The sequence below is a fragment of the Equus quagga genome, chromosome 1, assembly GCF_021613505.1.
Source record: "Equus quagga isolate Etosha38 chromosome 1, UCLA_HA_Equagga_1.0, whole genome shotgun sequence".
Classification (NCBI taxonomy): domain Eukaryota; kingdom Metazoa; phylum Chordata; class Mammalia; order Perissodactyla; family Equidae; genus Equus; species Equus quagga.
Window position 1 is genome coordinate 128,850,772 of NC_060267.1, and position 141,686 is coordinate 128,992,457.

Here is a 141,686-nt window from a genome sequence, read left to right on the forward strand (position 1 = left end):
ACAACCTTCAGGGACCTCTGCAGAAACACAAAGGCTTTTTGTGGTTCTCTTCTTCAAAAGCCTGGGTTGGAACTGCTTATCATCCAAGTTGCTAATGTGAAGCGGAGAGAATAGAAGGAGGGGGCACTTGGTGGGGCAGGGGACATTGGGAGGTTATCCATTCACAGCCTCAATCTCCTTCCCCTCTGTGAAATTACCAGAAGTCTAGTGTCAGGGCTCAGAGCAAGGGCTTCAGACCTGAGTTCAAAACCCAGCCCCATTTCTTACTAGCTGGGTAAACTTGGGCAAGTTATCTAACCTCTCTGAGCCACAGTTTCCCCATCTGTAAAATGAGGATAATGATATGTAGGAGGTTGGTGCTCCAGCCAGGTCCCCTTTACTGGTCCAACACACCCATCCCCCAGTCATTGTGAGCATTGGCTGCCAACAGCTGCACCTTTCTCAGAACAATTGCCCTTGGCTGATGGGAGGTGCCTCACCCAGACACACTTGGGAGGTGGACCCCATCTCTCTGGTTATCCCTTCCCACTGTCCTATAGCCAACGACCAACTGATACGGAGCGATAAAAGCCCAGTCTCCTTGCCTCAAAGTAGGACAGTGCTGTGGTATCAGGTACAGTCCAGAACTCCCCATGGGATCGGGCTGAGGCTAGACTTCAGCTGAACCCACATCTTTGCTTAGCTTCTTCTCCTGCCCCATCCTGCCTCCCTCCCTTACTCCTTCACAGATTTCCCACGAGAGCTCTCCCTCAACGTACCATTTGCACAAAGTCCCTATTTCAGTCTGTCTTAGGAAATTCAAAGACGTGAGTACCTATGTCTCACGCCACTGTGACAATCCAGTGAAGGAATGTGCTTCAAGTCCCAGCCAATGCCTGGCACACAGTATGTGCTCAATAAATGGACACCATTCTCCTCCTCCTCCTCTTCAGTATTATTACTGTTGTAATTTAAGGCTGTCCTGGGATCCGAAGGGTGGTTCTAATGCGGACAAGAGCTGGGCATAACTGCATTTATACTGGCTAACACAGTTGAGACAGAGTTATCAGCATTCTTTGTTTCCTAAACTAATATTAACAAATTATTTTCTTATTATAAATAATGATACAAGTTCATTACCAAAAGAAACCCCTCAGGAAATGCAGAGAACTATAAAATGAATGAATGAATGCGTACAATTCCCCACCAATTACATATAATCACTGAGGGCATTTTGATTCATATCCTTCCAAACATTTTCCACATAAATTTACCTAATATATATATGTAGATGCACACACATATACACATATCTACACACACAAACATATTTATATAACTGATGTAACACTAAATATGTAGTGTAATACTACATATGTAATTACATATATACGTGTATATATATAAAACCAATTTTGCTACCAAAAATATGAAATCATATTATCTGACTTTTGTTTTTACTTGATTTTCATATAGATAGTGGCCTTCTACCGTGTGGGTAAACATCGGTCTGCAACATCAATTTTGACCACAGATGGTCACATTTTACGGAGATAACATGGTTTGTTTAACCGATCCCCTATCTCTGGACATTTACCTTATTGCCAATCTTTTTACTATTATGAACAATGCTGGCGAATGCACATCCCTGATCTCATATCTTTGTGCGTGTGTTCAGTTATCTCCCTAAAACAAATTCCTGGAAGTGGAACAGCATGGAGATTGACACGCACGCATTCCCCTGCAGGATGACTCTACTACCAACGCTCCCTCCAGGAGTGCACCACTGGGTCCATTTCCCCACACGAGGATCCAACACTCTCCAGCACTAGGTATCATTTTGCTTTAATTTTTGCCAATCTGATAGGTGAAGAATAATACTCCCTTGTTGCTTGAGTGTGCATTTCCTTGGTTTCTGGGGAGGCCGGGGATCTTACGTTCGTGGCCGTTTAGATTTCACCTGCTGAGAATCTCCATTGTCCAGCCCTTGGCGAGGCCCTTCTGGGTGTCTCCTCTCTTCCCCCTTCCCCACCCTGAACCACAGGCTCCGTGGCTCCCCTGGAGCGTTATTTCACAAGCAGCAAAGCCCTGCTTTCTGCACGATTGGCCTCCCAGGAAGGCAGAGTGTCCACCCAGAGCCCAGCGGCCAGCCAGAGCTGGGATTAGTGGAGACTAGGCCGTGACCGCCAGGTGCCCCCACACCAAGGCTGCTCTCCTGGCCCGTCCACAGCCCTACACCATGGAGACTGTAGAAACCAGATCCACTTAAAGAAGAAGTCTGTTTTCTCCAAAATTCCAAACCCACCCAGCAGTACATTCCAGGGGTGATTATTAGCATGACTTGAGGAGTCTTTTCAGAAGAACCTACTAGAACATTCCTTTAAAGTCCAGCACTCTCGAGAGGTTTAAAACAAGATTGTACATATGCCAAGATCTATCACAGTTGAAAACACCCCAACCAGTGACCCGGGGATTCCACTGGTAAGAATTTGGAAATTTGGGGGCTGCACTTTAAACCCATCTGCATTGTTTAAATTATTACCCTGAATATGCTTTACCACCACATAATGAAAAAGTTCAAAAGTTTAAAAGTGAGCCGACGATCAATAATAATAATTGTGATAATAGAATGACTATTAAATAGTTTATTGAATGCCAATTTTGTGCCAGGCACTATGTGTTCTCTCATTTAATCTTAAAACCAGCCCTATTTTAATATCCATTTTATACATGAGGAAACTGAGTCTTAGGTTCAGAGGCTTCTTAAAGCTACATCTGATTACAAAGCTTTGGCTCTCTCCATGGTTCTGGTGCCCAAAATGAGACCTTGCTGTGTGGGGGCTTTGTCAGGACCTCTCAGACTGGGTCCCTCCTGGTGGGCTGGATGGTTTCCCACTGAGGCAGCTGCTCCGTCGTCTGGTCTGTGCCTGTGCCCTGCAGTCAGGTCTGCTCCTGACCTGACTCTTTAGAGTTGCACTGCCCAATACGGTCTACTTAAGTTAATGAAAATTAAATAGGACTAACATTTCAGTTCCACAGTAGCACTAGCTACATTTCAAGTGCTAACTCGCCACATGTAGCTAGTGGTACCATATTGTCAGCACAGATATCAAATATTTCCATCATCACAGAGTATTCTATTAGATGGTACTGCCTTATCACAGCTTCAGGGCCAGGCCAACCTGGGTTCAAACCCTGCTCAACCTGGGTTCTAACTGGGTGAGCTGAGCAAGTCATTTAACCTTTCTGAGCCTCCATGTTCTCATCTGTAAATTGGGATGACAATATAGCTACTTCACTGTTGCAGGGGTTCATTGGGATCATGCCTGTTGCATAGTTAGCCCAACACCTGTCACAGGAGCGGTCTAAAGGGTAGGACTCTGGAGCCAGACAATTCCGTGACCTTGGGCAGGTCACCTCACTGCTCTGAGCCCCGCCTCCTTGTCTGTAAAATGAGGTGAATGGCACCCACCTCGAAAGGCTGTTGGGAGCAACAGAGCATATAGTCGGTGCTCAGAGAGGGTCAAGTCCCTTTCCCCTTTGTGAAAGGGGATTTCCTCTGTCAAGCAAAGCGCTCTCCCATGACCCAGAAGTAAATATTCCGGAAGAAGGAATCCAGAAGGTCAACGGACCAACAAAAGAAAGCTCAACCTCCAAAATACAATGATCATGGGGTACTGTTTTGTCATCCATCAGATTGGGGGAGGGAGGAAATGGTGAACTTTCTTTTGAAGAATAACACACATATAGAAAAGTGCACTTATCATAAGTATACCACTCATTGAACTTTGAGAAACTGAAAATATCTGTGTCACCACTACTCAGATAAGAAACAGAACATTTGGGCACCCCAAAAGCCCCCTTGTGCCCCTTCCCATCCGTTCTCACCCCCACAAAGCGACCCACTATCCTGACTTCTAATACCATAGATTAGATTTTAGTAGACAAACTTAAAGATTCACAACACCCAGAGTTAGTCAGGGTGTAAATAATCCAGGAATCTCAGACACCAATGGTGGGCATGTGAAGAGGTACAGTCATTCCGGAGGGTAATTTGGTAGCATCCACTAAAATCTAAAATGTAGGTAGCCCTTGGCCAGCATTTCCATGTCACAGTGTCTGCCCTAGAAAAACACTCACATCCATGCACAGAGAGGCAAGCACAAGGATGTTTGGAGCAGAATTATCTGTACTAATGATAAACTGGAAACAACCTAAATGTCCAACTAAAGGGGATTGTTTTTTTAAAAAAAGCTATGGGCATGATGCTGTATTATACACTGCAGTAAATCAAAAGAGTGAATTGGGTCTATATGTATTACATATTTCTATATCAAGACACATTGCAGAGTTTAAAAAGCAAGATGCAGAAAAATGACTTAGGGCCAGCCCCAGTGGCCTAGTAGCTAAATTTGGCATGCTCTGCTTCAGCAGCCCAGGTTTGGTTCCCAGGTGTGAACCTACACCGCTTGTCTGTCAGTGGCCATGCTGTAGCGGTGGCTCACATACAAAAAGAGAAAGATTGGCAATGGATGTTAGCTCAGCCAAATCTTCCTCAGCAAAAAGAAAAAAGAAAAATGACTGAAACACACACACAGCAACAAAAACAGTGATAACCCTGAGGAGGTGGTGAGATTAGGGTTGAGAGAGGACAAGGAGAAATGTAACTTTCAAATTTATAAGCAATTGGGTTGTTCCAAACGTTTAAAGTAGCAATGGGTTTATATATTCCTTGTCTGAACAATTTTGCAAGCTTTTATGAATTAAACAGCCCACCCACCAAGTCCAGGTATGAAGAAGAAGGCTGCCCCTCTGCCTCCTGGGTCAGGGGGTGGCTCCTCACCCAATGCTTCAGCGTGGGTTCCAGGAGGGCAGTGTTCCGGGCCTCTGAGGCCAGATGGGCTGAGATGAATGGAGCAATGAAAAGACCCTGGAGATCGCAACCATGGAGGCTTCCTTTGACAGAAGACAGTGCCCTCATTACCGCATGTCAGCAGAGAACCTGACACCGGTGTGATGTAAGTGGACCTCTGGAAAGAAACAAGTCCCAGGGTTTGGCGCGTTCTCCAAATAGAGCCCAGCACTTTAAAGGAAGGATTATGGGTTTGGTTCTCTCCGTCCCTGGGGATGGAAGAGTGAGAGGCGGCAGGTGTCGCCTTACACAACACAGTGGCTTCGTGAGAGTGAGGCACTGTGACACCCAGTGGCCATGGGTTTGGGAATGGGGAACGAGAGGAGGGGCCAGCAGCCAAGGATTTACATTAGAAATATCCCACCTGTAAGAATTAGCTTGGCAGGGAGGCTGGCCCAGCGGACTCCATGAAGAAGTATTCCTTTCCACCACACACACACACACACACACACCCGATTTGTGAATGTGGCTAAGACTGCAGGCTCCCGAGTCAGACTGCCTCCAGTCTAACTGCAATGCTGCCACTTGCCAGCTGTGTATCTTAGCCTATCCAAGGCCTCGGCTTCCTTCCTCATCTGTAAAACAGCAACCCCACTCTTCCCTGATCTCAAAGGACCCTTACGAGGCTTCAGTGAGACCGTATTGGTAAAGTCTTATCGCGGAGCCCGCCTCTAGGACATGCTTCATAAACATTTGCTACAATTATTCGGTTGGTTTCTCTTTACTAAGCGCCGTGTGCCAGGAACTGTGCTAGGCATTGAAGACACATCCCTGAATAAGTCACAGACCCTGTTCTCATGGCGTTGATGGGGGGTAAAGACACCCAGAGACTCACCTCCCTCCCTCTGTTTCACTCCGGGGTACAAGGACAAATACTCTGAGGTCCTACCCTCATCTCCCCCAAGGTCAGAACTGGGGCTCATCTATGTTTATCTAAGATACGATTCTGCCAATACCTCCTTCCTCTCCCCGACCAACCCAAAGGACTGTGCACAGAAGTGACCTCAATGTGTCAAAAAAAGCTATGTTGTGGAAATACCAAAAACACAACACACATATTGATACAATCATTGTTGACAGGATCTACTGTAGCTAAACATTCACCTACCTTAGGACTCAGCAACTCCACTGCTGGCTATTTGCCACACAGAAACAAGCACGGTGTTTACTCAAAAATTCATAGAAAGGTGTTCACAGCAGCTTTATTCGTCACAGCCTAATCTGTAAACCACCCGATCGCCCACCCACAGGAGACTAGACAACCACACTGTGATGTAACCGTAAGAGGAAATACTGCTCAGCAATAAAGAGAATGAACTGCTGACACAGGCAGCAACAATGATGAATTTCAAACATACTGTTGAGTGAAAGAAGCCAGACCCTAAAAAGTACATTTTATGATTCCTTTTACGTGAAGTTCTAGAACAAGAGAAACGAATCTTTGGTGATGTGGGTCAGAATAGTGTTTCCTCTGGGAGAAGGTGCGCATTGACTGGGACAGAGCCCAAGGCAGCCTTCGGGGTGGGAGGTGTTTACGTCTTGATCTTGGAAGTGGTTGTGTGGGTGAACACAGACGTAAAACTTCACCGAGCTGCACACTTAAGATTAGTGCACTTTATGGATGTGTGCTGCACCTCAATGTTTTTGCTATACCTCAAAATGTTTACAAACAGAGCAAGGTCCTGTAAGTGTTACTTGCTGCATGCATCCGGTGGGGAAGACCGAGGCAGATGTGTGATGGGTCTGTGGACGTCTTGACACTCCTCCAATAGAGGCAGCTCCCTCTGGGGGAAGCAGTGGAGCAAAGTGGAGAAGAGGAGACTTTGGGGATAGGCTCACTGAAGGTCACCAAGGACCAACCCCAAGAGATTTTTCTCAACAATTGGGGCATGAAAAGAAAAAAGGTGGTGGCCACAGGAAGGACAGGAGAAATGCAATTATCTTTGGCTTCAGCCAACGTTGAGTTGTATTCGGCCATGCTTGGGCATGTTGTACAATATACAGTAGTATTTCCCCTGGAAATTGTGTGTGCTGACTTTCACTAACCAAAATGACAACTAAGCCAGTATCTTCCAATCCCTAAACAGTGTGAACAAATGAGAATTGGCTGTATTTATCAGCACAGTCCTTGGAAAAGACTATCAATAACCTGTAATACGTCTGCAAAGGTCCAGCTACCTTTTTTCATTTGTTTCTTTGGGAGTTTTTTTGAGGAAGATTAGCCGTGAGCTAACATCTGCTACAAATCCTCCTCTTTTTCCTGAGGAAGATTGACCCTGAGCTAACATCTATGCCCATCTTCCTCTACTTTATATGTGGGATGCCCGCCTCAGCATGGCTTGATAAGCGTCCTGGATCCACACCTGGGATCCAGGCTGGGGAATCCCGGGCAACTGAAGCAGAGCATGCGAACTTAACTGTTACACAACTGGGCCAGCCCCTCCAGGTACCTTTTTAAATCAGCTTTGCATTCACAAGTGGCTGCACTCAGGTGGAGCGTTTTCTTGCTCACCAACTCCAATCATTGAAGGGAGAGAGGCCTCTGTCTTGCTCATTGAGGTTTGGCTGGACACAGGTTGGCCTAATTTTCCAGCAAATCTTTCATGCAAGGGGGGTTGGCAGGCATGCAAGGGACAATTCTTTGAACTCCTGATCTGGGAGCTGCTCCTTATGGAATTCTGGCTTCATAATGCTAATGTTGCCCATGGGACCCAGCCCCACCTCCCAGGTCTGTGTGGGGAGATGTGAGAAGAAACTCAGATCCCCTTTGAGCCCTCTGGAGCAAGGTTGTTTTTCTAAGTCTTGGCATTTTCTTCCACCGGTGAGGTTACTTGTTCTCTTAATCCCCTGGTTAAAAACCACAAAAGAAGCTTGGCCGAATTCTAATTCCTCCCTCTTCTATGCTTTCTTTGGTGGCAGAGCTCAAAATGGTGGCCCCCCAGGGAAACACCAGGACCCCAGGCCCTCCATCCACCCTGGACTATCCCTGGGCAGGCAGCAGGGGCGCCTCCCTTGGTTCTGGCCTTGGCTTACTCTCTGTGGAATCACCCACTTCCCCCATACAACCCAGAGCTCCCCATGTGGGTGCATTCATTCATTCATTCACTTATTCAGTTCATTTATTCTTTCAACAAACCATTATTCTGCATCCAGTCCGAGCCCAGCTCTGGACTAGGCCCTGGGGAGACAGCTGCGAACAGGACCCAGGCCCCTCTCAAGGGGAGCACAGTCTGGTGGAGGAGATAGGGCTCAAACGGTCATAACTCAGTGGCGAATATTAATACAAGGGACGTCTGGAGCGCTGTGGGAGCACATGATCCAGGGGGACCTCCTTGAGGATGTGGCATTTCATGTGAGACCTAACGGATAAGGAGGAGTTAGCCAGGCAGAGTGGGGAGTGTGTCCCGGGTAGAAGGAACAGCTTGTGCAAAAGTGGGGAGGTGAGAGACAGCACAGCTTTCAGGGAACCTAAGCAGGTCTTAGTGGCTGAACTGTGGGGTGGGAGGGAAAGTGGCCCTGTTCCCTCACTGACCTTCCCTCATATGACAGCCCCTGCATCCCCTCTACTCCAGCCACCCTGGCTGCCTTGCTATTCCCTGAACGTTCAGCAGCTCCAGCCTCAGGACCCTTGCTCTAGCTGTTCCCTCTGCCTGGGACCCTCTTTCCCAAGACATCTCTTTGGCTAACTCCTTCACTTCCTTCAAGTTTGTGCTCACATCTCACCTTCTTAGTGAGACCCCTCGGAGCAGCCATTTATCACCACACACTGCCCCCTTACCACTAAGCACCCCCTCCTCTACGTTTTCTTTCTCCATATTATCTATCGCCCTCTAACATACTCTCTGTTTCACTTACTCATTACGCTTATTGTCTCACCCACCGGAATGTCAGCTCCACAAGGTCAAGGACTTTGTCTGTTTTCTTTACTGAGGAATCCTAAGCCCTTGAACATTTGAAGGAACAATAGATGGGACTTGAGAGGTTGGCAGGGAGGGGCCAGGTTGCAGAGGTCTTGCAGGCCAGGGGTAGACGTGTGAGTTTGACTTCAAGTACAAAGGGAAGGCACCAAAGGATTTTGAGTAGGGCAGGATCTGAGTCTGAGTTACATTTTAAAAGCTTGTTCTGGAATCAGTGTGGTAAGCGGCTTGAAGGAGGACAATCTCGCAGGCATCCAGGCTTGCTGTGGTGGTGCCTGGGCTGGGGTGGGGGTATCAGGAGAAGTGGACAGATTGAAGAGACCCCAGGGGCTGGACTCACCATGCCTCGGAGATCTGAGGACTGAGGGGTTGCGGGAAGAAAGGACAAGGCAGACCCCAGGTCTCCTGCCTGAGCAACAGGGCCAGAGTGGAGCTGCTTACTAAGATGGGAGGACAGGGGACGAAGAGGCTGGGGGCTGGGATGGTCAAGAGTTCTGTGTGGGCCATGGTGAGTTTGGCCTATTATACTTGCAAGTGGAGATGTCAAGTAGCCTGTTGGACAAAGTTAAGGCTCAGAGGGAAAGTCTGGATTGGAAATAAATGTTTGGGGACCGTTGGCTTAGAGTTGTTTTTAAAGTCATGAGGATGTAGAGGGAGAAGAGAAGATGTCTAAGAACTGACCTTGAGATCAAACCCTGAAGCCTTCTGCATTGGCCCTCGAAGGACGAGGAGTTTGCCAGGAACGTGGGGAGAAGACAGTCCAGGTAGAAGGAACAGCATGGATAAGACCTCAACATAAAAGAACATGGATCTCAGTACTCTTCCAAACTGTAAGGTCATCAAAAGCAAAGGAAGTCTGAGAAACCATCACAGTCACAAGGAGCCTAAGGAGACATGACAATGAAATGTAAAGTGGTGACTTGGAGGGGATCCAAGAACAGAAAAAGAACATTGGGTAAAAACTAAGGAAATTTGAATACAGTGTGGACTTTAGTTAATAATAATGTATCAATATTAGTTCATTGAGTGTAACAAATATGCCATACTACATACTTGTACATCTACGTACATGTAAGAGTTTAATAATAGGGAAACTGGGTGTGGGGTATAAGGAACTCTCTGTACTATCTTCTCAGTTTTTCTCCAAATCTAAAACTGCTCCAAAAAATAAAGTTTGTTTTTTAAGAATGAGCATGAGTCTCATAAATGCCACCCTAACACGCATACACATGCAGATACACACACACAGTCCAAGGACTGCAGTAATTTGTTTCTCTGTAGAGGACTTTCACCCTGACCAGTCCCTTCTGTGGCCAAAAGACTCAGGGACACTATGAATATTTCATCCCTCTGCCCGCTGCCACGGAACTGAGGGTCCTCACCTCCACCTACTTTCTTTCTGTTCACAGAAAGAATACTCTCCTCAGGCCAGATTTCATAGCGAAAATGAGAAGCACAGACTAAATTGCTCAGGTAAGTCAGACCCACCTAGAATTCCTCGGGGGTGCAACCAGAATTAATCCTTTTGGAATGCTCTGTAAAAGCACATTCCTCCAACAATTTTCCTGAACCCCACCTTGCTCAACAGCTAGCACGGTTGCCTCCCTTGCAACAAAAGCTTTGGCACCATCTGGGTTCAAATTCCAGTGCCACTACTAACTAGTTATGTGATCTTGGGCAAGTCATTTGAGCTCTATTTTCTTCATCTCTAAAAGGGGCATAACCATACTTAATCAAAGAGCTATTGAATGGATTAAATGGGATGAACAGTAAATTGGATATAATTTCATCCTCTGAAGAATGGATATGAGCTAGTGAATGCCAAATGTCTGACATCGTGCCTAGCACTCATGGTGGCTGGTTGTTGACGAGAGACATGATTGGTCTGGCCAATCAGTGAGGTCTCTGAAGATCAAAGTGTGTCACATGGGTCCTTAGGACCCTGGGTGGTGTCTGAAGAGCAGAAGTACAGGGACCTCTGAGTCAGAGCAGAAGCTGGACCTGGGGAGTGGCCAAGCGTCAGCCAGAGAGGGCTTGGATGGTTGTTGGCCTGGAAGGTACCAAGGGTGGAAAAGGCAGAGGCAGAGGGAGGCAGTCCTGTGTGGCTGAGGCTCCAACAGCCGGCTCAAGGTTCCTTGGCCCAGGGAGGCACAGCCTTGAACAGAGGCCATCCAGAACCTTGGACAGCTCCAGGGGTCTATAGATTGCACCGGGGAGGTGGAGAAGGTTGAAATGTACACACGCCTGTTTCCCTCTTGAAGTTTCGTGGTCTCTTTCTTTGTTGTTTGATTTTGGCAGGTAGTTACAGGTTTGGTGTTTGGGTCATTTGAGGTGGAGAAATTGAAGTGTTCAGGTATTTGGGAGAAATGGAAGTGTTGTTGTGCCCTCGGCAGAAAAATATGGTTATTTGAAGAATTAAAAACATATTTGCTCATTTGGCCATGGGGCACTAGGTTTGCAGGTGGAGAACTGGATTGGGTCTTGGATCCTCCAACTAGCTATATGAGCATGAGCAAGCCACCTCCTCTCCCTGAATCTCAATTACCTCATCTCTAAATTGGAGATAATACCTACCCTCCAGCATTGTTGTGAAGGTTAAGGAGACAAAGAGGCAGTAGACCAGAGTGGCCCATGTCTGAGTTTGTATCCCAGCTCCACACCGTGTGATCTCAGAGAAGTTGCTTAACCTCTCTGAACCTCACTTTCCTCATCTGTAAAACTGAATGCTAACAGACTCTAACTCATAGGGCTGGGAAGATTAAACAAAATAGGACGTAAAGCACACGATGAACATTAGTTTTTGTTTTAGAAAAAAACTTAGCACAGCACCAGACAGAGCAGATAATCAAAATGTCAGTTTCTTATACCTTCCAAAACTGCCTCGTTGACTTTGCCCCTCCACCGTTAGCCTCTTTTGGTTGGTCCTCCCATCTCTGGCTGTTAAAGGGACTCCACAAAGCCACAGATATCAATCTTGTGGAGTCCCACAGGCCTCCCACCACAATCTCCTTCCCCCAGAGAAGCCCTGTGCTTCTCGAAGCCATCCACGCCAGGATGGCTTGTTTGTGCTGTGCTAGCTACTGTTCTAAGATAGATAGAGAGAGAGATAGAGAGATAGATAGATAGATGTCGATATATATAGATCTATATACAAAGTTGATTACGCTCACTACCCCGGGAGATAAATACTATGGTTATCCCCACTTTACAGATGAGAAAACTGAGGCTCTCTGAGGTTAACTAATTAAATCGTGGGGTCACAGAGCAATTAATTGGTGGCACTGGGATGTGATCCCAGGGATGGCACTTTAGAACCCCCTCACCTGGTTGTAGCTTTCAACAGGGCCACGGGCCAGGGAAACGGAGAAGAGTAGATGAGAGCCTGAGGCTGGCAATCAGCACACGGGGTTCTTGCCTTGGCCGTGGAACCGCGGGGCCAGGAGTCCTCACGCGGGAGTCGCTGCCCGCTGCCTGGGCTGGGGTACCTGCCCTTGCCCCTGGCCCCTGGCCCTCCCTCCGCTGCGCCTCCGCGCCGGGCTCTCGCGCCGCCGCCGTAACCTGATCCGCGGCGGGGTTTGAGCCTGGGGCCGCGTCACCGCGGCGGAGGCGCTCCGGCTCGGGACTGCGCTCCCGCCGTGCGCTCCCCGGCCGCAGTGCAGGTTCCGCAGTCTGGCGCGCGGGCGGATGGCGCAGAGGCTGGGCGAACGGGCGCTGGGGCCCGCCGAGGCCACGGGGCTGTACCGGGCCGTGCTGCTCAGGTCAGGTAAGTAGGGGCAAGGCCGCCCGGCCCCCTCCTCCAAGAGCGCGAGGAGGGCACGGCGGGCGCACCGCCCAGCCCCTGGCCAGCCCTTCGCCGGGCGCCTCGGTCCTTCATTGCTCTATTTTCCTCTTTTCCTTTGCTTCTTTCATTCTTTTTAATTACTTTTCTTTTTCTTCTTTCTCTGCTTCCTACATTCTTCCTTTGGGGGATCTATCTTTAGATATATTGCTTTATTACAGTGTGTGAGCGCGCGCGCACATACACACACGCACACAATCACACTCAGTTTCCTGACTACAAAAGTCCTTGGAGGTTCCACCTCCTGGTCTGTCCCTTAAGCAGAGACTCACACAAGTGCGTAAAGGCGTCTGTGGACGTGGGAGAGCGGAAAATGGGAAAGACCGGAGTTGCACGCAGTGGGGCGTAAAGGAGTGCAAGACGCACAGCCCGCTAGGGAAGGGCTTCTGATGTCAGGCGAGGTACTACGTGACGGGGGAAAGGCGGGGAGCAATTTACGGGAAGATGACGAACCGTTTTTCTTTTTTTTTAAGATTTCATTTTTCCTTTTTCTCCCCAAAGCCCCCAGGTACATGGTTATATGTTTTTAGTTGTGGGTCCTTCTAGTTGTGGCATGTGGAACGCCGCCTCAGCATGGCTGGATGAGCAGTGCCATGTCCGAGCCCAGGATCCGAACCTGTGAAACCCTGGGCCACCGAAGCAGAGCGCGCTAATTTAACTGCTCGGCCACACGCCATCCCCATGAACCATTTTTCTATATGTATGCATTTAAGGAGAAAAAGATTTGGAAGGAAACCCACAGAGGTTGTTTTTGAGGTTGGGAGTTGGGTGACAAGTGGTTTTCCCCCTATTTATGTCTGTTTACTTGTTTGCAGTGAGCACATAGTACTTTTCCACTCAGAACAATAAGAGATTTTTTTGTTTAGGAAAAATGAAACAAACAGTGTAAAAATAACTTGGAAAATACGGTGAGGTAGAAAGAAGAAAAAATGCCCGCAGTAAGCGTTTGGGGCGTTTCCTTCTGGACTGTGGCCTTGGAGACAGACGTTCTGGGAAAGTGAAAATCGGTCTTGTGCCGGGTCCCTGCCACTTGGGGGTACGTGATTAGAAAGTGTCACAGGACTTGGGCTCACGGGGCAGCTACTCTCTGCCTTGGGCAAGGAGCCCGCCCCACCCGGTAGCCCTGCCGGCAGACCCACCCCCCAGCACCAGAAGCGCCAGGCAAGCCAAGGGCTCGCGCCTATCCCGCCCCAAGCCCCGCGCCCCGGGACTGCTGCCTTTCCTACTGAGCCTGGCTCCGCCCCGTGGAGATCCCGCCCGCGGAGTTACCGCTTGGGAAGGGCGGAACAACGGTTCTCTAAGTCCAAAAGCAAGACCTGGCCAAGACTTCAGGACTGGTGGCACCTTCCTGGAGGAGGGTCTTAAATCTGGCTGAGCCGGGCAGGCAGAAAGGGAGGAGCTCTATAATTAGATGAATCTGATTTCCAATCCCAACTCCAGCGATTTCCCCACCCAGTTCCTATCGTCTCACAAAGATGAGGAGGGGGTATCTCTAATCTGAAGACCCTGTACCCCCTCTAACCTGGAGCTGCAGCTCTGAGCCTCACTCAAAAGGTAGATTTTTTCCTTGCAACTCATCCAGAATAGCAGACATATCAGAGTCGTTCCAGGCGACACGACATGCTTGCCTGGTAACTCTACCACCCACAGCTACAAGCAGGAAGGGAGCACAGGCCTGTGACTGGGGCCTCATGGAGGGAGCGCTTGCTCTCTGCTAGGTGCTAGCTCCTTCAGTCTTCACACCCCTACAAGGTAACTGCTAATTGTCATCCCCATTTAATAGATGGGGAGACTGAGGCTTAGCTTAAGCAGCTTGCCCACCATCCTGCTAAGGGACCTTTTCTGTCCCACTAACAGGTAGAAAACGCATTCAAACTTAGGTCCACCTGTGCCAAAGTCTGCGCACCTTCTGAGAATAGTAATAATAGTGGCAAATGATAGTCGGTCACTTGTTATTGCCAATCTCTCTGCCAAGTGTGATACATCTGTCATCTCATCAACTTCATTTATTCTTTCAACCAATATTTACTGACCACTATTATGCATTAGGCCCTACGTAAGGCACAGGGATTTACTGACAAATCAGAGCGATGTCCCTCCTCTCATGGAGGTAAATAATATTAACCCCTATTTTAAACACGAGGAAACTGCGGCTCAGAAGGTCACATGACTTGTCTAAGGTCACACGGCTGACAGGTGTCTGGAGCTGAGATGCAAACCCAGGGGTGTGTGCCTCTGGAACCACTAGTCTGCCTCACACAAGGAGGAGCAAGAGGTAAGAGTGGGGCTGAGGAGCGAACGGGGCCATTTAGTGAAGAGGCAAGAGCTCCCCTTCTTTAGAAGCCCCCAAGGATGGGATTATAGAAGCAAACCCAGGATGGCAGCCATTTTCATCTACAGTAGCCTCAAGTGGTACACCAAGTCGTGTAACACTTTTAGAAAAATTTTCATCCCAAATTAGTTTATTCTTAATATTAAAGTAATATATACTTGCATGAATATTTTGGGAAATCGAGAATAAAGAGGGGGAAGCCTTACCCATAATCCCGCTAACCACAGGCAACCAAGGTAACATTTGGGGGTGTCTCCTTCCAGTCTTGCTAAGCATAGTGTGTGTGTGTGTGTGTGTGTGTGGTTGTGTGTGTTTGTTTTACGTTGCTGAGATTATACTAACGCCAGTCTTCAATCCCACTTTTTTCACTTGGATGAGAATCTTTAATGTTTTTGGATGGGTTCTTAACATAGCAGCTACCACTTTGGAGCCCAGACTCTGTGGCAGGCAGTGTGTGAAGGGCTTTCCATGCTGTGTCTCCTGTATTCCTCACAAGGATGCCAGCCCTATTTTAGAGATGAGGAACGGGGAAGTTGAAGGGCACCTAGCTGCCCAGCAGTGGAGCCAGGATTGGTGTCTGCGCTGACCCCAGGCTCTTACCCACAGAGCCGGAAGGCTCACCTCGGGGGAATCGCTCATGCTTGGCCGTGCCTGGGAAGCTATGCAGGTCCGCCTGAAGTTCTTTACCTGCATCCTGCCTGGAGCTCAGGCTGGAATCCTGGTGGGAAGGGAAGCATCTCTTTGTGGCACGGACAGAAGGAAACCTTCTCAGGTGCCTGTGGGCATCACTGACTGCATTGTTTCTCTGCAGCCAGAGGGGCAGCCGTAGCCTCCATCACTGCCTGCCAAGCAGGCTTGCAATTGAAACACAGGACTCCCGCTTAGGTTTGAATCTCACATGCACAGTGAATAATATTTTAGTGTAAGTATGTCCCAAATGTTGTATGGGCACGCTTATACTAAAAAAATTATTTGTTGCTTATCTGAAATTCAAATTTAACGGGACGTGCTGCGTTTTTCTTTGCTACATCTGGCAACCTCACTTCCAGAAATCATGGAACTTTGCTTGGCTGGACAAGCTATGGTCTGCCCAGTTTCCTCTCTCCACACACACACTCACGCTCACACACATCCCTCTCTGCATCCCTAGACCCACTGTCCATCTCTTGTCTGGCTACAAGTGAATTAAAATGTGCTCGGGGCCGGAGGCCCCCCAGCGTTCTTCTGCAGCTGAGAGACCAGATTAACCGTGTCTAACTGCAGCCGGGTGGAGAGCCAGCTTTCTGAAACGAGACTCTCAGTTCCTCCCCACTCCCTCACACTTTCCTGTTTTCACGCTTGAAATCCCACCACCACGGGGTAAATTCTTCCTGGTTCAAACTTGGTGTAAAGAAGACTCTCATTCCTTTTATAATCTCCCCATGGATCCCATGACCAGTTTTCCTGCCAATACGGCTTCTCCCCCCATGTCCTTTCAGCAGAGCGTGCTGGGGGTTGTGGGGGAGGTTAGATCCTAGGGCTGTTTTGTGGGTGGCTTCTCAGAAACCACACTGAGGCCTTGAAAAGGGGCCTTGGAGATTTAGACTGAATGCAGGGCCAAGGAGGAAGTTTTGAGTTGGCATGGAAACTTCTTGTCTGATGTTTGTGGGCCCAGATAAGCTGCTCCAGGCTCCTGTCAGCTTGGAGAAAGGGAGGAAAAAAATGAAAGGAAACATGTTTTCGAAGCTTTTTGATGCAAGCTGCAGCCCTGGCCCACCATGGGGCCGGAAAATCCCGCAGCTCCCACTCATGGCTGCCTCTCCTGGTCTTCATGGTCCCGCTTCCTTTTGGCTCCTCTAGTTCCTGAGAAAACAAACTTCACAGGGCCCGGAGGGGAGTGAGGGAGGGGTATGCCCAGCCGCTGGGATTGCCCTGCAGTCCTCAGCGGGGCTGAGCTGGAATTCTGTTCCCCAGGCCCCTGGCATTCCAGAGGCCTTCCTTTCGGGGTAAGGAGAAGGCCTCCAGAGAAGGCCACACAGACCAGGCACGAGGCAGCAGCTAGGGCTGGCTTCGGCCATTACCTGGAGTAAACTCCTAAAGGGCTCCTTTGCTAAGAGGGCCTCTGTATTCCAATACTCAAAACGGACGTGCCTGAAGCACAGGAGACTCATAACTATAGTTGGTTGGAAAAGGTTGCTCTTTCTCATATTTTCAATTTTTATGCTTTTTTCTGATAGCAAAAGCAATATATGCTTGGGGTCGTATTTTGTTTTAAGCCACAAACGTTACAAAAACATCGTGACAAAGGAGAAGGTGCCGTAACTTTATGCCATAGAGTAGTGGTTCTCAAACTCCCGAATATAAACAAATCCCCACGGGGACATGTTAAAAATGCGGATTCCTGGGCCCCTCCCTCACAGGTTCTAATACAGCAATCCAGGAGCATGGCCCAGTAATTCGATTTTAACCCACATTCTACATGCTGTCTGGTAATGACATTTGAGACAGTGATCCAGAACTGACTTCTGTTAACAGTTGAGTCTATATGCCTCCAGACTGGCTCTCTATGTAAATGCTACACATATACTATATACTCCATATCTGTATACTATATACTATAGTATACTAACTTTTTTATCTTGGGAAAAAAAGAGGGGGGGAGTCATATTACATGTGACTTTACAGTTTCATTTTTCACCAAACATGTAGTGGACATCTTTTCAGGTCAATAAACAGAGGTTGCTATTGACTATATCCCATTATGGGGTGTAGCATAATCTCTTACTGATGAGGCGTGGCTTGGGAAATGGTGACTGTTGATCACTGATCTCATACACAGTTACACACATACACACACACACAGACAACAAGATGGTGTTGTAACACTCTCAGGGACATCAGTGTTTTTGGTGTCTGCAAGTCAATGATAGTTATTGAGCACCTTGGTACTGGGACATGAATACTAAGAAGAATCGGGGAGGTCCCTGGCCTCAGGTTGGCAGTTGGGTGGGTGAGCCTGATGGGTTTGGACACTAGATGGACTCTAAGAAGAGCTCCAGTGGAATAAGTTCCCAACTGCCTGGGGAAAATGGTACCCAACCTCGGAAGATTCCTGCCCAACTCTCCTTGCCTCTCAGCTGCTCTGGGGCTGCCATCAGAGTCTTCCAATAAAGGGAACGCAAAGTAGGGATGGAGGTTATTGCTGGCATGAGGATTCTCAGAGTCTGCTCCTCTGCAGTGAGCTGGATTATGGGGTTCTATCTTCTCTAGGCAATGAGCTGAAGCTGTCAGCCGTCCCCCTGCCCCAGGATCCCACATTCCTCCAACTGTCAGAGGGCCCTGGGATTGGTTATGACAAGCCACTGTGGGCCCCAGGAAATGCCCCAAATAGTCATATGCCCAGCAGGACAACATGTGGGTGGGGACCAGGGGCAGTGAAGAGTGGTTTGACAGAACCACATTTAGTCGTAGTCTTCCATGTCGGAATTTCATGAGTGCAGTTGGATGGAATTCACGTTGGAATGAAGTTAAGCCACAGCAGGATGGGAAGCTGGAGGAGGCTACCATTCTAAGTACCTCAAGAGAAGCAGAATGTAGGAAGAAGAAACAAAAAGGACCACACGTTGTTTCCAGAAAATTGTTTTATATCTGAGAATTTATGATCCTCCAAGTTTAAGTGGTTCCAGAATGGCCAGCTTGGCCAAGGCTCCCAGGACATGCAAAACCTGCCCCCCGCCCCCCTCTTCAGCCCCATCTCCCACCGCCCCCTCATGCCCAACACTCCAGCCCCAGTGGCCTTCTTCCATCATGCCATCGTTCCCACCCTGGGGCCTTTCCACCAGCTCTTCCCACTCCCTAGAATGCTCTCCTATGGGAATGGTCTTCAGGCTGCTGACTCCTTCTCACCATTCCGACCTTCCTAAAACATCACCTCCTCCGTGTCCATCCTTCCTAAGCTCCCAGTCCCTCCTTCCACCTCACCCAGTCCCACTTTCATCATAGCATTCATCGCAGCTTGACATTTTCTTGTCCTTATTTTTCATCTGTCCCCCCGCCTTGAATGTAGGTTACCTGAGCACAGGGCTATCTCATTCACACTGTATCTCCAGCACTGGAACAATGCCAGGAGCACAGCAGGTACTCAATAAATGTTCGTTAAGTGAATATTAGAGGCCAAAGAGGACAAAAAATGTATTTTTAATGCCCCCATTCATGTTTGATGTCTGCCCTGGGCCTCATCGCATTCCAGCCATCCAAGACCCTTCATGAGAAAGCAAAGTTGGAGTGAGGCCCAAGTTTAACTGGAATGCCAGCTTCCTTGCTAGGAGACTAAGGATAATGAGAAAAGCTGGAGAAGACTTCCCAGTTTTCAAGTGAAGGCTGATTATGAAATTAGGAGAATGCCTCCATTGTCTGCGAGCACCCAGGTCGGCCTTCAGCACCTACGCACACTCTTTATTTTTACGTCCACATTCACTCATTGAACCACGATGTACAGAGCACAGATTCTGCCAGGCTCAGTGCTACATGCTGGGGCCCTGCCCGCAGATAACATCGAGTCCAGTTCCCTCTGCAGGAAAAGTCCTATTTGCTGAGCACTGACTACATGCATTCACTAATGTCAGGTCATCTATGTTGTCTCCCAACCACCCTGTTTTTGTCCACGTTTGACAAACACAGAAACCAAGGCTCAGGGGCATTGGGTGCTGCCGAAGGGGCCGGTGCCCCAGCCCGGCTGACACACAGGCCTCCTCCGGCCCAGAGCGGGTCAGCTGCCACTCCCCAACACCCTCTCCTGAGCCACATCCTGCTGACTCCTCTCTGAAGTTCAGATGAAGTTCAAGATATGGAGTAAATAATGTGTATCAGTGGATGACCAAGAACTTATCCAATGCCACTTCCCTCCCCTTACGTCCCAGAGCAGTCCTCTCCCAAAGAACTGGCACTGCAGCAGGAAGCGTGGCTGTCCCCTCCACCGGGAGGTGCCAGGATGCACTCTTGCTGACCCTCCCGGCGGAAACAAGGGAAATGCCTCTACTTGAGCCGCCTTGCTCAGAACAAAGCTTGGCATGTTTCTTATTCCTCAACAATCTGACAAAATAGGTATTTATTTGTGCCTCTCAAGCGTGTGGCTTGGACACGGTGTTCCGCATCGTGGAAGTGGCCCTGTACCAAGTGAAATATCTGTTACTATAGTAACAGTTCCTTTTTATTGATACCAGAATAAACAGGAATGCAAAGCTGCCTCGCTCACTGGCACATTTCAGCCGCCTGCAATCCCCAGGGGTTTAAGAACCGCCCTTTGGAGGCGGCCCTCCTGGCCAGACTGGGACTTCCCAGTGGAGCGAGGAGCCAGCAACTCTGCCCCTGAGTTCCCTTCCCGACGACGGCAGAGGAGACGCGCCTGAGAAGTAAGACCATTTCTCTTCTGTTTCACCTGCTGTCCGCTGCGCAGGGAGGAGGTGCGAGGGAAAGCAGGCAGCCTTGGAGCACTAGGTGGGCCGTCTGGGGAGCTGAGCTCTTGGCACACAGGTAGGCACCACAGGGCTATGTCCCTGCATCTGTGAAATGATTAGAGGGTGCTTCCTGGCAGCCTGGATTTGGGAGCAGGATAGAAAGCAAAGTGGAGAGAGCGCCAGTTCCAGCCCTCCATTCTTATTGATCTCCGTCTTCTAAATCCTCAGATGAATCTGAATTTATGCACGATATGACCTCATCTAAGCCCAGTGTCACGCAGTGTGGCAGTTTCAATTCTCCTGCCAACTGATAGACGAAGGCCAGAGTGCTCAGGGCAGCACAACGCAGAGAGCACAGGTTTGGGTGTCGGTCAGAGCTCTGCTCGGATCTAGCTCCTTCACTCACAGGCTGTGTGATCTGGGGAAACCAGATGACCCCTCAGAGCCCCAGTGTCTTCATCTGTAAAAATGGGTGCTGACAGTACCCCCTCCACAGTCTGCTGTAAGAATTTCATGAGATATGGCTGTGAGGGGCTTGGCACAGTCCATGGCACACAGTGAGTGGACGTGAGCGTGTTAACTGCGCACCTTTCTGATGAATTTGGCTTTAGCGCTTGGCAATGCAAGGAAGTCTGCGATTGGGCCAGAGACCAGGGGTCATGGGATTGGGTGTGTCACTTTTTGGAACTGCTACCAAACCCAGGTGGGTTCCTGGCTGACAGGTAGCCCCATACTGGTGTCTCCAGTGTCTCGGATCCTGAGTGGCTCTTCGTGCTGTTGGTGGTGAGCACCTGCCAGGATCTTTCCCCTGGAGGCATCTGCCAAGTAGAGTGGCTGGCGTCATGCCCCTGGTGGGCCAGCAGGAATATCTAGTCTGCTGACACTTGTGCCTTGATCCACTACACAACACTGTCCACCAGCCTTGTTCAGGACCATCCATATCCAGCCCTGGACACAGCTGTGGAATTCATTCAAAACCTCGAATGCCCACCCAGACTTTCTCCTCACAGAGTAGGCAGTCACAGTTGACCCAAAGCAGAATGTTCAGGAAGTTTGTGTTGAGTCATTTTCTCTTGGGGTGGGGAGGTGGCATCCAGATGGACAAGAGCTCTTACAGGGGCTTCTGGACATCTGCCGCAGCTGCTGGGAGATCTGAGTGGCTCCCGGATACACTGCCCTTTGGTTGCTGGCCAGGGAAATACAAACAGGCACTTTCCCCACTGGGAGGAAAAAAGTGACAAGGGTCGGGAAATCCATGGCCACACTTGTCACTTTTCCTGAATGCCTCTTTCTCCTTTGCCAGAGGTTACTTAAAAAGCCTCCCTTCTCCTTTGCCCCTCCACCCCATGGAAGGTTGAGCCAAGGTCACGGTGTGTTCTGAACCCAGCAGCTTGCACAGTGATAAGGAACAAGGGCAGGGTCGGGGGGAGCAGAGGAGTGAAGACTGGCCAACACCCCGGGGAGGGAAGGCCGCCAGCTGGTCCGCTTCTAAACAAAGACCAGCCATGGGCAGACAGGCCTGTGGATTCTGGCTTAAGCCCAAAGTGGCTGGGGCTGGGCTGGGCTCCCCAGTGACAGTTTGTATTTTGTATGGGCCAGGAGTCCTCCAGTAACCAAAAGCCTCATTTTCTCATCTATAAAGTGGGCTCACACTGCCTCTTCCTTGGGCTTTCTTGAGTATCCAGAGAGACAAAAGGGATGTAAACCTTCATTTCTTGACTGAAAGACACTCTGCGCCTGGAAGATAACAGAGTGGTAAAAAGAGCACTGAATTTGGAGTCTAAAGGTCCTGGCTGGACCATTAACTCTGTGTATCTTAGGACAAGTAGCTTGGCCTCTCTGAGCCTCAGTTTTCTCATCTACAAAATGGGAATAATAATACCACTGGCTGCCTCCCAGGGCGATTGTGAGATCCAGGTGGAAGTGAGTGAGGCTTCATCAAGAGTTGAGTGCTGGCCACAGGTCCCCTCAAGACAAAAGGACCACAGTTCACCCTCAGTGAGCATTACTCTATCAGGCCTGGACTAACCATATCATGCACATTATATCATTTCACCCTCCAAACAGCCCCATGAGTAGGCATCACCATTATCCCCACTGTACAGGGGCTCAGAGAGTTTAAGCTATTTGCCCAAGGTCACACAGCTAGGAAGTGGTGCTGCCATGATTCAAACCCAGTCTTTCTCCAAAACATCTTCTTGAACCACTTTGCCTTACTGGCTCATGTGTCATTTTATCATTGATGCCATCAAAGACAGAACTAGAACCACCAGGCCCGGGGAGAGGCAGGTGAAGGGGATGTCAAAGCCTCAGACAGCCTGGGGTCCCACAGCTATTCTCAGGATGAACTGGAACTTGTGTCTTCATTGGTGTCACTTCCCTTCTATCTCTCCTTATTGCTCTCCTGCGCCAGGGGGGGTGCCAGTGTTTAGTTTCAAAGCTGCCACCCTAACGTTAGCCACGCACACCCCAGCGGCCTGGTGAGCTCACCCTGGGTACAGTTAGTGATCCCAGCTGAGCCTCGCCTGGCTTGGGGCTGGCGTCCTGCAGAGCCTCCGGGAGGGGCAGTAGGAACCCTCGAGTCATCAGCAGAACTGGAGAAGAACTAAGTGAGAAGCTCGGCATCGCTCCTCCCCCCTCTTATTACCCACCCGTCCTGAAAGATGAGGTCGGTCCTACAGTCTGCATATTAAGTGAGAATTACTTGCCCATCTTGTAGTCATGCAAGACATGCAATTTAGCCATCATCTTCTGGCTGCCTCTACCCCGTGCCCAGCGCTTGAGCTCATCCAGTCTTCACAGCATCTTGATTTTACAGAGGAGAAGGGTCCTGGAGGTTAAAGACCCATCCAAGGTCACACAGCTGCTACGAACTGTGATCTTAATCAAACCTGCCCACGAAAACCAGGCCAACGAGTCAGCTGAAATCACTCAGGCCAAAGCAAAGAAGCTTGATTTTTTTTTTTAACTCCATGGTTTGCAAAGTTGGCTGACTATTGGAATCAGCTGGGGAGATTTTTTAAATCCCAAAGGCCTCCCAGGCCAATTAAATCAGAATCCCTGGGGTAGGACTCGGGCATTGGTATTTTAAAACTTCCCCCGGTGATGCCAATATGCAGCCAGGTTTACAATCCACCAATTTAACCAGTGCAGTTTTTAGGAGAATGAGAAAGCTCAATCCAAGAGTAGGAATGAAATTTATTAATATTAATTGTTAAAACAGCTAACAAAGTGGCCACACTATGCAATTCCAGGGGCACCACTCAGTTTAATCTACAGGAGTGAGGCCCTAGAGTTGTGCAGTGCACAACCTGCCTTGCTGTATGTGGCAGCCCTGGTAGCCAGCACTTACTGAGTCCTCGACTCTGTAGTAGGCACTTGCAAGTAACACCGCATTTATTTTGCAACAACCTTATTAAGAAGGGTGCTGATCAAAAGCAGCTGTCCCACCTCCTCAAGGCTGCTGTTCTAGTGGAAAGCAGCCACAGACAGTAAGTAATGAGTGGGCACGGCTGTGTTCCAAAGGGATTGGATTTGCTCCAAAGGCTGTAGTTCCCGGACTCCTGCTACAGAGGGTAAACTTGCCCGAGGCTAAGCAGGGGCCGAGGCAAGATTCAAACCCGGGTCTGAATGGCTCCCACGTCCACACACTTCCGCTTCCTTCTGCGTTTCTTTGACAACCGGGGAAGGATATTCACTAGCCACTTAGCTGCCTCCTTGGTGGGCCCATTCCTCTTCCTGCCAGCTCTTCCTTTGGGTGTTCGTCTGTCTTTTCGGAGATGGTCACCTCACCTCTTTGCCCCATCGTGGCCACTTCCCAGAATCTCAGATCTCTCAGGATTCCCCAGCAGCCCGAGAGACCGGGCCACAGCTGCCCTGAGAAGGGACCCCGTCTCTGCTCAGGAGGCCCAGCTGACTTCCAGGAGAGCCCAGATTGTCTCGGCCTAGCAGCCGCGCTTTGCTAAGTTGTCTCTTTGTTCCAGCACCTCTGTGAGGCGCTTCTGCACAGAAGCCTCTTCTAATTAACCCAAGAGGCAGGAAGGCTAGTTCCGCAGCTCGTGAAGCCCTGGCGCGCGCGCGCGCGCGCTCACACACACACACACACGTGTCCACGGATCCCATACGTGTTGTTTGCTAGAGTTCAGAACACTAAGGGGCAAAGGCAACGGTTTCCCAGCCTGCAGCTCTGGGCTGAAGAACCAGCCACATCCTTCAGGATCTCTCACCGCTAATTTCATTTAAAAGAAAAAGAAGAAAAGGGCCTGAGCGGATCCCTGAACCAGAACTGGTCGCTGATTAGACCTGGGGTGCAGGATTAGCTGCATAATTTGCAGGGCCCAGTGCAAAATGAAAATACAGGATCGCCCTTCTCAACGCGATCCCGGCCTGCGTCCTACTGCCGGAGCGGGCCCTCCCGCCCCGGCCCGGGGCGGCCGACCCATTGGCTGGCTGGTGACCTATGGGGTGAGGGTTCTCGGCTTGGCCAATTAGGTGTTTTCCTCTGGAATTTAACGCGAGAGAGACGGCGCCTGCCAGCTGGAAGTGAAAGAAACCAAAGTCATAGAGAAAAATTCCTCAAACCTGCTGACAGTTTTTTCCCACATAGCAGCGAGAATGACCTTTTAAAAACCGAATCAGACGCGATCTTTCCCGACTTGAACCCACCCGTCCACCCTCATTCCAAGCACGCTCCCTGTCCCTCACTCACGCCACTCCAGACACACTGTGCCTTTTTGTTCCCTGAACAGACCGAGCTTGTTCAAGGTATGTGAGTCACACATGCTGTCTCTCTATCCCGAACAGCCTTCCGCCGCCTCCTCAACCGTCAGATCTTAAAGGTCGCCTCCTCCGAGAGGCCCTCCCCCAGCACCTGGCTGAAGGTCGGTCCTCCTGTTGCTCTGGATGCCAGCCCCCCTGGCTCCTCCGGCGGGCTCCTCGCCATTTGTAATCGTTTCTTTTCATTGGTTGGTGTCACGTTTTGCCGTCTGCCTCCCTAGTAGAATGTCAGCTCTGTGAGAGCAGCAACCTGGCTGGCTTAGCTCACCTCTGTGTGTCCAGCCTCTACCATCCTACCTGGCAAATTATAGGAACTCAAACATTCTGGGATGAACGAATAATTTTATTATTTTGTCTTTTCTCCATGGTCATTCCTGTTTTACGGGAGCTCTTGGTTTTGTGTACTTATTTTGTATCCGGCCACAGTATTGAATTCTCTCATTGGTTCCAAATGCTTCTCTCTTAATCCATTTGGGAATTCTGGGGACAAAGTGGCATCTTAGGAAAATATTAATTCTGTCTGCTCCTTTCCTAAAGTTAGACAATTTATTTCTGTTTCCTGCCTTATCACTTTAGCAACACACAGTTAGTTGTTTTAAAGACGGTGTGACTGATGAAAATTAGGACGCTCTGCAAGGGTTGGGGCACAAAGGGGCAAAGGGTGGGATGGACAGCCAGGGGGCTGCACCAGTTATTTCAGTGGGTGGATAGGATGCGAGCTGAGGACACAGGAAGGAAAGAGTGTAGCTGAGAATTATTGGGATAAAAGATTAGTGGGCTTTGGCAATGGGAATAGGCAGCAGAAGGCAGAAAAATTCCCAAAACTCCAGTCTGAATTGGAGTATTCTAATGCATTGGCTCCCAGACAACTTAATCCCACCGACTAAGAAATTATCCACATTTTTAGAGGAGGAGGGAGCTGATATAGCCAACGGTTTACTTTGTCAAGGGCCATTTTTAACTAACTACCGAATACTACCACAATCATTTTTTTAAGGATCAAAACTTGGGAAGGATATCACCTGAAAACAAACAATTCTGTATGAAAAGAGAAGAAAGGAAATTAATTAGAATTCTCATTTTGGAAACAGTTCTGAGAATGTGAATTCAAGAAAAAAATTAGCAGCTATGTCTCTATGCTGTGGCACTTAATCCGGCTATATCCAAAATGTCTTACAATAATTAACACTTTTTTCAGTTTGCACAGCACCCTTACAAATGTGGTCTCACTTAAGCCTCCTAACAGTCCCCTGCAATCAGTAATGAAAGAACTGCCCAACAGGGGTCTGGCATGCCACCATTTGCAAAGCCTGGTCTCCCCCTTGATTCCTACATTCCCTGACCTTGCAATTTACACCCCATCAGATCCCCTCCACCTGTATTTTCCAACCCCACCGAGCTATTACCCACTTCCAGTGTTTTACACAGACCACCATGAGTACAACCGCAAAGGTTTTATTATCAATTACCAACAACGATTTATCGAGTGCCTACCACATACCAGACCGGACCCTGCCAGTGCCTGGCATGCAGGAGAGGCTCAACTTCAGAAAAGCAGGACTCATGAAGGAGGCAGAACTAATGCCAAAAATATCATTCTAACTACTGTAAGCAGCTAATGATCAGGCCGTGTCACCCTTTTGAGACTTTTTCTTAAGAAGTCTTTCCCTCTCTCTCTCTCTCTCTCTCACTCTTGCACTTGCTTTTGGGCATTTCCAGGTTATGGAGCCAGCTTGTAGAGAGGGGAGCCCTTCTGCCTGAATCTCAAGTAAACTGACAAATTTCAGGCTGCCATGGTGGAAGGGAGGCCACGGAGAAGCCAGACGTCCACATTAAAGATGACAACTGTCCCTTTGTCATTAGAGACAGCAGTCCCAGCATTTCATACTCTCCACTTTGATCTGGAGAAAGTGAAAAGCTGGGCGCTTCCACGAGGGAATTTGGAACTATGGGGAGGGAAGTTGGACAATAAGGGGTGATATTTTCTTTTGATCACTGCATTTATCCAAATTATCTTTAACAAATGCATAGTGCTCTTTTAAAATATCTTTTCTTTTTCTGATACAAGCTTATTGAAAAACAGAAACTCAAACATAATTCTTTTTACAGTAGGGAAAATCATTTTTTCAAAGTCAAACCAAAAACATTTGTGCATGTCAACCCATATTTTGTGACCAGCAGCACTTTACCTTATACCCCACTTTACAAGCATTGTCTCCACTCCTTACAACAACCCTGTGCACAGGCTCAATTCTTTCCATCCCACAAATGAGGAAACCAAGGCTCAGAAAGTCAGGTAGCTCGCCCACGGCTGCACAGTTGCAGGGGGCCGAGGTCCGTCTAACACTAAAACATTAGCTCTTCAACTGTGTCCGTGGGGATGGATGAGATTGTGGACCCAGCTCTGACCAGCTCCCTGCCCATCTCTACAGCCTCCATGTACTCCGAGATCCAGAGGGAGCGGGCGGACATCGGGGGCCTGATGGCTCGGCCGGAGTACAGAGAGTGGAACCCGGAGCTCATCAAGCCCAAGAAGCTGCCGAACCCCGTGAAGGCCTCCCGGAGCCACCAGGAGCTGCACCGAGAGCTGCTCATGAACCACAGAAGGTGGGAGCGGCGCTCGGCTGCCTCAGCCTGGGAAGCGCCTCAGGCTGCTGGGGCTTGGGGAGGTGCCCCTTGCGGAAGGCAGAGCTGGCGATCGGTCATCCTGGGGACCCTGGAGGCTGAGGAGGGCTGAGGGTGCCCCACATGGTCACAGCAGAAACCGGGAAGGTCCAAAAGCCCTTTACTCCCACCCAGCTGCCCACTTCATGCTGCCCTCCACATACATTTACTGAGCACCTACTGTGTGCCAGGTCCTGTGCCCAGCCCTGGGGGTACAAGAAGGAATGGGACCCAGTTCCTGCCTCCCGGAGGGGGTGGATGCCTAGCTAGGTGATATGATGGGTGCTTTGATGGGGGCAGAATGGGGCTGGGACCCCAGGGGAGCACCTGGGAGGGGTCCAAGTTGGCCTTATGGAGGAGGTGATGCCTGAAGGATAGGCAGGAGTCAACCAGGCTAGGAGGTGGGCATTGGCTGATAGGAGGTATGTACCCAGCAGATGGATGAACATGTGCGAATAGACAGTAGTTCAGTGTGGCAGGAGCGTAGATTGTGAGGCGGGCCAGAGGAGACGTGTGGTCCTGGGAAGAGTCTCAAGCAGGGGTGTCACAATCCTGGAGGGGACATGAGTGGAGCAGGGAGACCAGGGGATGCAATGAGAGTCAGCCTTGAGGTGGCAGGGCTGGGACTCGGTAATGGAGGGAATGTGGGGAAGGGGAGTGGGAAGCTGAGCCTCACTCGCTCCCAGGCCTGGGAAATTCTCCCCGCTCACCAGTGTGTACTAGGAAGGCGGCGGCGGCGCCTTCGCAGCTCCCTCTACTGGCCGCTCCTGGTATTGGCGCGGGCTGTGATTTTCCTTCTCCTGTCAGTGCAGTCAAGGGGCCTTCTGGCAGATGGCATTTTGTATCCTTGGTGGGCTTTTGTTCTCCCCATTTAGTATATCATGAGTATTTTTTCTGATTGCCTGTTAGAGTCACCCCTTTTAATGTCAAAAAACATCACCACAATAAAAAGAAAGCAAAAGCCTAAAGACAAATCAGGGGAAATGGTTGCAATATAAATAACAGACAAAAATTAGTATATACATGTCTCTTATAAATCCATAAGGAAAAAATGGACAAAAGATAGGCATAGTTAGTTCACAAAAGAAGAAATGCAAATGGCTGGTAAACATCTCAAAGGCTGTTCCACGTGACTCATAAGCAAAGAAACACAAATGAAAAGCAGATACTATTTCTTGCCTACCAGATTTTCAAAGACAAACAGATTGGATGATGGTGGTGGGGAGACATGGATGCTCTTGTACATCTTTGCTAAAAATATAAATTGGACAACCTTTATCTAAGGGGCAGTGGAAATATGTATCCAAACTCTTTTCAGAGAGTCTGATCCAGCAATTCCACCTCTAGAAACTTATCCTGAGAAAATACCCAGAAACAACATAAAACCTGTCTCTGCAGCCAGACAGGCCTGAGTGCAAATCCCCATCCGGCCCCTTCGTAGCTGTGACCTGGACTGGAGTCTCGAGTCCTAGCGTCCTCATTTCCCTTCTCTGTCCAATGGGACAGTAATGGTTCCCGCCCAGGGGCTGCCAGGAGGATTGCACCAGTTAATGGTGTAGGTTGGTGTCACTACAGGGTGCAGCCCTGGGACTGGGGTGGGGGCAACTGGGGTCTCCTGACGGCTCCCCCTACCTCAGGGGCCTGGGCATTGACAGCAAGCCGGAGCTTCAGCGTGTCCTGGAGCACCGCCGGCGGAACCAGCTCATCAAGAAGAAGAAAGAGGAGCTGGAGGCCAAGCGGCTGCAGTGCCCCTTTGAGCAGGAGCTGCTGAGACGGCAGCAGAGGCTGAACCAGGTGGGTGGGGGACACCCAGCCCTGGCCGGTACCTCCTCCCAGACCGTCTCCCCTGGCCCAGGGAGGAACTTTGCATGTGGCTGCAGCTGGCAAGAGGGAGGAGGTTGAGCAAAATGAGGACTGGACCAGGAGTCCACCACTGGACTGAGTCTTCACTCTGCCACTCACTTCACTGTGTGACTTTGGGCCACTGGCTTCCTCTCTCTGAATCTGTTTCTTCATCAGCCCAATCTATTGCATGCTGATTCTGATTTCATTCTCACAACTGCCCCATGAGCCAGGTGGCACTCCCATTTTAGAGATGGGGAGGTAAGTGATTTGAACTAGGATTCACAGGGACATCTTTGGTGCTCTGCCCCCCAGCTAGCAGGCTGGTGGCAAAACTGATCCCCAGTTCTGTGTCCCCAAATGAGACCCTTGGTCCAAACCCAGTGGCTTTTGACAATAGGGATTCCCCTGGCCCTACCCCCTTCACACCTCTGCTTCTCCTTCAGCTGGAAAAACCACCAGAAAAGGAAGAAGACCATGCCCCCGAATTCATGAAAGTCAGAGAAAACCTGCGCAGAATCGCCACGCTGACGAGTGAAGAGCGGGCGCTATAGGGCTGGCTTCTGGAGCCCCAGCCCCTGGCAGCCCATCCCGGGCCCCCACACCCTTCTCCAGCCCTTCTGCATCTGGCATCCCTGGGCCCTGGGCCTTGGGACATCTGTGATGTTTACGCTTGCTCCTGTAAAGATGCGTCACCCCAGAGGGCCTCCCCACCACCCCCAGGAGCCAGGGGCCCCTGAGCCCCCAGGCTTTCCTTCTGGGTATTCACCTCTCCTGCTCCCAAAGGAAGCCACTATGGGGAACACCTGCAGCACAGCCTCTCTCCCCGAACGGGCTTCTGAGCCCTGCAGAAACCTTTCTGGCAGAATTGGGAGGGAGGGACAGGTCTCTCTCTGGCCTGCCAGGCCCCCCATTCTGCCCAGGCCCCATGGGGCCCCGCTTCTCTGGGCAGCCCAGCTCCCAGGTCTCAGAGAACTTCCCTGAAGACAGGTGAGGGGCAGCTAAGCGGAGCGTCTCGGGACACCTGCCTTGAAAGCCAGCCGTGGGGAGAAGTGTTCAAGTGCAGCTGCCCCAGGTGAGGAAGGACAGGGGCCCATGTCAGGCCAGGTTGAAAGGGTACTAACAAGACAGCTTCTCAGAGTTGGCCAGCCTTCCCCCCACCCCCAGACTTTCTATTTTCTCCTCTCCACAGCCCTCCCTGCCCGGGCCTCATAACCACAGCTAGCCAGGGCTGCAGCCTTCCTGCTCCCAGAAGTCTAGAACAGTGCTTCTCAAACTTTACTGTGCCTACAAATCACAGGGGATCTTGTTACAGGACAGCTTCTGATTCAGTAGATCTGGGGTGGGGGCTGAGATTCTGCGTTTCTAACAAGCTCCTAGGCTGCTGGTCTGAGGACCACGCTGCAAGCATCAGGGCCAGAGGATCCAGGGGGCACGTCATCCCTGAAACCACCTCTGCCCGCCGTGGACCTCTGTCCAGGGGTTTCCACCCACCTCTGCAGCTCCCAGGGCTCTCGATTCCACCCCACTCCAGGGAGCCTGGGCCTGGGAAGACTTTTGCCTAGAAGATCATGTCACCTGATTGTTGCTTTCATCAGAGATGTAAATAATTGCCAATCTGCATTTCTTACCACACTGTTATGATTCAATCCTAGCCAAAAAAAAAATTTTTTTAACCTTTTCCTTAAGCCTTGGAGAACAAATACACAGTGATTTCCAATAGGCTTCTGGAAATATGAATGGTGGTTTGAAGACACCCTGCCACCCTTAGAGACTGGCCCCTTCAAGTCCCCATTTCGAGCCTCTGCACCTGAGACCCACTCCTGACTTGGTTTCCTTCACCTGCCAGCTCCAGTGAGTTCACCTGTTCTTCTTCCTCAAAAATCCCTTCCCACGGGAGACCAAATGTTTTACCCTTTTGCTCCTATCCCATTTTTAAAGATTCAAAGAATAAAGCAGGCCTGTTTCTTTTTCCCCTGAAAATAAAATCTCTGCCCCTGGCCTTGTGAACCCATCGGGTGAGGTGACAGGGCAGTGCTAGAAAAGCATTTCCTTCCACCCCCCCAAAACTGCCGAAAGAGCTGCCACCGGGATGCTGTTTGGACCAAAGGTGGACCTACAGGAGGAAAGGGCTCATCCTGGTCTTACTCCTAACTGGGTAGTTTGAGGGGAACCAAAGATCTCATCCTTTTCCTGTGTGTGGTCCAGCGTAGGGGGGTAAGTACAGATATGCTGCCTCTGTGTGTGTATAAGTCGAGCTTTAAAAGGCTCTTGAATGTGACTCTTGGTGAGAATGTGGTAACACTGTTCTAAATGTGTGCCAGGGAGAGTGGTGCTAAAGATGCACAGTCCCTAAGTAAAGACCACCACTTCCCCAAAGAAGCTGCCCTCAGGGGTCTATGCATTATTCAGATGTGTAAAGAGAAGCAAGGCAGGGTGTGTAGGGTGGAGTAGGCCCCTCGGAGGGAATGCTTGGGATTTCACTCTGTGGTCCCCAGAGGTGCTCCATGGAGACAGTGAGTCATGGAGATGAAGCCCCAGAAGTAGAAGGGACCTTGAGCACCACATCGTCCAGTGGAGCCGTGGCAGACACCTTTGTTCACTCCCTTGTGACCAGTCCCAACTCCTTTCTAGCCACCTCCCACTGTAGAGACTGTAAATCTAGATTCTCACTGTTCCAGCCTCCTTTGCAGCTTGGGGTGACCCTGTGACCAGGTATGACCAGTGAAATTTAAGAGGAAGTCTACAGGGGCTTCTGGGAAAGCTTATACGTTTCTGATAAAAGACACGGACAAGGTAACACCTCCCTGCCCCTCCCTTCTTCCTGCCTTGATTGAGAATGTGATGCCTGGAGCCACCACAGCCATCTTGCTACAATGAAAAAAAGGCCAAGAGAATCTCAAAGACATCGACCCTATCATCATTTGACCAAGCCAATGCCAGCAGCCATCCTCCTCCACAATTCTTGTAAATAAAAATAAAACCTTCTTTGTTTAAGCCACTGTTGGGCAGTCTCTGTTACTTGCAGCCAAAAGCATTCCTAACTGACACAGAAGGCCAGCCCTGCTGCCCGGAATTGCCTGAGGCCTGTACTGAAAATCAAGATTCCTCTTTCTTCTCAGAAACCTGTTGGATCAGGATCCCCAGCAACAGTGCCTGGGATCTGTTTTTCTGCTCCTTCTCCATTTAGCCTACATGGCCCCAGTCTGAGAACTGGTATGTGGGCATCACTAGCTCACACATCCTTCAATACTTATTTGTCTAGTGCCTGCTCTGTGCCAGGAAGCAGGTCACGTGCCGGGGGCACAGTGGGAAACAAAACATCTGGATCTCGCAGTGGCCTCCTCCTAGGTGGTCTTCCTGCTTCTGCCCCTGACCCCTACAGCCTACTCTTAACAGAGCAGCCAAAAGGACCCTGTTAAAATCTGGGGCAGATCCGGCACTCCTCTGCACAGAGCCCTCCACTGGCTCCCAGTAGCGTCCTTCCTGTGACGGAGAAGGTCCTATATGTCCAGCTCCGTCCTAACTTCTGACCTACTTCCCACTGCCCTCCCCCCACTCTTGCAGCTCCAGCCCGCCTGGCCTCCCCACCCACCAGGCACGCCCCACCGCAGCACCCTTTCACCTGCGGGCCCACGGCCAGGAAGGTTCTTCCCTCAGAGAGCCACACAGCCCGCTCCCTCATTCTTCAGCTCTTTCTTCATGCTCTTTCCAGACGAGGTCCCCCCGTCACCCCATCTAAAATTTCGACATCTACACGCTTCCCATCTCTTCCTTCCCTGCCTTATTTTTCCTCCTTACCATTGTCACTAACATATTACATATTTTACTTATTTATCCTGTGTGTCTCTCCTAACGATAATGTCGGCTCCACGAGGGCAGAGATTTTTGTTTGTCCTGTTTATTGCTGAATCTCAAATGGCCTTCCTCCTTCCTCCTTCCTCCTTTCCAGCCAGCAGGTGGCTTGGGCTGTGCCAACCTGGCAGAGTGGGCCCCAGGCACAGGAATCCAAGCCCCATCCCTCTCATGGCTTTGAGAAAAGGCAGCAGCCAAATAAGGCCTAGGGCACAGAGTGGGTGCTCAGTAAACATCTGTTGAATGAATGAATGAATGAGTGAGTAAGAAATTCCTTCCCGCACTTCAGCCGCAGTACACCCAGCCTCCTCCTGTCACCCTCACCCACCTGTCTTTCCTCCACAATTTTGACCATGGCCCAGAGATTTCTGTGTGGTCCAGAAGCTCTCCGTTGGCCCCTTGGGCTTTTGTCACCTGAGCCCTACTGACATTTGTGCCTACAGGACCTACGCTGGAGCTGCATCCAGAGAGTTAGACCATCCCTGAATGCAGAGGTCAGGCCGTCATCTGGGCCTGGGGACCTTGGAGATGGACGGGGCTGCTGCAGTGGCTCTGACTTCAGACCCTGCCCTCCGTGGGGGGTGACGAGCAGCAGGTCCCATCCTCGCTGGGGCCACACTCTCTCACGCCCCCCAGATCACAAGTGCTGGTCTGGGTTTGGAGAGCACCCTTATCCACGGTAGACCAGCACCAAACACAAAACCTGGGGGAGGGGGAAGACCTCAGGAGGCCAAGGGACCCTCCAGCCCTGGTTCTGCCAGGTGTGCTCCAGGGAGCCCTGCGAACCCAGCGGCCATGGCAGGGCAGCCTCGCCGCACTTGAGACGGTACTAATCCCAATCCCCGTGAGAGCAGGGCCCCTGGCTGATTCTGCTCACCTTTACCGGTCCCAGTCCAGGGCTCTGCACATAGTAGGGGTTCAAAAAGTTGTGGATGGATGTCAGTAATGATCCCTGCATTTATGGAGGGCCAGCCATGTCACCACCCCTGACAATTCAGTATCGTCCTCCCCATTTTGCAGATGGAGAAACCAAGGCTCAGGTAAGTTAAGAGACTTGCTAGACATCACAAAACAACACCTGGGGAGAGATGAGATGCACACGGGACCGTCTGCACTTTTTCTACGACAGCCAGGACTTGCGCCTAGAAAGGACTCACAAGAGGCCCCTGCGCCGTCCTGACCTTTTGCCACAAGATTCTCAGGAACGTCTTTCACCTTGCATTTGTCCGTCTGAGCCTGAGGGATTTGGCCTCCACCTATAAAAATAGACTCAGGCCGACATAGACTGACATCAGTCCCCGGGGTAAGCAATGTCTAGATCCTACCACGGTCCCATCCCTGATGTCACGCCTCCACCCCCAAACACAACCAGTCTCTGGGGCCAACCAACAGGTTAGGATCCATGTCGGTGAGATTCCTGGCCCCTTGCAGGACTGGACCTATGGCTGAGCAGTGGCCTAAATGATCTGATGTTCTCTGCCCCCAGACACCCACCAACCCCCACCAACCTTGCTCCCACCAGGGCCTTGCCTTATGGCGCCCCCTTTTGTTGGGGTTCACAAGAACAGAGCCCTCACCCTCCTGGTGGTTAATGGCCCTCATCTCAGCCTGTCACGATTATTTTAGTTGATGATCAACTGGCAGCCACCCAGACAGGACACGAGGCTGGGCTTGTTTTCCAAAACTGGCCCTCTCTTTAAGAATGCCCATCCACTGCCCAGAGAAGACCTGTAGAGAGATGAGCAGGATAGCCCAGTGAGTGACCCCGGCGACATTCCTGGGCTGCCTGGCAACAGCTAAGTGAGCCGGGGCTCCCCCTTCCAAGGAAGGGCTTCCCATGGGACCAGGGCACCTAAGCTCATCCTTTTGGGTGCCTGACCTAAAATGCTCATTCCCTCTTCAAGGCCAGTATCAGGCTTGAACTGTAAAGAGGGTTAATTCTGTCCCCAGACCTGCATTCAAGCCCCAGCTCTGCCAATCATGATTTATCACAAGCCTGGGCAACTTGCTGGACTGCATTTTCCACATCTGTGACACAAGTAATAATTTCTACACTTATTGAACATTTAGTGTCTGTGCCGGGGACCGGGCTGATACTTAATATGAATTCTCTCATTTAATCCCCCAGGACTGTCATTACCTCCATCTTACAGGTGAAGCATTCAGTTTAGAGAGACAAAGCCACGGCCCAGGCACACAGTCAACAGGTGGCAGAAGTGAGATGTGAGCCCACGTGTGCCCGACTGGAGCCTGCACATGGATCCTGGCAGCACTGCTGGTGGAGGGTGCAGGAGGATGTTTTGTAAAGTACCCACATTCGAGCTTTCCCATCTGTTGCCAGAAACGTTTGGCAAGCATTCTGAGACCAAACGGCCTTCCTCCTTCCTCCTTCCTTGCCAGCACGTAGCCTGGCCAGTGCCAATCTGGCAGAGAGGGCCCCAGGCACAAGAATCCCAGCCCCATCCCACTCACGCCTTTGAGAAAAGACAGTGGCCAAATGGGATGTGGGGGTCCACCTGCCTACCCTTGGCCCAAGAAGCTCCGGGAAGGAGCAGGAAGGAGAAAAACATACATTGGGCGCCTACTATATGCCTGAAGGGCAGGTCCTGGGATGTGAGAGAACAGACACAAAGCACCTAGCCCAGGGCCTGGCCCATGTCCAGAGGTGGAAGTCCCTTCTCCTCCGCTCTCTCTCCTGTTTAGGGATATCTTGACAGGTGGCACTGTGTAGCTATGAAAAGCCCAGGCTGGAAAGTCAGGCGGACTTCAGATTTGGGGGTCAGGTGGGGGATCCCGCTCTGCCACTGGCCAGATGGGTGACCTTGACAATTTCCTCGATATCTCTGGGTTTCTCACTGTTAAGTGAGGGCTCCACTAGTGTCAGCCTCACAGGGTCCTGGGAGGACTGAGATAACAAATATAAAAGGTTTGGCAAGTGCAGGCATGTGGCCAGCACTCAATGAAAGTTAATTATCATCTTCGCTTTCCTCAGTGGTTTCACTGTCATATCTGTCACTGACCCGACCCTGACAAACCCTATTTCTACGTGTTTATTGCTCCTAGTCCCTAAGCTTGTCTGGTGTCCCTCCCTCCCTCTGGGGCCACCCCAAGACCCCCCACCCTTCTCCCTGTCCCCTTTTTAGGGGCAGGTGTCACCCCATACTTCTCACATCCCATACCATCTTCATCCCCATATTATCTACTCCTTTTATTGCTATTTTAAAACAACTCCTAAGAGTTTCTCTTCTGCTTTAATCACGAAGGACCTCCTCAAACCCAAGAAAGCCAAGAGCACGTATGTGGCCTGCATTACCATGGTCCTGTCATCTGTGTCTCCTCTCCTCCCTGGGCAGTGGGAAGACTCTGCTCCCAGCGTCCTTGCCCGCAGGCAGGGTCCTGTGACTAGTTCTGGCCAATGAAATGGGAGCAGGAGTGTCATGAGGGTCTCGTCTCCGCTGAGGCGATGAGAAGCCCCATGGGGTCCTCAGGCTCCCTTCCCTTCAGCAGCAAGTGCAGAAGCTTTCAGCTAAGATGGGGGAGCCACAAAATCAAGGCAGCATGGCTCACTAACACCCCTCATGGAGGACAGCTGTCGCGACTGCTGCCACGCCAGCAGCAGACTTGGCATGAGAAAGAAGTAAACGTGTTTAGCCACTCAGATTTGGGGGTCGTCCATTATTGCAGCATGATCTAGCCCGCGCTGCCTAATACAGTGACACAAGTTACGGCCACAGAAATCTGTGCATTCCCATCTTGGAGTGCACAGACAGAAAAGAAGGATAACGTTCAACACAATGTTTTAAACAAATACAGGACACGGATGCTAATTAACTCAAAACGTGATTTATTCCAAGAAAATTATTAAAACAATAATAAAAACGAAACACACTATTGGGGAAAATTGGAGACAAATGTGTTCCTCTGGGTTGGGAAGATGAAATGATATTGTAAATTCTGTCTATTAATCTAGGGAGATTTTAATCTTTATTAGATTTTAAGTCCCCAAGAGATATTTGTAGACTTTGACAGACAGTGAAATTGTGTTAGTCAAGACTCTTTCAGTGGAAATGAAAGAAATCCAACTCAGACTGACTTTAAGAAGGAAAAGAAATTTATAGTCCGAAAAAGCCTCAGGTATGGTTGGATCCAGGGACTCATGGCATCAGCTCTCACTCTTTCTCCCTCAGGCAAGGTCTCTCTATGTGTGTGTCAGGGCAGGGGGTGGGGGGTGGGGGCAGTGCGGTAGGGTGGAGTAAGATGACTCCTGGTAGCCCCTGACCCTCCTCCAACTGAGCAAGCACAGCAGAAAAAGTCTGTCCCAATTAGGAACCATATGGAGGTGGGTGGTCATAGAGGAGGGTTTCTGATTGGCCCAACTTGGATCTCATGTTCATTCATGAACCAATCACTTTTTAAAATTTTATGGAGGTCATAATAGTTTATAACACTGTGAAATTTCAGTTGTACATTATTACTTGTCAGTCACCACACAAATGTGCCCCTTTACCCCTTATGCCCTCCCCCCACCCCGCCAACCCTCTTCTCTGGTAACCACTAATCTGTTCTCTTTGTCCATGTGTTAGTTTATCTTCCAGATATGAGTGAAAACATATGGTGTTTGTCTTTCTCTGTCTGGCTTATCTCACTTAACATGATACCCTCAAGGTCCATCCATGTTGTTGTGAATGGGGGATGATTTTTGTCTTTTTTTATGGCTGAGTAGTATTCCATTGTATAAATATACCACGTCTTCTTTATCCAGTCATCAGTTGATGGGCACTAGGGTTGCTCCCACATCTTGGCTATTGTGAATAATGCTGCAATGAACATAGGGGTGCATAAATTTCCTTGAATTGTTGATTTCAAGTTCTTTGGATGAATACCCAGTACCAGGATAGCTGGGTTGTATGGTATGTCTTTTTTTAGTTTTTTGAGGAATCTCCATACTGTTTTCCATAGTGGCTGCACCAGTTGGTGTTCCCACCAGCAGTGTATGAGGGTTCCCTTTTCTCCACATCCTCTCCAACATTTTGTTATTTCTTGTCTTGGTGATTATAGCCATTCTAATGGGTGTAAGGCGATATCTTAGTGTTGTTTTGATTTGCATTTCCCTGATGATTAGGACAGTTGAACATCTTTTCGTGTGCCTATTGGCCATCTGTATAGCTTCTTTGGAAAAATGTCTGTTCATATCCACTGCCCATTTTTTGATTGGGCTGTTTGTTTTTTTGTTCTTGAGTTGTGTAGGTTCTTTATATGTTTTGGAGATTAACCCCTTGTTGGATATATGATTTGCAAATATTTTCTCCCAATTGGTGGGTTGTCTTTCTGTTTTGTTTCTGGTTTCCTTTGCCTGGCAGAAGCTCTTTAGTCTGATGAAGTCCCACTTGTTTATTTTTTCTTTTATTTCCCTTGCCCAAGTAGACATGGTGTTCACAAAGATCCTTCTAAGACCCACATCAGAGAGTGTACTGCCTATATTTTCTTCTAGGAGTTTTATGGTTTCAGGTCTTACCTTCAAGTCTTTGATACATTTTGAGTTAATTTTTGTGTAGGGCAAAAGATAATGGTCTACTTTCATTCTTTTGCATGTGACTATCCAGTTTTCCCAACACTATTTATTGAAGAGACTTTCCTTTCTCCATTGTATATTCTTAGCTCCTTTGTCAAAGATCAACTATCCATAGATGTGTGGTTTTATCTCTGGCTTTCAATTCTCTTCCATTGATCGCTGTATCTGTTTTTGTACCAGTACCATGCTGTTTTGATTACTACAGTTTTGTAGTATATTTTGAAGTCAGGGCTTGTCATGCCTCTAGCTTTGTTCTTTCTTCTCAGGATTGCTTTAGCTATTCGGGGTCTTTTATTGCCCCATATGAATTTTGGGATTCTTTGTTCTATTTCAGCAAAGAATGTCATGAGCCAATCACTTTTGAACAGGGAGCTGAGATACTATGATTGGCCAGGCCTGCGCCATATGCCCACCCCTCCATCCCAGGGAGGCAGAAGCAACCTCACCCAAAGCATGTGGGTTCCTTAAAGGAAAGAAGAATTCTCTTAGCAAAATAAGGGTGAAGGGTTGCTGAGCAGACAAAAAACGATAGATGTCCACTACAGAAATTCACCTAGAAGAATAAGCAAGTAGGAATGTCCAAAGGGGACATGTGAAGAAATTACACAAATATACACATACACAAGGATATATGCATATACATGATGGGCTCAACTCTACCAAATTTTAAAATTTCAAAACATATAACAAAAGGATAATTATAAAACTGAATGATATCAAGTCCAGGCAGAAATAATGAACCACTGACACAGAATTGATATTTCCAAAACAGAATCAAGCAAATATAAGAAGTTAACATATGAATTTGCTAAGGGTAACACAAAACCCTTCAATATTTACTCATTCATTTGGCAAATGAATTTGTTCTACAAAAATAACAATACATGTCTCTGCATGAGAATAACAATGTAAAAGAAAGAATTAATTTAGATTCATACCTGATACCATACAAAGGAAACATTCTAAACGAAAGTTAAATATTTTTAAGCAATAAAAATAGAAAGAACACAAAATAGCGTTTTAGTCCTACCTATGAGGAGCTAAATTTATGTCTGTTGGCAAAATAAGACAGATGCATTTGAATAAATAGAAATAAAGATGTTATCTACATGAGGTATGATCAAGCAAATACTAACACATCAAGAGTTTAATCTCAAGACAAATCCAAATTGAGGGACATTCTAAAAGAAAACACCTCATCAGGACAACAAGAACGGCTTCTCTGAGTTCTGAGAGTCCTAGCAAATCATTGAACCTGAGGTTGATCTTTTGAACCCTCCAACACACTTAAATAAGTTCTGAAGATTAGCTAATAGTATTGTGTTAGTGTCATTTCTTAGTGTCAATAATTACACTATGGTTATGTAAGATGTTAACATTGGAGGAAGCTGAGTAAAAGGCATAGAGAGACTCTATAGTATTCTTTGAAACTTTCTGAAAGTCTAAAGTTATTTCGAAATAAAAAGTTAAAAACAAAGAATAGGGCGATGCGAGATGATAATTGTTAAACCTGTGTCTTAGGTACACGTGGGTTCATTATCTCATTCTCTCCACTTTTACGCAGGTTTGAAAGTTTTCATTAAAAAAAATAAGCTAGAGAATTCAATCATTTGGAGCAAAAAATTAAAATGATCACATCCAAAACATATAGAGCAGTGTCAGCTCCAAAGTTGATGGTGAAACTATTTAAACACGGAATTCATCAAATATTAACAGAACATCAAGAGGTTAATCTCAAGAGAGTCAAGATGTGGAAGTTATGGCAGAGAGAAATGAAATAATTGCCCGTGGGCAGTGATAGAACAAACCCTTGGCAGAGGCCACGTTGGAACCCAGAACTTTCCTCTCCAAACTAGGATCAAGGCCACCTTCCTTGAAGCCACCACCTTGTGTACAGCCACTGCCAACAGCAAAAGGGATTCAGAGATCCAGGCCCACCTAGTCCCAGCAGGACCTTCTGGGTGAGGTCTCAAAGCTTGGTCCTACTTCTACCTCAAGACACAAGCTGGACACTATCTCGGGACATGGTGGTAAGCTTTGAGGCCTCTTAGTGAGCAAACACACCACACCACAGATGGGGAGGCCGAGACCCAGGAGGAAAGGGCACCTTCCCAGAGTCACCACATCTCAGAAATCCTGCATGACAGGAGCCCTGCGTTTCCTGACTTCTTTCCCAATCTTGCACAAATGGGTTGAGGTCAGTCTTTGACATCAGAAGATCTGGTTCAACAACCATCTCTGAAATCTATTTATTGTACAAACCCAGGCAAGTGACAACACCTCTCTGAGCTTGTTTCCTCCCCTGAAAAATGGGGAGATGCATCCTGTTTTCCAGAGTTGTTATGCAGTGGAAACAAGAGAACCTATAAACATCCCACCCCACTCACTGAGACCTGGTTTCCCTCTGGGTCCCACCCTGAGCAACGTCCAATGCACTGCAGGGGCTCCCAAAATATTTGTCCAAGGAATGATGGGTAGGGGTGGATGGATACTAAGGCTAATCATAAGACAAGACAAATTTTAGAGTAGAAACATGGGGAGAGAGGAAAATTGCTCACTTTACAGAGCAACTCTTTCATAGAAGGACCACCTGAGTGGAGCCTTTTAAGCTCCTGAGATATTAACACCTTGAGTTCCTGAAGGGCACAGGATGGCAGGAGCCATCAGGAAAGGCAGCAGAACAGGATCTCAGCTGGGTACATAGCTTTTTGGTACAAGTAGTCCCAAAGGAATCCCTAGCTTTGAGACTAGAGGATAGGGTTTCATGTCGGGGTACACAAGTACGTACAGATAGGATAGACCCACACACCCACAACAACCCCTACCTTTCAGAAAACTGCCAAAGCTCCAGAGTCCTTCCTCAAGCTTGGCCATGCCCTTGGGGTAGAAAATCTTGATGGCTCCTGCCAACCTTTATTTATTCATTCATCCACCAAGTGTTTGTTGAGCACCTACCTAGGCCAGGCCCTGGGCTGGGGCTGGGACTGCATTACTGACCAAGAGCAAAGCAATCCTTGCTTTCCCTGGTGATTTAGACAAAAACCAATAATGAAAGAAAAAATAGCCACCACTGCAGCGAGGGGACCAAGGATGTGGCATCTTTTTCTAGCACGATTTGTGACACCAAATGTGTGGTTGTCCCACACCAACAACCAAGTCTCCGATTCTCCACCACCACCTGGCTATCCAACCACTCAATGCCATTCCGACACTAACTCGCGGGGTTAGTGCAGACCTCGCAGACTTAGGGCTCAGTCCCACAAGACTGCCCTCACTTCAGACACCAGTTGCAAATCCCAGGGGCCACCTGTACTTCTGACCTACTGGCTATAAATTCAGAGGTTCCCACAACCCCCTCCACAGCTTCAATAATTTGCTAGAACGACTCACAGTACTCAGGAAGCCACTTTACTTATGTTTACCGGTTTATTATAAAGTATACAACTCAGGAACAGCCAATTGGAAAGGCTGCACAGGATAAGGATGGGGGAGGCAGCATTGAGCTTCTCTCCAGGCCCTCTCTGGGCATGCCACCCTCCCCACACGTCAACTTAGAAGTTCCCCAAACCTCTTTGTTTAGGGATTTTTTATCAAGGTCTGGTTATGTAGGCATAATTGATTAAACCACTGCCCGGTGGTGGCTGACTCAATCTCCAGCCCCTCTCCTTCTTCTGGAGGTTGGCGGTAGGGGGGGGGTGGGAAGAACTAAAAGTCCCAACCCTCTAATTAAGGTTTGGTCTTTCTGGCAACCACCCCGCAACCTGAAACTATCTTTGGGCCCCCAGCCACAGATACAGAAGACAAGTCTTTTCACTCAGGAGGTTCCAAGGATTTTTAAGAATTCCTGAAGGTTTATTTAGGAACTGGGAATAAAGATCAAATATGGGGGCCAACCCAGTGGAGTAGTGGTTAAGTTCACATGCTCCACTTCAGCGGCCCCGGGTTCACAGGTTCAGATCCTGGGGGGTGGACATAGCACCGTTTGTCAAGACATGGTGTGGCAGCCTCCTACTTAAAGTAGGGGAAGAGTGGCACAGATGTTGGCTCAGGGACAGCCTTCCTCAAGCAAAAAGAGGAGGATGGGCAACAGATGTTAACTCAGGGCCAATCTTCCTCACACACACACACAAAAGACCAAAGATGTATTTTTTATTACACCACAAAGGGCAAAAGGCTGGGGCTAAGAAAGCAGATTCAGGAGCTTTGAATCCAGACCGGGATGACTTCCCAAGAGATTATGACATTTGTCGTGAGATGAAAGGATGAAGATGAGCTGGACAGGGAAAGCAGAAGGGGCGTGGGGACAGTGGGATCAGAGAGAGGGCAAGAAGGTTTTAAGCTCAAAAAAGTTATCAAGTCCTTAGAAACGGCTGTGAGTATCCTGTCTAGGTCTCCTGCTCAGCCCTACTGTGACTCTCGTCTCCCCCGCAGCCCCCAACTCTCCACCAGGATGTGTCCCAAGGGCAGGGGACTGAGACAGTTTTGTTTAGTTTTATTTTTGCTTCTTGCTGTACCCCTGTGCTTAGATCATTGTGGGCACTCCAAAATACGTATTGATGAGTAAACAAATCAATGCATCCTGTACAACCTCACATATCTGCCCGTGAATACCTCACCAGCAGGCTGCTGAAGAATCAGAAATTCCAGCATCAAACATCACTCCTGGGAATTAAGAAATTCTTTCATGGGGGGCTGGCCCCGTGGCCAAGTGGTTAAGTTCGCGCGCTCCGCTGTAGGCAGCCCAGTGTTTCGTTAGTTCGAATCCTGGGCGCGGACATGGCACTGCTCATCAGACCACGCTGAGGCAGCGTCCCACATGCCACAACTAGAAGAACCCACAACGAAGAATACACAACTATGTACCGGGGGGCTTTGGGGAGAAAAAGGAAAAAATAAAATCTTAAAAAAAGAAAAAAAAAGAAATTCTTTCATGGGAAACCAAGAAAACGGTAATAATCTCCAGTTACAAATGCTTAGGATTTTAGAATTGACCAAGAGCTTTCCTTTAGACCCTGTGAGTTACAGACTAGGGGAGGGAAGCTTAGAGAAGTGAAAGAACTCAGAGTCACATCTCGGGGATCTGAACCCAGGTCTCTGGATTCCAACTGGGGACTGTGGTGTTTCCTTCTGCAGAGGGAAAGTGTGTGCATTTTACCAGGCCCAGGCCCTGGGAGACGGAGCCAGACAGGCAGGGAGAGGAAGAGAAAGACGGGGGTCCCATAGCTGGCACTCACCGAGCTGCCTAGCCAGCCTCGTGCTAAGCTATCTATCCTGCTTCATCCTCACAGAAATTCTCCCAGGGCAGCCCAGTGCTGGGGTGGCAGCTGGCCACAGTCACATCCACCTAGGGGGCAGGAGAGAACAGGCCGCGAGTTCAACCAAGAGCTGACAGCCTGCCAGGCAGAGCCTTCAGTCTTCCGGCCCTTCTAGGGGAGGAGAAAGGGGCTAGGCGGCCTACCAATGACAGGCTTCGGCTGGCAGCTAGAGGTCAGGCCACACCCACAGTGCAGACACAGGACTACACAGGACTACACAGGACACAGGACGGAGGTGAGTTAGGCGAGCAGCGCCGAGGGACAAGGAAGGGCCTGGGAGACCCCTGACCCCCTGAGTAACGACCCTCCCTGCCACTCCTGATGACTCTGAGCGCTGCTCTCTTTCATTCAACACTATCTACTAGGCAACACCTGTGGCCCCGGCCCTGTGCTAGGTGTTAGAGCTACGGCACTGATGTGACAAGGAACCCTGTCCTCCTGGGGTTCACCTTTGGTAGGGGGAGACAGCAATAAATAAAAACTCAGTAAATGAGTAAATTATCTCGTAAGTTAGGATAAGTGAAAAGAGAAAGAGGAGAGCAGAGTGAGGAAGATTGGGAATGCCGGGGGAGGGGCTGGGGATTTAGGGAGGGCGGCCCGGTGGGCCTCACAGGCCAGGTGACATTGATCAAAGACTTGAAGGAGGTAACGAGGGAGCCATGAGGACATCTGGGGAGGAGTGCTCCAGGCAGAGGACACAGCCGCAGCAGAGGGGTGAGGCCTAGAATGTGCCAGCACAGCAAGGAGGCAGCAGCAGTTGTAATGGAGGCAACAAGAGGCAGAGAGGAGGAGGGCCAGGAAGAGAGGATGCAGGCCAGGCAGCCTTGCAGAGGTCCAGGGGGCAGATGATGGGGGCTCCTTGAACGTTCCAGGCCCCTTGTCAACATCCCCACGGCCCTGTCACCCACTTAGGCGTATCGGTTTGGAAGCCTCTGTAGGACTCCCATTTGCTACATGTGGCTGTGTGAACTTACGAAGTCTCCCCCCATCCCTGGGCTCCTGCCCTTTCTGTAAGATGGTAACTGTAACAGGAGCGTATCTGCAGGATTGTGGTGAAGAAGAAAGGGAATCAAAATAGTGGCTGCCTGCAGGAGAGATTGACAGCCTGCCTCCGGTGAGCCAGGCTCGCGGGCCCCAAGGCAAAGCAGACCAGCCCCCTGGTCACTCACTGCCTTGGAAGAGGGACATTGGAGTAAATAAAGAACTCTTCCTTATTATCCCCTCTAATAGCACCCAGTGGGGGCACCAAAGGGTTGCTTTGTTCCCCCAGGGGGTGCTGCTGTCAAGAGGGCTTCTTAGGGGAGGGGTCCCTAGATCCTGGGGCTCACTAGGAAAGGGGGTGGAGGGGGGCAGGTTAGCAGGAGATGGAGAGGAAGCCTGGGGTGGGGGGAGCAGGGGATATGGGGTGAGGGGTGAGAGGGGTGGGAGGCGGTTGGATGGCAGGGAGCATGGACCTCATCCCAAAACAGTGGGCACCGAGGAACAAATTCCAAGCAGGGGAGGAAAACAATGCAATTGCAGTTACGGGGTCTCCCTGGCAGCTGGGAGAACAGACAAGAGAGACCCCGAGGCCAGGAGAGAAATGATGGTGGGCTGGCGGTAGCCAGGGGGATGGAAGGAATAGACTAGATGGATTCGAGGGACTCGAGAAGTAGAATGGAGCATACCTGGTGGCTGCCTTGCTTGGGGGAACAGGGGCTTCTAAGAGGCCAAGGATTTACCATGAAGGATGCTGGGTCCACCCTGGCTACTGGGGCCACACAGGGGTTTCAAGGGGAACATCTCACAGACAGGGAGCAACCTTCCTCCCCTCGGCTCCACAGTACCCCTCAAGGCTGACAGAAATGGGTCAAATGAGCCTAGGCCTTAGGGAACCAGGTGAATGGGACCAGAGGTCCCCCCAGTGAGCCCCCATGGCAGGGCTGTAGTGTGGACACAGCATGTGCTTTGTGGCACAGACTCCAGCTGTGTGGCTAGAGCCCACACACTTAACCTAAGATTAATTTTCTTCATGTGTGACCTTCATCCATTTGTCATGGGAATTTCCCCAGGCAAAGCTTGTAATGCAAACTGCAGTGAACAGAGCGTGAGCTTGGTGATCAGACCCTGTCCAAACCTTGCCTAACAGGTGTTGAACTACCATTCACTGAATGGTTACTGCAAACAACACCTAGACAATGCCTAGTACTCAGCCAAGTGCCCACAGGGAGGAGTGTGGGGATGGAGTGCCACTCAAATATTTCAGGGGAGTTCCTTCCTCCACTAGGCAGCCCTGGCTGACACTCAGCCCTGGGCAGTTCCTCCTACCCACAGGTTCTTAGCACCACCCAGGGCTCAGAGCAGCCAGGCCAGCAGTGTCTCTCCTCAGACCCCACGCAGATCCAGGCGAGGATGGGCAGCCCAGTGCACCGAGTGTCAATGGGGGACACCTGGAGCAGGCAAGTGCACCCCGACATAGAGAGTGAAAGGTACAAGCAAACCTTCGACGTGGAGCGGCTCACCAACATCCTTGATGGAGGGGCCCAGGACACTGCACTCCGGAGGAAAGTCGGTAAGAGGAGGCTAGGAAACGAAGGATCTGCTTTGTCCCCATGTGCTTTTCCTGGAAGAAGAGTCTTTCACTAGCAGTCCTACCTTCAGATAACAAACTTTTCTCTCAAAACTCAACTGTTAGAGATTCATTCCTTTGGACTATAAAGGTATCTTTAACATGTCAATATTCCCTGAGCCCATTTGAGCGATAGAAAAGTCCTAGGCAGCAGAAGACCTGGATGCTGGTCCTTATTCTGCCACTGCATAGCTTTGTAACCTTGGACGAGTCGTTTTCCCACCTCTGGGCCTCAGGTGTCTCATCTATAAAATAACAGTAATGTCTGACTTCCTTTCCCTGTCCATGAGGCACCTGGGTGGGAAGATTTGAAGGTGCCAGGAACCTCACTCAGGTCTCTAAGCCCTCTCTTCTCTGTCCCTGGCAGAGAGCATCATCCACAGTGACCCAGAGTTTAGCCTGAAGGACAATTATTTCCTGACCCAGAGTGAATGTTATGAGGCCGCCGTTGAGAAGAAATTCCACTTGCAGATGCTAGCACAGCGCCAGGGCTGGGCAGAAGACGGTCGTGAAGCATATTACGCTTACAGGTGCTCACCCCCAGGGCAGCTCCACCAGAGAGGAATTCACCTGGGATCCCCCGGAAGCCCCTTATCCCATGAGCTGCTGTCCCCAACAAAGGCAGTACTTGCTGGGAACCAGGATGCCAGGTGCCCCTTCCCTCCAGCGCCCTGCTCTAGCTAAGGGTACCTGGGCCCCTGTCTCCCACAGGCTGCTCAACCACAGCGTCTCTCCCCTACAGAACCCTTTCTGGAAGTCTGGGCTTCGGTTTGCAGCACATCTTCCTAAAAGCCCTCAGGAGCCTGGGCTCAGAGGAGCAGATTGCTAAATGGGTCCCAGTGTGCAACAAGTTCCAGATCATCGGGACGTACGCCCAGACAGAACTGGGACATGGTGAGCCAGGGCTGTGGCATGCAGGGTACAGGTAGCACACTGCACAGTCCCAGAGGGCCCGTCCACTTCTCGGGAGTCATAGATTGGTGTGTTTAAGATGAAAATGTTACAGCAGGTGGCGGTCAGGGGTGTTGAGGAAGGGGTGCCTTTTTCTAATCTACATGAACATTGTATGGGTAGCAGTGGGGCAAGTCACCCCTTCTGGAAATGTCAGCGACCATCCCTTGTCATGAGCTGGCTATGTGTGCCCCACACAGCCCACAGCTGGAGCTACCCCCATCCACACAGGGCTGGTGCCTGAGAGTTCCAGGCCTGCGTAGACACTGCTCCCCAGGGGAGATTCCCCTTTGGCCTGACGTCTAACTCCCCTCCTTGATTCCAAGGGACATATCTCCAGGGCTTGGAGACTGAAGCCACCTACGATGCAGCCACCCAGGAGTTTGTGGTGCACAGCCCCACAATGACTGCCATCAAATGGTGGCCTGGGGACCGTGAGTATCCATCCATCCCCCAGCCCCATCTGTCCCCAGGGAGAACAAAGCTGGATGGCAGAACAGCACGGATTTTGATGTCCAACAGAACTCAGATTGATTCCCTGTTCTAGGCTGGGGACCTCGGGCAAGTCAATTCACCTCCCTGAGCCTCACTGTTTTACTCTGTAAAATAGGTGGGATAGGAAGAATTTCATCAGTGAGTGGCTCAGAGGACCCCAAGGGAACCTTGAAGTAGCTGAGGAAACCGACCCAGGCTTTGGGGCATGAGGGCCAAGAGCTCTCTCACACACTCGGCCCCCACACAGACACACGCACACACACACACACACTTGGGCTAGTCCCAGGAACTCCCCATAACCCCAGTTCCTCTCATCTCCCAAAGCTTGCCACCAGCCAGAGTCCAGGGCCATGCAATTACACAGTGAGAGAGAAACACCGCTCAGGGCCCGTGCTCCGGAGCCCTGGACCCTCAGACCCCCAGACCCCGGGAAAGGCTCTGGCCCGCCACCAGCGCCAATCAGGCCACTGGCCCCGCACCTCCTGCTGCGGCCTCCAGGTGGCGACTGCACCGCGCTTCCCCCAGGGTCAGTGATTTGCCAAAGCCTAAGGAGGGGGTGCCCCCAAGGCCCTCTTCCCCCAGTGTGAGAATACACCTCTGAGCACGCATCTGTGGCACTTGGGGACCCATTTGGTGAAACACTTATATGGAAAGAAAAAAATACAACAAATGTGAGGAGTCCAACTTAAGCAGAAAGAGAGATGACAGACAAGCAGAGACAGGGAGAAAGATCGAGAGAGGGAGAGAGCAATGAGAGAGACAGAGAAGAGAGAAATAAGAGAGTGACGTGAGAGAGCAATGAGAGAGAGAGAGAGAAAATGAATGACAGCTGTCAAAACAGCAGTGAAAAGAAGCCAGCCTTTGGAATCAGACAGCATTCAAATCCCAGTTCTGCCCCTTCCAGGCCAGTAACCTTGAACACGGCAACCTGCTCTCGGAGCCTCAGTTTCCTTATCTGGAAAATGGGGCTCATCCCACATGCCCTGTGAGAACTGGAAAGCGCTAGCAGAGGGTTTGCTACCACCTGGGTTTCAATAAATGATAATTATCTGTATTTATTATTATTAGGTTGATGGCAGAGTGATTCATTAATAGGTTTTTGAGGACAGAAAAAAAAAGCTTGCCCCCTTCGCAGTGCCTTGAGCAAGTCACTGCTAGATTTGTTTGGCTCTTTGGGGGCGGTTCCCTCCTCTCTGGGATCAGTAACTTTTTGAGGCCCCAAAGGTGCCATGAGCTGGGGTTGGGGAGTGATGCACACATCCCCGTCACTTGGGACCAGTGTTCTTGCATGGATCTTGACACACAAACCCCAGCAGCTCTGACCTAAAGACCCTGTCTCCTTGATTCCAAAGAAAATCACTCAAGGGCAACACACTTGTAGCAGAACCAAATTTTAAAAGATGCCAAGCTTTCCCGGATTTTTCCATTCAGGCCGTTTTCGTTAAAATCCATAGCCTTCGTCAAGCTTTGCCTTTGGAAGAGAAAGTACCCAGAGGGCTCAGGGCGCTTTGGTCCCCTCAAGATCTCCATGAGCCTCCTTGAGCCTCCCTACACCATGGGGCTCCTGCCTGTGTAATCGTAGGGCAGTTGCTACACATCCCTGACATTTAGACTGAGCCCCCTGCACCTCCAGCCACCAAATGGCTCTCCATAAATCCCTCCAACCCAGCGCCTTCCAGAGCCAGCCACTCAAAGAGCCAGCTCTTTGAATGGTTCCAGTTATTTCTAAGGATGAGTCAAGGCCATGTGAGTCAAGGGGCATCCTGAACAAGCAGCCCTTTGCTGCGCTGAATGCTACCTTCTCCACTGCCTGGCCCCACCAAGCCCATCCAGTCCTCAAGCTTCTGAGCATCCTGTTCCCTCCACCTTGCACACTCTTCCCTGGGTGGCTCCCCTGGAAAACGCCCCTCACCCTCCAGGCTCCTTGTGATCCCCCCCGACCCACATCCTCTGGGGCAGATCAAACTAACCCTCATCCCAGCCTCACAGAGAGCCTTGCCCTTCCCCACACCACCACACTGGTCCTCCTAACCCATTACAGACTGGGCCCACATCCAGGTTCCGATGGAGAGGGTCAGCCATCTGCTCTGTACACCAGGGCCTCATGCCCAGGGATCACTCTGGGCCTCTCATCTCTCTGCCCTCAGTGGGACGGTCAGCCACCCATGCCCTGGTCCAGGCCCAGCTGATCTGCTCGGGAGCCCGGCAGGGCATTCACGCCTTTATAGTACCCATCCGGAGCCTCCAGGACCACACTCCACTGCCAGGTAAGCCCTTGCTGCTCCCTCCAGCCCCTGCCAGGAGGAAACCTTGCCAGGCCTCCCTGTCCCAGGGCCCTAGAGGTCCCTGGGAGAAGCTGGGACATGTCACCCTTGGGTCCAGTTGGACAGACCTGGTGCTAACTGACTGGGTGACTTTGAGCAAGATTCAGCACCTGTCTGACCTCAGCTTGGTCATCTGCAAAACAGGTGTAATGACCTCAGTGTCACAGGCTTCTGTGAGGCTCAGGTGAGCTAGAATGTGTGTGTGTGGTACCTGGCACACAGCAAGCGCTCGACTGAAGGACGCTCCCATCTCCATCTTCTAGGAATCACTGTTGGAGACATTGGGCCCAAGATGGGCCTTGACCATGTAGACAATGGCTTCCTGCAACTGGACCACGTGCGGGTCCCCAGGGAGAACATGCTGAGCCGCTTTGCACAGGTAGGGAGCCTGGGGAGGCTACAGGCCTGCCATGCCTGGAGAGGGGACAATGGCCCCCCGCAGACTGCTGCTGGCTCTTGGTCCTCTTCCACAGAGCTGAGTTTGGGGCACCTCCCACCCCACAGAGGCTCCCATAGACCTGGGTAAAACCCCAGCTTAGGAGCTGTGTGATCTTGGGCAAGTCACTTGGCCTTTCTGAGCCTCAGAGTTCTCACAGGTAAAGGCTCACCTCATGGGGTGGCAGAGCAATCATAGGGTAGGGTGGCAAGGTGATGTGAGAAGAAGAGGGATGAGGCAGAGAGGACAGTCCTATTTATCTGCAGTGAGGCCTAGACATAACCATCACTGAACAGACACCAGCTGAGTGCTGGAGAAAGTTCTGGAGGTCCCCATTTTGCCAAGCATAACCTTTAGCTGTGGATCGTAGGGAGACCCAGGGTGTCCCAGGAGAGGAGCTATGAACCAGGGCACTTGGGGCAGTGGCTGTTGAGCAACAAGCATGGATATGTTTCTGTTTTAACAATCAGTGTGGCCATACAACAGCATTCTGGCTGTTGGCCGGCTGTGTCTGCTCTGGGTGAGCAATTTGAGAACTGTGGTGCCCGCAGGGTGTGGAGGCCCACAGTTCTGGGGTGGGGCAGCCTAGAGAGCCTTGGCTCAGACCCAGTGCCCATCCTTGGTCCACCAGGTCTTGCCAGATGGCACCTACATCAAGCTCGGAACAGCACAGAGCAACTACCTTTCCATGGTGGTGACGCGGGTGGAGCTGTTACCGGGCATCACAGCCGAGCTGCAAAAGGCTTGTGTCATCGCCATTCGCTACTCCATCATTCGCCACCAGTCCCGGCTCCGGCCCAGGCAAGGCGCACCCAGAGGCCAACCACTGCAGACAGGGCTACCTCTCAGTCCCACAGAGCCTGCCGCCTGACACCACCCCCTCTGCCCGAGCAGGGTGCCGGGAGCATGCATTACACACCCCCGCCACACACACGTAGTCTCCTCAGACCTGGCCCATCTGGCCACATCTGTGAGGTCTCTACCTGGCTCCCTCTAACCTCGGCTGACCAGCTGGCCTGACCTGGGTCTGTCAATGTCCAGCCCCGTCGGGCTCTGTGATTGTGAGTCTTTGGCCCTGTACCACCAGACCTCAGTCTGTCCAAGTCCAACTGGGGTCTTGTGGCTGTGCCTGGCTGAGTAGGTCTGGGTCAGCCAGCTGCCAAGCAGCAGGTGACCGTGGCTCTTGAGTTTGTTCTGTCAAGGTGTGAGTGAGTGTGTCTGGCAAAGTCCAACTGTCACACCAGACCACATATGGCTGAAGTTGGTTTTGTCTAGCTGTGTCTGTCAACATCTGACTGTGGTATGTCCAAGTCTGGATCCACTCTGTTGTACGTGGCTGTGTCCAGCTAACGCTCCTTCCCCTCCATGGCACCGAAGAGCAAGGGCTAAGTGTACTCTCTGTTTTAACTAAGTGTACACAAACACACACACATGCATGCATGCACACATATGGACAGTTGCCCAATTCAGCAAATAAAAATACAGAACTGCCAGTTAAATTTGAATTTCAAGTAAACGACAAATAATTTTTTAGAATAAATATGTCCCAAATGGACTCCTCCAGGTTACAGCAAAATGGAGCCTGGGCACGTGGTGCCACAGAGCGGGCACAGGAAGAGAGGGTAGAGCTGGACACAGCATAACTGACTGAACTCATGGGGCTGAGCGGTGGGCTTCAACCTGGTAGTTCCTGTCTCAGTTCTGCTAAGTGACCCTGGGCACATCCTTTGGCCTCTCTGGGCCTCAGTTTTATTACTTTAAAAAGTGAAGAGTGAGATCACCAGGACTGGAACCTGAGAACCCCCAGTCCAAGAGCCTGGTGGTGTTTCATGCTGTGGACTCAAGGATCCAGAACTGTAATGCAAACGGACAGAGGGTCTGATGCCAGGCAGACCTGGGTGCCACACTCAGCTAGGCCACTTGCTGTCTGTTGGAGCTTAGGCTGGCCACCAGCCTCGTTGTTCCTGAGCTTCCTCATTGACAAAATGGACATGAGAGGAATGGTCTTTCAGGGCAGTGTTGAGGATGAAATGCAACAAAGCGTGCCAGGCCCTTAGCCCAGGGCCATTTTCTCTGGCAAACCACAGCACCCTCAGCCAGCCTGGGCTTCAGAATCGCAGGCTGAATCTTCTCCAGGGGACAGAGGCACTGAAAAGAAGGTGCTGCCGATGATGTCCTGTCCAGAGCCCAGTTTTCTGGATGGCAGAAGTGTCCCAAAGATGGTTATAATAGCCCATGTCCAGGGGAGGGGCTGCTGGCCCAACAAGGAGACCCAGGTTCCTCCCCATCGGCGGCCGTGGAGGCTTCTCACATTCACACCTTCTTTCAATGCACAGATAGTGACCATGGACCCCTCACACCCTCAGAGTTCTTAGGCTCAACGTGTTTCCCAGCACACAGCAAGAGCACCAGGGCAGCGAAAGGTCAAGGTTCAAATCATCAGGGGTACAGGGCCACAAGCCCTCACCCAAAATCCCTGGAACTAGAAGTGTTGGAATTCAGAGCTTTCCAGATTTCAGCAGGATAATAGGTGCATATGCTGTAATTTTATAAACGTCTCCCACAAGGGGCAGCACCCATCAGCCAACACATCAGTATTTCTGCAGTGCAATAAGTGGATATTCATGTGAGATGGGATTTCACAAGATTATCACAAGCCTCGTGTCGGTTCAGATCAAGTTTTGTAACGAGATATAAGAACTGTCAGTTCTTAAGGCTTTTATGGCACTAGGGATATGCGAAGGTGAATGTGGGATGTAGCAATCTTCTAAACCTTTCGCTTCTCTTCCCCACAGTGAGCCAGAGGCGAAAATCCTGGACTACCAGACGCAGCAGCAGACGCTCCTTCCTCAGCTGGCAACAGCCTATGCCTTCCATTTCCTGGCGAGAAGCCTCTTGGAATTCTTGCATGACTCCCACGATGCCATTCTGGACAGGGACTTCAGCCTCCTGCCTGAGGTCTCTGCTGTCTGCGGGGGGGCGGGAGCTGGGATGGGGTGGCTGAAATTGTTTGGCCCATGGGGAAACGGCCTGAGTCCTGCTTCCATGGGCTCCTTCGCTTTCCCCTTCCCCAGCCTTCCAACATCCCAGGGCAGCCAGGATGAACTGTACCCCGACACATAAATCCACCTGTCTGGCCCCCAAAAAGCTCCAAAAATGTTAGAGGAGATAATTACACATAGCATATGGAACACTGGTGCACCCATGCCTGATGTGCATTTAAAACCCAAAAAGCTCCAGAAACCAAAAGGCGTGTAGATCTCATTCAGTGACGCAGTTTGACCTGAACTGACCTGATTTATCCCGCTGAGTGTGAGTACATTTTGCAGCAGAAACATTAATGTGTTTGATCTCCGAGGCTGCCCCAGACTCCTCTAGGCATATTATATATCATCTACCTTAAATGTCCTGCTTCACTTTTCTGAAATTCAAAAAATAATCTGATTCCAAAACACATCTGGCCCAAAGGGTCTCAGATCAAGGACCGTGGGCTCACACGTACACTAAGAGTCAGTGTGTCTGGGCCCTGTGCTTTATAAGTGTTGCTTCTTTAGTCCTTGGACTGTACAGCAGGCACCACTGATAGCCTCATTTTACAGAAGAGGAAAGCAAAGTACAGAGAGGTTAAGGGACAGGACCTTCCTCCTGAGGACTTAAAAGTCTGAAGATGGTGAGGAGCTTTCAAGAACCAAAAACTCAAACCAGGCCTGCTGCCTGGCAGCTCCACCGACAACTCAAGACAGGGGCTTGATGATGGACATCCATCCTCACAGGCCAGCTCTCCAAAACCTCTGCTTGCCAGCAAAATCCATAATTCCTGGATGACGGTGAGCCCCATCCAAGAAACATCCTTTTTCCAAGATCCTGGAGACACTGGCCTGGACAGTTTTCTTGTGTCCTTATTGCTCCTACAGGTACATGGCCTCATTGTGTGAGTCACAGAACCTCTCTGAGTCTCAGCCTTCTCATTCATAGAGTTGTGAGCTGAGGAGATAATTCTGACTTCACAGAGTTGTGCTCAGCATACAGGAGGTGCTCAATGAGTGCATGGTTGTTACTGGAGGACCCCCTTACACCACCTCACCCCCTTCCTATTCTTGCAGCTTCACGCACTGAGTGCAGGTTTAAAGGCCATGGTGTCGGACTTCTGCACTTATGGGGCCGAGCTGTGCCGCAGGGCCTGCGGTGGACATGGCTACTCAAAGCTGAGCGGCCTGCCATCGCTGGTCACCAAAGTGACAGCCTCCTGCACCTTTGAGGGTGAGAACACCGTGCTTTACCTACAGATGGCCAGGTAAGCCCACGACTGGCCCAGGCCTCTGCCCAGCCCCTGGGAAACCCTGGGGGCTTCTACTTGGGCTGAAGCATCCGTCCGATGCCTATAGAGAGAGCAGACTTTGGGGAGCGCTGTTCAGGGACTGTCCAGCTCCCACAGTATGTCTCCAATCCATCCACTTCTCCCCAGATTCAATGCAGCTCCCAGCCAGGCCACTGTCCCCTCCTGCAGACAACAGCGTCAGTCTCCTCCCTGGTCTCCCGCTTCCTCCCTGCCCCACTCCAGTCCTCCACGGGCAGCCAGAGTGATCTTTTCAAAGCCTGGAGACAATCACATCTTTCCCTTGCTTAAAATTCTTCAACGGTTTCCCTCTGCTCATAGGAAAATGCCGCCCTCCACACTGTGGCCTCCAGGTCCTCGCCCTCTCCATCCTGTTCCCACACGCTCCTGCCTCTTCACTTCTGCCAGCCACACATTTCTTCTTTCCCACCACGGGGCCTTCGTACTCACTTCCCTCCCCCTAAAACTCTCTGCCCCCAATTTACTGTTGTACGGCCGGCTCCTTCTCATCCCTCAGGTCTCTGCTAAAATGACGCCTCCTTCAGATGCCCTCCCTGACCACTCAGTCTAGACTAACACCACCCTGGTCCTCCGTCTCAGCATTGTCCTTTCCCTTCGGAGTGGTTATCACAATCTGCACGTGTCTTTTTGTGTGTGACCGGGAGCTCCTTGAGGGCAGGCAGCCCACCCGCATTGCTCGCTGCTGTGTCCCTAGACTTAGCACAGGGCCTGCACAGGGGAGGCTGCCACGAGGGGCAGGAAGGAGTGGCTGAGGCGGCCTCCTCTCTCTCCTATGTCTGTGGGGGAGCGTGGCTGATGAGGCCTTTCACATTTACCTGTTCTCAGGTGGCTTCTCCATGCAGTTTACTGGCAAATATGCTATATAACATTTCTTAGAATTTTTTTTTAATATATAACTTTTATTGGGGATTTTTCAAATTACAAAATGAATACAGTAGCATGTATTAGACCCACTGTGCCAAGCCCTTGACATTCAGTTGGCACAAACCTCCTATCAGGTGAGCATTATCATCCCCATCTAGAGATGGAGAAACTGAGGCTGAGGGAGGTGAAGTAACTTCCACAGCATCACACAGGTCTCAGCAGAGCTGCATGGAAATCCACGGTCCTCTGAGCCCAGAGCCTGTAAGCGCTGGGTCATCACAAGGAAGCAGCTGAAGGTCACCTATAATCTTCCCACTCATCTTAGCGTTCTTGCATCTATTCTCCTTTTTGCAGCTAAGGAAGTTTTGATTTCCGCAGTCACTGTACGATCCATCATATATCCCTAAATCACATGATCCTAGGCCACAGAAAAGATTCTGTTTGCTCATATATCAAAGGGTTTACGTTCAGGATCTGAGAGTGCCCGCCCAGCCTCCACCACTTCAGCCTCGGGATGCACTTTTCTGAGGGTCCCACAGCAGGCTGGCTGGGGGTAGAGGACCGGGGCCAGAAACTGGGTGACCCTGGTTCTCCCACAGGGAGTATACGAGTGCATATCTCTGGGGGAGAGGGGTGCTGGGCTGTCCTGCAGCTCCTCACCCCCTCCCCTGCCCGCACCCCCCTCCCCTGCCCGCACCCCCACTCCGCAGGTTTTTGGTGAAGAGCTACCAGCGAACTCAGGTGTCCCTGGGCCCCACTCTGCAGAGGTCTCTCCCTCAGTCTGTTGCATACCTGACCGCACCTGACCTGGCCAGGTGTCCGGCCCAGAGGGCAGCCGACTTCCTCCACCCAGAGCTCTATACCATGGCCTGGGCACACGTGGCAGCCAGGTGAGCCAGAGCTGAGAAATCAGCCATCCCACCTGGGGACAGGCTCCTTCCCCCATGAAGGCCTTTGGGATTGGCTGGGTGGGCGTTCATGGATACTCTTCCCAAAACTACTCCCTTCCCCAGCCTCCTCAGTCCTCTCAGCTCCTGCCAGCATAGGCAGAGAGGAGGGGAAGTCACACCCATCAGCCATGGGCCACCATCGCTTCCCCATTCTGGTCAAGCCAGTAGAAGGACATCACCTCTCTGACCAGTGCAAGGGATTTTTAAAATCTTTAGGTTCTTATTGTGATTTGTAATACAAAGAATGTACTCATCTGTAAATACTATGAATGTATCAGGATGTAAATACCAATAAATAAAGTCGTACTCATAGGTTTGAAATATTCCACAATCTAAAAATAATTTCCAAAAATATGACCATATCAAGGGATAGAATTAGTTTATTTCCACGGTCTAGTAGGCTCCAAGGAACAAGGACAAGACCAGGGACTCATCCAGTCTGTCATTCAACAAATATTTTCAGGCACCAACTGTGTCAAGCATGTGCAAACATGCCAGGGGCTGGGAAGAAAGAGTCCTGGCCAAGCCGGACATCATCGCAAAAAAGACAGAGAGCTTTAATTACCTAAAAAGGAGACCTTCTGAACCCCTCCCCAACTAAATCACCAAAAATGACCTGGAAAAAATATTCAGTACATAAGAAGTCTTATATCCCAACCTGTGGTCCCAGGGATGGTTAGTAGTTATTTCAAGATCACAAGCAACTGGGGACGTTCATTTATTTATTCCACAAATACTTCTTAAGAGCCTACAATATGCCAGGCTCCATTCTAGGCACTAGGGATCTATCAACAAACCAGTCTGATAAAACACCTGGGCCTCAGAGAGCTAATTTTTTTTTTTGAGGAAGATTGGCCCTGAGCTAACATCTGCACCCATCTTCCTCTATTTTATATGTGGGACACCTGCCACAGCATGGCTTGATGAGCAGTGTGTAGGTCCGCACCCAGGATCCGAACCCACGAACCCCAGGCCACCGAAGCAGAGTACACGAACTTTACCACTATGCCACCAGGCCAGCCTGAAGAGCTAACATTTTAGTTGGAGGGAGGTGGAAGGGCAAAATAAGGCTGCTCAGGGTAACTAAAATGCCATTATATTGCTTTTTTCTTGGAACTCAGTGTGACATCTGCTTATCCATTCCCTGACAAAGCAAAATAAAAACTGTTTAATAAACAGTTTGTTTTGCACACAAATTCCAAGGGTCATGAGTGGAAGGGCAGGGAATAGAAACTAAAAGAACAAACATTAGCTAAATGGCAAACGACCATCTGAGTGGTTTAGAGGACAAGAATTGGTTTTCTTTTCTTTTTTAAGGTCCCCTCATTAACCAATTAGTTAAGCTCCCTGGGACTCAGGTTTCCCCATTTTAAATTGGGAATGCCCGCCCCTAAAAGGGTGAAAGAGATAATGTATATCAAGCACTTCTTTGTAACACATAAGTGGTCAATAAATGGGAATTACTTCTACTTCTGAGAGACCCCAGGCAGTCTGGGACCAAACTCCATCAATCTTCCCTCTCGGCCAAGAAACTGAACCTTTTTTCTTTGGCCTTCAGGCTCACAAAGGACTCAGTGCATCACATACAGACTCTGATGCGATCCGGGGCGGACGAGCACGAGGCCTGGAACAGAACCACTGTCATACACCTTCAGGCTGCTAAGGTGAGCTGCCCATCAGCTAAGCCGAAGGAGGCTGTTTTGTGCCTCAGCAGGCCACCCTGCTGGGAAAATCCAAGCTCTGCCATTATTCCCCAGCCCTGCTCAGCGGCTGCCCTCATTTCACTCCCAAGGCTTTAGTCCAGGGTATTTTAATTAAAGGACTTAACTCCAAAGCCATCTTGCTGGCGGCTCTTAGGGAAAAACGTAATGAGGCAGTGTTATTGGATTTGCTTCAGGTTGTTCAAATATTTCCTCCCAGAAAGAAAAGCAGGTCAAGTCTCCCCTTAGCCCCACAGGCAATCCTTAGATGTCGGATTCAATTTTCACTGTTTTGTGTTTGTACATAATTCACAGTCAGTCAGCAAATATTTGAGCACCCACTCAACACCAGGCATCGGGCTGTGTACCGGGGCCTCCACAGTGCCCATACACAGCTATGAACAAGGAAGCCCTGTGATGAGGAAATAGGGTTGCCATAGGACCCCAGAGCATGTATCAGGGAGTGAAGTGATCAGTTTCATTCTGGAAGGATCATGGAGGCTGCAGGAGGAGGAATGGACTGCAGGCTAGAGGCCAGTTAGGAGCAGGCAGCAGCAGTCTGGGCCAGGGCTGAGGGTGGTCCTGATCCTGAACTTGGCAGAAGGCATGGACAGAAGTGGGTAGATGCAGAGATATTAAGGGGGTAGAAGAAAGGGACAAGCTTCAGAGAGTAATGGCTGGGAAAGGGATAAGGATGACTCCTGAGTTCTAGCTTAGGCACCTGGGACTCTGACCCTACCTACAGCTGGAAAACCACGGTGATCACTTCAATCCTCATGCATCAGACCCTGAAAATGGCAGTCTTCACAAGGAGAGCCCTGAAGGTGTGTTTTGCAGTGTCCCTTGTGGGGCAGGCTGGGCATGAGCGCCACCTGGTGACCCACCACTTCCATCACACCAGTCAGGGCTGGTATTAACTCTGCCACCCTTGGTTCTGCTCAGTCCACTGCAGGGGCACTCCTGCTGTGCTACATGTCCTTTCAACACAAAGGGTGCGCTAAGGCTGTGTTCTCACCAGACTACTGAAAAAGGAACCACAGCCGCCCATTATCCATCCATCTTCCAAACCTATGCCCTGCCTTCCAATGGACCAGACACTGCTTGCCAGGGCCACACGCCATTTAACACGCACAGCCCTGGGAGGGAGAGCAGAGTAATCTCTGTTTTAAGGCTGAGGAAGTAGAACTCAGCGGGGTTTAGTCCCAGAGGTAGGAAATAATTGAGTTAAGATGCTTTGCTTTCCTTTCCCCCATGGATGCAAGCCGTGCCCTGGGGAAGCCACTGTGCCTGAGTGAAGGAAGGAGGTGAGCCCCACACTCTGGGGGAGGCCACAGCGGGAAGCCCAGCCAGCCTGCGGGAGAAGAGCAAGTGCGTGCAGTTTCCTGGGGACGGGGTGCCCAAGCTGAGTCTCCCAAGTCACAGGGCAGGGAAGTCTGCACTTTCTGAGCTTTGCGCTTTGGGAGGCCATCTACTCTACAGAAACCTCAAGCACCCAACCAGCTCCCATTTGGAAACCACAAATGTGCAGCAGAGAGTGACAGCCACTCAAGGGGGCAGGAACAGTGGCAGAGGGACGGACAAAAAACAGCGAACCCTGGCCTAAGTTCTGGTCCCAGCTCTGTGCATGACCTGTCGTGTGACCTCAGGCAGTGCTTCCCGCTCTGGGCTTTAACTTCCTGTCTGTAAAACAAAAGGTCACGGAAGAGCCCTTTGGGCGCTGGTCCCATAATCTCAGACCCTGCCCAGGAGAGATGTCAGTCCCCAGGACCACTGGGGCAAACGCTGGTACTCATCATAAGGCAGCTTCAGTCTCTGGTGACTTTGGCAACGCAGGGGAGCAGATAAGAGTACAGACTCTTAACTGGCCGGGAGCCGGACTGCCCTGCTTGGGTCTCATTGCTACCCTCTACCAGCCATGTGACCCCCGGCAAGGAACTTAATCTCTCCATGCCTCAGTCTCCTCATCTGCAAAATGGAGCTAATAATAGTACCTACCTTGTAGGATTATCATGAAGATTAAATGAGTTAATACATGTAAAACTTAGAGAGGCACCTAGCATATAAATGCTACACATCCCACCCCCACCCCCAAATGAGGCAGGAGACAAGATTTAAACCCACACACAGCAAAGTAAATAAAGTTCACTGTGTTGAAAGCATGATGCCAAGGTTTGGCTCAGGCTTTCCCCAGAGCCTGGAGGCCACCTTGTCTCCCCGGTCCTCATCCTGCTTTCCAAAGCAGAGACTTGGGCCTCCAGCAGCTCTTCACCACGCCTCTCCTCAACCAAGGGCCCTGAGAATTTAAGGATATGGCCCTCAGTTAGAACAGGGAAGCAGGGCCTAGCTGAAAAAAGCAAGTGTCCAGTTTTGCCAAACCGGGTCCAGTTTGAGCACCAAGGGCCACTGGACCCGGCAAGGATAACGGAGCACGGCTCCTCCTCTTCCACAGCCACGCAGCACGGCTGTGAGCACACCAGGTCCAGGGGGCAGAGTGGTGAGTGAGGTCTCCCTGGGAAAGGCAGATTCTTTGCAAGCGAGAAACCAGGTCAGTTCACTGACCCATTGAAGGCTCTGGTGGCACCACACAGAATAAAATCCCAACCTGTCATTCACAGCCCTTCATTACCTGGCTGCCGTCACCACCTCATCATACCCCAGTGCTCCAGCCTCAGTAAATTACCTGCAGCCTCGTGAAAATACAGCACTGTGCACACAAAGTTCCCTCTGCCTGCAGTGACCTTTCCCCCATTCCTTGTCCCCCTGGGAAACCCCTTTTGAACACTCAAAACACTCTAAGTCTTGCTACTTAAAGTCACTCCCAGCAGCATGGGCATCACCAGGAGCTTGTTAGAACGCAGAGATTCGCTATCCTGGAGTCTGCATTTGTCAGGATCCCCAGGTAATCTGTATGCAGGTAAAAATTTGAGACCTGTTTTATATGCTCTCTTTCCTCCTCCCCGGCCCCCATGGAACTCCTATATCCTACCTGATAAAAATAATTACGTGCATTTGTCTTGGGGAGAGGGGGAGTATTCAAAATACTTAACAACCACCAGGACAGAGCCATCAACCAATCAGAAAGGACTTCAGGGGCCAGCCCTGGTGGCCTAGTGATTAAGTTCGGTGCTCTCCTCTTCAGTGGCCTGGGCTCAGTTTCCGGGCATGGACCTACACCACTCATCTGTCAGTGGCAGGTGTTGTGGTGGCTCACATTCAAGAAGAAGAACACTGGCAGCAGATGTTAGCTCAGTAAAATCTTCCTCAGGGGAAAAAAAGGACTTCAGGCCTAAGGGAAGCAGGGTCCTGAAGGCCTCCTGCTGGTCGGCCATTAATGTATTAGCTGCTGGGCTGTAGGGAAGAGGGGGTCCCAAGGAAGGAACCTGGCTGGCAGAGAGCGCTCTCTCACTGGGTTGACGACAGTGGTCACTTACCAACTGGTTATTTTAACCACTGATGGAGCCGAACTATTGCATAAAAGCTAAACAGCCCAGCTTATCTCAAGGAGTTTACACTCCAGCTGGGATAAATTTCATGTACATCTTGAACCCCTACTTTCTGACGCCAAGGCGCACACAAACACACACACACACATAAACACATACACCACTGCCTTGAACACGGCAGACAATGAAGAGCTGGGTTCTTAAGAAAAGTGGTGCTATCCCCCAGGGTCCCAGGCCAGCCTCCAGTACTCCTGTACTCTTTCTCTCTACTTCCAAACCTACTTGAAACTACCCCAAACAAAATGAGGAAACTAAGGGCCAAGTTCCAGAGCCTGTCAGCCCCCAACACATGTGCATGCACACACACACTATCAAAAAGGCTCAGTGGACCCGCAGAGAGCTAGGAGAAAAGGCGGCTGCTCGTCAGCCCTCTGGCACACGCGGCCACAGCAAGCTTCCTCCAGTCGTCTTGCCAAGCTTCCAGGACGACTTCTGGAGGCAGAAACCAGAAGTCAGAGGCTAAGGCGTCTTCGTGTCTTTGTAGGCACACTGCTACTACGTCACCGTGAAGAGTTTTACAGAAGCTCTGGAGAAACTAGAGAGTGAACCAGCAGTGCGGCAGGTGCTCAGACGCCTGTGTGATCTCTATGCTCTTCATGGCATCCTGACTAACACGGGCGACTTTCTCCACGATGGCTTCCTGTCTGGGGCCCAAGTTGACATGGCGAGAACAGCCTATCTGGACCTGCTCCTCCTTGTCCGGTGAGTGGTGGCCCTCAAACCATGGTGATCATCAGAGAGTAACCCTAGACCCTTTCTTCAGACTCTAAAACCTCACTCATGGGGTCGGGCAAAAGCAGCAACAGCCACGGAGCGGTCTACACCCTCCGTTATTATACCAAAATAAAGCATTAGGAATTAATGAAAGAAAAAATGGAAAAAAACTAGAAATAAAAATGCTTAAGAATAAATTACCCACCAACCTCAACTGAACTCTTCAAGATTGTCAAGGAAATAGGAACAGTATCTAAGGAATATTAATAAAACGAAGCATACTACATATTAATAATATGTATTGATATTAAAATTGAGTCTTAATCATAGCTAGTATTTAAGAGGCACTTCTGTGTGCCAGGCACTATACAAAAAGCTTTTACCTACATCATCTCGTTTAATCCTTACAGCCTTTTGAAGTGGATATTACTAAGCTCCCCATTTTACTGAGGAGGAAATACAGGTTTAGGGGAGTTGAGTAACTTGCCCAAGGTCACACAATTATCTGGAGGAGGAGCTGGTACAACCTGGGCCTGTCTGACCCCAGAGCATGGGCCCTTAGGCTATATGTTAAGGTTAAGGTTGGGTTATTGTTTATTTCAAATATATCCTTGTCTTTGTTGAATGTACTTAAGCAAACTCTTATCAAGTTGACTAAACTTACTTTAATCCTCTCTCAGCTTCAAGATGAACAGTTTTTTAAACCCAGGAATTCACATACTGATTTGTAAAACAGCAATACAAACAGTTTTCAGATGCAGCCTTAATGCAGTGCAGTTTAGGGTCTGACACGCTAATGTAATGCTTTCACCCCGTTAGTTTACATAGAATCTAAAGGATCACTTGAAAAACATTCCAAACCAAAGCCCCAACCTGACCAAGGTACTGGAAGAAACAGAAATTAAAACAATACAAATTAGTCACCATTGTCCATAAGATGAAAAGTGGGCTAACCTGAGAATAGCCTTTTTTGAGAAAATACGATGCCTGTTGTTTGGGGGCAGGGAGTGGGGGTAACACATGCATGTGACCTTTCCCCCAGAACCTCCAATAGTTCACATTATCAGCAAGACTAAGAAAAGAAAAAGGAAAAATATGTGAAATATTTAAGAATATCTACGACAGTGGTTAAAAAAAAAAAACTAGGCTAAATTCTTTTTACTTCTACCAATATGCAATGTTACATAACATTTATAATTACACATAAGCACCTAACAGACAGTTGGTGGTCAGTAAATGTTTGTTTAATTAAATCATCAAAAATTGTCAAAAACACATTTGATACAATTGTGCCTCGGGTATTAAACGTTCCCTAATATAGAGACTGCAGTGGTAGACACCACTAACAGCATAATTGAATATTGCACAGTTCAAGCCCAAGTGTATCTAACTTTCTAAAATGCTTGGCATTTAAAAGCACGTGAAGACAATAGCATTCTAGCCTTGATTGGCAGTGACAATGAAACATAAAAGATCCCCTTTACCTTATAAGCATTATTTTTTATCTGCAACAGCATTTGAGTGCTTGCCTCGGCTCCAGAGACTTACAGTTCAAGACGAGACAGACAGCAGTGACGCAAGCAGACAACTGAGGCTCACATCCAATCCACAAACTGATTACTCACATTATGGTTCCTAAGTGGCCTTCCTTCTGCTGCAGGGGACCTAGGCGTAACAGACACTGTGCTTTAACAGTTCTGTGTTACAAGTCCCTCCCTTGATTACGCAGTATCGCCCTCAGATTTCTGAGATGACAAATGGTGGGAAGCACACTATTCTGAGTGACACTAAGAACCAGCTCTCTGGGTAATGGCAATTAACTGACCCCAACAGTGTTTAGTTGTAGAAGTGGTCAGCAAATCCCAGCTGGGGGGCTTCCCAGTAAAGATGACAGATGGAATATATGCACTGACTTTTGTTCCCTCCTGAAATCCTACTAAAACATCAGCAAGTGGATTGAAATGTTTAAAAAGACATAAACCCACAGAGAAAAAGAGAACAGGAGGGGAAACATGAGAAAAGTAGATGGACAAACAGTGACTTAGCAGACCTGAGGAAACTGAATCTAAACCGGAAGTAGGAAAAGCCAAGAAGCAACCGCGTTACACCAAAGAACCCCAAGAACTAGCAGCACTGTGTACCTCTGGCAATGGGGGCGAAGGGAGACTGACAGGATGGGTGAAAGGTCTATTTCTGAAGGAGCTGACTCCTCAGTTCCCCTCCTTCTCTTTGGGTAGTTCTAAGACTTTGCTTGAGCCCACCCTGGCAGAAGGGTAAACGCAGGATCTGTGGACTAGGGAATATCAGGCATAGGAGAGGATGAGGCTGCCCTATGGAAAACAGGGGTTTGAACTAGTGTTCATAGGCCAAATGCTGACAGCCCCCTCCCTCAGCCCTCTTTTCCCACTGCTTCCAAGCCAGTCAAGCCAGGCCAGTACCCTGCAGGAAGATGATAACATGACTCTCTGGAGACTCTGACCACACCAAAGGAGAGAGAGCTAAAGATGCTGACACCAGGGTCCCCCAGCCTGCAGGGAACCCCGCCCTGACAAGCACCCAGACTTCTAATCAGCTAGTTAATGCCCTACTCTTAGCTGTGATCAGACATCAGGAACCAGCAGACACCTGAGGAAAGCCTCTGACATAAAAGAGACCAAAACAAGCAAGAGCGAGGCACCTCGGAGGACACAGGAGAATCTGCAGGGAGAAGAAAACTTTGTTAAAAGATCAGTAATATCCTCAAAAGTTAAGAGGAGATGTTGCAACCACAAAACAAGAATGTCATTTCTTAAAAAGTAATATTCAGAGAAGAAAAATGGGCTTTATGAAATCAAAAAATGATAGTGGAAATGAAAAACTCAATTGAAGAATTGGAAGATAAAGTTGCAGAAATCTTGCAGAAAGAAGGCAAAAAATAGGACAGAAAAAATACAAATAGGAGGAGAACTGATCCTAAGTCTCCATCATCTGAAAAACAGGGCTAGAAAGAGCAAAGAGAAGAGCAAATCATTAACAAGGTAATTCAAGAAAATATTCCTCAAATGAATGACATGCATTTCAGATTGAAAGGCCACAAATGCTTACAGACTAGAGGAGAGGAGACACACACACACACACACAAGAAGTCAAACATGCAGTGCACGAAACGGTAATAAACGCTATGAAGGACAGCAGAGAAGGGGGGCTGCAGTTTTAAACAGGTCAGAGAAGGCCTCCCAGGAAGGAAAGATCTGAAGTGGGGGTGGTGAGAGGAGCCGTGTGGTTGGCTGGGAAAAGAACATTCCAGGCAGAGAATAAGTATAAACGTCAGAGGTCAGAGAGTGCTTGGCACGTCCATCCAGGGAAGAGGTCACAGAAGCCAGAGTGGCGTGACTGAGGTGGAGAATGAGAGCACAGGTCAGAGAGTTTACAGTGTACAGGGAGGGGAAAGGGGGCGGGGGGATCATTGCAAAGACTAGACTTTGGCTTTTACTTTGGGCAAGAATAAGAGGGTTGTGAGCAGAGGATAGTCACAATCTGACGTAATCTGATGTATCTTTCTAAAGGATCACCCCAGCTACCATAGTAAGAAGTGACTGGGGAGGGGGGAAAAGGGAAAAGCAGGGTGACCAGTTAGGAGGCTTCCGCAACAATCAGGTGAGAGATGGCGGTGGACTGGACCAAGGTGATAGCCCTGGAGGTGGTGAGAAATGGTCAAAGTTTGGATGTGTTTTGAAGATGGAACAGGATTTGTTGACAGATTAGATATGGGGTGTAAGAGACAGAGGAGTTCAGGTTTTTGGCCAGAACAGAGTTGCCATTTACTGTAAACGGGGAAGACTACAGGAGGGCCAGGTTTGAACAGGGTGGACAGGAGAAGGTTAGAAGATCAAGAGTTTGGTTTTGAATACGTTAAGTTTGAAGAGCCTGTTAGAAACCCAAGTACAGATGTTAATAAGCAGGTGAGTGAGACTGGAGATAAATGTGGAAGTCATTGGCATGTGGCTGATATTTAAAGCCATAAGAAAGATGATAACACAAGGAGTGAGGGTATGAAAAGGCCCAAGTAGTGAGTCTTGGGACCCTCCAAAAATGATGAGGAGGTGACCTTGACAAGAGCTATTTCAGTGGAGTGGTGGGAGTGAAAACCTGAATGGACCCAGTTCAAGAGAGAATGGGTGGAGGAGACTGGAAATAGCAAGCACAAACAAGCACAACACTTTCAAGGAGTTCTGTCATAAAGGGGAGCCAAGACGTGGGGTAGATGATGGAGAGGGAAACAGAGCCAAAAGCTTGTTTCTAAGGTGGGAGAAGCAACAGCCAGTTTGTATACTGATGGAAACGATCCAATAGAGAGGGATATTTTGACAGTGTAGGGGAAAGGCAGGAGAATTTCTGGAACATTGTTCTCCAGTAGGCAAGAAGGGAGGCATCTAGTGGACAAGGAGGAATCAGCCTGAGCTGGGAGCCTGGACAGTTTCCTGTACTAAAAGAGAAAGCACTGTATGTGTCAATCCATGGAGGGATGGGGGGGACTTGCGGAAATGCTCTTATCACTTCTATTTTATCAGTGAAATAGGATGCAAAGTTATCTAGGTAAAAGAGACGAGGAGGTGGGGAGTGTAGATTTGAGGAAGAAAGAGGTGTGAAATAATCGTCTAAGAGAATGAAAGAGTAAATGAATTGGAGTAATGTAATATGATTGCTGGGCATGAACCCTTATTACACCAGTCAGTATTGGTTTTTCCAGCCACATATAGCTACAACAGTGATGGCACAAAGTCGGTGGCAAATTGGAGATAACGAGGAATTGGATTTTGCTAAACAAGTATGACAGTAGAAAGTAAGAAAAGTTGTTGAACACATTTTTGAGGGAGTGAATATAATAGACCAAGGAACTTCAGCTGGATAAGGAGGGAACTGAGACCACAAGGGGGATGAGGAACAGTAAATGGATGGTAGGTGCCAGTAGGGTCAAAGAATTATAAACAGCCCTATATAAAAATCGTCTCATAATGATGGAGCAGGGGCATCCAGGAAGGATTAAAACAGGTACAGTATCCCAGTCACTTCAAATGCTGTGTGAAACAAGGTTAGGGAAGAGTGTAAACAAACAATTGCATATTAGGCTTTATAGCCTTTGCTAAAAAAAAGGAGGGAAGCATGTGAACAATTCTTTCTTACATTTCATTCAGTAGGTTAAAATAAAACACATTTTGTTGCTTGAAAGGGAAAAGGAGAATTATAGAAGTCAGAATACTAGAAAGATAGGAGATGGTGAAAGGAACATGGCTGAGGTTAGAGAAGGTACAGATGTTGGTGATGAGGCTTGGTGTGTGATCTTGGCAGAGAGTGACAGAGGGAGGCTGTAGGACAATGTCAATGGAGAAGATCAAGGAACCGGAGAAGCCAAGTTTTAGAGGTACATTCACACAGACCATGAAATCACTAAGAATTGTGACAGGAGTGTCGGAGAAACAGTGAGCCTAGAGGTAGATCAGAGGGACACAGCTCAGCTGTGAAAAGGGCACATAAAGTCACAATAATATATAGGATACATACAGTCATAACAATGTAAGCACTGGATATTAGTCTGGCCAAAATTATAACTATATTGGGAGGCAGGAAGGCCAAGAGAAGGAAGCCTAGGTCGGGGGTGGGGGGACAATAGGTAGGGGTGAGGAGAGGGGTGCTAAAAATAAATCCTGAGTCCACCTCGTCGTGTAGTGGTTAAATTCAGTGCACTCCACTTCGGCGTCCTGGATTCACAGGTTCAGATCCCAGGCATGGACCTACACTGCTTGTCAGCCATGCTGTGGTGGTGACCCACATACAAAATAGAGGAAGACTGGCACAGATATTAGCTCAGGGCCAATCTTCTTCAAGCAAAAGAAGAGAAAGATTGGCAACAGATAGCTCAGGGCAAATCTTCCTCAGCAAAAATCAATTCATAAAAATAAATCATTATCTTTTGTAATGGAGAGTCAAGAGATATCTAAAACTGAATAATCAAGAAGTAGCAATACAAACAAGATAGTTAGAGACATTCAGGTAAATACCAAAAATATCAGCTAAAAGACTGAAACTGAAACTGATTGAATGGGGGGCAGGAGATGGAATGGAAGTGAAAGACAGGGATATGCTGATTTTAAATAACAAGCCTTAAAGAACGATTTGACTCTTTACACTGTGCATATAAAACTAATCAAAAATTAACGCTGAGTTGTTTGACAGTGAAAAATGATGCAATCTCTATAGGGTGTTGTTATTCACCATCCCAGGTTAATTGGATTTATAAGAAGAGTCTAAATTACTCAGGAACTCTTGTTTTCTCTCACAGGAAGGATGCCATCTTGTTAACTGATGCTTTTGACTTCACCGATCAGTGCTTAAATTCAGCACTTGGCTGTTACGATGGAAATGTCTATGAACGTCTGTTCGATTGGGCTCAGAAGTCACCAAGCAATACTCAGGTAATCGAGTAGAACACATTATAAATGATGTGAAACAGGAGAGAACAAGCAGTGAGGACACGTCTGTGTTTCCCCATTAGGTTGGAAATCACTTGGCATAGTGTGTCTGTTTAACATATTTTGAGAATACATAAAAGAAACCAGGACGAGGATGTGGCCCGGCAGGAACTCTGAGTCTAGACTACAATCAGCAAACTGTATCGCTTGGAATTTGGTAAAGGGAATTAGGAGGAAGGCCCAAGCTCTAAATCATGGCTTGACATACCCAAGGGCAAGCTGGCTTTTGAGTAACAAAAATAAGAAGATAAAGCACTGGGGGCTGGCCCCGTGGCCAAGTGGTTAAGTTCGTGCGCTCCGCTGCAGGCAGCCCAGTGTTTCGTCAGTTCGAATCCTGGGAGTGGACATGGCACTGCTCATGGAGTCACGCTGAGGCAGCGTCCCACATGCCACAACTAGAAGGACCCACAACTAAGAATATACAACTATGTACCTGGGGGCTTTGGGGAGAAAAAGAAAAAAAATAAGAAGATAAAGCACTGCAGGGTTTAACCATCTTATTTTCAGCCGTTTAACTCTCAGTTTTGTGTTGATAAAAGTGGGTATTCAGAGGTGAGAGGAGTCTAGCGGGAGAGGTCTCCCTCAGACGTCACTGCCTGCTAGAGAAGCTCCTTCCTCTTTACTGGGGAACCCAATCCCAGGAACAAAGAAGGCTGCTGCTCTGCCGTCAGTAGCCCAGGAAACCATATAAATGACGGCAGAAAGGGTTACGTGAAAAGAGTGCCAGCTGTCCTAGGAGAGAATACCAGAACTTGAGGTCACTAACAGAAAAGGAGGAGGACTCATAAATTCCTCGTAGTCATGGGCCAGGGTCCCACACTCTGCTATGAGCCTCCCTGGGAAAAGTTATGAATATCAATAACTACAATAGCTGAAGTAAAAAAATAAACCCTGCATTTAAGAATTTGAGGAACCCATCTTTAATAACAGATTTGATACAGGTGATCAAAACAAAGGCAGTCTGCAGGTACACAACAGATTATTTTAAGTTCTATAATGCAAATTTGTTACTCAGATGGTGAAGCTTACTTTTTACCTCTTAGGTCAAATTTCAGAAAAGCTGTCTTAACACCTCATCACATTGGCAGCTCTCAGGCTTTCACTCACACTTGGCGTGGTGTTAGACTTGCTCTTAACTTGCTGCATCCTGTCATAGCTCATAGCTTAATTTAACGTGATTATCTAAAGCTCTAACACTACCGGTTACCCCTAAGACGGGTGTTAGATAGGCGGCCAGTCCATTTTGGTCATTCCTGTCTCCAGGAAGGTATCCTTTTAACTCAACAAGGAACTACAAAGAACGTACCTATGGAAGGTATGACACATTTAGTGCTTAGCACAGTTAAGCTACGCCTAGTGTGTTATTCTTTCTAATGATTAGATCTCTCTACGTACTAACGTTTAAATCCTGGCATAAAACTACAGCAGTCCTCCCACTCCAGATCAGTTCTCGTGGTCTAAAGGTAAATGCAGGCCCTCTGGTACTCCAGAGAAAAACCAACCCTGCGGGGACGACCTGTCAGGAAACACGGACGTATCAAGCTAAACCTGTTTTGCTAGCAACACAAGGAAACACGCCAGTTCTCCTGAATCCTCACCTCCACTACAAAACATAAGGGGCTGGCTTGTTTTTTAGTTTGTTTCTAATCTTCATTTCTAAAGAATTTAATCTGGATACAAAATGAGGGCAGGCTTACCTAAAGGTGGGCCGTGACTGACCCGCAGCCACTGCAGATTTGGTAAAATGATGATGCACTTCGTCCCATTCACTCTTCTCTTTTCCCTCTCCTGCCACTTGACCGTGAACAAGGATGGAGTCTTCATCTTCCTGACTTCAGGGTCTATCACAGAGTAGACACTTTGCATTTGTGGAATAAATGAACATGGTTTTATGACCCACACAGAGAGAGACGAAGGAGCCTACTGCATACACAATGCTGCAAATGGTCGCCATTACGTTATGTTGCTAAAAAGGTGACAGGTACAGCAACGCGGTTCTTTCATGCACAGAAATTTAGGAACGTGAGATTACAAACTATCTTGGAGAACTCTTTCCAGTTGGTTAAAATGATACTCGGTTGATTGCTAACATATAGCCACATAATCTTACATTGCTGGCTTCTCTAGAGACCATCAAAATACCACTTGTTTTTTTGGTGAGGAAGATTGGCCCTGAGCTAACATCCATTGCCAATCTTCCTCCTTTTGCTTGAGGAAGATTGTCTCTGAGCTAACATCCATGCCAGTTTTTCTCTATTTTGTATGTGGGATGCTGCCACAGCATGACTTGATGAGTGGTGTATAGGTCCATGCCCAGGATTCCAAACCTACAAACCCCAGGCCACTGAAGGGAAGCATGCAAATTCAAACAGTATGCCACGGGCCGGCCCAAAATATCACTTTTAAAGTGTATTCTCCTAATCTGCTGTAGATAATTTTGAAACTGCAAAGAGACATTTTTCTTCACTTGCACCAGTAGCAAAAGGCACGCTACAGTAGCAAGTTAAAACAACAGCTATGTTGAAACATGACTTGTAGACACAAAAGCACAAATGGGAACATATTTCAGTGATGTTTTCTACTGAAAGAGAAGTGTTATGCTAAGTTAAATGTCTTAGAATCCTAAGCCAGCCTCTCTTCCATCTGTGTAGGTTAAGTGTTGAGCTTATCCCTAGCCAGGATGATGTACTCTCTCATCGTTTACTCTAACCATGGTGTCTGCTTTTCGGCTCTTTTCCTGATGTGGGATGCTATTTCAAGCCAGTTTCTCCAAAGTGAACTGCAAAAGGCTATTTCCCCTCATGAACTCATAACTAAGTGATTCCCTACAGATGCAAGCAGTGAGGAATCGCTGGGGATAATTCCAAAACAAGAATCCTATTTTCCCCTAATGATTCTATTGTGAAATTTGTCCAAGTAGGTGCTAAATGCATCTACTCTTTCATTCATGCAGTCATTCAACAAATATTTATTGAGCTTATACTATATGCCAGAATCTATTCTAGGTACTAAGGATACAGTGGAGAACAAGAATAACAGCCCTTGTCTTCAAGGAGCTTACAGTTTTAGCCTAGACAGGCCAAAAAGTTAATAAACAAGTAAATATTACAAAAGATACGGCTAGCACTGTGAAGAAAAGAATTGAGTCACTACATTAGAGAATAATGGGGATGACTATTCTGACATACAATATTGCTTACCTAATTCCACCTTCTGGTTCCTTGCTTTGTGGTTAATGCTCAAGTTCAAAGAGTCTTTTATTTGTATTAAATTCTAAAAGTAAATGATAAGCTGTGTTTTTTTAACTGGCCACCTGCATCACAACTTAAAATCTGCATGAGAAAGGGAAGGATGCCCTTTGAAAAAAATGTTTCTCCATATGTTCATACAAAATGAATTTAAAAAATAATTTTAAAAATTAAGACTCTTATGTAATGTTACTTTCTTTAAACTGAAAACTTAATTTGAAAGTAAAAGTCATTAATCCTGCCAGAAATGTTGTCTTAATAATGCACTTCTTTGTACAAACAGGAGAACCCTGCCTATGAGAAATATATAAGACCACTACTACAAAGTTGCAGATCCAAGCTATGAAACAGTCAACAGCACTCAGGAGGCACTGCTATGTGATAATGGTACTATGGCATATATATGATTAAAATTTAAAAGTACATATGTATGTATTTTTAAAAGAGGGTCTATCTTTTAGAGACACAATCTGAAGTGGATGAAATATCTGTGATTTACTTCAAAATAATCCATGGGAGGAAAAAGGGGGGATGAATAGTTGAAGTTGGTCAATGGGTACACAGGTGGTTACACTATTGTCTATTTCCGAATATGTCTGAAATTTCCCACAATAAAAAACTGTAGCACTGTCCATTTGTATCATCTATTTTGCTAAATACCAAGGTTTTGCTTTAGATCTAGCAAAAGCCAACAGACTCATTAGTTATCACTTATGTCTTTAGCACACATTTATCCGAGGATTTAAAAGAACACACACACACGTACACACACGATCCTCTCCAAAAGTGTCTATACTTCATGTAATCTAAATAAAATGTAGAGCCCTAAGAATGCAACTAAGTATCAATTTTTAAAAATCAACTCTTCCACAGTGAAAATGATTTAAAATTTCATAAAAAAGACATAACTGTCTCAAATTACCCAAATATAATCAAGCTACATTTTTCACATCATTCTCAATTGCCCAAGTAGATAAAATACTCAAAATCAAATGCCATCAGACAAATTAAATTGCAGAAAAATCTCAGCTGGCTACTTTTCCTAATTTACTCATATAATCATTTAGTTGCTAATAATTAATAAACCTGAGAAAATGTACCAAAAGCAAACTTATCTACAGTAAACTGAGCAAGGAAGAGACGTAAGTTTTTAACTTTTAAAGGAGCAACTAATATTATTCCCATTTCCATACCTGTTTTCAACCCAAATCATTTTACCTTGCATTCACCTCAGCTAATTCAACAACATGTAACGGGCTGGGGGCTTTGTTTGTGTGTTTGTTTCTTTGTTAGGTAACTAACAATCAATTTGAAGTGGGAGACAATTTTCTAAAAAGATAACCTCATACTAGTACATTTACTGAAACTACAGCAACCTGCTATTAATATTAGGAATTTTAGTTTGAAGATGGTGAAAATTGGATAATTATACAGGCTTCTGGATTTCGGTCATGTGTCAAATCTTAAATTTTCAGAGAGGCATAAGCAAAAATGGATGTAGGTAAGTGTTCTCATCCTCCTTTCAGAGAGAATCTCAGAATCTCCTCAGAGAGAGATGCCCCAGGCACACAGCCTCAGAGCCCCACTCCTCCCTTAGAAAACCAGGAAGAAACTTCATGACTTCCTTTTATAAGGTGTTCCTGCAAACTGGGAAGTCTCAGTATAGTTAACATAATCGTTCCTGTAAGTAACTTCCAAGAAACAGACTCAAAGGAACTATGCAAAGTAAGACGATGGTGAAATAAATAAAAGTACATACATATCTCCAACTGTTCCAGATCCTTCATTCACTGCAGTTTATTTCTTCTCCTCAGAAATAAACTTAACTGTAATAATAAAATACATTTCCAGGTCCCATAATATACAAGAATAAAGTGGCTGGAGTCAGTTTGTCCCTCTTCTCAACACAGAGCGAGAGTAAGGGTCATATTCAGAGCTGACAACTAGTGGCTTATTGAAGAAAAACCTATAATCTTCCACATAAGTCCTATTTGAAAAAATCTGTCAAACTGTACGTTCACTGTTCAGATATGCACTCTTTTAGACAAAATTAATAATGCCGTCTATCCCTGCTTCAGTGACACAGTAGTTCTATAAACTACATCCTAAGGTTCCACTGAGTCCTCTTGGATTAAGTGCAAACGTGCTGCAGGCAGTACATATCGGGACATAAAACAAACAATGCATACTTTAGACAAGGAATATGATTTTCCCCCTTATGTAATAATAATCAATAAATACAAACCTAATTTTCATATTTCATTTTTTATTAGTTTTTTTCCTGGTAGACAGTACACTTGGGAATTATACTGCACCAGGCATAAGAAGTAAGATTTCTACCACAGGGACATTTTGTATTCAGAATCCAATATAAATATTTCTAGTCAGACATTTCCATGGCTACAGATATTTGGTTGCTTGATTTATATGCATAGAAAGAAACAGTTGTCATAACTGTAAAAAGCAGTACTTAACAAGTACTTTTAAATGATTGGAACAGTTTTCCTTTAATATTACAATACTGCTTATTGGTTTGGAAACTAGGTCACCCTACATGATGTTTTGAATTTTCTCAAAGGCCTCATGAGTACTCTGTTTATTCTTTCATTCCTGCATTTTTAGCCTTCTAGTTGAGTTAGGGACCATTTAATCAGAAATCATTTTAGCACTGTAATAAAAAAGCTCTGTTAAGGGTAGATTATATACCATAATGATTTTCCAACTTCTTTTTATAAAAAAGGTATCTGGAGGCTCTGAACAGGCACATGCATACTCAGGATGAAGGGAACAAAACAGAGGAGTCTGCTAAAGCACAAAACTTCCTTCTGGTCCTCAATGCCTTCAAATAAATACAAATATTAAGAAAAAAAAATCCCACACTGAAATTTAAAAAAAATCAGTCTCTTCCACCTGCTGGAGAGTCAATTTCCAGGACCTTCTCTCAGGGTTGGCGATCAGTCGTCCGTCTTCCGCGCCAGCCTACAGAAAGTCCAGTTGTGCTCCACTGTGTTCTCATTGGCCCGCTCACTCATGTGATGCACCCGGGTGTTGCGGATCGTGAAACCTTGTTTTGTAATGTACTCCATCAGGTGGACCCGGAGAGAAACTTCCTGGTGATAATCACAGGGTCCAAAAGTAAAGGAAACCTGGCAATCTCTGGTATCCATCATGTGTTTATTCCACTTTGTAAAATAGTTTGAGATACCTTCTAGTAAGGAATGGACCTTGGTGGTGATGGTTAACTGGGTTATAATGACAGCTACTGGATTGGAGTACTTAGAAAGCTTCCGTGTACTAGATAACTCCACAACTTCTTCAAAAGTATCCATAGGATACAAAGGCTTAGGGTCATTGAGACACTGAATCAAGGGCTCAATCTGATAAAAATCTGCTTCTTTCCGAAGCAGATCAAATTCCTTAAAGTCCAGGGGTAAGGTCAACTCTGAAGTTCTTAAAAAGTTGAGGACATATCGAAAAAGCGGTCCGTCTCGATCAATGAAGTAATTGCCTTGAGGGTCTCGAGCTGTGGGGAAGTCCCCCCCAAACATAGCTCCAAGCATGGAATCCGGGTATCGCGTCAATGTGGTGAGAGACGTTGTGTACAAGTGTCCACCTACATTTAACGTGACTGGATCAGTCATCTGAAATTTTTTAAAAAAGGATCAGTCATCTGAAATTCTTTAAATCTTAACTTTGACAAATTAAGAAAATTAACAGTAACAAGCAAAGCAAAAGATTCCTTCAGGCTATAAGGCACTTAGCAATCCTATAGTGCAAAATAGCCTTACTTTCAGTGATAAACCCACCCAGACGAAGGGAGCTAACATTTGCTTTTAACAGGGAAAAAAGGGATAAATCCAACTCTTTAAAGATTTACACTAAGAAATGGGGGCCTGACTTCGAAAGCCACTACATTCCAGGCCCAGTGTCTAGAGGGAAGTTTTCAGGTCAGAGTATTTTATGGAAAGAGAAACGCCAAACTAAAATATGCTAATTAAGTTTCTTTCTGATTAGAAAAAAAGGGACTTTCACTTTTCTTAAGTCAATTTAACATAAAATAGAATAAAAATGATTTGATAACATAAGGACATTTACTTTCAATATTTTTGTTTCTTTCCCCCTCAAAAAAGGGAAATGAATAGTGCAATTTATTTTAAAAATAAAAATTTGTACAGACCTAATCTTCATAACTTTGTCATGGAAATCACAGTGCCAAATGCGAAGTTAAAATACACAGTTTGGTCAACACAATCTCATATACCCAAAGGCTAACAGCAGCTTTCAAATTTCATAATCCGATAGTGTATTCCCTTTTGTAACATCAATGTTGCAATCTGGCCTTTAACTTTGAAAAGCAAGCTTCTCTAAATAATAATACCTTCTGTTTAGAAACACATATTTAAGAAAAAAAATAAAGATGGACAGACTTCAGGTACTAGACAAGTAAAGTATTTCTTACCAAAGGAAAAGAAAAATAGGGAGACACATGCATGTGTAAAACAAGCACAAGCAGGAGAAGCGGCACCTTCTCAACTGTTGCCCCGCCTCACCACAAGAGCACGGCCTCGGCCTCGGTGCCCTGACCTGCCAGGTCACTCTTCTAGGAAGGAAGAGTTTTAAGAGCAACATACTTTAAAGACTAAAAAATCATGACCTCTCTCAAATAAGAGATTATAAAAAGTTACTTGGAAAGTCTAAATTGCATATGCTTACATAAAAACAACACCCCAAAATTACATGTAAACTAATTGGGGGGGGGTTGCACCAATTTATAATTTTCATTCTTCTAAGATGTATTATACCTAAGAATACATAAGAGGAGGGAAACACACACAAAAATAATCTGCCAGCCTTCAAAACGCATCTGCAAAAGTCTCTCACCATATAGCCCCAGTCTCCATTATCCATCTGCTCCAGCGCTGCGTCTCCGGGAGCCCAGGTTCCAGGAAAACTTGGGGAGGAGAAAAAAACATATGATAGCGCATTTAACTATGAAAACAGAGAAGAAGGGTTTTTCCACCCAACAGAGCAGCCCAAACACTGGAAACCTACTCATCTCTGCTCAGCTAAAACCTACTACAGGACCAAGATCTAGGGAAGCAAGCATTCCCCTCTGGCCTTCTGTGGGTCCTCTATCCTTCCAAGGTGCACCTAAGACACTGACCACCCTCACAGAGAGAGAACCCTCCTCCACTTAGAGAAGGAGGAAGAGCCTGGTAAGTAAACCAATCATTCAAATTCCACCTTCTCTGAAACTTCAATATTTAGCATTTCTATAGGAGAACATTATGATTAAGGCTACAACCTTATCCTGGTACACACCTAGGATGAGCCTTATCAAAGAGGTCATTTAAGACAAAGGGAGAAAGACAAAACTCTTTTTCATCAGCATTTCAGCTTACACAAACTAAACATCTCAGTAAGAGCATGAAAAACCATAAACCTCCCAGACACCAGCAGCACTTTCCAAGAGAAATACATCAGAATGGTATTGCTTTTTAAAAAAACTAATTATACTTTTAATAATGATACATTTCATTTTGTACAATAATCAAAACAAATAGAAAACAGTTTAAATGCCAAACCATTAGAGCACACTTTGGGGCAAAAAGAATCTTACAAATCTGTTTGAAAGTCACTCAGCTGGCACTTTTGCAGAGCCAGTCTGAAGACACAGATAAACACCCAGATACTAATGATGCCAGTTTGAATTTATTTTTATCTACAATTCAAAAGCACTTAAACAGTTTCCCGGCTACTGAACTGCTTTAGTCAGTTCCCTCTCACACACATCATTCCCCAAGTCAACCGGCAAAGCAAACTGCAGAGAAAATATCCAAAGCTCTGGCAAGAGACAGTAAGAAACATGGATTTATCGGTATTCATCCAGGAAAAGCACTGGCTTTTTTATATGGTCTTTGAACAGACTCACTTTCCCCACTTTTGGAGGAAACTGGCGCACTATTTCCAGAACAGGCCCTGGCTACAGAAGATCACAAAGGCTCTTTCTCAAAAGGTCACTCAGGCATGTAGAGAACATTTGCATAGCACAGCAGGGGCTGAAATCAGAGCCTGAAGCATCTATTTCTCCACCTTGCAAATTCTTCAAAGCAAACAAGCTGAAATGTGGACCAGACAACGTGCAGTCAGTTTTTATTCTCCATACTCAGCAGCTGGATATAGATAGGCCTCCACATGCTACAGGGTGAGAAACGGAACAAATGTCAAATTCAGGGCTGTTTGACAACCTTTCATTCCTCTGACTTGCTTCACAAACAGCATTTGAAGTAAACAGAACCAAGAAACAGGCTTTACTAATTTGTTTATTACAAGCATCTGATTCAGTTCCTGATGGAACAGGCAGATCAGTAACTGAGTGATTTAAAAAGCCAGTCATCCAAAAGTTCTGATAAGATGCTCACCTCTGGCAACTTCCCATCAACCAAAGTATTCATTCTTGAGAGCCTCAAAAATAATTCACTCAACCAACATTTACTGTAGGTCAACCGAGGGGATGAGGGGGAAGTCCATGCGCAACGTGGATACACAGAAACAGGAAATGTACAATCCTTGCTCTCATGGAGCTTTCACTCTATGAAGAAAGGCAACATGCAATAACTGAAGTACAGAACAGAATTCAAAAGCGCTACATAAGAGATGGACTGGCAGAGGCCTGCAGGAAAAAAGAGCAAGAACAATTCCAAACAGGAAAATGGGAGGACTTCCGAGAAGAGCTCGCTCAGCAGAACTCTGCAGCAATGTGTGGATGACCTGAGAGGGGATTCTAGAATGAAAAAACAGTGTAAGTAAAAAGGGGGGCCTTTCTTCCCCACAACATTCCTGATACAGTAAGCAGAGCATGAATTAGTGTCCCCATCTTAGAGATGCAAAACAGAGAAAAAGCAGATTAAGTGATTTACTGCAGGCCCCACAGCTGAAAACTAACTGAATAAGAACTCAGGTTTTCTGACTCCTAGTCTAGATCTTTCCATAAATCCCCTCCTTGGGTGGAAATGGAAACAGAATCTGAGAAACGAAATTGAAAGGATTAACTGTAAACTTCCCACAGCCGTCTATTAACCCTATCCACATAGTAGGGATTTATTTACAAATTTAACAGTAACTCAGTACAAGTGAGCGGGGTGGCATAGTAAGCTTGTAAAAATTCCCAAGATAAAACAGCAAGACCCTACTCACTAGTATGATTGAAGGCTGCTGTCCTCCTGTATTAAGTGAAGTAAAGAACTCCAATCCATGAAGATCCGAACGGTTAAAGGAGAAATGGGAGACCAAAGACAGGGAAGAAACCAGACATCATCAATGTTACAGCTGTTGGCAAGGTCTGTCCACTATCAATGCTTTTTTTTTTTTTACTGCTAAATCAAAACAAGATAACTTGCTGAGCAATCATAAACAGAAAATTAGATGATGTCCCTGAATCCATCCATGGCAAAAGCCAAGGTCCTGTTCCAGTACAAAGATGTAATGAAACCTCAGGCTCAGGAACCGAGGAAAGCAACTGTAGGGATCTATACAAGCCCATGTTTCTTAAAAAGCACCCAAAAGCCTTCCAACACTTGTGTTTAAGATACACCAAAATAAACGAAGTTACTATTAGTCACTGCCAATAACAATGACTAAACTGGCCCAAAAAATCAAATTGTTCACTAAAGAGCTCCACGGGAAAAAACTGTATTGATTAAATTTTGTCTCTATTTCTTACTTCTAAACATCCTCTATGGCGATGCTTAGATACAGCAAGAAACAAACCTAAAAAAGCAGGAAGACTCCTGGTCATCCAACAGCTGGATAATCAGCCTCTGAATTGATGACTTTTAGGAATATCTTAGAGGCCGTGTAAATGAATAAAATAAAACATAATCCAAAAGAATTTCCAGAATAGCTTCAATCTCTTCTACTAAATCATTTTCCAGACCTGCTAACAATTAAAAAATGATTCATTTGCTTTTCATCTTCTCCCCCTTCTGGCACAGTCTCCAGCGGAGGGCTTAATGAGAAGTTAAATGACCACAAGACAGGCAGCAGAAGGAAGAGCTCAAAATGGGCATCAAATGGGCCTGTTTCACTTGAGGAAGACAAAGAAAAATCTAATATTTCAGAAAATTTGCCAGGAATGGAGAGTACGAGGGTAATAATGAAAAAAATTTTCTTTTAAAGTGACTTTCTTTACTAAAGATAATTTTAAACAACAGTGAATGCAGCCAAGCACACACAATTATAAAGTTCACAGAAAGGCTTCTGACCCTGTAAAATCAGTTCACCTGAAGAGATCTGACCTTTGGCGCAAATAAAATTCTTGTGGAAACAACTGGCTGACCGTTCCCAAAGAAGATAGCGCAGTACTGAAAATTCACCCACATTTAAGCTTCAAAGGTTAATCATGATTAACGTATAAATTCTGACAGTGTAATGTCAGCAAATGATTAAGTTAAGGAAAACAAACACTAAAGAATTTATAAAAGCCTTAAAAGAAACTGCTAAGAATTTTCTAAAGTAGGAAATCAGAAAAATGCACAATTCAACAAGTTAATAAAGAATAACCTAAGAACCCCTGAAAGCCATTCTCCTCGCCACTGCAGAAGTGCAGTTAAAGACTTTCTGATTATGACAAACTAATTTAACATAAATATTCTGGCTTTATCATTTCTGCTACAGACCAAGAATTCTCCAGGGCAAAAGTCCTACTCTTATATTAACAGCCTATACATTACAATACATACCCCCAAACTTGAATAAATAATAAAAACCTGCAATTACTGCCTTCCCTAAGTTTCCACGTAGCCCTTTTAAAATGCCTTTCTACTGAAATCTTTATATCTGGCATTCAGAAAAGTCACAATAAATTCCATCCATACATACCTTCAAAATAACCTTTGTACTGAATGTCTCTGTTCTTGAAATGTGGGAGTTTGAAAGTGAAATACTTTTTATAGTAACTAGTTCAGTGACATCTAAAGGAGTCTTTGGGTTAACATTCACATACAGGCTGGCACAAGTAGCCAGGTACACAAGGAGAATGTGATTATGGTGTTAGGTTACCCTTAACCATACCACTGGAGAAATGGATTGTTTTTTCCTAAAACTAATTGTTTTTTCTCTCTCCTCTCTCCACGTGGTCTAGAAGAAAGGCGCTTTAGGTTGAAAAGTTATCTTAATACTAAAGAGCTGTCGCAAAAGAGCTGTCGCAAAATCGTAAGATTCCTCTTACCCTCAGTTTCTACAAGATAACACAGGATAACACCACCTTCCCCAAATGATACCACTTAGACTCAACACCAAGGCAACAACCGACCTACAGGCTAACAGATCAGGACTGGGGTTCTGAAGTCACACGCAAGCCAGTGCAGAGGAAAGAGAACTGGTTACTGATGAGGATCTGTATCCCAATTCTGCTGTTACTAATTATGAGGCCCTGGGTACATCATTCTTTATGCCCAGCTTCTTGTTTGCAGAAAAGGAGAAAATAAAAGAGACCATGAGTAGAAAAACTATTTGTAAACTGGCAAGTATTAAACAAATGTGAAAATACCAATGGCAGGAGCATAAACGAAATTTCTTAGTAAAATGAGAAACTTGAGAGTGTGAACACAAGTAATTTAGAGCACTGGCATGGAGACGGGGCAAAAATGGAAGACAAGCCCTCGCAAATTGCTTCCAATCCCCCAGGATCCTCCTTTCCCCAGAGCTCCAGAAGGAGACCTACAGGTAAAAGGGAACACTCGGCCGTTATAGAGACCACCAGACATGTGAGCTCTTGATCACAGAAGGAACTTCTCTAAAGCATGACTCAGGATTATCTCCAAGGCAAAGCCAAATCCAAATAAATATGCATATTCTGTTTTAAACAGACTCCAAATATCAAAATCCAAGACACACAGAGGGGTTTACAGAGGACTTCACTCTAGGATTCCTTTACGTAGTAATGCTTTGGTTAAACTATGACTTATGAAAATTCAAATCACACAAATCTTAGGAGTGGCATCTATGGCTGTCATGACCACTGAATCCTTAATATCTATGGCATTACACAAAATGAAGTAGGGGTATGGACTGACAGTTCTCACAGAGCACGTTCTGTCAACCCACCAAACCTGCAGATAAAAAGATTTTCCTTTTCCCAGCTAGACATTTGCTCATTTGAAAACATCTCGATCTTGGGCTCAGGCCTGTGCTAAATGCTGTCAGCTAGCTTCTTTCCTATCTGCCATCATTCGTGTACTTGGGCATTTGTGACAGCAAGGAAATGAACATGCCAAGGGGAAACGGTAAGAGAGACTTCGGTTACCCCAGACATTCTTAACCAAACCAGGTCATCTCGGGTCTCTTTGCCACTCAAACCTCTTCTATCACAAAGTCCTAGAATTGGATTTATCAACTTGTTCTAGAACTGGTATAGTTGAACAGAAACATGATAACTTCAGCAGAATACCCAAACAGGATCCCTGATTCATTTCTCCCGTCCCACCTCCAGCCAGCCTCCCCCACAGTCAGACCAGCAGGTGCTTCAGGGGCTCCCCATTACTGCGGCCATTTATCACCTCTGACATCAAGCATTAAAAACGCCACGACACACACAAATCTGGGCATAAAGAACTCAGGTGCAGTCAGAGTGTCTCTTTGGGGCAAAAAAAAAAAACCCCGTAGGCATTAAATGAGAGCAAACGGTGGCCAATACGCGCCACCCCTAAAAACAATCCTTTTCGAGCAAACCTCGAGGTGTCCCCGTCCGGGTCGTGCTTCGCTGCTGCCCCGCAGGCTCAGTCCCCCGACCCGGCCCCGGCGTGGGACCGGAGATGCTCTGGGCCCGGGGGGCGCACCCCGGAGCCCCGAACCCAGGTCCGCCGGAACCTCGCGTCCCCGCCGGGCGGCCCCGGAACCCCCGCCCAGCCCGGCCACTCGGCCGCGGGCTCGTGCCAGCCCCGGCGCGGGCCGCCCGGGCTCCCGCGGTCCCCTTGGCGCACCCCCGCCCAGATTCTCCTTGAGCCCCGCTCCACGGGCCGCTCGGCGCGGGCTTCTCCTTGTGCCCGGCCCTCCCGACCCCCGGGTCCGCCCCCACTCACTGCGCGGCGGCAGCTGCGGCGGCCCGGCCGGGAGACGCCGGCGGCCCGAGAGCGCGAGCGCGAGGACGAGCGAGCCGGCGCCCGGCGGCGGCGGCGGCGGCGGCAGAAGGGACGACTGAGCCCGCGCCCGGAGTTGCCGCTCCTGCCGCCTGGCGCGGGCGGCGCCTTCCCAGCAGAGCCGCGGCGCCGCGAGCGCGGGCGCCCCCTAACGGCGGCGCGGGCGAGAGGCCAGAGGGCCCGACGGCCGCAGGGACTCAGCCGGGCGCAGCCTGGACCGCACGGTCAGGCCAGCTTCGCTGCAGCCCCGAAGCCACGCCCCGAGGCCCCAGTCCCGCCCCCGGGGCCCCGCCCCCCGAATCCACGAGGCCCCGCCCAGACCCCGCCCCTACGTCCCGCCTCCGCCCGCAGTTTGGGATCAGCGTAGCTCCCGGCAGTCTTGACTGTGTTCTAGGGCCTAGGATCCCCGGAGCTGTTTCTCCGTGTCATCGCACTAGCGTGTATGGGGCACCGACTATGTGCCAGGCCTGAGGGATACAGCGGCCACCAAGATAGAGGGGGGGTCCTAATGAGAGGAGAAAACAGACAAGACCCAAGGAAACAGCCAGTAGTTTATAATAATAACGAGTTCTGATCATAAACGTTGGGAGGTGCATGATTAGCGGAATTAGATGGAGAACAAGGGGAAGGGGCCTCTGCTTCACACGCGGTGGCCTAGGAAGACCTGGACGTCAGGACTGTGGCCAGAGCGCCTCCTGGCTTTACCCTCCGTTGGGGGAGGCAATCCTGTAATGAGGTCACCTATCCATTATGGTGGGCAGAGTAGGGAATGGCAGCCTAGCCTGAAGGGTCAGCGTGGACAGCCAGGTGGAGAGAAGGGCAGAGCTGACTTCAGCAGAGAAAACGACCGGTGCAAAGGCTCTGAGGCCTGAAGGAGCTGGTCCTAGGTGAGGCTCTCACCGGTATTGTCCTTATTTCCCCGTAAAGGAAGCCAAGCAAGGCTGCAGAGAGTGGGGAATTACCTAAAGTCTCCGCGCTAATTGGTCTCCAGATATAGACTCCTGCCAAATCATATTCGCTTCCTGCTAACCAGATCTGTCTCCTTCCAGGTGGGACCAGGTATATGATGTTGGTTCTGCCATGTCCCCTTCTCCACCAGGATAACCACTGGCCTTAGAAACTCACGCGTTTCATGTCTGCATGTGCGTGAGCTGCCTCTGGGGTTTAACTTTTATCGGCATGATCATCACAGTCATATCTGATATTTGCTTTTTCTCTGAAAACTCAAATCGGTAGGTTAAGTAAAAAGACATGCTTCATCACCATAATTGAGTACTACATTATCAAATTAAAAAAGACTAGGTGAGGATACAGGGAAATTTATGTGAAAATAAGCGGTGCACAAAATGATATACATAGTATAATCCTAATTTTATTTTTAAAAATGTAAATATACATAGACAAAAATTTTGAAGGAAATACACCAAATCATTGATCGTAGTTCTATAGGTAGTAGGACGGGCACGTTAGTGACATTACTTCTTAACGTTCTTCTGAATTTTCTATGTTTTCCAGAATGCATGGCTATTGAATTTATAATCAGGAAAATACAATTAGTTTTATTTTTTACAAAAGAAAGACAACACCAAAATTACCCAACACTCAGATCTCCAGGATTTGGTGCCACTGAAAATCCACAACTGCCCCTGGCTTACTGGTATTCTTGGAAGAGTCATTCTCCCTCTCAAGGCTTCTGCTTCCTCAACTAAAAACTGAAAGGAATTAACTTTGTCAGTGGTTTCCTCAGAACTATTCCTATATATCTAAGATTTTATTGCTATTATAAATTATATTTTCAAATTTATGTGTATTGTATTGATAGTTAGTGAAACATGGTTGGTTTTTATATAATAATCTTGTATTCAGCAAACTTGATTTCTCTTTTAGTTCTAACAAGTTTATAGACTTTCTTGAATTTTCTGTGTTAATAATCATAGAGTTTGCAAGTAATGGTTTTTGGTATCTTCCTGTCCAATCTTTATTTTCTTTCCTTTTCCTTGTTTTACTGTGCTGACTAAAACCTACAGCACAATGTTGAATCGCAATTATGATAGTGGGCATTTCTATCTTGTTCTTGACTGCTTCTAACATGTCACCATTAATATTGTGTTGTCTGTAGATTTTTGATAGATGTGCTTTATCAGGGTAAGGAGGCACTGTTCTGCTTTATTATGAATGGATGTTGAATTTTATAAAATGTGAGATTTTTTTTTCACCCAAATGTTATGAATTACAATCATGGATTTTATTATATTAAACCTACCGTGCATTCCTTGAATAAACACAACTTGATGATGCGTTATTTTTTCAATAGTACTGGATCCCATTTGCTAATATTTATTTAAGGTTTTTGTGTCCATATCTATGAATGAGCTATGCCTACTATTTTCCTCTCTTATTCTCTCCTTGTCTGGTTTTGCTATCAAAGTTACATCATCCTCATAAAATAAATTAAGGGCTGAGTCTATTCACTAGAGCAGCTTCTATAAGACTGAGATTTTCTGTAGTTTGGATTTTCTATAGGATTCTTCTATAAAACCATCTTGGTTTCAGGCTTGGAGGTGGAAAGCATTTACACTAGAGGCTGTCGTTCCCATGTGTCTGTGTCCCACCACCCAGCCCCTGCAGAGCTCAGGTGGCCAGCCTGTGGGGGAAGGCCAGCTTCTGGTTTGCAGCTGCCCCTGCCCCCTCTGGGCCTCCCTTTTCCAGCTGGCCTCCAAGCGTCCAGGCTCCCCTGGCGAAGAGATGGCCTCGATGAGCCTTGTCTGCCCATGGCCAGGCTGGCCTGGAGGGGGCTGTTTGTTACAGCAGCTACAATGTCACAGGAAGGAATGCAGCCTAGCAGGGTGCCAGGAGGACAAAGCAGAAAGCGACAGTTGACAAAATTGATTGGTACTCTTAGAGGAAGGTGGGAATTAAGCCTGGAGTTCTGGGCCCACCCACCTATCCCTCTCCTCCCAACTCTCACTGCACTGTCCACCTCACCTCCCACTTGTCAAGAAAGTGATGTGCCCTCAGTGGGGCTCCCTGGCCCCCTCCTCTGCCCACTTTTGAATTGACCCATATTGCACTGTCGTCTCCTCATAAGGTGGCTGAGGGGTCTGCTTCCTATCCAGGTGTCCCCTCCTGGGCTCTGGGCCCATGCCCTTCTCCAGTCTTGAGCCTCTCTAGGCTCAGATCTCCCACGCCTCCCTCTCCAGGCCCCTGCCCTCAGAAGATTAACAGCCCCAGGACTCTATCTGACATAAATAACTCTCAGACCTCTCTCTTGACCCCATATCACCCCATCCCAGACCCCCTACCCCAGAATCCCCTCCCTTTCCTCTTTTGCTGTGTGAGATATGTGAGCTATGCCTACTATTTTCCTCTCTTATTCTCTCCTTGTCTGGTTTTGCTATCAAAGTTACATCAGCCTCATGAAATAAATTAAGGGCTGAGTCTATTCACTAGAGCAGCTTCTGTAAGACTGGGATTTTCCGTAGTTTGGATTTTCTATAGGATTCTCCTGTGAACCATCTTGGTTTGGGGCTTGGGAGTAGAAAGCATTTACACTGACACCCCAACCCACAACATTCAGTCTGGCCCCAGGGCCCACCTCCTCACCTTAAACAGCTCTTGTGGGCCCACCAGGAATCTCCTTGTTGCTGAATCCAGAGGAAGCTCCTCAGATTTCCTCTCTCAGGGCTCCCTGTGGGGATGCCCTTGACTACACCGTCCAAGAGACAGCCTCTTCCCATGGCTTCCAGGATGCCCTGTTCTAGTTTTCCTCCTTTCTCTGCAGCTGCTCCTCTCAGACTCATGGAGATGCTGCTCCTCTTGCTTTACCCACCCCTTATCCCAGGTTTCTGGCCAAGGCCATCATCCTCTCCTCTCCGTGTACTCATCTCCATGGACTGACTCAGCCCTTCCATGGATTCCATTATTGTCTCTAAGCCAAAAGATGCCCAAACCTCCAGCCCAGGCCTCTCTCCTGAACTCCAGACCTACGGATGCTACACATTCCATGGCCCCTACCACTGTGCTAAGTGGTAGTGCTTTTAGAGAGATGGAACTGGACCAGTTCTCTATTGCCACATAACAAATTATCCGAAGACGTAGGCACTTAAAACAGCAAACATTTTTTATCTCACAGTTTCTGTGGGTCAAGGATTTGGAAGCATATTAGGTAGGTAGCAGACCCTGTGGTCTAGATGTCAGCTGGGGCTGCAGTCAGCTGAAGGCTTGGCCGGGGCAGGAGAATTTGCTTCCAAGCTCTCCATGTAGTTTTTATCAGGAAGCAGTAGTTCCTCTTCACATGAGCCTCTCCTGACAACATGGCAGCTGGCGTCTCCCAGAGCGAGTGGTCTAAGAGAGAACAAGACAGAAGCCACAAGAGCCAGCCCTGATGGACTAGTGGTTAAAGTTCCGTGCTCTCCACATTGGCGGACCGGGTTCATTTCCTGGCCGTGGAACCACACCACCCGTCTGTCATTTGTCATGCTGTGGCGGCAGGTCACACGGAAGAACTAGAAGGACTTACGACGAGGATATGCAACTATGCTTGGGGCTTTGGGGAGAAGAAAAAGAAAAAGAGAGAGGAAAGATTGGCATCAGATTTTAGCTCAGGGAAACTCCTTCCCTGCCAAAAAAAAAAAAAAAAGACAGAAGTCACAATGTCTTTTATAACCCAGCCTTGAAAGTCAGATCCCCATGGTCCCTTGATCTCACAGACCAACCCTATAACAGTGTGGGACAGCACCACATGACATGAATACCAGGAGGAGGGACCATTAAGGGTTATCTTGGAGGCTGCCCACCACAGCCTCACAACTCTGAGGGCAGATGGACCCACATCACCCCATGGTATAGATGAAAAAACTAAGGCAAGGAGAGAAAAGTCATTGGTCAAGCCACGCAGCCAAGTGTGAGAAGAGAGATTTGAACGCAGCTCTGCCTGTCTCCCCATGGTTTTTCTCTCCTTCATAGTCCATCCTCCAATGGTCCACCACTGGTTTCCTCACCTTTACATGTGCAAACCTGAACCCTCTCGCCTCACCACCCCCAAACCTCCCAAGTCCCCAGCTCAGCTCAGCAAATGGTTCCACCATCCTCCCATCTGTCCAAACCAGAAGCTTTGAGTCATGCCTACTCCTCCCGCCCCTCACTTCCCAGTGCCAGATCACCCAGCCCTGCCAAGTCTTCCTTCTCGGTGCAGCCTGCACCCATCTCTCCTTCTCTCTCTTCATCTCCACCTCCTTCGGGTTGGGCCAAGCCACTAACTTGTCCATCCTGGACATCTGCAGTAGCCCCCTCCCGGGTCTCCCTCATTCTCTCTGTCCCCACGCTACCCATCTGTCCTTCTCTCTCCAGCGTGAGTCACCTTTAAGAACACAAAGCTGGTTGTGTCACCCTGCCTGCTTTAAACTCCTTCAATGGCTCCCATGGCCTTCAGGATCCAGCCCAAATTCCCTCTGGTGCCATCTGGCCCCTGCCCACTTGTCCAGCTTCCTCCTCTGTCCCTCTTCTCTCTCTTGGGGCCCCAGCCCCTCTGGCCACATTTCAGTATCTGGGACCCGCTGTTCATTTTTTCACTTCAGGGCCTCCGTTATGCTGTTCCCTTAGCCTAGAACACTCTTCCCCCTTGGCATGCCTGTCTCTTCATCCTTCAGCATATTGTCACCTCCTCACAGAGGCCTTTCCTGACCTCCCAGTCAGGCTGGAGGCCCCCAGCTATAACTTCCACAGTGGCTGTCTTTCCCTCTCCCCACCTCACTGCTTCTCGGCTCAACTGTGAGATACCAGAGAGCAGAAGCTGTATCTGTCTGACTCACGACAGCCCCTAGAACCGCACAACATGCCTGGCACTTAGCACATGCTCAACAACTATGGGACAGTTTGCTGCATGCTCTCCACTCGCTCCTTTCACCCTTACACGCCATACTCCAGCCACTGGACAATGTTCAGTTCCTTAAATGAAGCATAGGATCCCTCACCTCCAGGTCTTTGCACAATGCTGTTCTCTCTGCAGGGATGCCCTTCCTCCTGTCCCCCTGTTGACTCAGCTAATTCCTGTATGTTCATCAGGAACTAGGGTTGCCAGATTCAGCAAATGAAAATACAAGACACTCAGTTAAATTTGAATTTCAGATAAACAAAGAATAATTTTTTTAGTATAAGTATGTTGCAAATATTGCATTAAATACAAGCGTCCTGTATTTTATCTGGCAACCCTAGCGGGAACCAGCACCAGTTCCCCCCTCTTTTGGGAGCTCTCCCTGGTCTTTGCCAGCACCCTTTTAGGTCTGCTCAGCTCCCCATCCCTGGGCTCCCAAACCACCCCCCTGCTTGCCCCCATTGAGCATAAACTTCTCTCTGTTTTGAAATTGCCCGTTACCAACTAGAATGTGACCTCTGTCACGGTGAAGACTGTGTCCCAGTCTTCATTCAGTGTCTCTTTTCATCTGGGACAACCACAGCCGCAGGAAATGGTCAGTAAGGTTTACTGAGTGGAGCAATGAAAGAGCACCGAAGAGAAAAAGGTAAACAAGATGGAAAAGGGAACCAGCAAATGAAACTTGGCCCAAAAAACAGGTGAATCTCACAGATAATTGCCCGCAGTGGGGAGCTCCTCTTCCGACCCCACCTCCACCCCACTCCTTGCCTCCTTCGCTTAGAGCCTCCAGCCCCAGCACAGCCTTAAGGGCCTTAGGATTGCTGGAGCAGGAGTACAAAAAGGAACAGTATGTGTCCCTTTAGCAGGTTTTCCAAAACAGCCTTTTGAGCATCCAAATAGGAGGCCCTGAAGGGAGCAGGATGGAGTGTATGCCTCGGCCAGATTGGAAAGGGCTGTGAGGATCCCCTGGGTAGGGATGTGCCCCCAAAGACTAGGGGGTACTGCTCCACTGCTCAGAGAGCTGTTGAAGTCCAAGCAGGTCATCTGGAAGCTGAACTTACATTCAGTCCACTTGTAGCCTTCCAATTACCTCCTACGACCACTTCCAAGCTGAGGACAGTCCCTATTGACCCCAGGAGGTAAGGAACCCTAAAGCAGCTAATTGCATGGATGATCTGGACCCAAGACTTTGCTGAGCTCCTTCCAACTACCCCTCCTGGCGTACTTGGAACAGCCAAGGAACTGGCCAGTGGAGAAACTCACTCCACTCTGCCTCTCTTGGTAGTGGGTTCTGTCTCTTCTGTGTGTGTGTCTCTCCCTCCCTCCCCCTCAGTCCCCTTTGGTCCTTGTGTCACTGGTTTCACCAGCTGAGGCCCTTTTGGGGCTGGCAAAAGTGTTCCTTAACCTTTGACTCACTGGCTGTCCTGACTGGGAAACACATTTCTAAACAGCCTCCTCCCTCCACCCCTGGGGACCAGCCCCTCTCCCTCTGCACACTTGCCCCAGCCTCTAGGCCACTCTCTGGCACAAGTGACCCTTGCAGCGAGCAGTTTCCATTGCCTCCCCCACTTCCAGCCATGGAGACGCTTCAGTAAGTATGATGAGAGAATTTTTTCTTTTTATAAGGCTTCTAATTACCTATTATTTCTGATCTTCTCTTTAATCAGCTTCCAGAACTCTGCTGGGAGCTGCAGAACCAGGAGGAGGAGTCTGATTCTCACCAGTCTTCAGAGTGAGGCCCTGTGGTTGTCCTTGGATGTCACCATCCTCTTCGCCATTATGACTCTATAATTAGAGAGAATGGATCTGACATTAGACCAGGAGTCAGAAGCTCTGGCTCCCGTCTTTAGTCCCAGAGTGTCTCCGGGTGCCACATCTGAGAACTTCACGGGCCTTGAGAGGCCTTGTATGTCAAATGGGAATAAAGCTGCCTGACCATAGCATTACAGCCAGCTGGTGTGCGGGAGGCAAGACAGCTCCAGATTCTGAGTTCTCATCCTCCCTGATGGCTCAGGGCTTGAAACACTCATCAATAAGACATTTCAGGCCTTGGTTGTCACCCGCCTCATTCCTAATCCAAACCACTTCCCCTGCATGTGTTTGCTTATTGAGCAAGAGCTTATTCACTTACAAAACACACCTCCTGCCTCTTCTGTCCTGTCTCTCCCAGGTTCTCCAGGTCCTATGGCCTGTCCTTCCTAACACATCCCAGGCCTCACTTTCCACACATCCTCCTGCATGGATGCCCACCCCCTCCCTCAACCCAATGAGGGAGCACCCATACACCCCCTACTCCCCCAAATGCATTGCTTTTGTCAAGGAGTTCTGCAGGATTCTGTCTGAAATATGCTTATATTACCTTTAGAGAGTTCCTATGTCTTACACAAGGAGCAAATAGCAATATTTGTAAAGCTGCCATAGTACAGGATCTGTTCATGTTCTAGGAGCTTCTGAAATGATTAAAAGGCAAGAATGCTATTTTAAACCTATTAAAATGTCCCTCGGGTTTCAGGATGGTGGTGGGGGTTCAACACCTCAATGGCTAACAGTGGATCCATTGTTACCCCAGCAAAAATGAGAGCATCACATAGAGAAGTAACTATAGCAACCACATGAAGAGCCGTGTTTCGGGATTCAAAATCCTGTTAGACATGTCACTTATTTCCTGTCACTTACGTCAGGTCCCCAGACATAGCAAAGCACACTGCATGGGACTCCGGCTTGCTCTCTGGCTCTGTCACTCACCAGCAATGCGGGCTTGGACCTACTCAGGAACCCCCAGCCTCAGTTTCCTTAGCTGTAAAATGGAACAAATCAACTCCTTGGCAGGGTTGTTGTGACAATGAAATGAGGCAATTAAAGTATGAAAAACTCTGATAATACAGTGCCTGGCATGAAGTCGGCACACAACAAATTGGTAGCTCTTATTATAATAACTAATTGCTATACTGCTGATCTGAAAAGATAAATATAGAACTGAAACTCTGGCAGGCAGCAGGAGAACTGGCTGAGAGAGGGGGACTTTTCAAGACTGATGATTAGATTGTTCCACCAAGACTTCTCAACACGTCCATTTATTTTGGTTGCAAGTTGAATATTGTCCACTCTCATAATTGTTATGAATAATTAAGGGACAATGGCTTCCACTGACATTCTTCTAGCAATTGTGTGATTAGCTAAACACATCTTTTTATAACCCTTTCTTTATTAAGACAAACAAAATCTAAACTCCTAATATTGTAAAACTAAGTTGGCAGAGTGATGTAATTATTCAAAATAATCAGCAGGAAAGTAATAACTTTTTATTACTTGGGAAGAAATGGTGCCCCCATCTTGGCTGAATTTTTTTTTTTAGTAGATTTTGTTACTGGGGTATAACATTCATATAGAAATGGGCACAAAACATAAATGAACGGCTTGGTGAATTTTCACCAACACCCAGGTCGAGAAACAGAACATCACCAGGACTGCGGAGGCCCCCTCATGCCCTCTCTAGGCTCATCATTTCTTTTCTCGTCCTCTCTTTTCTTTTCTCCTCTTCCTCCTCTTCCTTTTTCTTTGAGGTATGTTACAAACCATAAAATGTATCCATTGTAAATATACAGTTTGAGGATTCCTTTTCCAAACTCATACAGCTGTGTGGTCACCACCACCATCCAGTTTTAGAACGTTTCCATCACTCCTAGTGCCCATTCAAGGTCAGTCTCACTTCCATCCCTGGCCCCAGGAACCACAGATCTCCTTTCTTTTCTTTTTTCTTTTTTTAAATTTTATTTTTTCCTTTTTCTCCCCAAAGCTCCCCGGTACATAGCTGTATATTCTTCGTTGGGGGTTCTTCTAGTTGTGGCATGTGGGACGCTGCCTCAGCGTGGTTTGATGAGCAGTGCCATGTCCCCGCCCAGGATTCGAACCAACGAAACACTGGGCCGCCTACAGCGGAGCGCGTGAACTTAACCACTTGGCCACGGGGCCAGCCCCCAGATCTGCTTTCTGTGTCTAGAGTTTTTGCCTTTAGTAAAATGCTCAAATAAGTAGAAATATACAATGGTAGATATATAATAGCAGTCTTTTCTGTTATGACTGGCTTTTTTAATCATAAAAGATGTAGATATGGACATGGCCAGGTTAGAGTTTCCCAAGTGTGAACCACGAAATAACTTGAGGTACTAGGTACACAACAATTTGGTATAATTGTGTAATTTTTCTAGGATATCTAAAAATAACTAGCTCATCAAGCCCCTGATGTCACAGACACTATTGCTTAGATCTAGAAATCAGTTTAAAAACTAATCAGTGTAAGGAACCATATTAATAATAACACAGATAGTGCATAGATAACGCAACAATCATAAGGGTGTATGTAAAATAATCAGAATTTTAAGGCCCTTTAAGTGTTTTATTGAACATTTCAACACTTTTTTATTGAGTTCCTTCCATGTGCTAGATGCTAGATAAATGTTCTTTTAGAGATTCTAGTCGCACTGCTTTTTGTATTTACATCATACATATTTTTTAAAGAAATTAGATGATTTAAATTAAATCCAGAATTGTCTTTGGAGCCTCGGGAGCTTGCAGGTGACAATGTGCTGTGCTGTCCTCCACCCTGTGCAATGAGGGGGACACAGGGGTGTCGGGACAGGACCCTGACCCTCAGAGAATTAATGATGAGGTTGGTGAGAAAAGATACAAATGAGATGGGAACTAAGCATAAAAGGTGAAAGAACAGTCCCCCGGGAGGCAGTGATACACAGGAGCGTACGGTCATGCACTTGCATGCAGCAGTTACCACAGGAGTTCTGGGCTGATGAGAAGAACCAGAATTCAGGGAAAGTTTGGACAGTGTTTGGATGGTGAGGGACTTGGCTCAAGCAAGGGTGGAATTTAGACGAGCAGAGAAGAGGGGAGGACGGTTCTAGCAAAAGCAGAAGCAGAACAGAAAAAAGCGTATTCCAGGGTCACTGAGTTGACCCTACAGGCTAGCGCAGAGTGGAGAAGGGTGAAGAGTTGGAGAAGGACTAGAAGGGCTGATCCAAATGCTGACCACTCACAAACAGCTATGAGCTGGACAACATTAAAAACCAGCAGACACGTGGTGAGAATGTCTAGGCTGCCTCACTCCTTTGTGGAAGGTACAGAGGATAGATCGATGGATTGACGGATGGGATGGACGGATGGGATGGACGGATGGATGGATGGATGGATGGTGGAAGGCAGGACGGGAGGTTGCTCAGATGATGGATGGACAGTCATCTGCTATAAGTATGTATCCCACATTCATCCCTGTGGGGTAAGGCCTCAAATTAAAGTTCAATATTATGTGCTGCCTTGACATCTGGTAAAATCAGGAAGGCCTCAAATGGCCTAACCACAAGTTCCCCTCCCCATTCTGCTCCCACGGATAAGGTCTCCTAGCCAGACAACCCTTCTTGTTGCAGGGACCAGCATAGTTCCTGCTTATCCCTGAGAAGTGGGATTTAGTTCTTGCCAGCCCATGGAATTATTCCAACAAGCCAATCACATCCTCCTGCAGGAACGCCTCACCCTCTTTATACTTCAAATACTCTGCTCCCGAGTGCAACTCCCATGTGGCCCTGTGTGGCATGTGGTGTCTTCCTCCCCCAGGCTGTGAGTACTGGTGACGAATAAACTACTGTCAATCTCATCTGTCAAGTGTCGTGTGTTTGGCCATCCCTGTAACCCTAGGGTGGAAATCCCTCCCACATTAACAGGGTGAAGAGGAGGTGATCAAAACAATCCTCTCCATTTCTCTTTGCTGATAGAACCTGGATTTCATTCAAGGAGCCATCTTGCCCCACATGACTTAGGAAATGGTCACCTCATCCCCAGCTCAGAGATAAATCCTAATTGGTTTAATTCCATCTTAGTGGTCCTATTAGACTACAGCACATGACCCAGTTCTGCCCATTAAAATGTGAGGATGTATCTGATGGCAGGTTTCTGGGAGAGGTTTCTTGGCTCCTAACAAAAAGACACTAGACTAAAAGGCCCCTGTTCTACCTCTAGATATGGCCATGTCAGGATATCATGCCTGTACCTGCTGCTCCAGTTAACCTGTGACCCTGAGCAGATATAGCCCACTCAAGAGAAGGTTGAGAAAAAGCTGGAGAACCTGGGTCCTTACCAGTGAGCCACTGAATCAACCCTCGCACCTTTGGATAATGTATTTTCGTATTATTTATGCCAGTTGGAGTCAGCATTTTCTCTTCCTTGCAACTGAAAACATCCTACTGTTACATCATCTTTAAGCTGTATTGGTAAACATGAATTCCTAGACCCATCCAAAGGGATGGCTTCCTTTACTTAAAGAGTTTTCAGAAGGACCTTAAGTTTAAAATTCTAATTGATAGAAGACTCTGATGAGGTTGTTTTAACTAACAGAGAAGGGAACTAGACGTTGAGTGCCTACTATGTATACTCACACTATCCCTGAGGAAGGTTTTATTAACGCTCTTGTTTTATGGACATTTTACACAGGGTCAGAGAGGTATGGGACCAGCCAGGGTCACACAAACAGCAAGTGTCCAAGCCACGATTTAAAAGCCAGGTCTGTCTTGCCAAAACCTTGCAGGGCATGCCATCCTGCGTCGTCTGGGAGCTGGGAAGCCAAAACCAAGGAAGAGTTGAAGGAGTCAGTAGGCAAATTTTTCTTTTTTAAAAAGCAGAACTAGAAGAGTTTTTGTAATTTTTTTAGAGAAGACAATGCTGCCAACAACCTCTCACTTTTTCTGCCACATTTGAACCAGACACAAAAGGATTTGAAACTTCAAAATTGCTTGTGAGATGCACGATCAGTCAACAAGTACTTATTGAGCTTGTAACATGGGCCCTGAGCAGCTGGAGTGACTGCTGGGTGCTTTTTTATAGTCCAAATGACAGAAGGGCCAGACTATGGAACAAACTCCATAAAAATAGAATTTTTAAGTGCCACATCAGGCTTACAGGTCTGGCTTTTTTTTTGAGCATCTATGATGCAGTTGAGCACTGCTTATAAATAAGGACTTAGACTCTAGTGTCAGGAACGCTGGGATTCAAATCCCAGCTCTCCCACTGCTTCCTGTGTGACCTTGAGCAATTTCCTTATCTCACTGAGCCTCAATTTTCTGATCTGTAAAATGGAAATAATGATAGTACTTAGTTCAAAAGGCTATCATGCTGATTAAATCAGACAATTCCAGGTTCAGCTTGTACTCAATACATGTTAGAGAATATTAGATTTTATCAATTTATTATTTCTTTTGAAAAAGTACATGCCTGTAACCTCCCATGTAGAAACACAGAGCTGGAGTAAAAGAGGAGCGGCTGCCAGCCTGGATTATGCCAGAGGGTGTTAATGCACACTGTTGGTTCTTCCTGTATTTTCCTTTTTCCATTCTTCCCATTTAAGAAGGGAGCTGACTCTGGGAATACTGTCTGGAGTCTGGAAGCCTGTGGAAGGTGGTGCAGCCAGCCACTAGGATGACCTCAGAAAGATTCCCAGGGCCCCAGGATGACAGGAAAGCAGCAGAGGACCCCGGAGCCAAGAGGGCCACGTGGACAGGGTAAACCAGAGCCTTGGATCAGTCATGTGACCGATGACCCAGAGCCAGAATCACCCCCTCCCTCACCGTGGCCTTGCTTAAACTCCCAGGACTGTGCGACACTCAGGATGTGTGTGTTGTCGAGGAACAAGCAGTATGCGCCCAGGAAAGACTGCAGTTGGAGGTTTTACACCCACTTAGCAGGGCGGAGGCCTGGACTTAGAGTCAAGTTCTAGAACAGAGAGTTTTATTTCTTGTCCACCTGAGTTTTGGACTGGGATTCGTACCAGCTATGGCAAGAAGAATTCAGAGTTGCTTGTTCCCAGGAGATTGGGGTGGAAACAAAGGTGCACAGATTCCAGCAAGGAGTAGGAAAGAAGGTAAGCCTGTAGCTGACAGCAGGCCCATCACCTGGAGGAGAGCACGTCCAGAGCAGGCCTTTTTGGTCTGGGCCTGAGCACAAACAAGGAAGCGAATGAGAAGAGGAAGAAACTACCGTTCACTGCCTTTCACACCCAGTTCTCATTAAATTCAAAGATTTTAGTTTGCGGCTAGGGTTTAGCAATTAAAACTGTTAGGTTGCAACACCTTCCCGGTTTGAAGTGATGAAGGCGTAAGGTCTGTGAATTTGTGGATTTGACACCGCAGACTTCTGTGCAAACATCTGACTCACTCTGCCCCTCCAGCAGGGAAGAAGCCAGCTCAGGTTTCACTATGAGCCCCCAAACCCCGCTGTGAATGGTCAGCTCATTCCCAGAAGAAAATTGAACTACCAAATCTCTTTAAATCAGTGCTGACAGCCTAAACCCAAGTTTATGAAACTTCAGGCCACAGAGGAGGCCCTCTGCTCCAGGCTTGCACCATGAGAGGTGAGCGGCTCTGATTCAAATGAACCAGAGGCTGGATTTGGCTGTTTTCGTCACCTTAACATTTACATTCTGAGCTCCTGGGGAAATGAATCTTTGAGACACAGAACATTAACCTTTGCTATAGCAAAGTCCTGGCTGCCTTCAAGTGCCTAACAAAAAATGGTACTCCTTATTTCCATTCTAGCCTCAAGTCTATTGGAAAGGTCAAAACATGGGAGAAGCTCTGACAGCAGCGAAATCTCAGGAAATCTTAGAGCTTACAGGGACTGCAGTGAACATCTAAGTCCACTCGGCATTTTACGCATGAGTGAACTCAGGCTGAGAAGAGATCAGGGAACTTTTGCAAAGTCACATTGCTGGATGGTTGATGAGCTGTGACTGGAGTCCATGCTACCTGTCTATTCGTTTACTATAATGAACACCTGTTGGTTACTATTTGCAAACCTCTGTGGTTGTCTGGGTCGTGGTGGGGAGCAAGGCCCCAACTTCCCCTGTGGAAGTCAAAAAGGCCTCAAATCTCTCCTGACTTCCTGGAAGCAGGGGTGTGACCCAGGGTCAGGCAACAGTACACTCCCATCCAGCCCTACTGTAGTGTCCAACCTGCCCGTGTCCGCCATGTTGGTTCTGCCCTAGGGACAGACCACGCTGACCAGAGGCACAGGTCCTAAGGATATCTTTACCTGGTGATCAGTCACTCATTGACCAATTTGCACAATGAACAGTTTGCCTAAATTCAAATCTCTTTTGAATATTTCTGCATTCATTCAGCCACTGTATTCTCTTTTTTGGGGGGCCACCTTTTTGGCATTTCTTTATGGACTTAAAAATTAATTTCCTCTAAGAGTTTTTTCCCCTGCTAAATTTTGTATTTCTGATTGAATATTTATGAAATGTGCCACCTTTCATAAACAACGGGAAATTGTGGGAGTCTTGATAATATACGAACCTTCAAGCACACTGTAAGAGACTTTTTGGCAGTTTGTATAAAGACTCATTCTTCAAAGTTGTATGTTTACAGCAAGAGGCCATTACTGAATTTGATATTCAAGATATTAAATTCAGAATAATCCTAAGATTTAAGCATAAAATGGAGTGCCCTTGGTCAGCAATTGATCTGACTTTAGCAATGAGATGAGACCAGCACAGCTCCTAACATTTAATGGTAATTAATGTCTGCCTACAATGAATGAGAATATACTAGACCAAATGTGTAATACTGGGTTCATATTCCATTCAAGTCCATAAACAAGTATTGAGTTTGACTACAATAATAAAATAACTAATGTTTCTTGAGGACCAACTGCCTGCCAAAGGCCAGGCTGAGCACTGTACTTATGTTTTCTCTTCCAGTTGCTCTCCCCGAGGGCAGGACCTCCTTTTTGTTCACAAGTGTACCCTCAGCTGGCCCATATTAGACACTCTGTAACTATCTGCAGAATAACCCAATGGACTGTTAGCTGGTTCTGTTATTATCTTTCCCCTCAAATGTACAGGGAAGGAAACTCAGGCTTAGGAGTCATAACTTGTCCAAGGACTTCAGAGAGGGCAGCGGGACCCTGGAGCCTGCACTCCTAACCCAGAAGAGTGTGACCTCACCCCTGCACTCTAACTACTAAAGCCTGCAGGGTGGGGGCGACAGTGGACAGATGTATTCAAAACAGTTTATTCTTGTTTAGTGCTGGGGGACTGGGGACAGGATGTATAGGTACAGAGGTTCCCAGGAGGGGATGGCTCTGAAATGACTCTCTAAGGTCTCTCAATAACTATTATTGGTGGCAGAATATTCCAGAATGAGCCCAAGCTTCATGGGATCCTTGGGACAGAATATAAGCAAGGGTCAGAGGTCAGGGGTACACCAGGTGGCCTGTGCAATGTGTTGTAGCTTTCTAACAAAAGGTTACTTTGATAGTGAGGGAAGGATGATTCTGAAAGCCTGAGATGATAAACATGGGACCTTGTGGGCCAGCAAAGAGATTAGTCATGACCTCTCTTTTTTCCTTTACGTATATTGTAATGTATATCAAACTTATTTTTTCTAGAAATTAAAAGTGTCTCAGATTCTCGTGCGCCTTTGGCCTAGTGCCATTGTGCTAACAGCAGTCAACAACATTTTGTATAAAAAGAAAACTGTGGTTGGGAATGTAAAATGGTACAGCACTCTGGAAAATAATTTGGCAGTTTCTAAAAACCAGCGCATACACTTATCCTACAATCCAGCAATCGCACTCCTGGGCATCCATCCCAGAGAAATGAAAACTTATGTTCACACAAAAACCGGTACACGATTGTTCATAGTAGCTTTATCTGCAGTAGCCTGGAACTAGAAACAACCAAAATGTCCTACAAAAGGTGAATGACTAAACAGTGGTACATCCCTACTGTGGAACACGACTCGACAATAAAAAGGAACAAACTACCGATACGGCAACAACTTGGATGGGTCTCAAGGGCATTATGCTGAGTGAAAAAAAACAATTTCATGCTGTATGATTCCATTTATATAATATTCTCAAAATGACAAAATTTTACAGATGGAGAACTGATGAGAGGTTGCCAGGGGTAGGGACAGTGGGGGAAGGGTGGGTGTGACTATAACAGGGCAGCACGAGGGAGATCTTTGTGGTGATTGAACAGTTCTGTATCTTGATCGCAATAGTGTTTACTCAGTTCTACTCGGGTGATACAACAGCACACACACACATTGCACCAATGTCGACTTTCTGGTTTGATATCATACTATAGTTCCCTGAGCTGTAACCATTGGAGGAAACTAGATGAAGGGTACAAGGACCTCTCTGTACTACCTTTGCAACTTCCTGTGAATATATAATTATTTCAAAATAGAAAGTTTAAAAAATGAAAATTGTGGTTGAAGGCATCACCTGATTTCTCACATTTCCCTTCGTAACCATTGTGAAGAAATTCTAGTAGACTGGAAAGATGGATATGCCTCTCATACACAGAAAGCTTCTCTATTCCTTTTATAGCTTCATAATATTCCATTTCATGGCTGTACCATATATATTTTTAATCCAAACTCTGAATATTTATGTTATTTCCATTGTTTTGCTATTGTAAATAGTTATTATATTATAAACAGTTACCATGAATCATCTTATAGATAAATCAGTTCACCCATTGGTTTTATGACTATGTTTGCAGTACAAATTCCTTAAAGTGGCAAAACTCGTTTTCTTAACAACTATTCTACATTGCTATATTTATGCTATATTTTAAGCAACACGAAAATTTTTTTCAAAGAGACTCACTTCTCAAAACAGATATTTATATACATATTCTTAATGCCAAAATTTTTAGCCTACTTCAAGTTACAGTACATATCCAACATTAATAAAACAACATTTCTATTTGATTAATTTAAGCTAGTCATTTATCTATTGGTGTTGATTTAAAAATTTTTTGTTTTACACTCACTATTATAATACAATTCATTTTTACACAGATCCAGAGATAACATCGTGAAATCTTGTCTCCCTAACTACACAGAGAATAAGACTGGTATTATTAATTCAGAGACATCTTTCAACCCGAGTGTTAAAAATGGGTTCCAACATATTTTTAAAAATGGCTTTCCTTTAGTCAAAAAAAAATTTTTTTAATTTTGTCAAGTAATCAGCATCAAAATGTTTGGGATGCTACGAAGCGTCTCTTGTGCCCGGAAATGGGACGTTTCATCCGTCCTCTAAAAGTTCCTGGTACAGCTTGTGGCAGAAGCTTCCTGGGCAAGCTTTCCGTCGTTCAGCCTTTGCTGCTGCGAAGCCAAAATGGGCGCTCCGAGTCTGAGTTTTGCAGCCCACAAAAAACGTGGCTAAGGCCACAGAACAGAAGTGTTTATACTTTCGGAAGCCCCACTTTTCAAGAGTCACGCGGCGGCGGCCCTGGCACACTGATTTCTGCGCCTTGCTGCTGCCAGTCAAGTGGAGAGGGCGCCCTCTAGGGGTGAGTCTCGGGAACAACATAGTCACCCGCACCTGGGAAATGGGCTGTGGGAATTCACCTGGATGGCCTTTCCTAAACACTTACGCTGCTAAAGCTTTCAAAAACTAAATCCTATCAATGAGGTACCAGAAATAACCTACTGGACAGATGTGTGTGCGTGCGAGTGCGTGCATGCCTACACACCCATGAAATCTGAGTAGCTCTGGAAGGAGAAGCAGGAACTCGAAAGGGTGCTTACCTCCTAGGAGCTGTGTCATAAGACAGATGGAGACAGAGGGAGACTGACTTTCCCTACCCCCAAATTTATTGTGAAGAACTTTCAAACATACAGAAAAGTTGGAAGAATGGTGCAATGAATCCCCACATACTCACCACAACTGTTGTCATTTGCCATATTTGCTTTATCTCTATAGTAATTTGCCTGAATTATTTGGTTAGAGATCCACATTCACAGTAAAATCTTTATACTCTTTGAATTTTGTACTATGTGTGAATCCTCTATCCAAATAAATAAATTTATAAATAATAATAAGAGACTCCTCCTTTATAACTCCTCCTTTGAGAGGAGTGGTGAGGGAGGATTAAATTAAAGGAGATGTGTGTAAAATGCCCGGCACAGGGCCAAGCACAGAGTACCAGCTCAGCAAAGGTGAACTGCGGTCATTCTCCGGTTTCCCTTCATTTGCTTTTAGGTCGCACAGTCAGCTCACTATCTTGGATTCTACCCTGAGGCAGGCAGCACCGACAGGACAGGACTGTTTTTGGTGCTGTGGACAGGGCTCCAAAAAGCTCAGTGACTCAGTTGGCCAAGTACCAAGGGGCCCCCTGACAGTCCTGGTTTCTGGGCCTTTTCCCAGTCCGGCCCCCTTTCCGCTTTTCCACACCTCTCTCAACTTCTCAAAGGCTCCTGGCAGGCCCTGCTCTGGAGGGAGACTCACACCTGCAGGGAAGAGGGAGGGCCTCCAGGCCACTAGGAGCGGGAAGGGGCCTAGGGCGGCCATGGCACTTAACGCTTCCAGGCTGCTCTGAGAAAACTGCTTCATTCTACGAATAGCCACCTTTTCCCACAGACTATCTTGTTGTAAGTTTCGCTATTTTCTGATATCAGAAAATGCAGGGCTGGCCTGGTGGCGTAGTAGTTAAGTTCACATGCTCCACTTCAGTGGCCTGGGGTTTGCAGGTTCAAATTCGGGGTGCTGATGTACACGCCGCTCATGAAGCCACGCTGTGGCAGCATCCTACATACAAAATAGAGGAAGATTGGCACAGATGTTAGCTCAGGGCCAATCTTTCTCACCAAAAAAAATAAATTTTTAAAAATATTAAAAAAAAGGTAACACAAATATAAAATATAAATCAGTATGTGGTAAAAACTAAACAGAAATACTAACTGGTCTCTAAACATATATATCATATAATATACTGAACCCTATATATACTGTTTTTTCCTATACATACATACCTATGATAAAGTTTAATTGATAAATTAGGCACAGTAAGAGATTAACATCAATAACTAATAATAAAATAGAACAATTATAACAATATACTGTAATAAAAGTTATGTGAATGTAGTCTCTTTCTCTCTCTCTCAAAATACTTTATTGTGCTATATTTTTGGACCACTGTTGACCACAGGTAACTGAAACCTGGAAAGCAAAATCGCAGATAAGGGGATACTACTGTAATTCACAATATACAAATATGTGATATAATATACACATATTAATAACATATTCATAATCCATTTTAACATGTAATATATGTGTTATTAGATAACATAAATATGAAATACAATTCAGTATGTGGTAAAAACCAAATAGTTAGAGATCATATGCCAATGAGGTCTCTCTCTCTACACATATACACATATGTATAACACATATGTTACATGTTAGACACATATGTATATTATATTACATATATGGTCAGATATATTTTTAATTGATTTATTTATTTAGAGACCTGATTAGCATCTCTAGCTACATACTTGGTTTTTACTACATACTGAATTATATTTAGCCAGACTAACTCTTCTCCCGGCCAGGGGCCATAAGTCCCATCTCTTAATTTTCTAGGTAAACCAGTCGAGTCACCAGCTGCTCTACTAGCCACGACCAAAGTTTGTCTGGGGCCTCCAGCCTTCCTGCCAACTGCCCACAAATCCAGAGACTTACTCCAGTCCTTCTGGAGAGAGAATTAGGAAACTCACCTACTCTCCAGGGCCCTGTTTTTCAGCTGTCCCGGCTCTGTTGCTACCACACTGGGCACCACTGACAGCAGGTCCCTTAAAGCCGAGTGTGCTCCTCCAAGGACAGGAGCCTGCTCTTTAGGGCCTGACCCTGCTCATGTCTGACTGTTCCCTAGAGAAGAGGCCCCTTCTGCAGGGTTGCAGAGGACCCGGATGCATTAGGTCTGGGTGCAAATTCACAGCCACTCACTGTGGAGGGGCGCACAAAGAAAAGAGAGAAAGCCCAACGAGAATAATGGTTAGCATTTATTGACTATTTACTGGGTACCAAGCACTGTGCAAAATACTTTAAATACATTTTCGCATTTAATTTTTCCATCTCAACCCCTGTACAAGGCAGGCATTACTCCCTGGCTTCAACACTGCTCTTTTCGTGAGTTCTTCTTGGACCTCTTGGAACTCACCTTAATTTATTTTTAAAAATTAACTAATTCACACTTATTTAACACTTACTATGTGGCAGACACGGTTCTAAGCAGCTTTACAAACATTAACTCATTTAACTCCCACACCAGTCCTATGAGGTAGGCACTACTATTATCCCCATTGCAACAGACTGAATGTTTTGTCCCCCCAGAATTCATATATTGAAACCTAATCCCAAATGGGATGGTATTTGGAGGTGAGGCTTTTGGGAGGTGAACAGGTTATGAGGGCAGAGCCCTCATGAATGGGATTAGTGCCCTTATAAAAGAAACCCCAGGGAGCTCCCTTGCCCCTTCTGCCATGTGAGGACATTGAGAAGGTACTTGTCTATGAACCGGGAACTGAATCTTCAGACACCTGATCTTGGATTTTCAGCCTCCAGAATTATGAGAAAATTAATTTCTGTTGGATAAGGCCCCCAGTCTGTGGTATTCTGTTATGGCAGCTCTAGCAAACTAAGACACCTATCTTTCTGGCTGCAGGACTGGGAAGCGAGGCTCGAGGGCATCAGAAAGTATTAGGGAGATCACAGAGATGAAGGAGATCAAGAGAGACATCCCAGAAAGCTGTGTATGAACTCCTGGGCTCACCCCAAGCTTGCATGTACGGATCTGACGCTAAACGGCAAGCCAAAGGCTTCGCAACTGAGCTACAAGGAAGCACACTGCTCGGGTCCCTAACTGACCACTGGGTGGCGCACACTTGGGACTGATCCAAACGGCACTGCTGATACTTTAAAAAATGAACTGACTCTGGAACCACAGCCCATGGCAGAGAGGTTGAAACCTGCAACCTGAACCTAACCTTCTGGATAACCTGCAAAATTTAAAATATAAACATTCTCTAGCCAGACTGATAAAGACGTAGAAAAGACAAGGTTACTAATTTCAGCAATGAAAAAGGGGATATCTCTACAGACCCCACAGACTTTAAAAGTAAATCTTATGAACAAACCAACACATATAAACTTGGCAACTTAGATGAAATGTACCCATACCCTGAAAAATGAAACAGCCACAATTTTCCCAAGAAGAAATAGATAACCTGAATCATCCTATACTTATTAAAGAAATGGAATTTGTGGTTAAAAGCTCCTGGGAAAAGAAATCTCCAGATAGTTTCAGTTACAAACTCTACCAAACATTTAAATAAGAAATGAAACTAATTCTACACAATCTCTTTCAGAAAATAGAAGAGGAGGGAATACTTCCCCACTCATTTTGAGGCCAACATTACTCTGATACAAAAGCAGACGAGACAATACGAGAAAACTATAGACCAATCATCTTTCATGAACACAGACATGAATCTCCTCAACAATATATTAGTAAATCAAATCCAGGAATATATTTGTGTGTGTGTTTATATACCTCATCATGACCAAGTGGGGTGTATACCAGGAAGGCTACATTGGTTCAATATTTGAAAATCAATCAACGTAACCCACAATGTTAATAAACTAAAGAAGAAAAGGCAAATGATCATATTAATTGATGAAAAGAAGCATTTGACAAAATTCAATGGCCATTGGTGATAAAAGGACTCAGCAAACTGGAAACAGAGGGAACTTCCTTAGCCGGAATACAGACATCTACAAAAAAATTGAAACAAGCATCACACCAGGGTGGGCCTGGTAGTGTAGTCGTTAAGTTCACATGCTCCGCTTCGGCGGCCTAGGGTTCGCAGGTTTGGATCCCCAGCACAGACCTACACATCACTCATCAAGCCATGCATGGTGGCATCCCACATACAAAACAGAGGAAGATTGGCACAGATGTTGGCTCAGGGACAATCTTCCTCAAGCAAAAATAAAAAAAATTTAAAAATAAAACCAAGAAGCATCACACTCACTGGTGAAAGATTGAATCCTTTTCCTCTAAGTGGGGAACCAGGCAAAAATGTCCATTCTCAACACTCTTATTGAACATTGATACTAGAAGGCCAGCAAAAAGGCAAGAAAAAGAAAAAAAGAAATATTAGAAAGAAAGAAAATTGTCTTTCACAGACAACATAATTATCTATGCAAACAATCCCACGGAATCTAAAAAAAAGCTTCTAGAAATAATAAATGAGTTTAGAAGGTTGTAGAACATAATATTGATAATGCCTGAAAATCAATTGTATGTCTATATACTAGCAGTAAACGATTGGAAACTGAAATTTTAAAAAATAACATTTACAGTAGCCTAAAAAGGACAGAAATCCTTAGGCGTAAATCTAATAAAATATGCGCAAGATCTACATGCTGAGATGTGTGTGGATCTGTATGTAGATGTTTTCCAGCTACAAAACACCGACGAAAGAAATCAAAGACCTAAGTCAACAGAGAGACGTGCTGCGCTGACGGGTTGGAAGACTCAATACAGGCAGGATGCCAGTTCTTCCCAAAACGTTCTGGAGATTTAACACCATTCCAATCGAAATTCTATCAAGATTTTTTTGTAGATGCAGATAAGCTAATTCTAAAACAGTTTTGAAAAAGAAGAATAATGTTGGTGGGCTCACACTTCCTAATTTTTAAAATTAGTATACAGCTACAGTCATCAGGACTGTGTAATATTGAAGAAGGGATAAACACACAGATCAACGGAACAGAACAGAGAGTCCAAAAATAGACCCATTCAAAACAGCCAATTGATTTTTGTGCAAAGGCAACTCAATGGAAAAAAAGATGATCATTTCACCAAATTGTTGAAACAAATGGACATCTATATGCCAAAAGCCCTGGATGTAAACTTCACACCTTATACGAAAATTATGGTCAAATGGACCATAGATCTAAAGGTAAAACTATAGAACTTTAAAAGAGGACATCAAAGAAAAATTTTGCAACCTCATGTTAGGCAGAGTTCTTAGATATGACACCAAAACATGATCCTTAAAAGAAAAATTTGACAAGTGGAATTTCATCAAAATTTAAACTTTTTTCTCTGCAAAAGACACCGTGAAAAGAATGCAAAGATATGCCACGGAATGGAGGAAAATATTTGCAAATTGCATATTCAACATAGGACTTGTGTCCAGAATATATATATAACTCAACTGTAAGAAAACAAACAACCTAATAAAAAAAAAATGGGCAAAAGATTTAAACAGACATTTCACCAAAGATGATACACAAATGGCCAATAAGCACATGAAGAGATTTTCAACATCATTAGCCATTAGGGAAATGCAAATCAAAACCATGAGATATCACTACACACCTATTAGAAAGGCAGAAAACAGAAACAAACAAACAAATAATAATACCAAGTGTTGGTGAGGATGTGGAACTCTCATACAGTGTTAGTGAGAACACAAAATGGTATTCTAGAAAACAGTTTGACAGTTTCTTTTTCTTTTTTTTTTTTTTTGAGGAAGATTGGCCCTGAGCTAACATCTGTGGCCAATCTCCCTCTTTTTGCTTGAGGAAGATTGTCACTGAGCTAACATCTGTGCCAATCTTCCTCTATTTTATGTGGGATGCTGCCACAGCATGGCTTGACGAGAGGTGCTAGGTCTGTGCCCAGGATCTGAACCTGCAAACCCCAGGCCACTGAAGAGGAGAGCATGAACTTAACCAATACACCACCGGACCAGCCCCTGACAGTTTCTTAAAAGCTAAATATACACTTACCATATGACACAGCAATCCCAACCCCACACCACAGAGAAATGAAAACGTATGTTGACACAAAATTTTGCACAAAAATTTTCATATTACCTCTATTTATCATCACCAAAAACTGGAAACAACTCCAATGTCCTTCAACAGGTAAATGGATAAACAAAACGTGGGACATGCATAGAACAGAATACTACTCAGCAATAAAAAAGAACGAGCTATTGACACACACGACAACTTGGATGAAACTCAAAGGCATTATGTTGATTGAAAGAAGCCAGTCTCAAAAAGTTATATCCTGTCGGATTTCATTTATGTAACATTCTGGAAAAGGCAATAGTATGGCAACAGAAATACAGATGAGTGGCCGTCAGGGATTAGGGTGGAGGGTGTGGCTTCACAAGGGCAGCAGGAGGGAGATTTTAGCATGTCATAGACCCAGTGTATCCTGATTGTGGTTCTATTTACTCAAATCTATCCAGCTTCAAAATTGACAGAGCTTGGGGCAGGCTCCGTGGCCGAGTGGTTAAGTTCGCGCGCTCCGCTGTGGCGGCCCAGGGTTTGGATCCTGGGCACGGACATGGCACCGCTCGTCAGGCTACGTTGAGGCAGCGTACCACATCCCACAACTAGAAGTACCTGCAACTAAGATATACAACTGTGTACAGGGGGGGTTTGGGGAGATAAAGCAGGAAAAAAAAAAAAAAGATTGGCAACAGTTGGTAGCCCAGGTGTCAATCTTTAAAAAAAGAAAAAAAAAGGGAAGATTGGCAACAGTAATTAGCCCAGATGCCAATCTTTAAAAAAAAAAAATTCACAGAGCTGTGCTCATGCACACACACACTTAATTTTATAGTATGCTTATTTAAAAATAGATTTTTAAAAAGCTATGAGGCTGACCCTGTGTCATAGTAGTTGAGTCCAGCGCACTCTGCTTCAGCGGGTCAGGTTCGCGGGTTCAGATCCCAGGCACGGACACACACATCACTCATCAGCCATGCTGTGGCAGCATCCCACATACAAAATAGAGGAAGATTGGCACAGATGTTAGCTCAGGGCCAATCTTCCTCACCAAAAAGAGAGGAGGATTGGCAACAGACGTTAGCCCAGGGCTAACCTTCCTCAGCAAAATAAATTAAATAAATACATAAATAAATAAATAAATAAGCTAACATTTGTGTAAAGAAAGGGAGATACGAACATATATGCTTATACACAAACAGCCCTTCTCTGTAAATACACAGATGAAATGAGTCATAGTGGCGGCCGTGGCAGGAGGAGGAGGCAGGGTAACTGAGGTTCAGGGGTAGAAAGGGCGATGTCTTTACTCCTTTCTGTACTACTTGAATTTTTTTTCCTACAATGGGATAAATTTCCTATTTAGAAACACTTTTAAAATAAAAAATGAAATATAAAGCATAAGTGCATAAGAGCATAAAGTGTAAAAGTTATAAAAGATATTTTGCTCAGAAGAAGGATATAGAGTTTCCTTTGGGGAAAATGAAAAAGTTCTGGAGATGGATGGTGGTGGTGGTTGAACTACAGTATGAACATATTCAATGCCACTGAACTGTACACTTAAAAATGGTTAACATGGTTAATTTTATGTTATGCATATTTTACCACAATAAAATACAATCTAATTAGAACATGAGGAAAAGACTTGAACAAATACCTCACCAAAGATGGATGGCACGTAAGCACATGAAAAGATGTTCAATATCCTTAAATGTTAGAGAATGCAAATTAAAGTCATGAGGGATTCCACCACACATCTATTAGAATGGCTGAAATTGGGCTGGCCCCACGGCCTATTGGTTAATTTCGGCATGCTCTGCTTTGGCAGCCTGGGTTCAGTTCCCGGGCATGGACCTACCCCACTTGTCCAGGGCCATGCTGTGGCAGGGACCCACATACAAAATAGAGGAAGATTGGCACAGATGTTAGCTCAGGGAAAATCTTCCTTAAGCAAAAAGAGGAAGACTGGCAATGAATGTTAGCTCAGGGTGAATCTTCCTCAGCAGGGAAAAAAAAAAAAAAAGAATGGCTAAAATGAAAACTATTGATACTATCAGATGCTGGCAAGAATCCAGAGCAAGTGGATTTTTCATACATTGGTGGAGGTAACATAAAATGGTATAACCACTTTGGAAATACAGTTTGGCAATCTCTTAAAAGTTAAACATACTCTTAACATCCAATAGTACTGCTGGTTATTTATCTGAAGAAATGAAAATTTATGTTTACACGAAAACCTGCAAACTAATGTTCGTAGAAGCTTTATTGGTAATAGCTTAAAACTAGATACAACCCAAATGTCCTTCAACGGATGAATGGATAAACTGATAGAGCCATACAACTATTCAGCAATAAAAAAGAATGAAATATTGATACATGCAACCACTTGAATGGATCTCATGGGCATTAGGCTGAGTGACAATAGCTAATCTCAAAGAGTTACATATTGTATGATCCCATGTATAAAACATTCTTGAAATAACAAATTATAGTGATTGAGAACAGATCAGTGGTTGCCAGGAGTTAGGCGTGGGGGAGGGTGTGACTATGAGGAAACACGAGGAGTTTCTTTGTGATGATGGAACAATTCTGTCTTCTGGCTGTGGTGGCGGTTACATGAATCTGCACATGTGATAAAATTCTATAGTACTATACACACACACGCACACACAAAAGAATGCATATAAAAACTGGTGAAAGCTGAATAAAGTCTCTACCTAACTTGATAGTATCGTACCAGTGTCAATTTCTGGATTTTGACAATGTGTTATGCTTATAAAAGACACTACCATTGGGCAAAGCTGGGTGAAGGGTTCATGGAAACTCTTTGTACTATTTTTGAAACTTCCTGTGCGTCTAAAAGAAAAAATTATAAGAAAAAAAGGAGTAAACTATTGATAACGACATGGAGGAATCTCAAAAACAGTTTGCTGAGCTAAAGAAGCCAGACACAAAAGAGCGTACATTGTCTAACCCCATTTATTTCAAGTCCTAAAACAGGCAAACCAATATATGATGATGGAATTCAGTCTGTGGTTGCCTGTGGGGTGACATGTGGGGAACGACTGGGAGGGAACTTTCTGGGGTGATGGAAATGTACATTTTGCCGTTTAAGTTACAGCAAAGAAAATAAAGGGAGCAAAAAGCCCTCTTCAATACACCTTGTTTGCAATAACAAAAAAAGTTGGTCATTTCCATAGATACTGAAAACTTTGGATAAAGCACTTTCTGACAACTGATAATCCAAAGTGACTTGAGGACAAATAAATGTTCCTATAACTTTGGAAAGACTTCATCCCAAGAGAGAAGTGGCCTGATTGGCCAATTTCCACTTTCCAATCCCCTTGTGTAAAATCTAGTGAGCATATGAATGCAGACTGGTTTTGAAATGATTATGGATTTAAAATTCAGCACTTTTATCTTTTGTACCTTCTACTCTTGAACAGAAAATTGTGCCTAGCCTTTCCAAACTGGCCATTTATAGAGTTGGAAAGGAAAGCACATGTACCAATGAATATACCTAATGTGTTTGAAATGTCCACAGTCATTATTTTAAAAGAAAATTTTCAGCTGAGGCCAGCTGAGTCCTGTGGAGCTGCATCCCTTCCTGGCTGAGCTGGCCAGACTAGCTGCACAGACTCGGTGTTCCTGGCTCTTTTGGATCTCTGTGCAAATATGGCCCAAGAAAACTGTCCTTTGTCAAGCCCACAGTCCAGATTCTGGGTTCTCTTTGGGTTATTGTTCCTTCACCTGGAGATCTCCTTTTGCTTGGTAATTTTAATCCTGAAATCTTACAGTGCTGGATGGTGGAGAGCTGACTCACATTTTCATTCTAAGCAGGACCCAGTGTCGATGCAAATAATCCATAACCAATCTATAAACCAAAGCTGGGGGTGAGTTTATCATGAGTCAGGTCTGAGGACTATAGCCTGGGGGGCTTCCTTCCCCAAGGAAGGAAGCACACCAAGAAGTGGGGTATACAGAGTGGTTATGTGCTGTCTTGGAACAAAGAGCATATGCACATATGACAAGAATTCTCTCTTTGACTACTGTCACGAGATGCTTAGCCGGCACAGTAGGTCAGTGGTCAGCAGGTCAATGGTCATGAGGTAAGCACAGCAGGTTGGTAATTAATCCTTAGTTTCTAGGAAGAGATGCTTTTCCTTAAGGAAATGCCAATATAGGGGGAAGCTACATCCCAATCTTTAAGGGCATCATTCTTGTCTTTGGGACATTAAAAATGTTTAAAGCAGACACACAATGCATGTTCAACAGGCCACATCAGGCCCTCTGGAAAAACAAGGTAGGCCGAATTAGTTTTAAATCAAACGGCTTCCTCATATACGCCAATATATCCTATTGCTTTTCATTTATTTATCACCAGGAACCCCTGAGGGCTGACATCTCAAATTCAGGGGTTTCTCAGGGATGCTGCGGCTGTGGGGAAGTGCTGGGGTTTCCTGCCAAGGACTCAAGGGACTAGACGGTGGCACCAGGTGAGGGAGACATGGAAGGTCTTGACTCCATACCTTAGAGACTATCTCTCCATTTCACAGATGATGAAGCAGAGGCCCAGAGATTAAAGGCCATCTCTATGCAGCTGTCCCCAGATTTATATCTCCAGCCCTGTTCGGAATGGACTCTTACCTCCCACCTGCTCCCAGGCTCCACCCCTCCCCCATCCACTCAACAACAAAAAACCCAGTCTTCCTCAACCCTTCCCCTTCCCTCACGGCAATCCTGTTGATTCCAGTCCCAACCAGATCTCAACCCTGTCCCCTCCTCTTCACCTGGAAGCTGTCCCGTAGTCCAGCTCTCTCTCTCTGCCTAAGACTCCCTGGGGTCTCCTTGCTTCTGCCTTCATCCTCCACCTCCCATTCTCACTCAGCGCCCAGATCCTCTGATCTAGTCACGCCCCTGCTGCATCTGGAGCCCTCAGATTAGACCCAGACTCTGAGGTTGCAGACCAGCAGCACGCAGCCCACGGAAGGGCTCCGTTTGGAATGTCGTGGGGACAAGTGGGGACTGAGGGAGTCCCCAGTGGTCCCACCTGACCCCCAAGGGTTGAACTGAGACCAATGAGAGGAAGCTTCCAGAGGCTACCTCTAGTCAAGTGTTTGGCTTCAAACCGTCCTCTCTAAAGGCAGTGGTTGTACCCTCCTCCCCCGCGGGACCCCAACTTCTGCTTCAGGAAGCAAGGGGAGAAGTCAGACAGTCCTAAATTAAAATCCCGGCTCATTTAACCAATCTCTGCTTCAGTTTACCCAACTGTGAAATGGAGATATGAGTAACACTAATTACCTGAGACGGTTCCTGGGAGAATTAAATGAGCTTTACAGCACTTAACCACAATACCTGGCATGCAGCAGGCGCTTAATGCGCCAGGGAAAGCTCCTGTTCTCATTCTAAGGACCAACAGACAGCGCTATCCAGAGAAAACTAGGCCCGCTCATAAGATGGAAAGCTCCCCGTCACTACAGTGTGTGCAAGCGCTACTTGGTGCCCAAAGGATTTCAGCGCCTGCAGAAGGCTGGCCCTCCAGCGTCGAGTTCTGCTCCTTAGTGTCCGACTTCCGGTCCCCGCGCGTCAAGCAACATCATCCCGGGACGTGTCCCTGGCCTGACTGTCGCTGCCCACTCTCAATAAAGTTGATGGAAGTTGCCGGAGGAAGAGCGGCAGGACCAGCCCACGCGCCACCTCGGCCCCGCCCCTCGGCGGCTCTGGCGGTGCGGGGATGGGCGGGGCACGCAGGCGCCGCGCCCTGCCATTGGCCCGTGCCGGCGGGGAAGGCGGGGGCTGGCCCCGCGGCGCCCTGGCTGTGTTGTCATTCGGCGGCCGCTAGAGGACACGGTCAAGATGGCGGCGGTGTCGGGTCTGGTGCGGAGACCCCTTGAGCAGGTAGGCAGTGGCGCGCGGGCCCCGTGACGCTGCGCGACCCCTCCCCACCCTGCGTCCCCTCTGAGCGTCCTCTCTCTCTCCCCGCCAGGTCTCCGGGCTCCTGAGGAGACGCTTTCACCGGACGGCGCCAGCGGCGCTACAGGTAACTGGCCTGGATGCCGGCCGTGGCGGGGAGGGGCGGAGGCCGGGGTCGCGCCTGCGCCGTGGTGGGTGGGTGCTGAGCGGGGAGGTTGGCCGCGGGCCTTGGGTCTCCCGACTGTCGCATCCCGCGTGGGAGTGGTGCTGCCTCTGTGTTGGCCAGTCGCCCGTCTCAGCTGCATGTCACCCCCGCGAGGCTCATTGGAATCAGATGGGCGATTTGAGGAAACTAGCCTTGACGCTTCTTCCTTCACTCCCCTTTTTATTTTGGTAAAATACACGTAACATAAAACTTACCGTTTTAAAGTGTATATAGAGCGGCGCTAAGTACATTGACCATGTTGGGCAACCATCATCACCATTCGTCTCCAGAACTTTATCGTCATCCCAAACAGAAGCTGCGCCCATTGAACAGTAACTCCCATTCCCCCTTAGCCCCCCGTGACCTCTATGGTACTTCACGTGTCTACGGGTTTATCTGTTCTAGGTCCCGCCTATAAGTGGAGTCGTGCAGTATTTGTCCTTTTATATCTGGCTTATTTCACTTAGCTTAATGTTTTCAAGGTTCACTCATGCTGTAGCATGGGTCAGAATTTCATTCCTTTTTAAGGCTGAGTAATATTCCGTTGTATGCATATATCACATTTTGTTCATCCATCTGTTGTTTCCACCTCTTGGATTTGTGAATAATGCTGCTATGAACGTTGGTGTGCAAGTGTCTGAGTCCCTGCTTTCAGTTCTTTTGGGTATATATCTAGAAGTGGAATTGTTGGGTCACATGGTAATTCTAGATTCAACTTTTTGAGCACTCTCCCCTCTTTTTTTTTTTCTTTTTAACTAGAGAATTCTCCCAACCTGTGTAATAAAGTAACTCATAGATCCTGAAGGCAAAGTGTTTTGCACCTAGTGAATGCTCAGTATGTAGCATTATTTAGGCTTCCTTGATAGTTCTCTGCCCCACAGTACTCCAAGTGTGGAAATAAAAGAACGCAGTATACTTTCTACTTAGGAAACTGCCTAGGAGCTGGTCTGGCCAGCAGGCGGGTTTTTAAGCTTAGGTGCATATCAAGAAAAGTGTTCAGTAAACTTCTCATTAATGCCTCCAGTCAAAGACTGGTTATGTGTGATAGAAATGTTACTGTCAGAATTCTTTGAGCTGTTAAAGAGAAACCTGTCCTAGTGATAGCTTTTATATTGTATGCTGTGGGCAGCCCAGGTAATTATAAAGGGAGAGAATCTCAGTCGTATCCTAAATAATCCTGTGGCTTATTGACTGTTTTCCCATACCTGTGACAGGTGACAGTTCGTGAGGCTATAAATCAAGGTATGGATGAGGAGCTGGAAAGAGATGAGAAAGTATTTCTCCTTGGGGAAGAAGTTGCCCAGTATGATGGGGCATACAAGGTAACCAGGATACGTGAGAGCTGTACAAAATTGAGGTGGCCGTTTGCCTCCAGATACACTTAAAAGTAATGGAGTCACTGCTTAATTGTAGGTTAGCCGAGGCCTGTGGAAGAAATACGGAGATAAGAGGATCATAGACACTCCCATATCTGAGGTAAGCCTGCCATGAGGAAGCCAGCCTTTGAGGGGCATGTCTCTTACGGTGTACCCAGTTACAGTTTGTATGGATTTTCACTTGTTTGTGTCTTACTTTCTAGATGGGCTTTGCTGGAATTGCTGTGGGTGCAGCTATGGTATGTAATCCTCTTTATGAATCTCATCCAAGGAGATTTCTTTTAACGTGACCTTTTAAAAACATTGTTTGAATGTTGGAAAAGTGGAGTGGTTGTTTGCCACTCTTCATTGCTGTTTTTAATATCTGTGTTTTTTATTTGACAGGCTGGGTTGCGGCCCATTTGTGAATTTATGACCTTCAATTTTTCTATGCAAGCCATTGACCAGGTTATAAACTCAGCTGCAAAGACCTACTACATGTCAGGGGGCCTGCAGCCTGTGCCCATAGTCTTCAGGGGGCCCAACGGCGCCTCAGCTGGCGTAGCTGCCCAGCACTCACAGTGCTTTGCTGCCTGGTATGGGCACTGCCCGGGCTTAAAGGTGGTCAGCCCCTGGAATTCAGAGGATGCAAAAGGACTTATTAAATCAGCCATTCGGGATAACAATCCAGGTCAGCAGAGTGACCCTTGGGTCTCTTCTGAACATTAAAGAACTAAAATGAAATCTTTGCTTGGAAGAAACCATTAAAGACTTCTAGTTAGGCTTAGATATGTCGTATAATATATTAATGGTTTAGAGATATAGTAAAAATAGTAAAAAATGTTTCTCTTATTTCTGACTATAAGAGGGCCAATTAGGTATAGGAGACATTTCCTGTATACTTACAACACTGGTTTAACCTCAACAGATAAAATTAGGATTGACCAGACTACAAATATCAGTACCTAAATCGTCCTCAAGGCTGCTGGACACGATAGACAGATGTGAGGCTTCCTAATCAGCACAGTGAAACTTTTCACAAAATGAATGATAACGTCTTAGATACACTTTTAGTCATGTAGTTACTTTTGTTTAAATATTTATATTTTGCAGTGGTGGTGCTAGAGAATGAATTGATGTATGGAGTTCCTTTTGAACTTTCCTCAGAAGCTCAGTCAAAAGATTTTCTGGTTCCTATTGGAAAAGCCAAAATAGAAAGGCAAGGTAAGAGAATTTAGTATACATTTAAACGTTATTTGTAATCCAGCCCCTCTGTTTATGTTGGTCAGATTCACTCTAGAGGTTATTGCCCTTTACTTTGACTAGGAAATTATAGTAAGAGTTCAAGTTAAGAGTGGGTCATACCTGATTGCTCGTACACTTGTGCTTTTCTAAATCTCAGTTTGGTAGATTGGTATTTCATTTCTAGGAAGGCTGCCACACTCCTCATCTCACTGGAATGAAGCTGAGTTGAAGATTTTACAAGTGAACGAGAGCCATAGCTGGCTGCAGAGCGGTACAGTCTTTAGTTTCAACCTGACCTCTGATCTGTGACTACTTTGTTTCAGGGACACATATAACTGTAGTTTCCCATTCAAGACCTGTGGGCCACTGCTTAGAAGCTGCGACAGTGCTGTCTAAAGAGGGAATTGAATGTGAGGTGAGAGGACATTCACTTGTTCTTAAAGAATCAGAAAGGTTCATAAGACCTAGAAATAGGAGTTGGAGTTCTGTAACAGGTTAACTAGCTGTAAAATCTTGCTTTGTCACTCAGTTCTGCCTCTGCTTGAAGCTGGGGACCAACCTGCTTTTCAGACACCTAGCTTTTTACCACCTGGTTCTGGATGTTTTAGAATAGTACCTGCTTTTGCAAGTTTAGATACAACTTGGGAGCCGGAGGTTGGGAGAAGGGGAAGCTTAGAAGTCAGTGAGTCTAACCCTTTCATATCCAGGACCTACCACTTGCCAGTTACACTTGGGCAAGTTATGTACTCTAATAAATCTCAGTTTCATCAGCTATAAAATGGGAATAATACATTTTCTGTCCCGTCAGGGTGGTTGTGAGAATTATACTTAGTGTGGTGTCTGGCACACAGGAAGCAGGCAAATGTTAGTTATTAATTATTTTGATGAGAAGGAAGTTAAAGCCAAGGGAGGATAAGTGAATTCTGTAAGTTAACAGAGCTACTTGTAGTAGAAATCAAGATTTTTGTTTTAATTACAATTTCTTCTTTCACATTTTGTTCATGAATAGGCAGATTAGATTTTCCTAGACCCCAAGATTACTAGGAAAGAAAAAAGGAAGTGGTATTATGGAGATAAGACTCTATTTGTGATGCAGTGGCTCTGTAGAACTTACTGTATTATCTGTTTAGGTCATAAACATGCGAACCATCAGACCAATGGACATTGAAACAATAGAAGCCAGTGTCATGAAGACCAATCACCTCGTAACTGTGGAGGGAGGCTGGCCGCAGTTTGGAGTGGGAGCTGAGATTTGTGCCAGGATCATGGAAGGTATTTCAGAGAAACTGGCTGTAGAATAGTCAAACTGTAACAGACTTTGTGTACCTGGATACTGGGCAACGAGATCAAAAGCTAGGAGTGGCCAAATGACTTGAACTTTCACCTTGTAACCTTGGCGTTTTTCCTTTGGGTAGATGTGTGAAAAAGCAAAATCAGAAACAGTTCCCCGTAATTAGCATTCCTTTAGATTTTTCCCTGGTCCTCAGGCAGCCGGTTTTTGTGACAAGGGGGTAGTGCTCCGCTGGCTTTTCTTGCCTCTCTCTCAGTTGTCTCCTTCTCTTCTAGGCCCTGCATTCAATTTTCTGGATGCGCCTGCAGTTCGTGTCACTGGTGCTGACGTCCCTATGCCTTATGCAAAGATTCTAGAAGACAACTCTGTACCTCAGGTTAAAGACATCATATTTGCAATAAAGAAGACATTAAATATCTAGTTTGGACTTGAATGTCAAGTCATTGAGATTTAAAATATTTGCTGACACTTCACCTGGATTGTACTGTAAGACCTTATGATTCATAAACTTATCTCTAAAGCAACAACACATGTTTTTGTATTGGGAAGAAGTTTAAATGTGCTTGTATGTGGAAAAACTCTCCCCTCTCCTGCCCTTGACTCCAGGCTTTTTTTTGTCTGTTACAATTGCCATATTCTTTAAATAAGATTATTGTAAAATTTTACCCTCACTAGAAGGACAAGGTATGAATGTGGCAGAGTCCCAATGAAAGATATATCCAAAAAAGACAACTTATCTGTAAAAATAAAAGCATATAATCTACATTTACTCTTAGATTGTTTTGATAAGGAATAAAAGAATTCCTAACTATGACTAATTGTATTTTTATGTTCTTGAAATGAAATAATAAATGTGGGGTGGATGTCTTAAAATTCTATTAAGAAATGAGTGCCATCAGGAACTAATCACTAATCATTAATCACCTCAGTCGCATCACACAACAGGAACTTGTCCAGGCTCCTCAAATGCCCAATTCTAGCAGGGTGCCCTTTAAAATTAAAGCAAAATTCATGTCTGGTATTTTTCCCATTGCCAAAAAAACAGACATTCTGTCACACTGCCCTCTTCAGAAGTGGAGATGGAAAAGGCAGGTTTAAATTAGTCATAGAAGTGTACAACTGGTACCAACTTAAAGACCAAGATAGGATTGTTAGCTGTCATTAATTAAGAGGGAAAATACGACACAAAAGAAATAATAGAGGATAGGTGAGAAGCAAACTTTAGAAATACTGTATGGATCTATTCTTTATGTTTACAAAGGGTACTACGAAAAGTTCTCATTTAAAATATCCAGCCAAGCTACAGGCAACACATTTTCTTGACATGGTTTATTTTAATAAAAAATACAGCTGAACATTTATCACAGATTATGTGAACTATACACAATGACATTCTCTCTGCATAGTAACCAACACTGATGTGTATACTTGACTTTTTAAATGGATTATTTATAATCCTTTAAAGTGCAGTTTATTTAAGGTTTTAAGCAAATCATAGGATAAAGGATCTTTCTAATAAATGAGTAACATTAAAAAGGTGATGTATCTGGATAAATCTTTCAAAATTCTGAACTGATTTCTGTAGATGCCAAATTTACTTGTGTTGTAATAATAACCCCTTACAAACCACAAACTTGACTTAATTGCTGAAGATTAAGAAGATCCCCTAATTGGCAAGAGCTTTTTCTGATGTTAACATTTTTTGTTCAATACATTCTAACGAAAAGTGCTGAGTCTGGAGTAGTTGCTTTAGCACCCCTGAGCTCTGCAACCACAGTATTCCTGTTAGAGAATGTTACCAACTTGCCCCATTCTGTTTGAGGGGGAAACGAACTCAGGTGCTTCTCTGACTCAGTGACATAACTATGCTTTGGGCTACAGTGTTAATGTCTAAGATGAAATTAAGGGGGCAGAAATGGGAGCTTATCTAAGAAATAACCAGAAAATGCTTTAGAATAGAGAAATGAACTATAAGAGGAGCAATTCTAGGAGCCATCTGATGGGATGGGAGGGGTTGCAACACAAAGGCCATTAGCTGCTATGACTGAACATTGTCATTGTTTTTGTTTTTTTGTCCATTTCCTTCAGTTGGTGGAAATATTGATTCCAATATGCTGCTGCCCCAAAAAGATGCCCATAGGAGGATGAACAAGACTCCTTTAAAGTGGTAATAAAGGAGCAAAATATTTCTTAAGGCAGCAGTGCCAGCCTGACTTTATTCTACTTGAAGAATATTTCCCTCATGAAAAGCCCCTTAGATGAGCATCTGCAAAATAGTATGCGGCTGCACTGGCTCAGCAATTATTCATCCAGAACAGGGTACTTTAGGGGTTAAGGTGGGAGGAAAAAAAACAACTTTTTCCTCCCAGTGTAAACACGACGCTTTAGCCAATCTTAGGAGCACTGTGATCACAGGTTTCGGCTTTCCTCAAAGTTCCTTTTTGGAAATTCTGGATGGAGCTGAGTAAAGCCCCTCGGCTCACGCCATTCACAGCCTGGGGCGGGAGCTGTGTGGGCACCTCTGTGCTGGCAGGAGGCAAGGGAGCTGCTGGTGGTGGAGGCGGAGGTGGAGGAGGTGGAGGTAATGCGGACGTCCCTGCAGGAGAGAAAGGGACAGTCAGTGTCATCTCTCCAGATATCCTGTGCAGATGCTACTACGCAGTCCTGGGCAGGAGGGACTATGGTGAGACTGCAAAAGTTTTCCCTCAGAGGGACCAAGATACCCAATACTGTATTCTTTAAATAAAATACTGAACAAAGAAAGCTAGAAGCATCAAAGGTGAATTAAAGGTTGCTGTTTCTCCCAAATAATAGTCACATGTGTAAAGACTAAACAAATATCACGAATTACGTGAAACTACATAGTGACATTCTCTGCATAGATGAGGTTCTAAATCCATTTCCAAATTTAAGTAATGGTCCCCAAAGTTCCGCCAGCTATTTAGCCAGGTCCTGGGCAGCTCCACCTACTCCTGAGCTAGCAATTAAAGACAGATATCTGTATGCACACCTGGGCTACCTGAATATCAATTACTAATAAGGGACCAACAGTTCTCTAGCTGCTCCAAGACACACAATACTTGAAGGATGTGATTTAATATAAAATGACAAACCACTCAGGATTCTCAGCAAGGAACCAGCACTTGCTGGGTTATGGGTTCCTCAGGGGCATCCGTCTTGAATAATCATTTCCTATTAGGTTGCATTAAAGAAATGTAAAATGCTAATAATTGTTAGCAATGCCAAGCAGGCAGTAGAGGGCTTTCTCTCCCTGGCAATGGTATCCTCAGCGAGGAGTCTTCCTCGAGCACCCTTCTTTCCGCTGTGGCCCAACCCAGGAGCAGAACAGAACTGCACTAACCCTACATCTTTCTGAAGCATCAGGAGAGACTGAATGTCAAGGTCTACCCTAGTGAGCAAGAAGACCACACAGGTATCTGAAACTTCCCTTCACTTACAGGCACACAAACATTTTATAGTTTTGACTCAATGAATGAGTTAGAACAATTCAAAATAAACACTGAGTACAGAAAAAGCCCTGCCTGTGCCACGGAGTTAGCCGCCCCATTTCCTGTGAACCTTGCAGCTCTCGGTGACTCCACCTGTTTCTAGCCTTGCCCTCTACCCTCTCCTAGGGCTACACCTGGAGGACATTCTGCTGGGTGGTTTCCCCCCTAAACTGCTACCGAGCTGTGGTGCTAACAGGTAAATGTACCAGTCACCACTTGAGCTTATATGGATGAGTGGTTCAGGATCACCAATAAAATACTCAGGTAAGTGCATCCTTTTCACCAAGTGTGACAGGCAACAGTTGAAGTCTTATATTTCACGAAAATCACTTACCTTCCTTTACATCTTTACCCAAACCTAAGGCAGCTGAAATTAAAGAATCACACAGATGCACACACTCATGCTCTGCAATCTTGCAATTCTCGAATAATGATAATATAGCAATACAAATAAACATTAAATACAGACAAATGAACAAAATGTAATTTTCACTGGTTCTGTACAATAAAAAATAGCTAATGAATGAAGTTATATTATGTTCTATGCCAGGGTGAATTGTGGAAAAATATTCCTGGCTTTATGGTACAGGGTGACAAAGATAAAAAGGACTCTAAACCTGAAATGACTGCCGGGGTGAGAAGAGCAGGGAGAATAAGCGTGTGATACAAGCATTCCTCTGAAGGGGTGTTTGGATAGAGACCAGTGAAATACCAGGAGGAGGAAGACTGCCTCTGAAGGCTCCTGGAACTCAACTGCAGCACCAAGAGAGCCTGGAGGAGCAAGCGGGTACCAATGCTCCCTGCCCCGCCCTCCCCAGCACTCCCACCCAAGGGCCAGAAAAGGGCAGCAGGATCTGGACTTGACATCCAGGGCCCAACGTGTACCAGAATGAGCTCCAGTGTTTCTGCCTTCCAGCTTCGTGCTTTGACCCTGGCAGAAGAGTTACTGCGGGTTACAATGAGAAGACAGGCTCTGGGCTGCAAGAGCACTTGTGTTCTACTAAAGGGATGGAACTGACCATCCTAGACAAGACACCCCTCCAGACCAGGACTCTGAGAAGCTAGAGATGGGCCTCGAGGGCTGGACTTGGGTATGGTCTGCAGTCTTGGCACAGAACAAAACTGCTTGGCCCTCATGAGGAACCAACCCTTGACTTTGACCTCATTACCAGGCACTCAAAATTAAAAGTGCAAATTTACTATCGCAGTTTGGGAGTTGGAGGTAGTGTTTGGCAAATGGATCTTCATTTTCCAAGTAAAGGCTGAAATTGTTACCACTTTAAATGAATCTCTTTGAATATGTAAGTAGCGCAAATAAATACACTGTCCAAGTGCCACAGGGTAATCTGTGCCTGTAAAGTGAATGGGATGCTGAGGGCTGCGGGAAAGGAGAGACTGCTCATCCAAGGAGCAAAGAGCAAGGTCATCCTGATGTCCGCTCAAAGATGGCTGGCCCAATCCCAAAGGGCCTGTTGTCCCATGAGGTCCACTTTTCCTCACTGGGCCCATAAACTAGGGATGTCTTGATGTGTACGATTAGGGCAAGAAAGGTCAGAACTCAACTCACCACTCAGAACACACTGGAAAGGGAGAGGAGGTCCAGGAGTCAGAAGGGGACACTGGAGGGGTCAGGAACACAGACCCAGGGACTCAGTCTCTGACATAGGCCCCATCGATTTTTTTTTTTTGGCTTTGTCTTTTTGCCTTTTCTGTGGTCCACAAACTTTCTTTAAAGGTTCATTGAGGCTTAAGTTACAACACATTAGTTACAACACAGCGAGGGGGTCGCATGCTAATAAAGGCTAAAGTCAGAGTTGGCTATTTGGCCTGTGACCAATCTGGGAAGAACTGCCTAATGCCTGAGCTCCCTCACTCTTCAAATGTGAACGAACTCCTCTCCCGCAAGAGGCCTCCAATAGCCCTTATTCCCAGGCCACAGACAAGACCGGACAGAGTCCACACTAGGTTGACTGCTAACTGAATTCACCCAGCTTTGAAAAATATGGGCCTGCAACAACCCAGGACGAGAGATGCTCCAAAACAACCAATCTACAATTATAACCAGGTCAGTCTGGAGCTCTCCAACCTCAGTTTCTCTCAGACGAAACCCCTGAGAGCCAACTATCCCACCCTCCCCAGAATCCCATCCACCAAACCAAACGGGAAGCTGCAATCCAGTGGTGGCCCTGGAACAGGCCGGACTGTTGCAGCAAGAGCTTGGGTTAGATCTAAGGAGGAATGCCTTGCCAGAAACATCCTTGCCGGCCTCAAGGAAAGGACATCTGAGGGTCCCCTCACCTTGGGGCCAACTTTAACAACGGGCAATCTACAGGAGTCTGTAGGTCTGAGTTGCTCTGTGGTCCACACACAGAGATGGGGAGGCCACGTGACCACCAGACCATCACTAGCCCTACCAGCTACCCTCGAGAGGGAATGGAGAGCCATGACCCCTGGAAGCTGGCAGCCCAGCTCTTGGGAACTGCCTTTGCCTTTCGCCTCAGACAGATGAGGACACTGCACTCGTGTCCCAACTCAAGAACTATTAAGGATGCTTAAAAAAAGACCTGTTCTTCCCTATTGTCTGTTATAAAAGCCGGTAAGTTGTCCCCCTCTAACCAAGAACTCAACTGCCTAACACCTTTTCTCCGTCATCAAAGTAACAAGGAACCAACATTTTTGCAGCAACAGAACTTTGAGATCCTGGTTTCCAAAATTAAAATATACCAAAATGCCATGCAGTTGATTTGCAGGATTTTAGAGCTGTATTTTAAAACTAAAATCAGAGTGAAAATGAAGATTTTGAAGGTCATGATGAAAATGAGAAGAATGTAAATGAAGTCACTTGGTGCTTTTTAAAGATGCTGTATTTCATTTAAATGTTCAGATAAGGAAATTGTCTCAAATCTGCTTTCCCATTTGTTCACCACTTCAGTGATCTAGACACACTGGTCCTATTTCACATACAGAAACAGAGCATCTTTAAAGGTAGAGAAATCAGTATAGCTTACTTTACCGAAAATTCACGTTCAAAATGGTGCATGCTCTACTGAAAACAGCAAAGAGAGAGAGAGAGAGAGAGAGAAGGGACACACGTCATTATTCAGATTTTAGTGTCATTTAACCAAATACTAAGAGACAGTAAAATATTAGTCTGAATCACGTATTGATTATTCTCCCTGCCAAACTAGGACACACTTAACCACAAATGTACTGGTCTGTAAACACGATTGTGACCCTTTTGAACATGGCAAGCATACTAATACAGCAACCAGTCGCTTTCCTCTGCACATTCCTTTTTTTTCTTTTTTCTGAGGCAGTTAGGTGCTATTTTTATTTATTTACCAGCACAAGACTCCTGTCAGAAGACCTGTGAAGGTTTTACCTCTCCGGAAAAGTGGAATGGGTCCCAGGAGCGTACTCAGCCCTATTAGTGAATAAGGACAGTTTATCAAGAGGGGAGAAAAAGGAGAACTCACTATTTTTTTCCAAGCAAGTCTCTATAGTCTAAAGTGGAGACTTTTCTTTGTAAAGTTGAGAGGAACAAGGGCACAGGGCAGGTCTAAGGTGGGGCATGTGGCCCCTCCCCTGAAGGCTGCTGGGCTCTAGACGCTGAAGTAGGCAGTGAGCGGCATTAGTCTACTTAAGGCTCTAAAACCATTAAAAAAAGAAAAAAGCAGGGCAAATGTTTTTCCTATCTTCTTTTTAACTGACTAGATTTCAGGTTACACATGAAGCATGATGCTTTCCCCGTCAGTGAATCCCAGAGTTCCCAACAGACCGATCTGCCCCAGAGCCCAACGGAAAATCTCTTCCTCTGGGGAGAGGCCAGGAACTGAGGCCCCGTGGGGCAGCACGCAGGCCAACTACTTGCATGTAATGGCTCTGGGAGGATGCTGGGGACACTGCCCTGCCCCACCCCCATCCGCAGCAGTGACGGCTCCAGGAAAAGGCTCACACACTTGGGCTTGGAAGCGGGGGGAAGAGGGATGTGAGTGGGCAAGAGAGAAGAGAGCCAACACACTCTTCAGAGAAGCACTGCAGGGCAGACCTGTTCCTCCCAAAGATGGTGACTGACTTGTGCATGAGTGGGTTTTGAGAAAAAGAGGCAATTCTTATGGCCAGAGATATGGATTTTGAACCTAGAATAGCTTTCAGACTTTGATTTGGCTACACAAATTCTGGAAACTCCAACATTCTAAATAAATTCATCTCTTTTTGTGCCTTACTTATTCTTAACCTTCTGTCCTGTTGTTCAAGCTCTCGGGCACTCTGTGCACGTAAGGCCATTTGCCCATCTCCAGCTCTCCAGACAGGACCTTCCCTCCCTCTCCAGTCATCTGTACAGACTGGGTTTTCTAAAAACTGCCAGCTCTCTCTCTGCAAAATTATTGCTTAAAATATACACTGCAAGCAAGACGGGCTAGAATTCTCTTCCAGGGCATTCGTAACTTATCCCTGACAGTACTTTCTGGCTTATCAAGCCTTGTCGTGTACATTACCAACCTAATAAAAACCAGGAATTCTTTTAAAAGACAGCTTCAAAGAATGGAAATTACTTTTCCAAGGTCACAGCAGACAGCGTCAGAGCTGTGACCCAAGCTCAGGGTTTCTGACCCTACTTTCAGGGTTCTTTTCATGCCAGCTAAGCGCAGTATTTCACAGCACAGCCCTGCAGTGCACTGGAGAGCAGGCACTCAAGCAAAATCAGTGGGCTGGCTGAGCAAAGACAGAACCGGGTTTGAATCCTGGCTCTGGCATCCCCTACTTGTGTGACCTTGGTCAGAGTCCTTTACCCCACCAGAGCCTCAGTTTCTTTGTCAAATGGAGCTATAATAGAATCCATTATCATTGGATAGGAAGGTATCCATGAGGATTAAACGAAACAATGAGTATAAATCACGTAGAGCAGTGCCTAGCACCAAATAAGTGCTCAAAATATGTTAAATATGATTATTAAAAACAGTAACAAGAAGAATTTAGGGTCTCCTGCTTTCTTAGCTTTCCCAAAATACTCTTTTGCAAACCTGTTTGAAAAACACACACATACACACATACACATACAATAGCAAGGCAACAAGCTTGTCTGCTCCCAAAGGGAAGGTGGGAGGGGTGTCTGCATGTAGCGGACTGGGACCTTCTAAACCACTCAGCTCTATAAATACAGAGTGTAAACACTAGTTGGTGACATTTACCGTGAAATAAGTCAGGATAAAGAATTTTAAAGTTCTTGAAAGAGTGACCTTCTGGAGGCAGGAAACATAACCTTTAGCGGAAAAGAAAGTGCTAGGAATATTCTCACTGAAAAAAAGAGTTTTAGAGAATCCCGCCCCACCTGATGGAATCGCCAGCAGACTTAGGGAAATAACATTTCTCCCATCCACTTGGTAAGGGCCTTGGGAAGGGGTCCCCTGGCAGAGAGGTGCAGTCAGAAATGGGAGAGGCCCCAGCCCTCACACAAATGCTGGAAAGGGCTCATGAGAGTAAGACCCCTTCACTTTGAAACATCTGTCACTTCTGCCCCATCCCAAAAGTAACTGAGCTTAGGGCTACCCTCAGCTACCATGAATGTGCTTAAAACTGACGCTTTCGGGAAGAAAGGCAGTGCTGTCGAACTGAACTTGCCTAAGTTGATCTACTGCTGAGCAAACTGCCAAAGGGCAGGGTCCACCATGGAGTCAGAATATGCTTGACTAGAAGGAATGGTGAGATGGTCTCCTCTAAGTCCCACTCTTTTGCCTTTTACAGAGGAGGTGGCCAAAACTCAGACATGGAAAGTGACTCATTCAAGGTCTCCCGGTAACTAACAGTGTACCGGGGTCTTACTGTGTGCCAGGCGCTGTTCTAACCCTGTATGCATGGAACTCACCTGATCCTTGTAATAACCCAACTAGACAGGCACTCTTATTATCCTCACTGACAAATGGGACACAAGAAGGTCAAGGGTCCCAGAATTAGCAACCCTGAGGTGGCCCTCAAGTTTAGGTTCCCCGTCTCAAGGCGTAGTTCCCAAGGGCTCACAGATTGAGTTGTGTTTGAGAAGCTATCTTTAGCAGGAATTCTTTTTTAATACTAGCTCTTAAAAATGAAGAATTTTCCTTCATTTTCTGAGAAAATTGCATTTCATCCCAAAGCTGGAAGACACTATCCTTGACTTAGTTCCCAGATAAATCATAAACTTGGCCCAAAGACATAAATTGGAGTAAATGTGATTCCAGCAACAAGATGGGCAGTGTGCAGAGAGGCAGCAAGAAAGATGAGACCAGTGAGAAGCCCGGCCTCCTGTCCTGCAAGGAAGGACCAGTCTAAGCAGGGGCTGACCAGCCAGAAGTTGCCACCCCTAGGCTGACAGTCTTGCCCTCCCCCAGCAGAAGCCTTGAAGGCAGAGCAAGCCCAAGCAAATCTACCCACAAGAATTTACCGAGCCTTTCCCAAGGATACAGTAACATGACGCTACTAGCTGTTTGTAGCTCCCTGATGCCTTGCACAGAACAGAAGCTTGAGACGTTGCTCATTGGTGGACAAGTTCTTCAGGCGGAGATTTTCTATTTAAGAATGGGAACTATTTGGAGAAAAAATTACCACAGTCAAATCCTGAGGAAAGCACTTTCTTGAATTGTGTCTATCATTTCGGAGGTCCTGGCAGGCACTGAAACGGCTCCACGCCAGCTGGGGCCTTGTCTGCCTGTTCATCTCTGTAACCCAGGGCCAAGCAGAGCGCCTGACACACAGCAAGCTCTCAGTAAATGCATCTTGAGTAACTGAACAAATAAACTCACTGTGGGTGCCCCGTTTAGGGCCTGCAATGCCAGGTCGACAGGCAAACGCTATCACTTTTATGAGATGCATTACAATACAGGCCCAGCAGAGGTCAGAACACAGTCTTTGGGGCTGAGTCAATAATTCCACCAACAAAACATTAAAGGAAATAAAGTATTTTCAGGGAACCTCTCATCTTTGCCAGGCATTGTGCTTGGGGCCTCACATATGCTTTTTTCTCTGAATCCTTACGACTCCCCTTCAGGACAAGTATTATCCAATCCACAGGAATGCCCCCTACTGCTCCCACTCACCCCAGAGAAGTTTTTCCAACATTGACTCTAATTACAAAAGATTCCTCTTTTTCTTCTCCTCTCGTTCTAAGATCACCACATCTCATGCACCTGCTACTGTATGAGATCGCTCCCATTCAAAACATAGGCAAATTAGAGGAGTCACCCCAAAAAAAGGCAAATAGATTGTGAATTCCCCAAGGCATTTAAAAATGAGAAGTTGCATTAACGTCCCAGGACCACATCTAATGTACATAGCAAGGTGCTCTGTACTACCAAACAGACCTCACTTGTTAAAGGAGGGTTTGTGGAGGCTCACCATTAATTCTCTCCAATTCCTTTAGTATGTCTAAGTGGTGTGAAGTTAATATCTTCTACAAAATGGCTCAATATGATCTGGGCAGTGGATGTCCAGAAATTTCTGATCAGCCTATACAGGTCACCTCTACGAAAGACAGAGAAGTCTATTTTCTGTCTTGATCAATATTTGGGAGCTTTCTTGTAAAATCTGCCAACACAGACAGGAAAAGAATATCATCCCCATGAGTAGCACTTTGCTACTCAAAATAGGCCCTGGCCCCACACACTCCGCAGGAAGCCTCAGCAACCATCCTCAGCCAGCAAGGAGAGACTCTCGCCAGCCACAAGGAAGTGGTTCAAACTGGTCCCCTTACATCTGCTTGCCATTTCTTTAGGAAGGTCAGTTAGAAGCATTTGGAAGCAGTTGGGTAATATTCTCGGCAGCTCCTGGGTACCGCCTTCAGCCTTAATGAAAATGGTACCGTCAACCCATAAATCAACCCCAGCCAATAACTCTGCCTTCAGACAGCTGCAGCAACTCTTCCACACCCAGCTGACAAGCTCTGAACGGCAGAACCAGCTTCTCTGAAATGTAGAATATCTGGTTTATTTAGGAAGTGAAATGAGATACGGTACCCCAACGTGGTTTTTATGGGACTTGCAAGTGATTAGGAGAGAGATATTAGTCCAAAAAGGAAAGGAGGAAACATGGCATTATGAAGCCACTCCACAGAATTAGGATTATTTTTCTAAGTACTCCCTGAGATAAATTCTTTTTAAATTTTTCAGACAAAACTCTACCTGATTTAATTCACAAAGGCAAAACGAATGCTAGCCACAGAAAGATATTCAGATGATTAAATGCATTGCCGAGCACAAAAGAGCACAAAGAGTTATCAGGAAATCAGAAACTCGGTGGTTATTTCACTCCCCGACCCAGGCATTTAACCAGTTTTGCTCTGTGACAAAACTGACACTATGGCCAGGCTCCCTGAGGAGAGAGTCCCGGCAGGACAGGGCCCCTGGGCAGCAGTGCAATCAGGTTGTTCAGCCAAGCGTGTACCGAGATGAGTTCTGATCTGAGAAGCCCTGCACGAGGCTTTCCAGCAGAGAGAGCAAGCTGGAGGCAGAGGGTGGAGAGTGGCCCTGAAACCAACTACTGTGTTCCCCATGAAATCTGAGTTTGGAAACCCAGACCCTCAGCTCTCCCAAATGACACTGCTCATTTGCATTCCCACTGGTTTCTTGGGAGAAGGCTGGTCCTACCCAACCCCTGAAATGCTCAGGCCAAGGTAAGAAGAGAATGAGCCCCACTCCTCTTCCTGTTGGTGGAGGGAAGAAGGGAGGCAGGTTACTTTGCCTGAATCACTAACCTGCTGTAGAGGGTGGAGTTGGTGATGATGGAGATGTGAGAGGTGAGCTGGCCCCGGATCCTGCTAAGAGAAAATACAGAGAAACCCTCATGTGGACCAAAGAAAGACATTTGGAATTTGGCCCAAACTGGGACCCACTATTGTCTGAGACTCTGCATTTGGCTTAGTGTGTGGACCTGGTGGTAAAAGGTGAGGAGGGTCAGAGGGTTCAGATGGCCACAGGCTTCGACCCCAGTGCAGGGTATGCTCCCTTCCCCAGGCCAATAGAGGTTGATCGCCTCCCACTGCTCCCCACAGCCTGCCTGGTCTGAAAACAGCTTTGTACAATCAATGGCCTATGCAACTGGCTGGAGTATCTCTTCCTGACACAACCCCTGTCTCTGGGTAATGAATGACAAATGACAGTGCCACAGCAGTACAGGGAACAGAGAGGTGCAGAGCAGTCCAGTGGAGGCCTCCCCAAAGGAAGCGAGAGTTCCCCACAGCATCCACCCAGCAATGCTCTCTGTAGACATTCCATTTTATTAGCAAGTACAGTCAATTAGGTAAGGTCAGCCTATTTTGAGGATTTCCCAGGCCCCTTTTTACCTGAAATTCAGTAAACACCCTTATTTACATTAAAACAACGTGCATATTCCCATATGTTGAATGCTTTTTCTGGAGCTAGAAACCTTGTTATATCTCAAATATTCCTGGAGCCACCCCCGTGGCTGAGTGGTTAGGTTTGTGTGCTCTGCTTCAGCGGCCCAGGGTTCACTGGTTCAGATCCTGGGCACGGATCTATGCACTGCTTATCAAGCCATGCTGGGGCGGCATTCCACATAGAAGAACTAGAATGACCTATAAGTAGGATATACAACTGTCTACTGGGGCTATGGGGAGGGGAAAAAAAAAAAGAGGAAGATTGGCAATAGATGTTAGCTCACGGCCACTCTTCTTCACCAAAACCGCCCCCCCCCAAAAAACAACAACAACAAAAAAAACCCCAAATATTTCCAAGTTCTTAGCATCTCCTCAGAAATCCCCAGAACATATCCTCCTGGCCTGATGTGGACGTAGCCCCATGAGCAGACAGAGGTTCTGACATAATCCCCTTCCCCCACACAGAGGTCCTATCAAGGGGTTAACCAAAGCTCCAGCAAGGACTGTGATCAAGCCCCTGAGAAGCCACTAGCTGTTCTGGGGAAGCCTCCAACCATCCCCTCACGCACTACCCACAGGACATGTTGGGCCTGGCATGGACACTGGGCACGAGGAGAAACGTCTTAATTAAACCATACCTCCCTCCAGCTGAACACCTTTCCACTATTTGCAATATTCTCTCACCTCTCTATAAAATATGAGAGGTGTTTTACTGAAAAAGGAGGTAAAACTCAACCCATCCTGTTTTCATACTGCTTTGTAGTGCTAACACAGATCCTAAAGCAGAGAAGATTGAACTTGTGATTCCAGTGGGGTCTGGAGATGATCTGTACATTCCCATCAACTGCCATTTGCTTTCCTAAAGTCCTCGAGGGCATGGCAGTGTCTTGGAGTCCTTGGAATCCCACCTGGCTGCATTTGGCACAGAGCCTTGCAGGCAGGCAGGGGCTCAGGAAGGCAGAGAACATAGACCCAGGCTTTCTCTGCTTTATAAAGAATTAGCCGCTGGACAGTTAGACATGCTGGCTGGAGATATGAGTCTCAGCCTAATGATGACAATGGCCATCCCATCAACCATGGAGAAAACAGACCTCCAACTCTGCAATTACCTGCTGGCCACAACAGTCTCTAGCCCCTCCTCCTGTCACAGCCACCATCCCCAAGGAGACTGCCTTGGTCCTCATTGGGACCTCCAGGGTCTGGGGCCTCCCCTCCTTCTCTTCCCTTCTAGCTCTGTGAGTCCTTCTCTGGCTTGACTCTGCAGGCAATGGTGTCCGCATGATTCTCACTCTCCTGGAGTCTATGATCTTCTCCCATCCCAATTCTCCCAATTTCCATCTCCACCCACGCCACCTGCATTCTCTGGCTGGGACTAGTCTAGCCCTTAGGTCTTATCTACCCCTTGTATACTCTTTCTCCTCATACCCCCAGCAGACGTCCTCACTAGTTTCACTGAGAAGACCTGAGAAGGCATAAGCTGTGAACACCCCCAGTTTCCTCGCTTCCACTTTTAAACTCCTCTGCCTCTTCAATTGCCCCTTGTGTGTCCTGCCCCCAGGAAGAGGTGGATGGGCTTCGTCCTAGGCTGAGATAGGCAGCTGGGCTCTTGATGCTAACCCGTGGGTCTTCTAACCCCCACTGCCCCATCACTCTCTCTTTTGCATCTTCAGCTTCTCCCTCTCTACTAGGTCCTTCAGTGTATGCAGTATATGTACTAGTGCCTGACAGTGTATGCAGCTATCCCTCAACCTAAAAACCTCCCCTTCTCTTGTCCCTCCTGGGTTAGGCCAAAGCTGCCTGCGTTAGGATGAAACCTCCCCTTCTCCATGTGGAACTCTACTTCACAGATTCATAAGACAGAAGAACTGGAAGGCCCCAAAGGATCACTCAATCTGGCCCCGATTTCCAAAGATGGGGACATTAAGGCCCAAAGCCAGTGGGGCTGGGCAAGGGGCAGCCAGGAGAGGCAAGGAGGACAGCCAGCTCAGGACAGTGCTCTCTGTACCATCTTGGCCCTTCTGAAATGATGCTTTTTTGCCATCCCCACACACTATCGAGTCCTTCCGTTAGTCCACGCAGGAGGGCACACCCTTCTACCACATGAGGACCAGAGCAGAGGGTCGGATTTAGTCATGTATGCTCTACCGAGGCCCTGCATCATAAGTTGGGTTGGTTTTTCTTCCATGGCTAATGCTCCTCTGTGGTTGATCAAGTATTGCTACCAGTAAAGAGGCTAGGTTACCCAATAACCTTCTAGCACTTGAGTCCTGTGAACCTGTGAATGTGGTCTCAATCCTTCATTAGGAACACAGTTCTTTTGTTCTCTACATTCATTACCACTCTGGCCAGTATCTGGCCACCAGAACCCAAGAACTCTTGACTCCTGGTCCTGACCTTTGGGACCTCGCCCTCACTATAATCCATAATTAGTTACCTGAATTATTGGAGTTGCTGTATTTTGCTGAATGCTCTTCGCTATTTTCAACAGCAGATCGTTTTGACTTCTTTAAAAATAAAAAAGAGAGAGAGAAAAGCAAAGAATAACCACACTGAAGCTGGGAGTTAGAATAAAAATATTTTCCAGGTACACAGTTAAACTAGCTACACACGAGGTCATATGTGGCCTCATAACTTAATACAGTGAAGAAGTCACAAGCCAAAACCAAAGGGGGAAAGAAAACCAAGAATGCTGAGTTTACTATCTCAGGCCGATCATTTCCTCCAATTACATTAGGCCATAATCAGCGCAGCAAGCCAGAAAACTATATGGTCCATTTCTCCGCTGACATTATGTGGCTCTTTTTTAGAAGCTACAAACCAGTCATCTGGAAATAGTTTTAGCTTTTAAGGAGATATAGCACAAAATCTGTCATTAACTAAATGCGCACCATTAACCTAGAATTTTCTTCAAATGTAGTCAAGAACTCACAGAGAGAATTCAGAGACACAAGGCTTACCTTTCGAGCTAAAATCTTTCTCTTTTTTCTTTCTTCTTCAGATCCATGGTGAGACTGAGCTCTTCTCAGTCTTCGATGCTGGTGGATCTTTAAGAGACCACAATTCACCACAAATGTAAGCATATCCTACACTGATGAAAATCTCTAACATATTTTGCCAAATCAGATTATTTGGATGAAAAATCTTTCCTTGCTCAGCCCGTCTGCCTCCAGGCGCGAGTCTGGATGTCTGGCAGAAGACTATGCCAGAGGATAAAGACCTTTCTCGCTTCCCCCAGTTCCTTCCTGCCTGTCTCTCTTTTACAGGAGATGAGCGTGATCCCCGGCATCTTTAGAGCATGGACCATGCGTGCCCTCCTCCACCTAGCCTGCCCTGACCATAGGGGATCATGCCCTTTGTGGACATGTTTGTTTCCCCCCAGGCTGAGCTCCTTGAGGGCAGGACTGTGAGGTATTCAGCTGTCTCAAGGCACTCAGCCTGGAGCCTGGTACACAGCAAGTATGCAAGAAACGTTTATGGAATGAACAATCAATTAAAAGTAAATTACTATGAATACCACGGCAGAGGATGCAGACAATGAGAGATCAAAGGTCAGTGAGGAACAATTAGCAACCTACCTGTTTCTGTTCTTCAATTAGTCTCTTTTCTATACATTCTTTGGCAATTTTCAATGCCTCTTTTAACTTTGTGGGAATCTGAAAGAAGTGAAAGTACATAATCTATTGAGTAAAATGGCTGGAGATTCTCTCAAGTCCTGGTTTTAATGAAGGAGCAGCTGGTTATCAAGGAGGAGGACATCTGGAATGAAGTCAGTTACAAGCTGTCCACTTGAATCCTATCCTGGCCACTTCCGGTATCCCCAACACACTCACTTCATTAGCATTTCTTAGCAGTGAACATATAAAACTAATACATAAACAAAGATGATATATGTTTCAAATATTTCAAGTAATTCTCAAAGGACCCTGAATCACCAAAACCATCTTGAAAATCAAAATTGGAGACCTCACACTTCTTGATTTATTATTTATTACACACTTCCTGATTATATTAAAAACATACTACAAAGCTACAGTAATCAAAACAGTGTGATACTGGCATAAAAACAAACACTTGGACCAAAGGAACAGAACAGAGAGCCTAGAAATAAACCCTCATGTATATGGGCACATGATCTTTGACAAGGGTGCCAAAAGCACATAATAGAGAAAGGACAGTTTCTTCAACCAATGGTGCTGGGAAAACTAGATATCTACACGTAAAAGAATGAAGCTGGACCCCTACCCTATATTATATACAAAAATTAACTCAGAATTGGATTGAAGATCTAAACCTAAGACTTAAAACTATAAAAGTCCTATAAGAAAATATGGGGGAAAGTTTATGATTTTGGATTTGGCAATGATTTCTTGGGTAGGACACTAAAAGCACAGGTAACAAAAGCTAAAATAGACAAATGGGACCACACCAAACTTAAAAGTTCTGCATATCAAAGGAAACAATCAACAAAGTGAAAAAGACAACCTATGGAATGGGAAAAAATAAATCATATATCTGATAAAGGGGTTAATATCTGGAATATATAAAAATCTCCTACAACTCAACAACAAAAACATAAGTAACCAAATTAAAAAATGGACTTATAAAAAATTAATTATACCACAATAAAGCTCAAAAACAATCAATCAAAGGAAAAGAAATGGGTAAAGGACCAGAATAGACATTTCTCCAAGGAAGATATAAAAATGGCCAAAAAGCATATGAAAAGATGATCAACAACTCTAATCATTAGAAAATGCAAATCAAAACCATAATGAGATATCACATTACACACAATAGGATGGTTACTATCAAAAAACAGAAAGTAAGAAGTGTTGGCAACAAAGTGGAAAAATTGGAACTCTTGTGTACCAGAGGCAAGAATGTAAAATAGTGCAGCTGCTGTGGAAAATGGTATGGAAGTTCCTAAAAAAATTTTAAAATAGAATTACCATATGACCTAGCAATCCCACTTTTGGGTATAGATCCAAAAGAATTGAAAGCAGGATCTCGAAGCACACCTCATGTTCGTTGCAGCATTATTCACAACAGCCAAGAAGTAGAAGAAGGCCGAATGTCCATCAAGAGATGAACGGATAAACAAAATGTAGTATATACACACAACGGGTTATTCAGCCTTAAGAAAGACGGAAGTCCTATCAGATGCTATAACATGGATGAACTTTGAGGACATTACCCTGAGTGAAATAAGCCAGTCACAAAAGGACAAATAGTGTATGATTCCACTTATATGAGAAATCCAGAGTAGTCAAGATCATGGAAGTAGAAAGCAGAATTGTGTTTGCCAAGGGCTGGCGAGGGTGGGGAAACAGGGAGGTGTCGTTTGACAGGTCTAGAGTTTCAGTTTTCAAGATGAAAAAGTTCTAGAGATCTGTTCACAACAATGTGAATATACGTAACGCTGCTGAACTGTACACGTAAAAATGGTTAAGAGGATAAATTTTACATTATGTTTTTTATCATAATTAAAAATCAAAAATATATAAAGCTTATTGGAACACACATACAAATTCAAGTGATTATAATATTTTATAACTTCCCAGGGATTTTCTCTGTGAAGAAATTTCACAAGATTAAAGCTTTTTCCTGCTGGAAGATACTCTTAACAAAAGCCTGGTGTCTTCTGAGCCTGTCATTTCTTAATTTATTAGTTTTGCAAACCATGAGGAGTTCAGTCTTGGAAAACAGACACCTGGATCATTTAACTCTATTATTCTTTAAAAATTTAAATTTAAAAAAGTTTTGAGCAGGTAATACAGTCATATGGTTCACAACTCAAAAGGTATAAAAGGATGCACACACAGTAAAGAGTCTCCCACCTGGCTCCCCTCCATGGAGGCAACCAACGTCACCAGATTTTGAGTGTCTTTCCAGAAAGAAAATGCATGCACAAGAAAGTGACAGTGGTTTTTAAAACTACATTGCCTGTGCTGCACAGACTCTCCAGCTCAGGGGAAGAACAGGTCTGATAATACTCCCTGGGCTGGACTCTCGGGTTCGGGGAGAACATACTTATTTACAAGGCTGCAGGCATTTCCTGAGGAGTTTCAGTGAAGAAGAGACGAATTTAAATGTTTTTCTTTCCTACTTCAGATCCAAAGAAACTGTTTTTGTCAGAACTCCTCTAGCTGGCAAAACAGGACGAGGAAAACGTCTCTCTCGCCTATACAATCTTCTGACCCCATCTTGTTTTTGTTTTTCTTTTTGCCTCTAAATTCAATTTCATCATAATTACATGTTCTTTCTTACTTCATCAGTATTACATGTTCTTTTGGACTATGGAGAGAAAGAGAATTATCCTTCATTCTACTACCCAAAATGACACCAACAGTGAGCTCTAGGGAGAGCCAGGCCCTGAACCATGCCTCCACATACATTATCTCAGTTGTCCAATGACAACAGACAGGTATTACTCACCAATTCTACACACTGAGTAAACGCAGACCCAAAGATTCAGCACTTGCCCATAGATCAGTGGCTCTCAAATGGGGTGATTTTGCCCCCTCTCCTCTCTAGGGGACATTTGGCAATGTCTGGAGGCATTTTTGACTGCCACGATGTGGGGGGTGGAGAGGGCTGCCACTCACATCTAGTGGGTACAGGCCAGGGATGCTGCTGGACATCTTACAATGAACAGGACAGCCCCTACAACAAAGAACTATCTGGCCCCAAATGTCAAATGTTGTGGCTGAGAAACCCTGCCTTACATAAATGGCTGGTAGTACAAAAGCAAAGTAAAGCATCAGCCTGGGCTTTTTGGGTTGCAGAGCCCCTGCTCTTTCCAGGACGCCAAACAACACTGCTGCTTCCCAGGGAACTTCCTTCCGGTCTGTATTCTAAACATAGGTATTTTTTTTTACACTATGTACTTTATATCCTGCTTTTTTCCCCTTAGCCCAAATAACAATCATTTTCCATGCTACTACAACATCTTTATCAACTTTATTTTTACTAGATAAAAAATATTTTATCAAATAGATGTCCTATAAATTATTAAACTATTCCCTAATTGTAGGCTATGTAGATTCTTTTCAAACTTTCCCTATTATAAATACCGTACCTTCTGTTTTTTGATTTAACAAGCACTAACTTTCAAAGTCAACTTATTTATGTCACAAGCCAAAAAATGATATGATTTGCTTTACCTTAAACTGTGGCTTTTCAGAATTGGTCAGTAAAACATCACTGAATAATCTGTAAAGAAAAGAAACAAAAAGATCTTTCTTAAACCACGTGCTCTCTCAGAACAGGATCAAAGCAGAATGAGATATCTTAGCTCATAAAGTCCCCACCACAGCCCCAGCTCAATCCACCGTTTCACATTTATCAACAAACTCAAAGGAGTTTACGGGCCACCCAGTGTGACTCAGGACATGCCTCAGTCCCCACCATCTCAGAGGTGTTACCAGGGGGCTAGGTCAGCTATGCATTGGAGGCGATGTCCCCACCAAGGGGCAACAGTCCTCTCATGCTATACAGTAACTTAATTCACACTTTGAAAAAAATTATTTTTGCAAATTATTATTATATTTATATTATTATTTATATTACATTGCAAACAATATATGCAGTAGATATTTCTAAGGAGAATAACTGGTTTTCCTTTTTTTTTTTTTTTGCCCCAAAGGAGGACAAAATTTTTTCTAGAGCTCAGAAAAATAAATATATGCAGGCAAGCAGAAAGGAACTGTTCTGATTGGAATCTAATGAAAAAATAATTTTCTAAGAAAAGTAGTGCTTCTGGTGCTCTCTTAAAAAAAATAGCAGCTTTTAGAGTGTATAAATTCTCTCTTCAGAAGTATGTTATTGAAAACAATAGCGTGAGGAATTCTGAACTGTTTTAAGAGTCTAAAACAGGTGGGGAATTTAAATGGTTGTCGGGTCAATGCCCTGACGGCTCTGAGGGAGTCTTTCCTTCAACAGTCCCCCTTTTCACAAACAAGTGGAGATGACCGGGTTAACTCTTCCTCTTCCCCGGAGCTCCCTGGGCGGCTCCGAAGCTGGAGACATAACTCTCCCTGTCAAGGCCATGGGTCCATTTACTCCCAGACAGCACTGAACACAGTTCACACTCCTCCAAGTGCTCTTCTCAAGGCGGAAGCCTACCAGGTAGGAAGACTTAAGCGAAGAAAAAACATTTGGATTCCCTTTAGAACCAGAAGATTGGGAGAAAAATGTAAGGGCTTTGGAGTGAGGGCTGCAAATACAAGCCCCAGATACATCAGCATGATTATAGGTCATTTCCTAATTACAAATGCATTTCGTTCTAAAAGTTTGTATGAAAACTGTGGTTTCCCTAACTGGATCTATGTTTCCACGTTCACATTGTTACTAATGATGGCTGGTTCAGAGAGGGACGCACCAGTGTGAGTCAAACATTAGAATGTCACATCCACAGGGCAGGGACTTGGGCTGCTCTGTTTATCACAGCCTCCCCAGGGCCGAGGACGGCGCCTGACCTACAGCAGATCTGTTCTAAACACAAGGAACCTTAAGTTACCGCTTCTACCTCTGAACTCTGGCTATATGCACTTCAAGCTGTCCCCTGCCTTGTTTCCCCATGTTATTGTTTCCTGAGTACATCTGTTTACAACGAGCTGGTAGAGACAAAGCACTGGGCACATCACGTGTCACGTGATATTCACAAAATGTAAGCTGAATCAATATTAATCATAACTAAGATTTAATAAGCACTTAAGTGCCTGGCACTGTGCCAGGGACCATCTCATTAAATCCTCCCAACAACCCTCTGAGGCGGCAACTATTGTTATCTCCATTTTACTGACGAAGAAACTCAGCTTCCAGAGGTTAGGAAACTTGCCCGAGGTCACCCAGGAAGAAGTGGTAAAGCTGGGTCCACCCCATGTCTGTCTAACCTCAGACACACTCTTTTTAACCACTCTGCTGCCTTTCCACTAAGGGACAGAAAAAGATACCTAAAGAAGAGGCCCCAAAGCACTATTTCCCCCACCTTGATTAACTATTCACAACCCTGTGTAAGGGAGAATGTCTTCTGAGCCCTAAGCCCCCAGCACAGCGCCTGGTACATGTTAAATGTTTAATAAATGTTACCCAGTGAGCAAATGCACAAACAAGTGCATGGGAGGCCAGCAGCACACTGCCCTCCTCCTAGATGGCAGACCCTCTGCGGGCAGTGGCTCGTGAACTAGACTCAGCTGTGGGCCAACGGGTGTGCTGAAACAGGTCATAAAGGACAGCCGCTTGAGCAGGCCCTCTTGTACATGTACACAATGCTAACATCGACAGAGAGAGACACACATGAAGACAACAGTGATGTTAAAGGAGAGCAGTCAGACTAAGGTAGCAGAGAGGTCACAAGGAAAGGACAGGATATCATGCTGCAAGAGACCATCTGGTCGCTTTGACTCTGCAAGGACCACAACTGAGTCTTTACTGACAACAGGCACTTAGGTTAGTGCTCCGGTGTTCAACATAGTTAGGATAATTACAACCAAGGCATATGATTGACTTACGGCATCTGTAAGAGCCGGGAGACGGTGGGCATGCCATTTTTACAGGCTTCACAAGACAGCGTAGACTCCAAGACGGCCACTTGAAATGAACAGATACACATTTTAGTTCCGCAGAACATGCTGGCAAATCCACTTGGTGATGAAAAGTTTGACACCACTTTGCAACAACTGTCTGCAGGCTGATCAGGACAGTGTCAAAACTCTTCACGCACAGACAGATGGCATACGTGGGGAGGAGGAATGCTGGCAACATTGATGTTACCGATGACTCAAAAAAATGGTTCAGAAACCACATGCTGACAGAAAGCTAAATATATTTCAAAGATAATTGGAAGAAGAATTCAAGATATCATTCATAAAAGTGTTTGCTCTCTTAAAAGAGAAGTAAACACTACACAGAAGTAAAATTCTGAACTGGAAAGACATTTTGCTGCTTGCCTGCTGATAATCAAAACCAGCACAGAAAATGCCAATTGTTGATATCCCATCATCCAACACCCTGGATGATATAAACAAA

At 46.4% G+C, this 141,686-nt stretch overlaps 6 protein-coding genes and 1 long non-coding RNA gene across 21 annotated transcripts in view; 4 read left to right on the plus strand and 3 right to left on the minus strand.

The window, feature by feature from the left end:
- Nucleotides 1-12,444: 12,444 nt before the first annotated feature.
- FAM107A (family with sequence similarity 107 member A) lies at nucleotides 12,445-32,697 on the plus strand. Of its 3 annotated transcripts, none has more exons than XM_046637548.1 (4): nucleotides 12,445-12,571; nucleotides 27,622-27,796; nucleotides 29,491-29,647; nucleotides 30,142-32,697. In XM_046637548.1, exons 1-4 carry the CDS (start codon nucleotides 12,493-12,495, stop codon nucleotides 30,247-30,249), a joined length of 519 nt encoding a protein of 172 aa, XP_046493504.1. In that variant the 5' UTR covers nucleotides 12,445-12,492; the 3' UTR covers nucleotides 30,250-32,697. The 3 variants fall into 3 exon arrangements, with proteins under 3 accessions (XP_046493504.1, XP_046493521.1, XP_046493512.1); XM_046637565.1 differs by lacking the exon at nucleotides 12,445-12,571 and adding an exon at nucleotides 20,215-20,368; XM_046637556.1 differs by lacking the exon at nucleotides 12,445-12,571 and adding an exon at nucleotides 20,290-20,489.
- An 11,892-nt stretch (nucleotides 32,698-44,589) lies between these two features.
- Nucleotides 44,590-73,728, plus strand: ACOX2 (acyl-CoA oxidase 2). The gene is made up of 15 exons (XM_046647923.1): nucleotides 44,590-44,672; nucleotides 46,806-46,988; nucleotides 47,413-47,575; nucleotides 47,788-47,939; nucleotides 48,323-48,430; nucleotides 50,639-50,758; nucleotides 51,079-51,194; nucleotides 51,883-52,052; nucleotides 54,047-54,209; nucleotides 55,355-55,545; nucleotides 57,183-57,362; nucleotides 58,981-59,086; nucleotides 63,110-63,327; nucleotides 69,659-69,791; nucleotides 73,380-73,728. The coding sequence occupies exons 2-15, from the start codon at nucleotides 46,829-46,831 to the stop codon at nucleotides 73,440-73,442; spliced, it is 2,043 nt and encodes a 680-aa protein (XP_046503879.1). The 5' UTR covers nucleotides 44,590-44,672; nucleotides 46,806-46,828; the 3' UTR covers nucleotides 73,443-73,728.
- A 1,809-nt stretch (nucleotides 73,729-75,537) lies between these two features.
- Nucleotides 75,538-84,318, minus strand: KCTD6 (potassium channel tetramerization domain containing 6). 5 transcript variants are annotated; one of them, XM_046647611.1, is made up of 3 exons: nucleotides 84,178-84,318; nucleotides 77,978-78,047; nucleotides 75,538-76,737 (listed from the first exon to the last, which is right to left on the minus strand). In XM_046647611.1, exons 2-3 carry the CDS (start codon nucleotides 78,002-78,004, stop codon nucleotides 76,051-76,053), a joined length of 714 nt encoding a protein of 237 aa, XP_046503567.1. In that variant the 5' UTR covers nucleotides 78,005-78,047; nucleotides 84,178-84,318; the 3' UTR covers nucleotides 75,538-76,050. The 5 variants fall into 5 exon arrangements, with proteins under 5 accessions (XP_046503567.1, XP_046503596.1, XP_046503576.1 ...); XM_046647640.1 differs by lacking the exon at nucleotides 84,178-84,318 and adding an exon at nucleotides 84,079-84,097; XM_046647620.1 differs by lacking the exon at nucleotides 84,178-84,318 and adding an exon at nucleotides 83,828-84,064.
- Nucleotides 80,543-84,601, plus strand: LOC124252150 (basic proline-rich protein-like). The gene is made up of 2 exons (XM_046685403.1): nucleotides 80,543-80,578; nucleotides 83,873-84,601. The coding sequence occupies exons 1-2, from the start codon at nucleotides 80,543-80,545 to the stop codon at nucleotides 84,599-84,601; spliced, it is 765 nt and encodes a 254-aa protein (XP_046541359.1).
- Nucleotides 84,602-88,402: 3,801 nt separating this feature from the next.
- LOC124237105 (uncharacterized) lies at nucleotides 88,403-92,152 on the minus strand. Its single transcript, XR_006887944.1, has 3 exons — nucleotides 92,043-92,152; nucleotides 91,745-91,891; nucleotides 88,403-88,578 (listed from the first exon to the last, which is right to left on the minus strand). It is a non-coding gene; the product is annotated as an uncharacterized LOC124237105 (long non-coding RNA).
- A 22,434-nt stretch (nucleotides 92,153-114,586) lies between these two features.
- PDHB (pyruvate dehydrogenase E1 subunit beta) lies at nucleotides 114,587-119,598 on the plus strand. Its single transcript, XM_046661560.1, has 10 exons — nucleotides 114,587-114,673; nucleotides 114,762-114,815; nucleotides 116,108-116,215; nucleotides 116,307-116,369; nucleotides 116,473-116,508; nucleotides 116,654-116,939; nucleotides 117,362-117,472; nucleotides 117,817-117,908; nucleotides 118,624-118,765; nucleotides 119,060-119,598. The coding sequence occupies exons 1-10, from the start codon at nucleotides 114,632-114,634 to the stop codon at nucleotides 119,203-119,205; spliced, it is 1,080 nt and encodes a 359-aa protein (XP_046517516.1). The 5' UTR covers nucleotides 114,587-114,631; the 3' UTR covers nucleotides 119,206-119,598.
- An 894-nt stretch (nucleotides 119,599-120,492) lies between these two features.
- The window catches only part of PXK (PX domain containing serine/threonine kinase like), a 68,006-nt gene continuing 46,812 nt past the window's right edge, over nucleotides 120,493-141,686 (minus strand). Inside the window, exons 12-19 of one of the 9 annotated variants that reach the window (XM_046661549.1) lie at nucleotides 141,170-141,248; nucleotides 138,821-138,869; nucleotides 135,233-135,310; nucleotides 134,615-134,701; nucleotides 134,092-134,161; nucleotides 131,016-131,075; nucleotides 125,302-125,336; nucleotides 121,258-121,380 (exon numbers count right to left, since the gene is read on the minus strand). In XM_046661549.1, coding sequence (XP_046517505.1) covers nucleotides 125,320-125,336; nucleotides 131,016-131,075; nucleotides 134,092-134,161; nucleotides 134,615-134,701; nucleotides 135,233-135,310; nucleotides 138,821-138,869; nucleotides 141,170-141,248 — 440 coding nt within the window. In that variant the 3' untranslated portion in view covers nucleotides 121,258-121,380; nucleotides 125,302-125,319. The other 8 variants (XM_046661514.1, XM_046661522.1, XM_046661495.1 and 5 more) reach the window with 8 other exon arrangements.

Excerpts from the sequence above, each read along its gene's own strand:
- LOC124252150 (XM_046685403.1), top strand. The coding sequence starts at position 80,543 with ATGGCAAAAGCCAAGGTCCTGTTCCAGTACAAAGAT. Across the intron at positions 80,579-83,872 it reads TCCTGTTCCAGTACAAAGAT|GCTCAGTCCCCCGACCCGGC; the intron begins GTAATGAAACCT and ends GCTGCCCCGCAG.
- ACOX2 (XM_046647923.1), top strand. The coding sequence starts at position 46,829 with ATGGGCAGCCCAGTGCACCGAGTGTCAATGGGGGACACCTGGAGCAGG. Across the intron at positions 46,989-47,412 it reads TGCACTCCGGAGGAAAGTCG|AGAGCATCATCCACAGTGAC; the intron begins GTAAGAGGAGGC and ends TGTCCCTGGCAG. Across the intron at positions 63,328-69,658 it reads GACCTGCTCCTCCTTGTCCG|GAAGGATGCCATCTTGTTAA; the intron begins GTGAGTGGTGGC and ends TTTCTCTCACAG.
- FAM107A (XM_046637548.1), top strand. The coding sequence starts at position 12,493 with ATGGCGCAGAGGCTGGGCGAACGGGCGCTGGGGCCCGCCGAGGCCACG. Across the intron at positions 27,797-29,490 it reads CTGCTCATGAACCACAGAAG|GGGCCTGGGCATTGACAGCA; the intron begins GTGGGAGCGGCG and ends CCCCTACCTCAG. Across the intron at positions 29,648-30,141 it reads GGCAGCAGAGGCTGAACCAG|CTGGAAAAACCACCAGAAAA; the intron begins GTGGGTGGGGGA and ends CTTCTCCTTCAG.
- PDHB (XM_046661560.1), top strand. The coding sequence starts at position 114,632 with ATGGCGGCGGTGTCGGGTCTGGTGCGGAGACCCCTTGAGCAG. Across the intron at positions 116,216-116,306 it reads AGTATGATGGGGCATACAAG|GTTAGCCGAGGCCTGTGGAA; the intron begins GTAACCAGGATA and ends GCTTAATTGTAG. Across the intron at positions 117,473-117,816 it reads AGCCAAAATAGAAAGGCAAG|GGACACATATAACTGTAGTT; the intron begins GTAAGAGAATTT and ends ACTTTGTTTCAG.
- KCTD6 (XM_046647606.1), bottom strand. The coding sequence starts at position 80,352 with ATGGATTGGAGTTCTTTACTTCACTTAATACAGGAGGACAGCAGCCTT. Across the intron at positions 78,048-80,293 it reads AGCAGCCTTCAATCATACTA|TTTTCCTGGAACCTGGGCTC; the intron begins GTGAGTAGGGTC and ends CTCCTCCCCAAG. Across the intron at positions 76,738-77,977 it reads ATGGAGACTGGGGCTATATG|ATGACTGATCCAGTCACGTT; the intron begins GTGAGAGACTTT and ends AAAAAATTTCAG.